General features: G+C 49.7%; 4 protein-coding genes, 1 long non-coding RNA gene and 1 pseudogene across 7 annotated transcripts; 3 read left to right on the top strand and 3 right to left on the bottom strand.

The window, feature by feature from the left end:
* Window positions 1-4668: 4668 nt before the first annotated feature.
* On the bottom strand, window positions 4669-16520 carry TOB2 (transducer of ERBB2, 2). Of its 2 annotated transcripts, XM_086712163.1 has the most exons (3): window positions 15916-16520; window positions 14439-14494; window positions 4669-8687 (listed from the first exon to the last, which is right to left on the bottom strand). In XM_086712163.1, exon 3 carries the CDS (start codon window positions 8584-8586, stop codon window positions 7579-7581), a length of 1008 nt encoding a protein of 335 aa, XP_086568289.1. In that variant the 5' UTR covers window positions 8587-8687; window positions 14439-14494; window positions 15916-16520; the 3' UTR covers window positions 4669-7578. The 2 variants fall into 2 exon arrangements, with proteins under 2 accessions (XP_086568289.1, XP_025782488.1); XM_025926703.2 differs by lacking the exon at window positions 14439-14494 and having other exon boundaries at window positions 15916-16507.
* A 1289-nt stretch (window positions 16521-17809) lies between these two features.
* On the top strand, window positions 17810-30658 carry LOC147578869 (uncharacterized). The gene is made up of 4 exons (XR_015253277.1): window positions 17810-18381; window positions 19595-19702; window positions 27852-27950; window positions 30481-30658. It is a non-coding gene; the product is annotated as an uncharacterized LOC147578869 (long non-coding RNA).
* On the bottom strand, window positions 24783-35713 carry PHF5A (PHD finger protein 5A). The gene is made up of 4 exons (XM_025926609.2): window positions 35389-35713; window positions 34966-34989; window positions 34289-34455; window positions 24783-25439 (listed from the first exon to the last, which is right to left on the bottom strand). The coding sequence occupies exons 1-4, from the start codon at window positions 35438-35440 to the stop codon at window positions 25350-25352; spliced, it is 333 nt and encodes a 110-aa protein (XP_025782394.1). The 5' UTR covers window positions 35441-35713; the 3' UTR covers window positions 24783-25349.
* Window positions 35714-35812: 99 nt separating this feature from the next.
* Window positions 35813-91769, top strand: ACO2 (aconitase 2). Of its 2 annotated transcripts, XM_025927068.2 has the most exons (18): window positions 35813-35979; window positions 69470-69606; window positions 73633-73891; window positions 77136-77228; window positions 80685-80843; window positions 81067-81217; window positions 82451-82555; window positions 83535-83626; window positions 84639-84744; window positions 85918-86075; window positions 86300-86373; window positions 86841-86952; window positions 88015-88137; window positions 88379-88534; window positions 89437-89628; window positions 90069-90201; window positions 90679-90800; window positions 91215-91769. In XM_025927068.2, exons 1-18 carry the CDS (start codon window positions 35944-35946, stop codon window positions 91350-91352), a joined length of 2346 nt encoding a protein of 781 aa, XP_025782853.1. In that variant the 5' UTR covers window positions 35813-35943; the 3' UTR covers window positions 91353-91769. The 2 variants fall into 2 exon arrangements, with proteins under 2 accessions (XP_025782853.1, XP_086568288.1); XM_086712162.1 differs by lacking the exon at window positions 77136-77228.
* LOC147578868 (small ribosomal subunit protein uS8 pseudogene) lies at window positions 45443-48588 on the top strand (annotated as a pseudogene).
* Window positions 91631-105930, bottom strand: POLR3H (RNA polymerase III subunit H). The gene is made up of 7 exons (XM_025926839.2): window positions 105877-105930; window positions 105458-105587; window positions 102704-102800; window positions 96267-96353; window positions 95771-95834; window positions 94061-94262; window positions 91631-93097 (listed from the first exon to the last, which is right to left on the bottom strand). The coding sequence occupies exons 2-7, from the start codon at window positions 105566-105568 to the stop codon at window positions 93044-93046; spliced, it is 615 nt and encodes a 204-aa protein (XP_025782624.1). The 5' UTR covers window positions 105569-105587; window positions 105877-105930; the 3' UTR covers window positions 91631-93043.
* Window positions 105931-113945: the final 8015 nt, after the last annotated feature.

Raw genomic sequence — 113945 nt, 5'->3', positions numbered from 1 at the left:
CCGGTACTTAGTCTGGGTGTCATCTTACCAGCCCCCGCTGGAGCCCTTGGCCTGTGTTCTGTGCCGTAGCTCCTCACTCACTAGCTTCTGTCAGCCCTCTGAAGAGCCTTCCTGCTCTGGGTGGTAGCCTTCTCTGGGCACTTGTGGCTCCCTCTGCTTTCTTCTGTCGTGGACCTGACCAAGGTGTTGAAGTCATAATGACCTGGGTCTGTCTTCCACCACCAGACTTATCCACACTTCCTCTAGGAGGCCCACATGCCAGGCCTTTGTGTCCAGGTCAGGGCCTGGCACAAGGGAGGGGCTCTGGGAAGGTTCATCGACTGTGTGAGAGAGCAGGGTCTTACTCTGTCGCTGGCTACAGATGGGGCAACCTGGGGGTGAGAGACTTCAATCTAACACTTAAGATAAAATCCCAATTCCTCCTCTGGGCCACAGGGCCCATGATGTGGCCCTGAGGACTTCTTTGGCCTGAGCATACCACGCTTGTTCCCACCTTGCCCTTGGAAGTGGTTGACCCCTCTGCTGCTCCCTCTGCTAATTCTCTCGTAGTTCAGATCTTAAGTTGAGAGTCCCCCTCCTTGGGAAAGCCCCTTCTTCCCCTGACCAAGCTAAGGGAGCCACTTGGTAACTAGCTACCATCACTGGTTGCAATTGTCTTAACGGCTCATCCTCGATGTCTGACATTTTCTCATTTGTTTGTGGTTAATAGAACATCATCTTTATTTTTTATTATTTTTTTTTTTATTTTTTTTTTCCAACGTTTATTTATTTTTGGGACAGAGAGAGACAGAGCATGAACGGGTGAGGGGCAGAGAGAGAGGGAGACACAGAATCGGAAACAGGCTCCAGGCTCTGAGCCATCAGCCCAGAGCCCGACGCGGGGCTCGAACTCACGGACCGTGAGATCGTGACCTGGCTGAAGTCGGACGCTTAACCGACTGCGCCACCCAGGCGCCCCTATTTTTTTTTAATGTTTATTTATTTTTGAGAGAGAGAGAGAGAGAGAGAGAGAGACACACACACGGAACACACGTGGGGGAGGGGCAGACAGGGAGAGGGAGACACGGGATCCGAAACAGGGTCCGGGCTCCGAGCAGTCAGCACAGAGCCCGATGCTTCGCCCGAACTCACAGACTGCAAGATCATGACCTGAGCCGAAGTCGGACACCTAACCAACTGAGCTACTCAGGTGCCCCTAGAACATCACCTTTAGAAGAGCAGGGATTTTTTTCTGCTGTTTGCCCTTATTTTCCTCATGCCTGGAACAGTGTCCAGGACTTACGGAGGCTCCATGGTGTACGGTGAATATTACATGTTGAGTAGAGCGAGTCAGGGTCGAGCTAGCCAGAGGACGCAGCTGTTTGGGTGCCTGGGCCAGGTCTCTGCTCCACAGCCCTTCTCTTTACTCAGCCCTGCCACCACCCAGCGGCATGCTTATGTCCTTGTGCCTGCGAGCGGTGTGTGTCTCAGCCAGGAGCCATGCGGTCCTGCCCAGGACTCAGTCTATTCGTCTTCCCTCCCTCCCTGGGAAACATGCTATGGCATGGGGCCCTCCCTCGGGTCTTGGGAGCCACCGAGGCAGGAAGAAGAAGTGTTGACCCAGGGACCAGCCTGAGTGGTCTAAGTGGCCAGGGGCCTCGCTTTGCTATCCTTTGTTGTTGTTGTTTTAATTTTTTTTGCATTTATTTTTGAGAGAGAGAGAGAGAGACAGAGACAGAGCACAAGTGGGGGAGGGGCAGAGAGAGAGAGAGACACAGAATCGGAAGCAGGCTCCAGGCTCCGAGCTGTCAGCACAGAGCCCGACGCAGGGCTTGAACCCACGAACCGTGAGATCATGACCTGAGCCGAAGTCAGTTGCTTAACTGACTGAGCCACCCAGGCGCCCCTTGCTATCCCTTGTTGTACAAGTGGGACAGCCGTCAAGGGGGAAGAGAGGTGTTCAAGGTTAAAAGGAAAGTGAGCAGCTGTGAGGTCTGAGAGCCCACTTCTCTTGCTGGCAGTGAAATTCCCCAAATTAAAAACCAGTGGATCAGTAGGTTGCTGTTGCCCAGAGGCTTGGAGACTTCCTGGCTGGTCCCAGCCTGTCTTAGGCCCTGCCCAGGCAGGACTTGGCCAAACTGGCCAGGCCCGGGGGCGGGGGGAGGGTGCGGGGGAGGGGGGGAGTGTGCCCCTCTGCCCCTGACTCACTCGGGGAGGTGGCAGTCGCGAGGACCAGACAGTGGCATCCCCTTGGCCTATGGGCGGGCACTGACTCAGGCAGGCAGTGACCAACAGAGCAGAGTTCTCCTGCCGCCATGACTCACACCCACCCGCCCATCTGTTCTCCAGAGAGAAACTCCCAGGAGGTTTCGGGATGCAGGTCAAAGGCCCGTCGCAGCCCAAGGCTGAAGGCTGGGTCCCCGGAGAGGATGAGGGGCAGTCAGCATACTTTGTAGTATGGGGGAGAGGGACATCGCCAGGAGACAAGCAGCTTCCCACCTTGGCAGAGGGCAGAGCAGGGGCCGGCCTAGCCTCTGCTCCAAGGATGGAGTTTCCTTTTGTGCCCGAGCTGCCGGGTCCTGCTGCTGGCGGGGTTGGGTTTTGGCCTGTTTGCTGATGCAAGGAAGCCTCCGGGACTGGGCTGTGTTCGAGGATGGACAGTAATGGCCCTGATGGAGAAAGTGACATTTGCCATTTAGTCTGGGCCAGCCACTGTGCTTAGCATTTTCCACTCATTATTTCATTTAATTTTCACGGGTAGTACGGTTATTATCCCCATTTTAGAAGTGAGGGAACTGAGGAGCCAGAGGAGGTGAAATGGTTTGGCTGGAGGTCCACCAGCGAGCGAGCAGTGCGGGCGGAAGTAGAACTTGCGTCTTCTAAAAGGGAGTAGAGGTGACTCTGCCCAGATGGTTCCCTGGGGAGGGGCCTGGCCTTGCTTTTCTCCTTCCTGGCTAACTTGTGCTTTCTTCACCTCCTGATCCCTCAGCTCTCACCCACCCTGGGCTCACCTGTCCTGTAACTGTCTCACCTGTGCTCCCGGGGTGGACAGTGGGTGTTCACGGAAGGTTTGTCACGTGAATAAATGTGCCTTCTTTCCGAGGAGCTGAGTGTACCAGAATGAATGCTTTTTCTTTCTCTGTGGTAGGGCAGGGACCCCAGGCAGCCCTTTCCCCGCACTCCACCCCTCAAGAGCCAGTGAGCATTTAGTGAATAAATGAAGGCATGAATGTATGAAGAAATCCTTTCTTTGCCCGTGCCGTGGAGAATTTGGGGGGTTGTGTGAATCTGGAATTACCATTCTCTCGACCCAGAAGGCGATCTCGGCACTGAGCCGGGGCTCCCTCAGGCAGGTCAGCTCTGGCACATGCGCAGGGAATGGAAATGGGGACCACGGGTACCTGCTATGGCAAGACCTGTGCTAGATGCTTTATATCAGCATAAATAGAAATGAGTGTGCAAGGGGCCCCGGGGCCCCCAGGTAGATGGGCAGCCTGTACACAGGGTCAGAGGGAGAGGCTGGGCTTCTCCCAGCAGGAAAGTGGGACCCCTGGGAGTGGACTTCCGGCTGGCAAAGGCCTGGGCATCCTGAGCAGGGGCCTCCCTCTGCCTGACAGGCTCTGTGGAAAAGTGGCCCGTGAAGGGGCCAGACAGCAAGAGCTCCTGGGACCCCGTGTAGAGATTCGGGGTCTGGCCCGAGAGCTTCTAGGCCTAGTTCACACACTCAGGGAGGGATCAGTGCTGGCCAGTTTGGGAAGCAGGGCACCGGAGGAGACCCCCATCCCACTGATGCCCCAGAACTGCCCGCCCCCTGTCCCAGCCTTGAAGTGGCAAGGTCCACCCTCCTGTCCCCTCTACCAGTGTTACACTTCTATAGCAGTTCTCACGACTCTACGTGAAAATGTTACACACTATTCCAGCTTCCCATTGTACTAGTCTCGTGAATTGAGCAGGTAATCCACCTCGGAGCCCTGTTTTCACTTGTACTGTGGAGGTAACACCTCTATCCCCAGGTTGCTATGAGGGTCAAAGATTCATTGAATACCTGGATGCCCTCTTCAACTTGGGGGCCACGGCCGGCCAGGGAGGTACCCAAAGGAAGTGGTTTCCCCGGTGATGCAGGGCATTATATAGGCCGGCCCTGTGGGGGGGGGGGGTGGCTGAGTTCTTCCCCAGCCCCAGGCTCTGGAACTGCCCAGCCAAGAGAAGGGCCAGAATCCAAGAACCAGGTTTTTGGACAGAACCAGACTTAGGTGGCTCTTCTCATCCTTACCCACCTCTAAGGGTCTAGCGGTCTGAGGTCGGCAAATACTAGATCTAGAGCAGGCTGGAGGCCGATCCCTCCTTCGGCCTCCGAGGAATAGGCCATTCCTAAAAAAGCCACGAAGTTATCCTGTTTTCAGGGCTCTGTTGCCAGTACTGGCTCCGCAACCTATCAGCAGAGGGAGCCTGGGCAGTTCCCAACCTCGGGGAGCCTACTTCCAGTGGAAAAGAACCCTTGGAAGTGGGGACTCCACATCCTGGGTTGATGGGACAGGTGGTCAAAAGGGGCCTGTGGCACGTGGGCCCTCCTAAGGGGTCAGGTCAGGAGGACCAACGGTCTCTTGAAGCCAACGGAGGCTGGGTTGCTCCCACGTTCTCCATCCTAAGAGGGGCCCCCAAATAAAACAAGCCAGGAGCAAGCAGAAGGCTATTATATATCATGCTTTTAATACAAACTTAAAAAAATCTGGAACAATATAAACTGTACAGATTTGATCAATCTTTTTGTTTTGTTTTTAAACTAAATCTCTAAACACACCAATGTCCCATTCCAAAATATTGCACAACATTCTGAATACAAAACGCTTGATTGTATTCCTCCTTCACTAAAGAAAACAAGTTCATTACCCTGCTCCCCCAAGCTCCTCTCCACGTTGCCTCAATGCCCTCCTTCCCATCCCTAGGGGTCAAACTAGAGAATCTATAGCTCACTGCATCGAGAAAAATACATCATTCTGGACTAAGAGTTTACATTCTTTACAAGACGATCCACCTTTTGATTTATTCCTGGGAAAGAGGGACAGACAGAGAGAGGATGGGGAAAGGGGAGAAATAGGTTTAATTCTCCTCTTTTTTTATTTTAAAGTTTGTTTTTCCTGAAAAAATATCGTTTCTCTCCTCTTAAGAAAAAATCTTGAAAAGAAAAAAATTACGTTTTTTACGTTAGAAATATACATATATTATATATACCTCTTACATTTTACAAATGTAGCAAATTATTCAATACAAACGGACACCAAAAAATGTAAAAAATAAAAAAAAAGTTTTCCTACGAAACCAGGTAAATTAGTGCAGAGTTTTGTTTTTGTTTCCTTAAAAAAAATAAAATTGAAGCAAAAATGCCTAGATTTGAGACGAGACAGACTGAACCGGGCCCAAGAGTCCAGCACTGGAGCCATGCTCCTGAACAAACATTTTTCTTCGTATTTCAAAAGACACTAAGGGGTCGGTCTCCCCCTCTCCCTAGATGTGGTGAGAAACAAGCTGACTGGGGGGTGGTAGGTACCTGTGCACGTGAGTGAGGGAAAGGGGGCTGGAAGAGGGCATAAATAAGGCAGCATCCAACCTTTCCCAGAGAGCAGCGATCTGCCTGGGCCTGTCACTTGCGCGGGAGCTGAGGGCTAGGGAGAGGGTGGCCCGGATGGGGCTGGCCCCTGAGAAGCATAGGGGACAGAGGATACCGGGCTGAGGAGCCAGGGCATTGCCCCGCTGGGGGAGGTAGAGCTGGTGCCCACTGCAGGGAGGGGAGGCTGGCAGTGTCTGTCTGGGCCGGACCCACTGCCACAGCGGTTGCCCACTTGGGGGGTCACTGAGGAGGTGGGGGTGGGGTGGGGTGCCAAGGGCTTTGGTACTTTTTGGTGACGGGGGCCCTGCCGCCATGTGGCCCACCAGCCAAAGCATCAGCGCGTGAAAGCTGGTTCACTAGGGTTGGGTGGGGAGAAACATCTCCTCTTCTGGCAGAGGCAGGAGCTGGTGCTCTCTTATAATCCACACACACCGCCTGCCATAGTCAAATGCCTGTCCAACCTGGCCTGCCTGGGAAACCACTCCTCACGGCATCAAGGCCAAATGGGACCGGGTCAGCCAGTAAGAGGGGATGCCAAGAGGTACCAAGAAGTTCTCATGCAGGCAGGGGCAGAAACATACTAAAATAACATCTACAACCAAAAGACTAATTAGTCTCAATTGAAGGCTCAGGACTGCCCACTGTAGGCACTGACCCAAACTCCCACCCCCCCTCCAGGGTGCTCAGGTGAGCGGCTCCCACCCTGGGTTAAGGTCACCAAATAGGAGGATCTGAGTCCAGGGACTTCTCTTAGGCATCAGGGGCTGGTATTCCCTCAGCCCCTCACAGCTAACCCTTTTTTTTCTTTCTTTTCTTTTTTTTTTCTTTTTTTTTTTTTTTTTGGTCAAAAACAAAAGTGCAGATCCCTCCGCAGTCTGGAAACCAGTTCCTTCTGCAGTATTTTCCCCTGGGAGTGTCTTAGGCTCAGCCGCAGTCTCACCCCACCACATGACCCACCCTACAAAAGGACTGACCACCCGCCCGGCCCATTCCCCAACCTCCTACATAAATAAGCACTTGCTGCAACCTGGAATCATGTCGGGGGCGGGGGGGGGCAGGGGGAGTTTCACATGGCTTGGAATCCTTTAAAACAGGACAGCAAACCACGCACATGGACGCGTGCGCACACACACCCGCACCTGCCCCCCCCCCCCCCCATTACCCACAACCTCAGGCCCCGGGAACAAGGGGCTGCATGAAGAGCCACATGTGTCAACGGATGGGTCTCCAGGGCCACGATGATAGTCCGAGCCAGATGGGGATGGTGGCGTGGGAACACAGGACAGAGATGAAAGCAGTTCCACCAGACAGAGTGCTACCTGGAGTCACAGACATCAGCTCTAGTGGGAGGGTGTCAAGTCGCCAGTCAGCAGCTCCCCGTGTCTCAGGCCTGAGAGGCAGGGGGGCTGGGTGCTGGGGTCAGACCTATTTGGGTGGCAGGGCCCAAGAAGGCCCTCTGAGGTTGGATGGCTTTGAGTAAAAGGATAGCTGGGTGATAGAGGCAGTGACACAAGGCAGCCTCTCCCTGCTCTGGGCAGGGTCAGGCCCCAGCTGCGCCTCTTCCGGCTCTTCCTTCCCTGTGAGAGAGGACACGCGATCCTCAACAGTGTGAGGGAGGGAGGGAGGGAGGGAACAGGGAGCAGCAATTCACATCTGGACCATTCTTAGCACAGGAAGCCACTAATTAAAGATGTTATATAGAAAACTACATGTAAAAAAAAAAAAGAAAAAAAAAAAGAAAAAATATAAAACCCAAACCAATCAAATAAATCAGAGGCAGGCAGGAAAGCAGCAGGGGGTTGAGTTAAACAGATTCGGTGCTTCAGGAGCCCCCTCCCACTCCATGCCTGGACCGGATCTTTTTTCTAGAAGCCAGAGTGCGAAGACTGGAAATCTTTTTGTGTATTTTTCTTTTCCTCTTTTTTTGGCCTTTCTTTTCCTTTCTCTTTTCTGTGGTCTTGGGCGCTCCTGGCCCCATGGCGGGTGGGCGGTCAGTTGGCCAGCACAACCGGCTGGAAGGGCTGGCTGGGGTACTGCATGGTGCTCAGGTTGTAGCTGAGGCCTTCCACGAAGGGGGTCTTCTCCAGGAAGAGGCTGTTGGTGCCGCCTCCAAATACCTGGGCCACGTCGAAGCCGCTGCTGTTGCACGTGCCAGCCCCACTGCCCCCGCCATCGGCCCCGTCAAAGAAGAGACTGGGAGAGCCCCCGTTGTACACGAACTCCTTGGCATTGGGGGAGAGCTGGGACTGAGGGGCCGGGTTGGCCGCAATGAAGTTCAGCGAGTGCAGAGACAAAGAGAGGCTCTTGTGCTTCAGCAGGTTGTTGGTGGGAGAGCGGGCCATGCGGGGCTGCTGCTGGGGAGGCTGCTGGCCACTTGCCCCGCCACCGGCCATGCCCCCGCCGTTTGCTGCCGCACCCCCCTTCTTCATCTTGGTGGAGCCAAACTTGGTGGCAGCGAAGGAGGCAGTGGTGAAGGTGATGGGCTGGGCGGAGCGGGGGATGAAAGTGGGGCTGGGTGACTGGCCGAAGGATGGTGACGGGGAGTTGGAAAGGGAGCTGTCCTGGCTGCCGATGGGCACGAAGACCTGGGCATCAGGGTTGAAACTGCTCTTGAACTCCTTGTCCAGCTCTGGTGCAACACAGCCCTCGCTGTCATCCAGGTACAGCACTTTCACTGCCCCCTTCTCACCGATCTGGTAGGACACCTCGAAAGGGTCGATCCAGACGCTCAGCTCTTCAGGCACATTGGCCCGCACATCCTCCACTGCCAGGCCGCTCCGCTTGGCGGCCAGCTCCACCACGGGGTCCACGATCTCCCCGATGTGAACACAGCGGAAGCCAGAGCCCTTCAGTGGCTTGTCAGGGTACCAGTGGCCTTCATATTTCTTTTTCAAGAGCCGCTCAAGCTCCTCCCCAAATAGGTCTGCCCGGCGCCGGGGCAGCTTATTATACAAGTAGGAGATGATAAAGTTCAGGGCCACTTTGATCTCCAGCTGCATGGTCCTTGCTCTCCTAGGTGGCGAGTCAGCTCACGGCAAGAGTGCAAACCAAGGGCAGTGGCAGGTGACGTAAGATAGGCAGCCTTGGGCTCCAGAGAGCTCTGAGAAATGAGAACAAAGGGCATCATGAGTAGATTATGCAGAAAGCCCAGAGGGTAGGGGGTTCAATGGCAAAAGGCACAAAAGCACCAGCTTCGGGCCACATATACTCAGGGTCCCATTTTCTGCTCCACCAGTGACCAGCTTAATTGTGTGACTGAGAGCGAGCCACTTTTTTTCTCAGCCTTAGTTTCATCAGTAACATAAGGTCATCATGGAGATGAAGTTAGCTCAAAGATGTCAACTGTCTTATGCCGAACCTGGTAGCTAGTAAAGACTTGATAAAATGAGCTACTGTTTTTCAAGTAATTCTAAAGGAATTCAAGTAATTTTAAAGGAGTGCTGTGGCTTCCACTATTTTGAGAAGCTGGGTCACACTATACAACTGCTATTTAAAAAAAAAAAAAAAAAAGGAGCCCCTAATTCAGCTGGAGAAGAGAAGGCTCTTGCTAATGTATCTCTGTAACATCTTGGTGAAGTCGTGCTCCCAAACTGTCACAGGCCAAGATATAAGTGTAAAATCGTTAGTTTTTCTCCTTAAATGGAAAGGGATACAGATCACTGAACAGGAAGCAGCACTGCCAACTTTTCAGTGGGGGCTTGGACTCCAGTCACATCCAATTTGTCATCCTGGGCTCCCTGAGTATGTACGCTTTCTGGCTCACTCTGGGTTTGCAGAACTGATGTAAGAACGCCACAGCGAAACCAAAGGGTGCATTTCCGTGTAGGCCGTCTCCAAGAATGGAGACGAGAACATGATCCCTAGGAAGAAGTCAAGACCTGCATTAACCAGAGGTGTGGACCAACAAGGGAACGCTGACGAGGGGGCCGTCCCAGGGAAGCAGAGGAAATGAGAGGGAAGCAAAGCCCTGTAGGCCAAAAAATCCTTAAGAACAGCACTGGTGTGGCCTGAGGGAATCTCTACACTTCTGGCTGGAGTGCAGGTGATGAGGGCAGCAAAGAGAAGAAATTTTCCATCACCCTGCAGTCTCCAGCTGGGGACCCATCATCACTCAGTCTCCTGGGGACTGTCTGACCACCTGTCCTTGGCATCGGATTGGATTTATCAAGTGTTTGGAGATCCCCGGAGAGGAGATAGCCCAAGATAAACACTCAGATTGTTATTTTGGGATTCTCTCACAGCCAGCTCCCACAGAGGTCAAAAAGGTTTATTTCTGAGGTCTGGGCCAGCCTCGTGTCTCAGGAAGATGATCTGTAAAGTCCCGAGAGCCAGTGATCCTAGTCCCACTTTCTCCACAATGGCAGCTCCAGGCTCATGCCGTGAGAAGACTGAAAAGGACCACCTTCGAGGTTCAGCAGGGCCAGAACATGTTTCTAGCCAAGCCTCTGGGTGAGAATGTGCTGCTGAGCTCAGCACAGAGACAAGACTAATCCATGGTCCATCAAGGGCATTTTTGCCCTGTGATAGATGTGGGGCTAGATTTTGATTAAAATCCCTTCTGGTGGTGACTGGTGGCTCAGCTGATTAAGTGTCTCACTCTTGATCTCAGCTCAGGTCTTGATATCAGGGTCATGAGTTTGAGCCCCACTTTGGGCTCCATGTGCAGCTTGGAGCCTACTTAAAATAGTAAGTAAATAGGGGCGCCTGCATGGCTCAGTAGAGTGTCCAACTTCGGCTCATTTCATGATCTCGTGAGTTTGAGCCCCGCGTCAGGTTCACTGCTGTCAGTGCGAGCCTGCTTCAGATCCTCTGTCCCCTTCTCTCTCTGCCCCTCCCCCACTCATGCTCTCTCTCTCAATAATAAACATTTAAAAAAATTAAAAGAGTCGCTCTTAAAAAATTTTTTTAAGTAAATAAATAAATATAAATCCCTTCTGGGTCCAGCAGAGAATAATCAGTTGCTAATTCTTCATTTGAGGATCCTAAGTTTTCTGAACACCTGCCCCGGCTTACTTCCTTGTAATTCTCAGGACTGGGGCCATGGCTCCTAGGGGTATTGTTAGGACTGGATCCTCAGGCAAAAGCTCTCTGGGGTGAGTATCAGAGAAGCAGCACTGGATCAATCTGGAGCATCATATAACACTGGCTACGAGTCTATCCCACCCTCATTTCAGGTCTGAGCAGAGGGTCACATGCCAAGTCAACAGAGTCCTTCTAGGTTAAAAGAGGGAAAAAAAATGGTAACAGTAGAGGGTTTTCTGTTGATAAGGATTGCGTTCATCACCAGATGCAAGGCTAGCCCCCAGGAATGGAAGTCTATAAGGGCCATAGCAGCCACCAGAGGTGTCCTACATGGAGGAGATTACAAAGGTGTGAAGAAAGTTGGCACTAGTTCCCAAGAATAGGCCTGGAGTTAAAGACAATGTTTTCAAAGTGTTTTTAAAAATAAAACAGACTTAAATATGACGTGACTCTTCTCCCAAAGCACCACAAGGCCTCTTGGTATAGCAGACCAAGGGGCCTCCTACACCTCTCTGGCCTCCTCAAACTTTACTGCATATGTAACTTCCAAGTTAACTTCCCCTTAAAAGTTCATCTTCACAATGGGACCATTTTGTTTTACTTTTAAAAATATTTTTATTTATGTATTAAGTTTATTTATTTATTTATTTTGAGAGAGAAAGAGAGAGAGAGAGAGAGAGCACGAGCAGGAGAGGGGCAGAAAGAGGGGACAGAGAGAGAATCCCTTTGCTGACAGCGCAGAGCCTGACGTGGGGCTTCAACTCATGAACCATGAGATCATGACCTAAGCCAAAATCAAGAGTCGACACTTAACTGACTGAGCCACCCAGGCACCCCAAATGGGAGCATTAAAAAAAAAATTTTTGGGGGGTGCTTGGGTGGCTCAGTCAGTTAACTGTCCAATTTCGGCTCAGGTCATGATCTCACCACTTGTGGGTTCAAGCCCCATGTCGGACTCTGTGCTGACAGCTCGGAGCCTGGAGCCTGCTTCAGATTGTGTGTCTCTCTCTCCTTCTTTCTCTCTGCCCCTCCCCTGCTAGTGCTCTGTCTCTCTCTCTCTCTCTCTCTCTCTCTCAAAAATAAACTAAAAAAAAAAAAGGGGGGTGTGCGCCTGGGTGGTTCAGTCAGTTAAGCGTCCAACTTTAGCTCAGGTCATGATCTCACAGCCTGTGAGTTTGAGTCCCGCGTTGGGCTCTGTGCTGACAGCTCAGAGCCTGGAGCCTGCTTTGGATTCTGTGACTCCTTCTAGCTCTGCCCCTCTGCCTCTCATGCTCTGTCTGTCTCTCAAAAATAAGTAAACATTGGGGTGCCTGGGTGGCGCAGTCGGTTAAGCGTCCAACTTCAGCCAGGTCACGATCTCGCGGTCCGTGAGTTCGAGCCCCGCGTCGGGCTCTGGGCTGATGGCTCAGAGCCTGGATCCTGTTTCCGATTCTGTGTCTCCCTCTCTCTCTGCCCCTCCCCCGTTCATGCTCTGTCTCTCTCTGTCCCAAAGATAAATAAACGTTGAAAAAAAAAATTAAAAAAAAAATAAGTAAACATTAAAAAAACCAATTTTATTGTTTATTTATTTTGGGGGGAGAGAGAGACAGCATGAGCATGTGCTGACAGCTCCTGACGTGGGGCTCAAACTCAGGAACCGCGAAATCATGACCTGAGCCGAAGTCAGACGCTTAACCGACTGAGCCACCCAGGTGCCCCAAAATGGGAGCATTTTAAATGCAGGCCAAAGTCATTGGGAAATAAGCCTCCCACCCCAAAATACAATAGAACCACTGTCATCAGCCCTGCCTAGCTAACCATTTTCTGCAGCATAAGCAACTAAAGCTGCACACCAATTTATACCTCAGTGATGCTGCTACACAAATAAGGAAGTACATAATGCCGTCTTTGCCTCTTTAATTGGAGAACAGGCCAGGCCAGATGGCTGTGGGGTGGAACCTTTCAAAAATGCTGGACAACCAGAATGAGATTTTCTGCTCTATCAGCTCAGGCTCTAATTTTGACTTCAAGAAGCTTATGGAACAGAGGATTAAAGCACTGATGCTGTCTTGTCTTTAACTAAAGATAAGAATGACCAATCAGATGAGTTTGTTCATTTTTTTTTTTTTAAGGCTATGGGCAAATTTTAGAGCTTATATATAAAATATTCATAAAAATGTGGTAAGATTAGAAAGCTTGGCAATAACTACTCTTCGACACAAGGAACAAGTAGATTTAGGAGGCAAGGAAGGACTTGAAGATCTCCTCCAACCCTCACTCACGTGCAAAAGGACAGAAAGGTGGCAAAAAGTAAAAGTAAAAACAAACCCAAGCAAACACCCCCCCCCCAAATCCAATGCTAAGTATTTAACAATAGCAAAATCTATCTTTTGTTAATATATTAGAAAGTTGAAAACGTGAGAGTAAATTCTGTCCAAATTCAGTTAGAATCTTATTCTCCTTCACTTTTTATTTCCAACAGCAAAATTAATCTCTGGTTCAGATCCCTTGTGCTGACTTGTGTTTTAAAGAGTGCTTAAGGACAAAATGAAGTAAGAAAGGCGGCTGCTGCAGTCAGTGATGTGGTAATGGTGATTCCAGAAAGAACTTACGACAAATATGCTATGGAGGATTTTTATGAAGAAAAGCAGCTACGTTTAAAGAGGAAAAGGAGGGATAATGGTGACAGAAATCCTCAGGTCCCTAAACCACGAGAACCTATAAAAATATCCAGGCACCTTGGGCACCTGGGTGGCTCAGTCTGTTAAGTGTCCAACTTGGGCTCAGGTCATGATCTCAGGCTTCTTGGGTTAGAGCCTCGAGTTGGGCTCTGCTCTGACAGCTCAGAGCCCGGAGCCTGCTTCAGATTCTGTGTCTCCCTCTCTCTCTCTGCCCCTCCCCGGCTTGCACTCTCTCTCTCTGTCTCTCAAAAATCAATAAACATTAAAAAAAAAAAAAAAAATCCAGGCACCTCAAGCCCTAACACCGGAATAGTCCTACAACTGAAGCGCTATCAGATTCAAAAGTCTGAAAAGAGTCTGGAGAGAGGAGTCAGGGAGGAGGGGCCCTCAGTTTTGACAAGGCCAGCAGGTGCCACAAACCGGATGCCCAGGAGAGCTGGCTCAGTGGGACTGCCCGGCCCCACCCCGCAATGACAGGACCGGCGGGTATGGTTGAAGGGCTTCCGGCACTTGGGCTGACTGACCGCAACACCCCAGCCAGAGTCTCCACCATGTCCCTCAAACATGGGCTGTGCAAGCCCAACTCTTCAGACTAAGAAGGCCCTTTCTGGGGCATTCCATTACTCCGAAGCCAGGAAGATTTCACTGTAACTCCAACGTAGGCCGGCAGCGAAGGCGCGCTCTGTACCCTGGGAATTGTAGTCCTCAGAAACCTCATACTCACGTTGGAGCAAGTGACCTACTTTCTGTGTACACTACACTTCCCTGCGTGCTTTGCGAAGGTTCAGCCAGCTAATCACGCATGCCCGGTAAGGGGAGCTGGCCGAGGTCCCGAGAACCGAGGAAAAGTTTCCGATGCACATGCGCGCTGTGGCGGACGCCCCCCCCCCACCCCGCCCACCGCCTAATACATTTTATATAAATTCTACCCATAAGGCCTACTCCTCGTATTGTACCACCCCACTGTATTCGCGTCTTGGCCTCAAGTAAGGCTGAATTCTCCCCACCCCTTCCTCTTTTTCTTCACTGCCTCTCATGACTGTTGAATTAAAGATCTCCTAGTGAGTTTTTTTCTGGGTGAAGGCGGTGGGTGGGACAGATAAAGGTCACCCCTCCCATCCCCGCCCCCGCGCCCGCCCCCCCCCCCCCCCCCCCCCCCGGCGCCTCACCCAACATTGCCACTTAATCTGTATTCCTTGGGCTAGGTGGTCTCCTTCTGGAGTTGCTGTAGGGACAGTGAATTCAAAAAGAAAAAAAAGAAAAAAAAGCCTTTTCACTTAATGCCCAGCGGGCTCAGCTCCAGGACCCCCAGAGCCAGGGAAGGCAGGAACTAAACCCAGTTCTCCCGTCCTCTAAGCCAAAGAAATTCCCAGTTAAGCTGCGGGGAGGAGCCGGGCCGACAATCAAAAGGCCCCAAGCCAGCAGGGCCCAAGCCTCACCCCTCTTTTAATCCAACTCAGAGTAACTAGACCCAGCTAGGGAAATGGGAAAAGGTTCCTGGGCAGGAAAGGAAAAACCGTACATCTGACACTTGAACAACATATTCTAATACTTGAAATTGTTTGTGAGTCCCCTCCCATTGCAAGGCCTGCTCTATGACCAGACTTACCAGATCCTCGGCAAAGCTCCCCAACAGTGTTAAACCTCCCTAATCCTCCCTCCCACACAAGCTTCTTTCTCCCACTGCCTAAGAGGGGGATGGGGCAGGCGCCCAAGAAAGCAATAGCAGTGCTTTTCTGCTGGAAAATCAAAGATGAGGGACTCACTCCCAGGGTAGGGTGGACAGGAAGGAGAAAAAGAAAGGTTAAGATACTGAGCAGGCACCCAAGAACCCCTTCGCTGGTCCAACCTGAAGCCTACTTTGTAGGGTTCTGGTTCTTCTGCGGGGTGGGAAAAGCCCTGCCAGCTGCCCCTCCTCCCCCCACCTCTCTGTTCAAGGGCACAGTCCATCCTCTGGACACGAGGGGAAGGAGCTTAAAAGTAGGGCTCTTCCTCCCAGGTACCTCACCAGGATCAATCAGAATCCACTCACTTGGTATTGCTGTAAAGGTACTTACCCCCTCCCTGCACAGTTTTCCCTTAAAACACTAAAGAGGATAAAGAGCTCAGGCCAAAATGGTGAATTCTGGTTCAGCGGCCAGGAGACAGTCACCACTGACCGGTCCAAAAGGGGATGTCCACCTTCCACCTCTCGGCTCCACAGGCCCAGAAATAAACCCTATTAATTATGACCACCCCCTTCCCCACACACGGGACAAGAAGCAGAAAAACAAGGCCTGGGTCCCCTTCTTTCCTGATTCATTTAATGGTGGCGGAAGTTATGTTTTGGGGGGGGAGATCAAGGAAAAATCTACCGCGTCTCTACGATATGAAGAACTGAGGGAGGCGGAGAGGGGAGGAAATGCACCCCACCCAGGAGGGGGCCACACTCCGAACCTAGAGAGGAGCACCGGGGGAAACGGGGGGGGGGGGGGGGGAGGTGGTTCTACAGGGGAGGTGGAAGGAGAAAGGAAAATGTTGGCCAGTCGTCAGGGTGGGGGCGCGACAGCAACGTGCAGCGTCCAGCAAAGCGAAGAGCGGAGTGGGACCGAGGTGAAGGAAGGCGTCTCGAGGGTTCCCCCGCCCGCACGCCCCCCACGCACTCACTCGGGTCTCCGAGGCGGCGGGGCGGTTCAGGGTGGATTCTCCCTTCCAGGGTAGTCCGGGGCGCGGTACGGTGGTCGTTCTTTCTTCCTTCCCGGGCGCCGCCGGGCCGGAGGCTGATGGGTCTTTTTCTTCGTTGAAGGTTGGGAGTAAGGAAGGGAGTTTGGGGCTATGATTCGCAATAATAATTCTTTCAGCTTTTTGGAGGTCAGGCTCGGCCAAGGGGGGACGGAAGGCGGGCGGGCCGGCCGGCGGCGACGGCGCGGGGATGTCGGACCGAAGGGCGGCTCGTGTCGCAGGGCGGAGGACGGTCCGGGCTCTGGCCAGCGGGCGGTCCTGCCCTTCTGGCCCCGCGTCGCCCGAGCCACTCGCTTCTCTCCGGCAAGGACCCGCACCTTCCCGCGCCCCGGCCCGAAGTGAGCAAAGTCAATGAAAAGTTTCACCCTTAGCAACCCTGCGCATGGATCCGGCTTCCCCACCCCTGCGTGATGCGTCCCTCCGCCCTGCAGGGGCGGGGCCGGGCGCCGAGCCGGGACTACTTCTCAGCACGCCGGGAGGCCTAACCCCTCGCGCAGCGCGGCCCGGAGCGCCGTGTGCCACCCGGGGGTGCTCCGCGACCCCCTTTCGCCCGCCGTCCCGTGGCCGGCCTCTTCTCACTCAGATCCCAGCCCAGACGCCAGCAAAGCTGCCTTTGGCCGGCCTGTAACGCTGTTCGCTTCCCCTCCCCATCACAGCGCCGTGCCACAGTTATTTTCTTCATGCCCCAGATCACTTTGAAAGTGTGCTTATTGGGTACAGTGTTTCTCCCCAGGTAGACAGCGAGCTCCGGGAGGGCAGGGGCCTGAACTGGAACCAAGTTGTTCACTTCAAACGTGTTGGATGAATGGATGTCGCGGGGAGGGGTAACTCTCTCCCCCCAACTTCCGTGGCTTGGGCCCTACACCTGCCCAGGCGCTGACGGTCGCCCGACCCGTTACTCCAGGGCACCTTGACGAGTCCCTCCGGGTCTGGACGTCTAACCGTCCGACCACCCCCCACGGCTCTCGCACCGTCCCAGTTACTGTCCTTTGACGGGACTGCGCGAGCTTTAGAAACGTTTTGCTCCTACATTCGGGCTGACTCGAGTCTTCCCAGCGCCTCGGGCCTCGTCGGGGGATGCTAATGTCGAAGGGAGGGCGAAGGGGAAACCGGGGCCAAGGCACACTGAGCAGGAGGCAGGGGAGGCGAGGGAGCCTAGCGCCACGTTAACCTTCCACTTGCCGCCTCTGGCCCCCAATTACCTCGCCACCGGAGAAGGCCAACACCGGCTCCGCGCAGGCGCGCGAGCACGTCCCCGGCCCGCCCCGGGCGGGGCTCGGCCCTTGTGGGGATCCTCCCGTTTGCTTTCTCCCGGCCGGTGACCCTTGTACTGGGCACTAGAGAGAGCCACATTTCTTCTATTAAGAGCTCCCGCCGGCGGGGCTTGGAGCCTGCCCATGTTAGGGGTGCCGGGGTCCCCAACTCGACGGTCCCTTAGGCTGCAAGACCTAGCTGGGCTTCCTGGCCCTGGATGGGGTGCGCCAGGCGCGCGCGCTCGGCTACTTTGTGACTGCGGGGCGTGGAGTTGGGGGTAGGGAGACTGTGCCCAGGTGAGGTCACAGGCGGACTGGACTGCCAGGTGGCGAGATCCGGGGCCTCTGGAAGCTTGCGCGTTGTCGTCTCCCCAATCGCCCATTCCCCAATTTTCTCCCCTCCCCCCAACCTTTATTCTAATTCGAGACGGTTCCAGCCCAACGGCAGTCACCGAACCCACGTGGGGTGGCGGAATCCAAAAGTTTCCAGCTACGAACAGTTTGCATTTGTTTGTTCCTTGATCACTTTTTTTTGGCAAGGGCAGAGACCAAGGTAGCGTGGGGGGGTTAAAAGCGCTTTCCTTGACTGCAGCAGGAAGACGCCGGACTGGAGGGCAAACTCCAAGGGGACAGGGAGGCGGGAGGGAGCCTGAGCCCGAAATCGCCCATCCCCCCCCTCCCCCAGCGCTTCAGCCCCTGGGGCACCTCCAGGGACTACTTGCCTCGTGCGTCAGCGAGTGGCAGAGCGTCACATATACGCCCCCCTCCGTTTTGCCCTACTCCACTCCTCCCCTTCTTTTTCCTCCCTCTCCACCTCCCTCCCTCCCCATCTCTTCCCACTCCTCCCTCGCTCTCCCCTAGCGTGTTCCACGCGAGCAGAGAGACCCGGCGGACCCACAGGGTTCCAGAGCACCGAAGAGCTAAAAATATAACGGGTGTGCTAGCAACAGCCTTCCGATTGGTCGGGGAGCAGGGAGAGGCGGTATCTGATTGGGTTTCCTTTCCAACAGCTAGGATTAAGAATGCGGGCCAAGAACGGAGGCGCTCGGCCCAAGGGGACAGTGTGCGTTTGCGCAGTGAGGCATTGCAAAGGATGCTGGTATTTGAAGTTATTCATTAGAGGCAACCTTGGAAATAGGTGGGTTTGAATCCCAGTTCTGTCTGTCCAGCAACCATGTTAAACTTGATTTAATGGCAGCAAGTCTGTTTACATCATCAAACCTGCTTTCTTGTTCTTAAAATGGGGATCGTGTGGAGATTAAATATGATACAGTGTATAAAGCTTGGCTCAAATAGTTGGTATACTTAATTTAGAGGTAACTGTTCAGGGGGGACCTAGGTGGCTCAGTGAGTTAAGCCTCTGACTTTGGCTCAGGTCATGATCTCACATTTGTGAGTTGGAGCCCTGTGTTGGTCTCTGTGCTGACGGTTCAGAGCCTGCAGCCTGCTTCGGATTCTGTGTCTCCTCTTTCTGTCCCTCTCCTGCTCACGCTCTGTGTCTCTCTCTCTCTCAAAAATAAATAAACATTAAAGGTAACTGTTCAGGCCAAACTGCATCCTACATATCCTGTTCACAGTTAGATGTGCATTCCCCAACAAGAAACCCTACTATACAGAATGAAGAGAAAAAAAGGTTAGGGTGAGCTGAAATGAACAGTCCTAGGGAATCTCAGAAAGGAGAGATGGAGTCCATATTAGCAGATTAAAGGTAGACGTCTCCTAACATTTAAGTGCAGGCTGAGGAAGGGCACAGTGAATCCCTGGACAGAAGGCGTTACATTTCTGCGTGTTCCAGCTTTTATTCTAATCTCCCCTGCAGTGCTGGAAACACACCAGGCCTGAGCAATTTAAGTGAACAAAACTGAGAAATCCAGCCTCCTTGACAATTGAGAGCCCTGGGTAAAAAGGGTTGGCATATAAATAGGAAGAAATAAAATAGAGGAGCAAAAGGTAATCACCATTCTTTACTGCTGATGGCTCCATTTGTCGTGTGAGTTGGAGGAGAGAAGGACTTTTTCTCTCCTCAACGTGTGATTTCATCTTGCCAGGGCTTAATTGTGAGCTTAATTCCTACTCAAGCATTCCGCAGTCCCCTCCCATTTTGAATAATCATACGTTGCAAGGTACACACCACGGTTTCAAAATGGTGAGCTTCAGACGCAACCCCCTGGTCTGAGAGTAAGCAAGTTATACCAGATGTTTTGTTGCCTTGGCAAGTCAGGCTGGTTAATAATTAACCCCAATTAACTCTCAGGGGTGAGTCACTCTCTCGTACACACATGCTAGGGTGAGAAATTTTGTAGTTACTTTTATGTTACCTAAGAAAATATTTCCTCAATTTGATTTTTCAGATCCACTGCTCCAGCTGGGCAGGAACAAAGACAACCACAACAAAACTGACTTTGGAGAAGTGATTGGATGCAGGACAAAATGATTTGCTATTTATTCACCACCAATACGTGAGTGAACAAACCTGGCCTTTGCTAAGACACTAAAAATTCAGAGTTCAAAGAAAGTAACATTTTAGTCTTGGTGGTAACAGGCCACTCCGGATGGAGTTGATGAGCAACCAAATAGCTGGGAAAAGATGGGAATTGGAATCCTTTTCTTAAGGCAAGAACATTTCTATCAAGACAAATAATCTTTCACCTTTATACCTAGCTTCAAACTACAACTAAAAACCTGCAGGTCGGAATAGAGTGACACAGTTTCTCTGAAATGTAGACAGTTCAGTTTGATTCCCTGGAAACTTTTTCTTTCTTTTTTATTTCCAGTATAGTTAACATACTGAAGTTAATCTTCTTAATTTAGAAGCTGCTAATTGGCAGGCCAAGGTCCACATCTGGTGGATATATTGTCTTGGTGTGTACTGACACATTAAAATTTTTAAAATGAGTTGACATTTAATGGGCACCTGGGTGGCTCAGTCAGTTAAGGGTCTAACTTCAGCTCAGGTCATGATCTCCAGGTTCGTAGGTACAGAGCCTGGATCCTGTTTCAGATTCTGTGTCTCCCTCCCTCTCTGCCCCTCCCCCGTTTGCTCTTTCTTTCCCTCTTTCTCTCTCTCAAAAATAAACATTAAAAAAATTATGAGTTGACATTTAAAAATTGGGAGATGGCACAAAGATTTTTTAATTTGCCATTTGTCCTAAATTCAAAGGATCTGGGCATTCCAGGTGGAAATTGTCCGGAGTTGAATAGCAGCTATCTCCTTTAGACATGTCCTATGTTCTCTGGTCTCCCCCCAGATTCCCCACACTGAGGCCAAGGGTCATAAATCATTTATCACCCTGTTTGGGCTATTCTTCTCACACCCCTCTTTTTTCAATCAATTATATTGCTTACTCAGACTCTTGAATTTGTGACCCATTTTTCAGTTCAATGTAATAAATAATTGAGTGATTGCCCTGCAGTGGAGGGAGAGGCAAAAGGAGTTCAAGGATTTTACCTAGTTCATTGTTGTGAATTTCTGGATTGGGATTCACGATCCATAAGTACGGTCATGCAATCACTTGGTTTAGTGGGTTTCAGGCAGAAGTTTTAGAATAGAATAGAATAGAATAAAATGAAAATATTGGAGCGTGTTTACACAGTAAACGCTTCATGAAACTTTTCTATGTATATAGTAGGCATGAATAGTCCAAGTGGGAGAGATTGTTGTGGGGTATGGTGTATCTAGAAGCATTCATGAGATGCCAGGAACTTAGAAGGAAGAGGTACCCAGTTGGATGGCTAATGTGAACGTGGAAAGGTATTTTGAACAAAGGAAATAGAGTCAAGAAGACAGGATATGTGCAAGGAATGTTCCTTTAACTGCCTGATGAAGTGCACAGAGAGAAGCAAATAGAGGAAAATCTTGGGGGTAGGGAAGAGGGAACCATTTTGAGGTCCTTCCATGCCAAGACTTAAATCTTTATCGATGAAAAAGTAGGATCCCACTGTAAAAGACCTACCATTTATATAAAGACTTCCCGGTAAGGGTAAGGAACTTACAAGGTCAAATTTCATCCTTACAACCTGAAGAGGTAGGCATTATTGTCCTTATTTAACAGATAAGAAAAAAGAAGCAAATAGAGGTTAAATGACTCACCAGAAGTCAAGAGCAGAGCACAATTCAAATACAGGTCTAATTATAAAGCCCACCTATTTCTAATTACACTTTTTTTTTTTTTTAAGTAAGAGCACATGTAATAAGTGCAATGTTTAAAGGTGATTAAATTACCATGTGTGTACAGTGTACTTGAGAAACTGGAAGACACCCATCCTTTCTAGAGCCTGGAATGAATATCAAATACTGAATAGATAATAGTAATGCTCATAAATCCAGGAAAGGGCACCACTTTCTCAGGCTGACCATGATGAGTTCTATTATTTCAACCAGACCTATGTAGGCAATGCTTATTTATTGATCTATTTTTTAGTTAGTACTTATTTAACGATGGAAACACTCAATTTTTTTTTTAATTTTTTTTTCAACGTTTTTATTTATTTTTGGGACAGAGAGAGACAGAGCATGAACGGGGGAGGGGCAGAGAGAGAGGGAGACACAGAATCGGAAACAGGCTCCAGGCTCCGAGCCATCAGCCCAGAGCCTGATGCGGGGCTCGAACTCACGGACCGCGAGTTCGTGACCTGGCTGAAGCCGGACGCTTAACCGACTGCGCCACCCAGGCGCCCCTAAACACTCAATTTTTAAGACCATTTTGATTCTTTGTGGACATACACAGTTGGCTGAGATCATTTTCTAGTTCTCGCCACAGAACTCTATGTTGTTAGAGGTTAAAATTCAGTTTGTAAGTGATGTTTTCCCAACAGAGAATTTGGTGCTAGCTATTATCCTAATTTTTAAAACTGAAAAGGATTTAGGGGCGCCTCGGTGGTTCAGTCGGTTAAGCGTCTGATAACTGGATTTCGGCTCAGGTCATGATTTTGCGGTTCATAGGATCAAGCCCTGCATGGGGCTCCATGCTGACAGCACGGAGCCTGTTTGGGATTCTCTGTCTCTCTCTCTTTTGCAAAATAAATAAATAAACTAAGAACTTTTTTTAATTGAAAAGGACTTAATTAAGTCCAAAATAGACAGTAATTTAAGGATTCCAGCTCCAGGGCCATTTACTTTATCTCTGGTGTTCTTAACTCATTAATTGTATTGTTCTCTTGGTCTCTGAGAGGAAACAAACCAAGCATGGGATTATGGAACTAGGTGACAGAGAGGAACAGAGTTCAGCAGAATTCACTGGGCTAAGGTTGAACTTGCTCCATTCAGCAGTGGAGCATGGAGGGGGTATGCCCTTGAAATCCTTTGGGTGTTAATTGTAAACTTGCTTGCCATACCTCTCAGAGGCACACTTGCTGAGGCTGAAGGAGCACAGTTCAAGTGGTGTTTTGCTCAAATTAAGTAGCTTTTGATACATTTGTAGATGCAAGATGTTACGTGGACTGGAGTGGTTAATAAGCAAGTTTAAAAGGTTGGTTTGTTTTTATCCAAAATATTTTAAACTTCTATTACACATTAAAACTAAAGGGACTATAGAATCAATACCCATTCTAATTATAATCTGAAAATGATCTAGTCTCTACAATGTTGACACACTGTAATCCCCCCCAACTATGCTTTAGAACTGCTCAGAGAGCTCCCCAAGCACACTGCCCATTCAGATTGTTTCGCCAATACAGATGTACGTATCCACGGACCCCACCCCCTTTGCCTGTTAAGTTCCAACATATCCTTCAAAGCCCAGTTTATCATCTGGTTTAACTTTAATTATTCATGTAATACTGAGTACCTGCTACCTGCTGAGCCAGACAGACTTGGTTACTGCCATCAGGGAACCAGCCTAAAGGAGGACTGTCAATAATTACTAGACACTGTAATCATAATAATAGGGTGCTATGTGGGCATATTAACAAGAGGAACTGATTTAGATTGGGGGTCTGGAGGCATCTTTTGAGGAAATATTATCTAAGGTCTGAAGGATGTGTAACAGCTGAGCAAAAGGGGGACTGAGCATTAGGAAGCTTAATAGGTAAAAAGCAGAGGCAGGAAGGAAACCAGCAGAGGAACTGAAAGGAGGCCCAGGGGCTGGAGTGTGAACAGAGTGGCAGGAGGAGATGGGGAAACCCTTCAAGATTATTACCCCTGAGGTGCCCCCAACCTAGGCCAAGGACCCTTCCTTTGTGCACCCTCTCTGGGTTATTCTAAACTGTTTCTGGCAGCTTCCCTTATTAAATTCTCTGAAGGTAGAGATTATATTTTAATTCAATTTTTGACCCTTGATAGATCACGATTAATCAAGAGTTTTGTTGATCTAAATCAAAGCTCTGACAAGTAGTCAGAAGACTATCATATCTTTCCTTGTCTTTGCCACTAAATTTCAGTGTAACTTTGGGCGAAGCCCCTGCATTCCTAAGGACTCAAAACCAGTTTCAAATCCATGGTGTCAGGGGTGCCTGGGTGGCTCAGTTGGTTAAGCATCTGACTTTGGTTCAGGTCGTTATCTCATGGCTAGTGAGTTTGAGGCCCGTGTTGGGCTCTGTACTAACAGCTGAGCCTGGAGCCTGCTTCAGATTGTGTATTTCCCTCTTTCTCTGCCCCTCCCCTGCTCAAGCTCTCTCTCAGAAATGAAGAAAACAGGGGCACCTGGGTGGCTCAGTCGGTCAGGCGGCCGACTTCGGCTCAGGTCATGATCTCGCGGTCTGTGGGTTCGGGCCCCGCGTCGGGCTCTGTGCTGATGGCTCAGAGCCTGGAGCCCGTTTCGGATTCTGTGTCTCCCTCTCTCTCTGACCCTCCCCCGTTCATGCTCTGTCTCTGTCTCAAAAATAAATAAACATTAAAAAAAAAAAGAAATGAAGAAAACATTAAAAATTCAAATCCATGGCATCAAAGACCACTTGACTGGAAGTCTCAAGTTATGATTGTGCCTTCATTTTTTTTTAAAGTTTTTGAGTGAGTGTGAGGAGAGGGGAGAGGCAGAGGATTGGAAGTAGGCTGTGTGCTGACAGCAGAGAGCCAGACACAGGGCTTGAACTCACAAACCAATGAAATCAAGATGAGAGCTGAAGTCAAATGCTTAACTGAGCCATCCAGGTGCCCCAGTGACTGTGCCTCTTTAGGATAACCTGCTGATTACCTCTAGCAGGCAGAAACACCTCTAGTCTTGTTAGGGTGAAGGATGCGTCTGAATTTCCCCTTATTCTGTTTATTTACTTAAAAAAAAAAAAAAAAAAAAAGGAAACATATCCTTGATGTGAGTATATGTGGACTTTATGAAATAAATCAACCCTGTTCAGTTCTCTGAACTTATCAACTTGAACACATTTTGCTGGAAGCCATTTCTTCAGTTCAAGTTAAACAGGAAGAAAAATAAGTTTCTAAAAACAACTGATTTGCCTATAATGAAAGGAGTCAATGGTTTAGAATTCCTTCTGGTAGTAATAAGAGAACAAGGTGCTTGATGAATCCCCATGCATCTACCCTGAACTACAAATTCCTAGGTGACTAAAATAAATTCCTAGAGTCAAATTGGGACTGTGACTGAATACCAGAAAAGAAACACCTGTTTTATTAATACAACAGCAACAGAAAGGGTTTCCAAGTTCTTAGAAGAATAACATGAACAGGCACCACCTGCTAAGCGTTACAAGATTAAATGCCCACACTGATTGTGGTGAGAGCTCCCCACCACACTGCAGATGCCTCATCGACGGCAGCTGCCATCAGAGCTGCTGCCCAGAACAGGCTCCTCACTGCGCTAGCTTCGTGGGCAATTCCTCAAACAAAAGACTGAAATGATGCGATTCCTGTTTCAGAAGCTCTTGGTGTAGAGACAAGATATCAATTTGGAAACCAGAGGCTTGCTTCTCGAGTTCAAGAAAAATCACGGACCAATCTATCAATTTTTCTTTGCTATCGTCTGCCAGAGTGCTCTGTGAAGATTTCTTTCCCATTCCCACCACGTGTCTGGGTAAGAGGAGAGGTGGAGAGGTGCCAGTGTACTAACAGGCACTCGGGTGGTGCTCTGTGCTCCGCTCACTCTCTGCTGGTGGTAGTAGGTGTCTTTTCTGGCAGCTGCAGCAGCTTGGTGGGAGGAAAAGGCCACCCACCGATCACCTCTTCTTGAAGCCGTATTTTTTGCGTTCATAGAAGAGATCTGTCTTAGAGCTCCCCAAATTGACAATCTTTGGGCAGCCATCTCTCTGGAAAACAGAATAGAGAAGTTGTTAAAAGTCTTTGAGTCTGAACTGAACCGTTTTGATCAATAGGTTTAGCCATTAACCTTACCTGTTCAGTTATCCTATTCAATCTATCATCAAGAATTTATTAAGCATCTAGAATGTGCCCAGGGCCTGTCTACTCTCTACCTAGGGTGGCCTGCACTTACAATGTTGGACTCTCAGGGAGCGTGGAGCCTGCTTTGGATTCTGTATCTCCCTCTCTCAAAAATAAACATTAAAAAAAAGAATGTTGGATTCTCAGCCCACTTCTGTTGCTAATCTGATACAGCTGAGGTAGAATTTAACTCTTAAGATATCCAAAGGGTTTTCAAGTGAGAAGACACAGTATTAATCATCTACAGATCAAGCTCTCTAGCTCTCCTCCCCTAGCTCAAGAAAGGGAAAAATACCACCAAGGAAAAAAAAAACCTGAAGGCTTTAGGAAATAGTACTTTACATGTTAAATACAGTAGGAGAAAACTGGGCTTGATGTGTCCTTATGAATTCACTGCATTTGACACATGGTCTTGGGGGAAGAGTGTTCCTGTGCTAGAGATGGCTGTTGAAGCTCTATAATCTGATTTGTAATGACAAGTTCCCCTGGCCATTTTGTGAGCTTGAGTGGTTTCAGTGAAGCCTCCGGGAAGCTGTGTTCTGCAGAGATGAGGACTCCATCAGTTGATCTGGGATGATGGGTAAGAAAACTGGGGGAGGCGTTAATAGAGAAAACCTTCACAGGTCTGATTTTATTAAACCCCTACATTAAAGGAGGTTGCTCCCTGTGACGATGGGCTTTAGAATGAATGAATTAATCAAGTCCTTAGACATCTCATTTCTAATTTAGTTGGTTTCTCTTTTTGGGGATCGATATAATATTGTACAAAAACCTCTAGGGGCGCCTGGGTAGCTCAGTTAAAGCATCTGACTCTTGATCTCAGCTCAGGTCATGATCTTGTGGTTCATGAGACTGAGCTCTGCACTGGGTTCCGTGCTGACGGCTAAGAGCCTGCTTGGGATTCTCTTTCTGCCCCTCCATCCTCTCAAAATAAACAAACATTAAAAAAAAAAAAAAAAACTCTAAACATGCAAAGGCAACACTAATATCTGATTACTTTCTAAAAACTACATAGCATATATTACCCTTAAGAACTACCATCTGGGGGGTGCCTGGGTGGCTCAGTCGGTTAAGCCTCTGACTTTGGCTCAGGTCGAAGTTTCCCTCTCTCTCTGCCCCTTCCCTGCTCATGCTCTGTCTCTCTCTCAAAATAAACATTAAAAAAAAAACAACAACAACAAAACTATCATCTGAGTAGCTTGTGTGCTGAGGGAGCCTGGGAGGGGGCTCAGCCCCACCAACAGTTCCCTAGGTGAACTCAAGCTATGTAATCCGTATTCAAAGTCCTTGTACAAATGAAGGAACAGCTGCCCCTCACGGCTGAAGGTCTGGTATTACATAGGACAGTGCTCTAAGCTATCTTTAGAGATGCTATGACAACAGCCTGGTTAGGCTTACTGTGCCTAAATGATTTGCATGACTGTGGGCAAGTCACTTCTCTTTGGAGTTGTATTCCCTAACTGTAAAATAAGTGGGCCAGAGCAGTTTACAAACTGCTTTACAAACTGTTTACAAACTACAGAGAGCCCCAGAGAGTCCTGAGAGGTGATATAAGAATCCATCCTCCAAACTGGGTAGCTCCATTCTCACTCGTAGTTTAGGTCAAGATAGTAGGCTCTGGAGCCAGGCTACCTGAGTTTTGGTAAGTTACTAAGTATATAATCAGCCCTTGATAAATCCTAAGAAACTGCCAAAAACAACTATCAACAATTTCACTATGGTTCAACCTAACACACACACACACACACACTCACTCTCTCTCTCTCGGCTTCTGTGTAGGATACTTAAAAAGATTTTTTTTTTATTTTTAAGTAATCTTTATATCCAATGTGGGGCTCAAACTTACAACCCTGCTATCAAGAGTTGTATGCTTTACCGACTGAGCCAGCTAGGCACCCCTGTGTAAGATACTTTTAGAAGATAGGACTCTATGTATTAAAAAACAGTTGGAGGGGCACGTGGGTGGCTCAGTTGGTTGAGCGTCCTACTTCAGCTCAGGTCATAATCTTAGGATATGTAGGTTCGAGCCCTGCATCGGGCTCTGTGCTGACAGTGCCGAGCCCGCTTAGGATTCTCTCTCTCTTCCTCACTCTCTGCCCCTCCCTTGTTCATGCTCTCTCTCAAAACAAAATCTTAAAAAAAAATTCAATAAAAGTTGGAAAACCAATGTACTAGATTAAGAGATCTTTGATTTTTATGGACTTCTCTTCACAGACCCACAGGTTTCCTGTTTTGTTGCCTAAGCACTCCTGCCTTTTATTTTCTATACATCTCCCAAGGGTCTAAATGTTGTGTGAGATGAGGATGTGCTCTCTGTAACTGGCTGGCTTTTGCTGAGTATGTGAATGAACAGCATGAAGAGGAAGATGGAAGGACTGGTAAGAAACCTTAGAGGTTGAAACAGTATTTGTTTTGTGTATGTGTGTGTGTGTGTATAAAATATTTATTTATTTTTGGAAGAGCGCAAGCAGGGGAGGAGCAGAGAGGGGGACAGAGGATCTGAAGTGGGCTCTGTGCTGACAGGCTGACAGTAGCAGGCTTGATGTGGGGCTTGAACTCACGAACAGTGAGATCATGACCTGAGCCAAAGCTGGATGCTTACCTGACTGAGCCACCCAGGTGCTCCTACAAGTATTTGTGAGCTGAGCTAGAAGGTATTTTATTTTATTTATTTATTTATTTTTTTTTAATTTTTTTTTTCAACGTTTATTTATTTTTGGGACAGAGAGAGACAGAGCATGAACGGGGGAGGGGCAGAGAGAGAGAGGGAGACACAGAATCGGAAACAGGCTCCAGGCTCTGAGCCATCAGCCCAGAGCCTGACGCGGGGCTCGAACTCCCGGACCGCGAGAGCGTGACCTGGCTGAAGTCGGACGCTTAACCGACTGCGCCACCCAGGCGCCCCGAAGGTATTTTAAAAATACCTGCAAAAGTCTGCCAGTAGCTCTTTTAGCAACCGCATGTCTAAATACTAAAAATTTCACCCTTTTTCAGCCCTTCCAGAGGATTGGCAGATTTCCCCATTCCTAGCATAGGGAACTTTTAATTTTAGGCAGCTGTAGCTTGAATCGTAAATACGTCTTATGGCCATTTAATTTCTAAAATTTCATTAAAAATCTTGGGGCGCCTGGGTGGCTCAGTCGGTTGGGCGTCTGACTTCAGCTCAGGTCATAATCTCACCGTCCGTGAATTCAGGCCCCGTGTCAGGCTCTGTGCTGACAGTTTAGAGCCTGGAACCTTCTTTAGATTCTGTGTCTCCCTCTCTCTCTCTATGCCCCTCCCCTGCTCATGCTCTGTCTCAAAAATAAATTAAAAAAATAAAAATAAAAACATAAAAAAATAAAAACAATGGGGCGAGGGTCAGAGGGAGAGAGAGAGAATCCCAAGCAGGCTCCATGCTCAGCACAGACCCCAGGATCATGACCTGAACTGAAACCAAGAGCTGGATGCTCAACCAAGCCACCCAAGTGCCCCATTTTTAGATTTTATTTTTAAGTAATCTCTACACCCAATGTGGGGCTCACACTTACAACCCTAAGATCAAGAGTCGCATGTTCTACTGACTGAGCCAGGCAGGTGCCTGTTTTTTTGTTTTTGTTTAAGTAAACTCTACTGCCCAACGTGGAGCTCAAACTCAGGACTCCAAGATCCAGAGTCTGCATGCTTTACCAACTGAGCTGGCCAGGCACCACAAATGCTGTTCATTCTTTTGACAATTGTTTAGTCAATACCATGTAAAAAGCAGACTGTACATTGGTTTGGGACCTTAACGATAGTGTCATGTTTTCCTTCGGAAAGACCTTCAATCTCTCAATAAATGTATCCATGAGGTAATAAGGATTATTACTTCCTTTTTGGAGAATTCCACAAAGTCATTCACATTTGTAGCAAAGACTTGAATATGGGCTTTCTGTCTCTTAGTATGGTGTTTTCACTACTAGGGTTTCCCAGAGGCAAAAAACCCAAAACTTTCCCATGTTTAAGAAGTTGTAAGGAAGTAAATTTATGAATTAACTTTGAAAAATATCAAGTATTTTTAATCAGTCTAATGGGCTCTGCTGTTCAGTAAGCAGAGCAGAGAATAGTAGAAATAGTGAGAGGGAGAGGCATCCTTAACCACACTGAGAAGAGTAATGCAGTGAGGTGGTTTGAATGAATGCTTTGAGTTTGACTATCCATTCTCAAAGGGGATGAAAGCATCTTCGATATTTACCAGGGTTTGTGATTTAAAGTTCATCCTCAGCCAACAAAATCTCACTTCTCTTTTTAGGAAAAAAATTATAATTTGAATTTTAACTTTTCTCTTTAGGGGAGCAATAATGAAACAAAAAACATGAGAAACATGGAGTCAGATAACCTGGGTTCTAGTCCTACGTCTGCCATTGATTAGCCATGTGACCTTGGGCCAAGTTGCTTAACATCTGGAAGCCTTACTTTTTCTTGTTTTTATCACGAAGAACTTTTGGAAAAGAATGTTTAGCATAGTTTGGGGCACACAGGAGGAGCTCTACGAATGTTAGCAGCTATTCTTATCTTCTGGTTGGGAAAGCTGAAGAAAATGGTTAAGCAAAAGGAGCAAAGAAATTGAGGGTTAAGCAGGGATCAGATCAGCATGATGCCGTATTATAAGAGGCTACAAATTAGTCCCCTGGCAGCAGTACCCACAGATATTCTCCCTAACTCCTGCCTATTCTTGAAGCTGAAAAACTAAGTGAGAAGAACCTGTCTAGTTTACTGGTCTAATTCGCTTATAAATTATGAAAACAGCAGGAAGAGGAGTATAATAACTGGGGTTGCTTTGGTTACAGAAGGATTTCTGCATAGGAAAAAGTCTTAGGCACTTATCTACACAATGATCTGAAAGGCTGAGAGGCTGGATCATGTCACTGGACTGCTTTGTGTTCCTAGGAAACTACTGCCGAGTATATGTAAGCTAGGCGCTATCTCAAGCATCCTCAGAACATTCCTGTACGGTATGAAGTAGGCGAAGTGATGTCTACAATAATCCTCAGGAACAGAATGAAGCATGAAGATCCAAAGGTATCGATCAGTTAACATACCACATGCAGAGAAGTCAGACAGTAATTAACATTTATTAGGCACTCTGGTTACACTAGCTACAACAATGCAAAAGTTCAGGAAAATGTTGTCCTTAAGGACTCTGTAGCTAGTTTAAGAGCTGTTCATACTGTCTCTTCACTGCTGTTGCCTTTCCATGGTTTTACTGTTTATAAATTACAAATAATTACCAAACACCTACTATATACAGACACGGAGCACTCCTATGAATGACTTACAGGGGAAGCACCAAAAACATGGACGATGCTTATAATATATATCAAGCACTGTACCAAGAACTCAGGTAAAAGATAGATAAATACCTAAACCAAGGTCCTTTCTTTAAAGCAGTACAACCTAGCTGGTGCATCAGATCGATAAGGATATGCTTTGAGAGTCAAAGGTAAATGCAAATCAGTTTAGGACAGGACACCAACTGAAATTATATTTTTGGTATTTTATCTATGACCTTTCTCATCTCCCTAAAAAATCAGAAGACATAATGATAAAAGGAACAGTCTTATCTGGCCAGGTATGTTCCACTTCCTGGGAGTAGACAGGATCCAAATATGTAGACTGCCGGGGAGGCTGGATGTTCCTACTCAAAATAGGCACATCCTACCAGAAGGACTTACAAAAGGACGACAAGGTATAATGGGGACATCACTGGGTTTAGTCAGATGGGCTGTTTGTCACTTATTGTCCGAGTTAGAGACTGTAAAATGGGGATAATAACAATCCCTACTTAACAAAGTTGTTGTGAAGAATAAAGAATGACAGGGGAGCTTGGGTGGCTCTATCAGTTAAGTGTTCGACTTTCGATTTCAGCTCAGGTCATGATCTCATGGTCTTGAGATGGAGCTCTGTTTGGCTCTGAGCTTGGTGTGAAGCCTGCTTAAGATTTTCTCTCCCTCCCTCTGCCCCTCCCCTGCTCTGTCTCTCTCTCAAAAAAAAAATGAATGACATCTATAACTACCTATTCTTTGCACGTGTGAACATTAAGAATCATGGTATCTTTTGCTTTACCCTAAATTAGGTATCCAGCTACCTTCTATTAGCTTAATGGTACTATTATCACACTTTTTCACTGTGCCGTAAGAAGAAAACAAGCTAATGCACAGTCCCCCATCCCCCTAAGAAGCCTTCTGCCTCCAACCTAAACAAAAAGAGTAAAACTTGCCTTTAGTATAGATCTACAAGCCCTCTATCCTAGCATTTGGCTAAAGAAATTGAATGTCCACTGCCACCACACAATGTCAAGGGGCAAACATGTCACAAGACTGAATGACAATTCTGTAATAACAAACCAAAGGCATTCTTTAGCCAGTTAAAGTGGAAATCAACACGAGTTGTCCCAAATTCAACTGTCACCACATCCACTCTAATAATTTTTAATGACAGTAAAGAGAATTACTGAGTATATTACACACTATGTACTGTGCCAGGACTCACAAAGCGCAGGATGTTGTTTCTGAATAAGAATAATCAGAGAGATGGCACAAAAACAGACACATAGACCAATGGAATAGAATAGAAACCCCAGAACTAGACCCACAAACGTATGGCCAACTAATCTTTGACAAAGCAGGAAAGAACATCCAATGGAAAAAAGACAGTCTCTCTTTTTTTTTTTTTTAATTTTTTTTTTTTTCAACGTTTATTTATTTTTGGGACAGAGAGAGACAGAGCATGAACGGGGGAGGGGCAGAGAGAGAGGGAGACACAGAATCGGAAACAGGCTCCAGGCTCTGAGCCATCAGCCCAGAGCCTGACACGGGGCTCGAACTCACGGAGCGCGAGATCGTGACCTGGCTGAAGTCGGACGCTTAACCGACTGCGCCACCCAGGCGCCCCAAAAAGACAGTCTCTTTAACAAATGGTGCTGGGAGAACTGGACAGCAACATGCAGAAGGTTGAAACTAGACCACTTTCTCACACCATTCACAAAAATAAGCTCAAAATGGATAAAGGACCTGAATGTGAGACAGGAAACCATCAAAACCTTAGAGGAGAAAGCAGGAAAAGACCTCTCTGACCTCAGCCGTAGCAATCTCTTACTCGACACATCCCCAAAGGCAAGGGAATTAAAAGCAAAAGTGAATTACTGGGACCTTATGAAGATAAAAAGCTTCTGCACAGCAAAGGAAACAACCAACAAAACTAAAAGGCAACCAACGGAATGGGAAAAGATATTTGCAAATGACATATCGGACAAAGGGCTAGTATCCAAAATCTATAAAGAGCTCACCAAACTCCACACCCGAAAAGCAAATAACCCAGTGAAGAAATGGGCAGAAAACATGAATAGACACTTCTCTAAAGAAGACATCCGGATGGCCAACAGGCACATGAAAAGATGTTCAGCGTCGCTCCTTATCAGAGAAATACAAATCAAAACCACACTCAGGTATCACCTCACGCCAGTCAGAGTGGCCAAAATGAACAAATCAGGAGACTATAGATGCTGGAGAGGATGTGGAGAAACGGGAACCCTCTTGCACTGTTGGTGGGAATGCAAATTGGTGCAGCCGCTCTGGAAAGCAGTGTGGAGGTTCCTCAGAAAATTAAAAATAGACCTACCCTATGACCCAGCAATAGCACTGCTAGGAATTTATCCAAGGTGCTGATGCATAGGGGCACTTGTACCCCAATGTTCATAGCAGCACTCTCAACAATAGCCAAATTATGGAAAGAGCCTAAATGTCCATCAACTGATGAATGGATAAAGAAATTGTGGTTTAGGGGCGCCTGGGTGGCGCAGTCGGTTGAGTGTCCGACTTCAACCAGGTCACGATCTCGCGGTCCGTGAGTTCGAGCCCCGCGTCGGGCTCTGGGCTGATGGCTCAGAGCCTGGAGCCTGTTTCCGATTCTGTGTCTCCCTCTCTCTCTGCCCCTCCCCCGTTCATGCTCTGTCTCTCTCTGTCCCAAAAATAAATAAACGTTGAAAAAAAAAATTAAAAAAAAAAAAAAAAAAAAAAAAAGAAATTGTGGTTTATATACACAATGGAGTACTACATGGCAATGAGAAAAAATGAAATATGGCCTTTTGTAGCAACGTGGATGGAACTGGAGAGTGTGATGCTAAGTGAAATAAGCCATACAGAGAAAGACAGATACCATATGGTTTCACTCTTATGTGGATCCTGAGAAACTTAACAGGAACCCATGGGGGAGGGGAAGGAAAAAAAAAAAAAAAGAGGTTAGAGTGGGAGAGAGCCAAAGCATAAGAGACTGTTGAGAACTGAGAACAAACTAAGGGTTGATGGGGGGTGGGAGGGAGGAGAGGGTGGGTGATGGGTATTGAGGAGGGCACCTTTTGGGATGAGCACTGGGTGTTGTATGGAAACCAATTTGACAATAAATTTCATATAAAAAAAAAAAGAATAATCAGAGAGAGACATCAAAGGAGTAGAGAGAGGGCTCTCCAAATTGCTGACGTTGACAAAGGCTTGCTTCTTTTGCATTTTAGCCCTTGATGCAAAATAACTGCCTTTTATTGGACTACAGCTAGCTCAGCTCCCAGAACTTAATGAAATTATAACCTACGTGACCAGCTCAACATAGTAATCCCAACAGACCACAGGTGTTTGCCATCGTTGTCAAAGAGTTACTAAATAAAAGCAGCAAAGATCAGATGAAAATCTTGGTATACACTCACATCCTTCTCTTGGATGGTGCACTCCTTACAGTAATAGGCATCAGACACTCCAGGGCCTCCACAGATCACACAGCGCCCTTGGTAAGAGCCATAATTACACTCATCACATATGCGCACCAGAGTGCAGGGACGCACGTAGGAGTCACAGATCACACACTTGCCATCACCTGTGAGAAGAGAGAATGGAATTATGCTCACTTGCAAGTACCTCCTCAGGTCTACTGCCCTCCTCCTGCTGTGGGGATATACACTAGTATCCACCTGAGAGTGACTTTAGGACCCTCTATTTTGGCCAACTCACAACTCAGTGTCCACCTCAATCCCCTCAACACAGAAATTCACCAACCAATATATAACGAACTTAGAACATCACTTGGTAGACGATAAGTCTGTATGACTCCTGGTAAAGAACCATGTGTGTGTTGGGACGGGGTCGGGCTATCTCCTGTCCAAAGTCAAAGATTTTTCTCAAGACCTAACCCTGTTTAAAACGCGCGAATTAGAGTGGTGAGGTGGAGAGGGCCTTCGGTTGCAGCCTAGCTTTCAGTGTTCACATACTTCCAGGCACATCTACTCAAAGCCCTCTTTGTGGCACTGCTGGAAATGCCCACTGGCTGGCTCTACACAAACTGTGAGGGGGGAGGAGTGGGGTGTTTAGGAGGGCGTGTTCCACTCACATTTCTCACACAGTCTTCCGATAGCTGCAAAGGCAAAGATGGTACAGTTAGAATTGGCTTGGACGAAGAGGGGAAAGACATCTTCGAGCAAGGGCTGCAGTGAGCCCCGAGGGATCTTAACCATCTTACTCTCAATAAGCTTCCATCCGAAGCACACCCACACCCTCCTGAGGCCGCTCCCAGGACCTAGGCAATCTGAGTTTCTCCTGACCTCACCTCGGCCGTCCGCCTCTGGCTCCCAGCACGCGCGCGCCCGCCCTCTTTTGAAGAGGCGGCAAATCGGCGCGCTCTCACGCTACCGACCGTGAGGCGGGAAACGTGGCGCCTCCGAGGCAAAACCCTAAGAATGAGATGGCAACCTCCGACCCCCGGGCTCTTAATACTGTCCCCACCCAGACACCCGGGGGCCAGAAGCCGCCTCACCAACACCAGCCTGCTTGCGGCAAAAGATCAAATCCGGATGATGTTTGGCCATAACTCCGACACCAGCCGGCCACCGGAAGTTTAAGGAACTTCCGTCCGCCCTTTAACCTCCATTTTCCAGCCTCCCGGTTGCTGTGATTGGTCCTCCAGGCTTCACCAAGTTCCGCCCGCTCTCGCGCGATCAAAACCCTTCAGTTAAACAGGAGTCTCCGTCGTAGTTGGCGAGCCAGGTCCTGGCAGGGACGTAAAAGTGTTTTGAAAAAAAAATGCCTTTCCTAGATATGGATGGAAGAGACAAGTGAAGTTTGTCCTTCCATAATACATCTTTGTGGCCAGCATTTACTGCCGCCAGTGTTTTTCTGCAGCTGTTTTCCTTTCAGGCCTTCGTCTCTAACGGGAGCTCCGCCCACTGCGCTCCCCGGGCTCTGGCACCTCCACAGAGGCCCCACCTTCACCGTTGCGAGTTTCTCTTCAAGCCACGCCCCTTGCCGAAAGCTTTAAATACGCAGTATTGTACGTCATTTTCATGCGACCTCATCTTTGTCAGTGCACAAAATGGCGCCTTACAGTCTCCTGGTGACCCGGCTGCAGGTGAGCCAACTCAGGGACCTGTGGGTTCACGAGGGCGGGGTACCTCCTACTGTGCCTGCGGCTGTGGGCGAGGCAAGGCGAGGCGGGCCCGACCTCCCGCCGACTTTTCCTGTACCCGTCCCGGCCGCGGGCCCAGCGCCGGTGCCCGCTCCTCCCGCGCCCGAGGTCAAGGCGTCCCCGGCTCAGCTCTCCCAGCCCTGGGAAGCGCCCGGTGGGAAGCGTAGGTCTCAGAAACGGCGGCCAGGTGAAGAGTGGAGGCACCCCTTTCTGAGGACTTCACTCCTCTCTCTTGTAGGGTTTCTTTCCGTTCCTCAAGGTGAGGACAAGGTGACTGGGGGGCGCGGTCGTTGTTGAGTCCACTAGGCCCGGGGTCTGAAAGGCCTCACTTCTCATCTTCCGGCAGCAGAGACTTGTTAGCCGGCTGCATCTACGATTGTCCGGCCTGGAGTCTGGAGAAGAGATTAGTATTCTGTTCGTTTTAAGAGTGTCTTGCGGAACATATAGCCGAGAAGGCGAGGGGACCTTCCGGGCCCAGACTTAGTAAATAGTAATAACAAGAGACTTTCTTCTTTGCAAGATTGCCAAGACTGTTTTCATTCCTCATGTTATTTGATTCATATAATCATCTGGTGAGATGATGATTCTCATTCCATAGGTGGCGAAACTGCTAGAAAGTAGGTGAAAGTTTCTGCTCTTTTGAGTGTCACCGAAGTGTTGTGGCCTGAGCATCTGCCCAACTTACCCTTTGGTTCTTGTTCTTGTCAGCCTGCCTTCACAGAACTTCTCTGGGCCAGAGTATGATCCTTCAGCTAATACTTGTACTTGTGAGAGTACCTGTATAGAATATTTTGAGCTCACAGTTAGTTGCTTCTCAATTACAAGGTGGGAGGATAAAGAGACTCAACGGTTTGACCTTGACTCTTCTGTTATGAACCATCTAGAAAATTGACTGTGATGCCAGATTTTTTTTCCCCCTTGTAACTTGACAGCACCAGGAAGGAGTTATATGCAAGGTTTCAATATCAAGCATGTGTTTTGTTAATAACAATCAAACAATAAAGTAGACATTCTCTGACAACCTTTACATTTTAACTTTGTGAATCTACTTTGAATCAAGTGGCACAACTTTGATGATAAAATTAAAGAAGTTATGTGCTGTACTCTCTCGGGAAGCGTTGTGTTACTAGGGTTGTTATTGTTTTTTTTTAAGTCACGTTGCTGAAATTTAGACCATATGGTTTAAAGTGAAATCATCATTTATCTTAAATACTTCTGATCTCTCAATTCTGGGCAAGGACAAGGGGTTTGCTCTAATTGTTTTTTTCAGATTTTTTGATTCCCGAGGTTAACGTTATAGAAATACAGGTGGTTGTTTTTTCCTGATCATGCTCTCTCATAATGTAATGATGTCAGGCAATATTATTTGATGGTTAAATCATTACGGATTTAGTGGTCTTGGAAGAGAGGATCAATATCATGGGATTTCTGAACTGAAAAAAGATCTTGGAAAGCATGAGTGTTAGGCTGGTATAGAAGGAGATCTGGGCCATAGTTCATATTCTGTCCTAACCCTGTGACCTTGAGCAAATTACTTCTGAATTCTGGTTTCCTCATCTGTCAGTTTGGGATGATCTTCATTGACAAATGTTTATTGAATACTTGGTAATAAGCTTCCATTCAGATTGTTATGAAGAAATAAGAAAATGTGACATTTTTGTTTGTGATCATCATAAAGTTCTACTTCCTCTTTTACAGATGGATAATCCAAGACCTTGAGAGCCTAGGTGACTTACAGTAGCAGAGTGAGGATTAAAATCCAGGCGTCCTTGTTTGTTCATTCACCTAAGATGAGTGAACAACATTATATACCGCACTGCCTCTCAATAGCCAGGCTGTCTTAAGTAATGGCTAGTTAACACTGTCCTCTGAGAGCCTTGTAAATTTACCTCTTTTGTGTTTAGCTACATTTGAGAGGTGATGGTACTACCTTAGTTGTTGTGTCTGCAGGACCCTGTCCATGCATTCAGTTTATTCCTACCTCATTCACTGCGTGTTTATTGATACCCACTACTTGCTTCGGATACAATGATAGGCGAAGCAGGCAGTTCCCCTTTTCATGGAACTTCTGTATTCTAATGTATTTTACTGCAGATGACCTTGGAGGTCTTTCTCAGCCAAAATATTTTTCTTCTGTCCTTGGCTGGACCAAAGGTGAAAGTAAATAATAGAATAATGGCAATTACTACCACTACTAAGAGTAGATAAACGTTTACCCTACTGTGTGCCAGTCATCTCACATGATCCTGTGAGATAAGACAGACCTGTTGAAACAGGACTAGAGAAGAAACACAGTATAATGGTTAAGAACATAGTTTCTGGCATCACACTATCTGGTCTTGAATGCTGACTTGAATGCTTTGGGCAGGTTACTTCACTTTGTGTGCGTGTTTCCTCACCTGTAAGGTACAGATCATGATAGTACATCTGGCTTGTCTAGTTATCACACCATAGTTGCAAAGTATTTAGACCCTTGCCTGTATCTAGTAAGTGCTGTGTAATTAATTATTAAGTAAGATGAAATAAACTTGCCTTATCGCCAGTCCACAGCAGGTGTGATTTGAATTTGTACCTTTCTGATTCCCGAGCTGAAGTCCTAGCACCTGCACTATACTGCTTCCCTTTGACATCAAGACTCAGCCTGTCAACCAGGGTAACATTAATGCTTCGTAACCCGAGAACAGATCTCCTTAAGTTGAGAGTGTTCTACTATTTAACGGTGCCTGCCACCAGGTAGTAGGGTTAGAAGCAGTGAAGAAAACAGAGGTGAAGATTTTGAAAAGCCACATTAACTCTCTGGTGTTTATTTTTTATTCTTGTGCCCATGACTATGGATGGTAAATAAAAGGGGTTGGGCACTTGCAAATACATTTTCTAGGTCTTTGGTTTTGCCTTGAGGTACTAGGGTGCTGAGTTCTCATCATGTGACCTTGAGGAAGTCCTATAACCTCTCGCATGTAAATCTGAGATGGCAGTTAACTATAGAAGAGTTTGCCATATTTAGCAGAAGTTAAGTTCTCAGTAAAGTGCCGTGTTAAGAAAAAAAAAACCTTGGGAATTATGAAACAGGTCATTCTAAGTTATATGTCACTGTAGTATCATCTTGGGTGTCCTGTCCTGCAGTCACCTGTTGATTTGAGTAGAGTAAATGGATGAATGATTGAATGGATGAGTAAACAAATTTCCAATCTCCAATTTGGGCAGAAGGAATAGAGTAATCATCTTGAGAACTGGGAAAGCACACTGTGGACTTTTGAGCCAGCTGTGTCCAAAATGTTTATTGAACGTTTACCTAGACACTGGGAGTGTAATAGTGAACAAGAAGAGTGGAGCTTATTTTGTACTTTTGGGGAGACAGAAAAAAACCAAGTAGACAAAAAAATGTAGCTACTAAGTGCTCCTAGGAAGGCAAGTAGGATTGTGTGGTAGAGAGGGTAAGGGTGGGGATGTGACATGGCTTTAACTGGGGTAGTTGGGGAAGGCCCTCAGAAGAGGTGACATTTGAGCCGATACTTAGATGATAAGAAGGCAGCCCTTCAGTATTTTGGGAGGAGAGATTTCAAGCCTGAGCAGCATGTGCAAAGCACCTGATGTATATATGAACTTGGTGTGTTGATAAGAAATAAGGCGAGGGGCGCCTGGGTGGCTCAGTCGGTTAAGCGTCTGACTTCACTCAGGTCATGATCTCACGGTCCGTGGGTTTGAGCCCCGCGTCGGGCTCTGGGCTGACGGCTCGGAGCCTGGAGCCTGTTTCCGATTCTGTGTCTCCCTCTTTCTCTGACCCTCCCCTATTCATGCTCTCTCTCTCTCTGTCTCAAAAAGAAATAAATGTTAAAAAAAATTAAAAAAGAAATAAGGCGAGTGTTGGGGTCCCTTGCTGGCCTGTTGGTGGAGGGTGTGACTTTTGATCTTGGGCTTGTGGGCTTGAGCCTCACGTTGGGTGTAGAGATTACTTAAAAATAAAGTAAAAGTAAAGTAAAAGTAAAGTAAAAAAGTATTTTTTTTTAATGTTTGTTTACTTTTGAGAGAGAGAGAGAGAGTGAGCGAGAAAGAGAGAGTGCATGTGCGTGGGGGAGGGATGGAGAGAGGGACGCACACAGAATCCGAAGCAGGCTCCAGGCTCTGAGCTGTCAGCATAGAACCTGATGCGGGGCTCAAACTCACATATGGTGAGATCATGACCTGAGCTGAAGTCGGACGCTTAACTGACTGAGCCACCCATGCACCCCTAAAAATCTTAAAGAAAAAATAAGGCCAGTGTGGCTGAGGTGTTGAGAGGAGAGGAAGGCCTGAGCAAGAGATGGGGGCAAGGTCATGTAGGCTTTGGTTTTACTCCCAAGTGGAATGAAAATCCGCTGAAAGGTTTTGTTCCCCCACGCTCCCCACCCCACACACACAAAGGTTTGAAGCCAGGGAGTGACAGGATCTGATTTATGGTTGAAGAAAGTCATTTGGATTGTTGAATGGATGGTGGACCACAGAGGGACAAAGAGGAGGCAGGGAGACCAGTGCAGGCTGTTGGAATCATCCAGGGAGTGGTGATGGTGTCTGGGACTAGGGTTCTGGTAGTGGAGATATTTTGGAGGCAGATGGATTGGATGTGGCATGTGAGGGATAGGAATAATGAAGGATGACTCCTAGGTTTGTGGTCTAAGCACCTGAGGGTAGTTGAATTTGTTGGTCACGTGTTTGCATAGTCCTTGTAACATGGCTAAAGCTTGTTTACAAATTTTCGATCCTTCCATCAGCGCTCAACAGTACCTGAATTTCACAGGTGAGGAAGCTGGATGGGGTCAAGTGTCTTGTCCAGGGTCCCTCACTTGAGTATGAGCATCATTTCTGAAGTGAGCCCTGTTCTATTTCTGGCCTTTTTCTGGTGCCTCGTGTCTCCCAGAGGGCTATCTGGTTCATACTTCCAAGTGAGTGTTGATGCTTGAACCGCCTCTTTGTTGGCTCTAGCTTTCTTTGACTTGTTTTTCCCTGCACCTGTTTAGAAAGGTAGTGGTAGGCTTTGGGCCTTTGTGTATGAAAGAGGGGAGGGACCACATGGAGGCTACTTGCACTTTTGAAAAAGCTTTGCAAGGAATATCAGGAACCTGAGAGAGACTTCCTCTGCGACAGACTTATCTATCCTTATCTATCATATCTTCAGGCAGGGTTTCAGCCCTCTGTGGCCCTCAGGTTACACATCTGCAAAATGGGGCTATCGGGGACCCCTGGATGGCTGAGTTAGTTAAGCGTCCAACTTTGGCTCAAGTCGTTATCTCATGGTTCGTGAGTTCGATCCCTGCATCGTGCTCAGGCTTGCTACTGTCAGTGTAGAGCCCACTACAGATCCTCTGTCCCCCTCTCTTTCTGCCCCTCCCCTGCTCACACTCTCTCTCAAAAATGAATAAACATTAAAAAAAATGGGACTCTTAATAGCTACCCTCCCATTAAGAAGGGTCCAGAAGGCCAACTCTGATACACTGTAAAAATTTGTGAATAGTTTCCGTTGTTGTAGGAATAGGCCCTTAAATTCTTTTTTTTTTTTTTTACTTATTTTTGTCTTTATTTTTTTTTTTTATTTTTTTTTCAACGTTTTTTATTTATTTTTGGGACAGAGAGAGACAGAGCATGAACGGGGGAGGGGCAGAGAGAGAGGGAGACACAGAATCGGAAACAGGCTCCAGGCTCCGAGCCATCAGCCCAGAGCCCGACGCGGGGCTCGAACTCACGGACCGCGAGATCGTGACCTGGCTGAAGTCGGACGCTTAACCGACTGCGCCACCCAGGCGCCCCTTGTCTTTATTTTTTAAGGAATAGGCCCTTTCTAACATTGAGGATAGGGGCAGAATTTTTCCTCACGTTGTTTCTGAATGAACCTGTAGACTCTGTTCTTTATTTTGGGGCCCTAAAAAGCATGGATAATGGTTTTCTTGGGTTCATTCTGCAAAATTTGGGTCAAAAGAAAGGGCACCAATTTTGGAGCCTGGTCTGGAATTCCACCTTTGCTGTGAGACCATGGACAAGATAATTAACATACTAGAGCCTCAGTTTCCTCATCTGTAAAATGGGCATAGTACCTTCTGCCTCTCAGGATAATTGTGAATAATAAGTAGGACTGTGTGTATGTTTACTTATTTTTTTAAATTTACATCCAAATTAGTTAGCATGTAGTGCAACAATGATTTCAGGAGTAGATTCCTTAATGCCCTTTACACATTTAGTCCATCCCCCTCCCACACCCCTCTAGTAACCCTCTGTTCTCCATATTTATGAGTCTCTTATGCTTTGTCTTCCTCCCTGTTTTTGTATTATTATTGTTTCCCTTCCCTTATGTTCATCTGCTTTTTCTCTTAAAGTCCTCATATGAGTGAAGTCATATATTTGTCTTTCTCTGACTAATTTCACTTAGCATAATACCCTCCAGTTCCATCCACGTAGTTGCAAATGGCAAAATTTCATTCTTTTTGATTGCCGAGTAATACTCCATCGTGTGTGTGTGTGTACACACACATATACCATTATCATTTTTTTTTTTTTTTAATGTTTATTTTTGAGAGACAGAGAAGGAGCGGGCCAGTGTCAGAAGGAGACGCAGAATCTGAAGCAGGCTTCAGGCTCCAAGCTGTCAGGTCAGAGCCTGATGTGGGGCTCGAACTGATGAACTAAGAGATCATGACCTGAGCCAAAGTCGGGTGCTTAACCAACTGATCCACCCAGGTGCCCCAAAATTTATTTATTTATTTATTTTTGAGAGACAGAGACAGAGCGTGAGCCGGGGAGAGGCAGAGAGAGAGGGAGACATAAAATCGGAAACAGGCTCCAGGCTGTCAGCACAGAGCCCGATTCAGGGCTCGAACTCACAAACCGTGAGATCATGACCTGAGCTGCAGTCGGATGCTTAACCGACTGAGCCACCCAGGCGCCCCTTACATCTTCTTTATCCATTCATCCATTGATGGACATTTGGGCTCTTTCCATACTCTGGCTATTGTTGATAGTGCTGCTATAAACATTGGGGTGTGTGTGTCCCTTCGAAACAGCACCCCTGTATCCCTTGGATAAATACCTAGTAGTGCAATTGCTGGGTCGTAGGGTAGGTCTATTTTTAGATTTTTGAGGAACCTCCATACTGTTTTCCAGAGTGGCTGCACCAGCTTGCATTCCCACAAACAGTGCAAAAGAGATCCTCTTTCTCTGCATCCTTGCCAACATCTGTTGTTGTCCGAGTTGTGGATGTTAGCCATTCTGACAGGTGTAAGGTGGTATCTCATGGTGGTTTTGATTTGTATTTCCCTGATGATGAATGATGTTGAGCATACTTTCATGTGCCGGCTGGCCATCTGGAGGTCTTCTTTGGAGAAGTGTCTATTCATGTCTTTTGCCCATTTCTTCACTGGATTATTTGTTTTCTGGGTGTTGAATTTGATAAGTTCTCTATAGATTTTGGATACTAACCCTTTATCTGATATGTCATTTGCAAATCTCCCATTCCGTCGGTTGCCTTTTAGTTTTGATGATTGTTTCCTTTGCTGTGCAGAAGCTTTTTATTTTGATGAGGTCCCAGTAGTTCATTTTTGCTTTTGTTTCCCTTGCCTCTGGAGACATGTTGAGTAAGAAGTTGCTGCTGCCAAGACCAAAGAGGTTTTTGCCTGCTTTTTCCTCGAGGATTTTGATGGCTTCCTGTCTTACATTTAGGTCTTTCATCCATTTTGAGTTTCTTTTTGTGTATGGTGTAAGAAAGTGGTCCAGGTTCATTCTTCTGCATGTCGCTGTCCAGTTTTCCCAGCACCACTTGTTGAAGAGTCTGTCTTTATTCCATTGGATGTTCTTTCCTGCTTTGTCAAAGATTAGCTGGCCAAACGTTTGTGGGTCCATTTCTGGGTTCTCCATTCTGTTCCATTGATCTGAGTGTCTTTTTGTGCCAGTGCCATACTGTCTTGATGATTACAGCTTTGTAGTATAGCTTGAAGTCCGGGATTGTGATGCCTCCTGCTTTGGTTTTCTGTTTCAAGATTGCTTTGGCTATTTGGGGTCTTTTCTGGTTCCATACAAACTTTAGGATTATTTGTTCTAGCTCTGTGAAGAATACTGGTGTTATTTTGTTAGGGATTGCATTGAATATGTAGATTGCTTTGGGTAATATCGACATTTTAACAATATTTGTTCTTCCTATCCAGGAGCATGGAATCTTTTTCCGTTTTTTTGTGTCTTCTTCAATTTCTCTCATAAGCTTTCTATAGTTTTCAGTGTATAGATTTTTCACCTCTTTGGTTGGGTTTATTCCTAGGTATTTTATGGTTTTTTGGTACAGCTGTAAATGGGATCAATAGTAGGACTGTGTGTATAAAGTACCTAGTGCAGGGGGCGCCTGGGTGGCTCAGGTCATGATCTCACAGTTCATGGATTTGAGCCCTACAACGGGGTCGCTGCTGTCAGCACAGAGCCCATTTCTTATCTCTGTCCCCCCTCTCTCTGCCCCTCCCCTGCTGGTTCGTTGTTTCTCTCTCTTAATAAATAAGTAAACTTGAAAAAAAAAAAAAAGTAAGTAGGGCAAATCTGGTGCAGGGTATGGGTGCTTGGTGAAGGTTGGTCTCAGTCTCCAGCTCTTGAGATGGCTTATAGCCTCCATTGCCTTGGCATTTTTCCTGAGCTCTTACGTTTAAAAACAGACTGGCTGTAAGGAAACTGCTTGTTCCTCCCCTAATCTCCATGGAGTTCGGGTATGTAGTAGTTCAGGAAAACCTTTTGGTGCTTCTGTAAGAGTTGAGAGAAGAGGGGGCACCTGGGTGGCTCAGTCGGGTAAGCGTCCAACTTCGGCTCAGGTCATGATCTCATAGTTTGTGAGTTTGAGCCCTGCGTCGGGCTCTGTGCTGACAGCCCAGAGCCTGGAGCCTACTTCAGATTCTGTGTCTCTCCCTCTCTCTACGCCTTTTCTGCTCATACTCTGTGTCACTCTGTCTCTCAATAATAAATAAACGTTAAAAAAAAAAATTAAAAAAAAAAAAAGAGTTGGGAGAAGAGGCAGAAATAAATCTGTTGGCTTCCTGATTTTGTTCTCTAAGTTGAAGGGCAACATTGGGAAAATGAGCTTTAGAATTACATTTGTTGTATTTTTATCATTGAAGTCCAGGTCCTGGGGGAAGTTTGGCCTAGTGGGGAGTATTCCTGCTTCTGCCCTGCAGGGTCTGAGACAGCTTTGGGAGCTTCAATTCTGGGGCCAGTTGTGCAAGGAACCAAAGAGGTCTCAGGAGCCCCCTTAACCTCTACACTTCAGTGCTGTGTAGTTGGGTTCCTTCACCTTCTGGACATTTGTGGTGGTGTTCTTTAAAAAAAAATTTTTTTTTAATGTTTATTTTTGAGAGAGAGAGAGATGCACAGAGTGAGCGGGGGGGTGGGGGGGGGCAGAGAGAGAGGGAGACACAGAATCCAAAGCATGCTCCAGGCTCTGTCTGAGCTGTCAGCATGGAGCTGGATGCAGGGCTTGAACCTACAAACTGCCAGATCATGACCTGAGCCGAAGATGGACACTCAACCGACTGAGCCACCAAGGCGCCCCCATGTTCTTACTGTTCACTGAGAGAGCTATAGAGCTGGTTTAAGACAAAGGCCCTGCCTGTGGACAAGCTTATATGCTGGTGAGGAAGAAGTCACTTAACCTCAACACGCTGAAGCAAGGAGGGAAGGGGTGTGGGCCATTGTGGAACTTGGGCGTCATGGGGGCATGTTTAGTGTGCTCCACACTATCGCCGGTGTCAGGGATCCCGGTCACTGAGCTAACTCTCATTTTACAACGACTGCCTCATTTGCCTTCACAACACCCATAAGAAGCAGGTATCGTTAGCCTGTTTTCATGATGAAACTGAGAACCACAGAGGTTCAGTAGTTTGTCTGGCACGCAGCAGAGCCAGATTCTGAATGCACATTTGTTTGATTGCAGGACCCAGGGTTTTTACCACTCGACCAAACTTTGCCCAGAGCACTTCCCGGGGATAGGGAATAGAAAGTAGATCTCTGTGGAGTAGGCTGGATATAGGGGACACAGTTCATTTGGGTCCCGCCCTATTTGGGGACCTTCATTGCCTCCTGCCCCAAATACCAGCCAAACTTGAGAGGGAGAGGATAGAGGTGAGAGTCCCACAGAGGCAGCTTTATTCCTTGACTGAGCTGTGGGTCGGCCTCACAGGCTGCCTATTGAGCTTGCAGAAGATGCCCTTCCTAAGTGTGTTAGTGCAGAGCTCTTGCCCCGGGGGCCAGAGTAGGGCTCAGGATTTGTATGCAGTTCACAGTGTGCCTGGAGTCCCTGCCACTGACACCAGCAGCAAAGGACAAGTAAGCAGATGAGTGCATCTATCAGTTCCTTAAAGGAACGCGTTGGAGCCCGTTTAGAGACTGTGACTTGGAGAGACACAGCTCCCTGCCCCCTTCCCGAGCCTCTGAACGGGACTGCATCTCCTTTTGTGCCTGCCAGTTGCATAGCAACCAAGCTAGCTGATTGCCTCCTGGTGGGAGAAAACTGTTTAGCTCTGGATTCTTGGAAGAGGTGCCAGGCATCACCTCCCAGGGGTGGGAGAAATTTGTTAGAAGCAGCAGAGGTGTGGGAAGCTGCTGCTTCTTAGGAGGGTGCTGACTGACAGGCATTCCTGTGTAGCCCACTAGACAGAGCCTGCCTGAGGCTTCCCTGCCAGGAAGAGCCAGGCAGCTACAAGCTAACAGCTATGAGCCGGAAGGCTGCTGAGGGTCATGGTCAGAGGAACCAGGGGTCTTACCCTACCGAGACCTTGAAGTCCTCCTGGTGAGATGTGCTGCCACACAAGGTAGTGTGTTTCCCTGCTGGACAGGGCTTGCATAGGTTGGATAGGTCATGTTAGACGTTCAAGGGCAGCAGGAGTGGATAGATGAGACCTTTTCAATCCCATTTCAGTTCTGCTATGTGCTGCCCTTGTGCTTGGGGCCTGCTCTCGGGCTCCTGGACTTCGTTTGCGAGCTAGGGACATGGTGGAAAACGGCACCCCATAGTCCTTTTTGTAATACACAGTGTGTTAGTAGCAGCATATCCTCCAAGGAGAACTGAGTAATAGCAACTTACCTTTATTGAATGCCTGTCAGGAACCCAGCAACTGAGCTCTGTGCTTTTCATATATTTTTTCCTCAAAGAATGCGGTGTATTCATAACTCTCTTCCCCATTCCAGTCCCCAAGGGCAAACATTGATAGGAATTTCGCGTTTATCATTCCAGACTTTTTTCTCTGCATTTGCAAAGTGGTACATTCTCTGTAATTGTCGCAAAATCCCGCTCTTTTACCCCCATTTTACAGAACAGGAAACAGGCTCAAAGAGGTGAACAATCTTGTCCGAGGTCCCATAGCCAGGGGAGCTGTGATTCTAAGCCAGATCCATCCAGTTCCAGAGTGCATGCCCTTTCTTTTACTTGGCATGGGTTGGAGTGTTTCCACAGTGGCACTCTGCAGGTCAGAATGGGGCTGGTGACTTCTTTGTCTCTCCCTGAAGCAGCTGCCTGAAGAGACCAGGCCTCCTCCAGGAGCCCAGCCTGTTTGCACAGCTCAGCTACTTCTCCTTGGCTTGCCCCACATTCTGGGGCTCACCAACCCGTGGTTCCCTGAGACAATGCTGGCATGTGCCATGATTCACAGGATGGACAAAAGGTCAGACTGGCCCAACTAGGCTGGCCTCCTGTCCGAGAATGTCAGTCCTTTTGGTTTGGACTGTTTTCTGAATAGAAGTGGTTTCAAGGGAAGACTTTTGTCCTTTGGGAAGAGAGAGTAGCATGTCTGACTTTGGCCAGATGGGAAAGCGAGAGTTCTGTGTGGGTGTGCGCATGACGTGCCACAAGGTGTGTCCCTTTTCCTCTGCTTGTCTCCATGAACGGGTGCTGCTGGCTCAGCACCTCTGCTAGAGGCACTCAAAATGTGAACTTGAAAGCACGATGAAGAGGCTTGTGTTCAAATTATGGCTCTGCCTTCGTCTCTTTCATGACCAAATATTTCTTGAACTCCTGTGTGTCAGACATTGTTCTAGGCTCTGAGTATACATGGTAACCTGACTAGACAACTTTTCCATAACTCCATGCGCTTGCCTGCCCCTCCTGTCCTCTTTCTGCCATCTTTCCGTGCCACCATAATGGTGCGCATGAATGTCTTGGCAGATGCTCTCAAGAGCATTAACAATGCTGAAAAGAGGCAAACGCCAGGCTCTTATTAGGCTATGCTCCAAAGTCATCGCCCGATTTCTGACTGTGATGGTGAAGCATGGTTACATTGGCAAATTTGAAATCATCGATGATCACAGAGCTGGGAAAATTGTTGTGAACCTCACAGGCAGGTTAAACAAGTGCGGAGTGATCAGCCCCAGGTTTGATGTACAACTCAAAGATCTAGAAAAACGGCAGAATAATCTGCTCCCGTCCCGCCAGTTTGGTTTCATTGTACTTGACAACCTCAGCTGGCATCATGGACCATGAAAGCAAGACAAAAACACACAAGAGGGAAAATCCTGGGATTCTTTTTCCAGGGGTGTAATACAGTCATACAAATAAAATGCCTCACTGACTAGACAAGTTTTCTGCCTGCAGGGAGCTTACATTTTGGTGGAGTTTCCTTTTTCATTTGTCGGAGTCTCCATTTTTTCATCTGTACAAGGGACAACCTGACTTGTCACAATCCCATTTGGCACAATTGTTGGGAAGGTGACATAAGATAACCTTTGTGACCTTGCCTGGCACAGTTTTTTTCATTTCATTTCTTGCCAGGCTCCCCAGTGGGGTCTACTGTGGGTATGTTTCCCCTTCAGAATTTGTTCTGGGGGCGCCCGGGTGGCTCAGTCGGTTAAGCGTCTGACTTCAGCTCAGGTCATGATCTCATTGCTCGTGAGTTGAAGCCCCGCATCAGGCTCTGTGTTGACAGCTCAGAACCTGGAACCTGCTTCAGATTCTGTCTCTATCTCTCTGCCCCACCCCTGCTCGTGCGCTCGCTCTCTCTCCCTCAAATATAAAATAAAACATCAAAAAAAAAAAAAAAGAATTCTGTGTCAGTAGAGGTAAGATCAGCAGAGGCTCCCTTACTCCCTTGGAGCCCAAGAGATTTGTATCCCATCCAGTAAGGGAGTGGGCACTGCCAAGACCCAAGGAGCCAGACTCCACCGAAGGCACTCCGTCCGGTTCAGCAGTTGGGACTAAGAGCCCCCATCGAGGGCTGAGCGCAGCGGGCTGTTGGGCCAGAACAGAGGTTGAGACACCTTCTGTAGCACAGTGAGAAGAGCATGGGCTCTGTAGCTTCCCAGCCATGTGACCTTGGGCAGGCCACTTCTGTCTCTGGGCCTCTGGGCCTTCGGGGCAGTTAGAGAGGCTGAACTTTGTACAGCAAGGTTTAGCAGAGTAGCTGGAATGGAGCAGAGTGACAGCTAACAGCTATTTAATACTGCAGAACAGTTCTGTGGGCATCTGGCTACTATGGGAGACTTCCACCCGACTGTAAAATTAGGGAGTTGTTTGATAGCAGAGGAAATGCGGTGTGGATTCCTACAGTGTTGAAGACACAACTAAGGTTTTCAAAGATTGGAAAGGCTGAGGTGTGGAAGAGTGACCAGGCTCATTTGATCTGGTTCCAAAGGGCAGGGCTAGGAAGTGAGGCCTGCTGAGTGTCAGACACTGGACCGAGTACTTTCCCACAGGTGCTCTCCTTAATCCTCACTGCAGCCTGGGAAGGTTATCCCCACTTAGAGATGGGATGTGTAGATGCTAAATACAGCCACACGAGGTTACATAGCTTGTTGGGGGTGGAGTCGGGATTTGAGCCCAGGTTGCAGTGCTAGAATCTGTATTCTGATGTGATGGAGGCATGTTTCAGGTCAGTATAAGAAGCATTTGTTGTGGGGGGCGCCTGGGTGGCTCAGACGGTTTAAGCATCCAGCTCTTGATTTCGGCTCAGGTCATGATCTCCCGGTTTCGTGGGTATGAGCCCCACGTTAGCCTCTGTGCTGACAGTGCAGAGCCTGCTTGGGATATATTCATTCTCCCTCTCCCTCTCCCTCTCCCTCTCCCTCTCCCTCTCCCTCTCCCTCTCCCTCCCTTCCTCCCTCCCTCCCTCCTCCTCCCTCCATCCCCCTCCCTCCTCCTCCCTCCATCCCCCTCCCTCCTCCTCCCTCCATCCCCCTCCCTCCTCCTCCCTCCCTCCCCTCCCCATGCTCTGTCTCTCTCAAAATAAGTAAATTTTAAAAAAATATTAAAAAAAGGCGTTTGTTGTGGTTGGGAAGTATTAGAAGTATCCAGTAGTGGAATAGGCTTTCTGGAAGAAAATGAGCTTCTTGGCCCCATCCTGTTGAATTAGTGGCCTGGGGGAGGTTGCTGAAGAGACGTTTCTGCTCAGTCCTGTTCTAGGCTCCTTTGTTCCAGAGGAAGCAGAGGTTAGTAAGGGCTTAGTGAAAGTATCTCTTCTAGATAAGGGCTTGGTGTTTACCCATGAGAATTTCACAAGGCCTGGGACTTGGGTTCCAGGTGTGGGAAACAATTTTCCTATTTCCTGGTTGTTGTGATATTTGAGTTGGCTGGCCTTATGGGTGATCTCGGGAATGTCTGTGGGTCCTAGGGCCAGGTTGAACTGAGCATTGAGTATGTTTTACTTTTGGGCTTAGGAAACAAAAGCAAAATTCTAGTAGGTTATTATGTTTTTTTTAAATAAATTTTTTTAGTGTTTATTTTTGAGAGAACGAGAGACAGAGTGGGAGGAGGGGAGGGGCAGAGAGAGAGGGAGACACAGAATCTGAAACAGGCTCCAGGCTCTGAGCTGTCAGCACAGAGCCCGATGCGGGCTCGAACTCACAAGCCATGGGATCATGACCTGAGCTGAAGTCAGATGCTTAACTGATTGAGCCGGCCAGGTGCCCCTATTATGTTTTTTTTATATGCCACAAATCATAATCGTTCTTCAAATAATACTGATCCAGACTACTTTTTCCCCAACCTCAGTAGTCAGCAAGTTGCAGTACTTGGTAATACCTGCTTTTAAGGTGAAATTAATTTCTTAACTTTTTTTCTTGTTTATGGAGGTAATTACTCATTTTAGGAAAGTTGGAAAATACAGAGGTATGAAGAATATCAGGGGTGCCTGGGTGGCTCAGTTGGTTGAGCATACAACTTTTGATTTCGGCTTAGGTCATGATCTTGTGGGATTGAACCCTGTGGCGGGCTCTGTGCTGAGTGTAGAGCCTGCTTGTGATTGTCTCCCTCCCTCCCTCCCTCCTTCCCTCCCTCCCTCTGTCTCTGTCTCTCTCAAAATAAACATTTTTTTTTTTTTAAATTTTAAAAATGGTCTTTGCATAGAAACCTCAGCCATGATACCTGTTTGGTGTGGGTATAGTGGGTGCTATGGTGCCAGTGACTTGGGGGGTGGTGGTTAGATTTGGCATGGAACAGGTGTTTGCTGCCTCTCTCAGACTCACTGAGTATTAAATACCACTGAGTACCTGGTGTCAGACCAGGGAGTCTGGTGGGAGGAGTGGTGGTAGGTATCCCTGGGTGGGCTTCAGGGAGTCTAAAATTGTGTATTTCTTTTTTTTTTGAATTTTCTCCATGAAGTATGTCCTGCTCTTTGAACTGGCTGGAAAAACCCTAGTAAATGCTATTTGAAAACCAAAAACCAAAATCTGCTTGTAGCATTTTACCTAATAGTTGGCATTTGGGGGGAGCCCATCCATGTCCTCTCCAACCTCACATAATACTGCACCTATTACCCCCTTTTTCCACACAAGGAAATTGGGCTCAAAGGTGAAGCCTGTCTGAGGTCACGCAGCCAGTAAATGGTAGAGCTGGGCTTTGGAGCTAGATCTAGGTTTTCCATTGTGTGGCGTTGCCTCTTGTAAACCAAAGGTTGGGATTCAAATTTTAGCATAGGGAACCTCACCCAGCCTGACCTTCCACCATTTGTTGCTTTGTCTTTTGCATCTTACCGTTTGGAGTACTTAGTAGCTTTTACACACTTCACTTGTGATTCCGTGTCTTTTCCATACTGTCTGTCCTCTGAATGCCTTGCAAACTCTTCTTTATCCTCCTCAGCCCCACTCAGTGAAACTTTGCCCTGGCATCCCAGAGTTAATTGCTCCCTCTGCAGCACTCCTGCCTCTGGTTTGTGCTTCCTTTTTAGCATAAATGACAGTTGGTTGCATTATGTGCTGAACTTGGTCAGACTAATATATATTAGCTTAGGGACTGTCTTACTCTTCTTGGTGTCTGTGTCCTGTTGCTTGGCACAGAATAAGTGCTCAAGTGTTAAAATGCATCCAGATCTCAAAAAAAAAAAAAAAAAATGCATATGGACCTCTTTCCTAAACAGTCTTCACAGCAGCTCCTTTAGAGGCCTCCCATCTAGTGTTCCAGGGGGATCACAAGGTGTTGTAGCAAGACTCAGATGAGCTGTGGTTCAAGGTTGCTAGGGTGCTTTTCTCCTACCCCTACAAGTTCCCTAATGATTCCAGATTCCCTTTTACCTCTTACCCTTATTTTATGCCATTTCTGCTGCACTTTGCTCCTGCCAAGCTGTCTTTCTCTGTCTTTCAGTTACAGGTGTTTTCCCACCGTGGGGCCTTTGCACATGCTGTTCTGGGCCTGCGAGTTTGCTAGGACTCCCTCTCCTAAACCCCATTTGATTTGCCTGGAGAACTCCTGTAATGTTTCATTTCTCAGATTAAAATATCACTTTCTTGGGAGAAGCCATTCTCCCAGTCTAGCTTAGGTTCTCCACCTTTCTACTGCTCCAGCTGATTAATTTCATAGCACCTCTCTGACATAGCTGCTTATATTGTCCCTTGAGTGATTACTTGGTATCTGTCTTCTCCACCAAACTGTAAACTCAACATGGGCAGGGACTATGCCAATCTTGCTTATCTCATTAATTCAGACAGCACTGCACAAATTTTGGGGCTTGATAAATATTTGTTTCATGAAGCAGTAACACCTTCGTTTAAATTAGGGAAGTAGTATGGTGGAAAAAGCTTGACTTGAGGCTTAAGTGGCTTGAGTTCTCCTAACTGCTGTTAACTAGGCCTGTGACCTTGGGCTTTCATTTCTTCATCTGCCAAATGAAGAAAAAATACTTGGTGATCTGGGCTCACCTGGGGTTCACCTGATAATCTGTGATTCTAGATGAACTGTTTAATTAGCCGAGTTCCGGGGCGGTGGGGAGGGGGGCTAGGATAAGAATCCAACTGCCTACTTGACATCTCCACCCAAGTGTCCTCACCCTCAAGCCCGCTCTCCCTGTCGCCTTCCCTGTTCGGTGTACAGCAGCGCCATTCTTTAAGTGGCTCGGGCCCAGAACCTCAGTGATATTCTTGACTCTTCTCTCACACCCCTTGGCCGGTTTGTCGGCATATCTTATTGTTACTACCTACAGATATCCAGACTCCAACCCCTTCTCACTGCCTCTGCCACTCTTACTCTGGTCCAAATCACCACCATCTTTTTTTTTATTATTATTTTTTTAGTGTTTGTTTATTTTGAGAGAGCGAGACGGAGTGTGCGCATGCTTAACGTGGGGCTCAAACTCCCAACCCTGAGATCAAGAGTCACATGCTCCACCAACTGAGCCAGCCAGGCGCCCCAGAGTTCTTTTCAAGGGATATTCCATTGTATGTGTGCATCACAGTTTCTTTATTTATCTGTTCATCCATTGGTGGACACTTGGGTTTCTTCTGTATTTTGGCTGTTGTGAACAATGCTGTTCTCAGTATAGGTGTACAAATACCTCTCCTTGCTGTTTTTTGAACACAATAGTTGCCACCTCACTTTAGAGGATCCTCAGATTTTCTGTCTGGAATGCTCTTTCAGTCTGTAGGTTGGCTTGTACCTTTTGTCAGGTCATTGTTCAGTGTCATTTTCTCAATGGAAGCCTTTCTCAGCTATCCTATAAAAAAAATTTTTTTAATGTTTATTATTTTTGAGAGAGGGAGGGCTGGGTAGGGGCCGTGAGAGGGAGACAGAGGATCCAAAGCTGGCTCTGTGCTGGAAGCAGAGAGCCTGATGCAGGGCTTGAGCCCACACACCGTGAGATCGTGACCTGAGCCGAAGTCCAAAGTCCGGTGCTTAACCGATTGAGTCATCCAGGCACCCACCAACTATCCTATTTTATTTATTTATTTATTAAAAAAAATTTTTTTTAATGTTTACTTTTGAGAGAGAGAGGAGAGGTGAGAGAGAAAGAGAGAAGGAGACAAAGAATTTGAAGCAGGCTCCAGGCTCTGAGCTGTTAACACAGAACCCGATGTGGGGCCCAAACTCATGGACCGCGAGATCATGACCTGAGTCGAAGTTGGATGCTCAACTGACTGAGCCACCCAGGCACCCCCAACTATCCTATTTTAAACTGCACCTTCCCCCACCACTTTGGTTCTTTTCTCCTTGCTCCTGCTTCATTATCTTTCATGATACTTATCAACGTCTGATTGAGGTTTTACTTTTTTTTTTTTCCCCTCTTTCTCTCACTCTGTCTTCCTCTAAGTCCCAAGAGGATCATTTTGTTCATTGCTGTATCCCAATGCCTAGAATAGTGCCTGGCACCCAGAGTCATTCAGTAACTATTTGACGGATAGACAGATGCATGAATAAATGAATAAGGTTTGGTGGTAGGAGGGAGCGAGGACAGAGAGAATGGCAGTGAAGACAGATGTTTTTCCCTGGTCAGCAGTGCTCATCACTTCTCAAATTTGGCTGCTACTGAGATTCTAAGGGTAAAATTAAAATCCCAGCTATTTCTTCTTTGTATCTTCTTTAGTGACTGTACCTGCCCCTCACTGACAATTGTGTTCTGGAAAAGTTGTATGCTAGCACCAGAATGTGCACACAGAATTGAGGGGATCAACATGGGGTTGCAGGTGTTGAATTTCTCCAAGTAAGGATACTGAAAAAACACCTCCCTTGTCTGCATGCCACACAAATCATTGTCCACTGTCAGCTTATTCCTTCCTTCCTTCCTTCCTTCCTTCCTTCCTTCCTTCCTTCCTTCCTTCCTTCCTTCCTTCCTTCCTTCCTTATCAGCATCATTTCTTAAAAAGAAAGGGCCTTTTTAACACTAATGTTAAGTACAGGAGGGCATGGTTCAGAACAGAAGATGTGTTTTAAATTTAATAAATTTGGGGGGTGCTGGGTGGCTCAGTCAGCTAAGTGTCTGACTTTGGCTCAGGTCATGATCTCATGGCTTGTGAGTTCGAGCCCTGCATCGGGCTCTCTGCTGTCAGTGCAGAGTCTGCTTTGGTTCCTGTCTCCCTCTTTCTGCCCCTCCCCAGCTCATGCTTTCTGTCTCAGAAATAAATAAAAACATCAAAAAAATTAGTAGATTTGACTTAAAAAAAGAAAAAACCAACTTGCTTTGTTGTCTTCATTTTTCCCATTTTCCTGGAGGATAGCTGTGTGGAGAGAGGCACCAAGTGGTCAGGCTGAGGTTTGGGTGCCTCTGGCACCTCAGACTGAATGCTGCAGAGAGCCTGATAATGCTCTGCAAAGGCCTAGGGCAATTGTGAGCAATTCCTTCCTTATGGCCGTTTGGCTCTGACATTTGTAACTCATTTTTTAAAATTGGAAGTTCTCTATGGCACAAAAACAGACACTCAGATCAATGGAACAGAATGGAGAACCCAGAAATGGACCCACAAACATATGGCCAACTAATCTTTGACAAAGCAGGAAAGAACATCCAACGGAATAAAGACAGTCTCTTCAGCAAGTGGTGCTGGGAAAACTGGACAGCGACATGCAGAAGAATGAACCTGGACCACTTTCTTACACCATACACAAAAAGAAACTCAAAATGGATGAAAGACCTAAATGTAAGACAGGAAGCCATCAAAATCCTCGAGGAAAAAGCAGGCAAAAACCTCTTTGGTCTTGGCAGCAGCAACTTCTTACTCAACATGTCTCCAGAGGCAAGGGAAACAAAAGCAAAAATGAACTACTGGGACCTCATCAAAATAAAAAGCTTCTGCACAGCGAAGGAAACAATCATCAAAACTAAAAGGCAACCGACTGAATGGGAGATTTGCAAATGACATATCAGATAAAGGGTTAGTATCCAAAATCTATAGAGAACTTATCAAATTCAACACCCAGAAAACAAATAATCCAGTGAAAAAATGGGCAAAAGACATGAATAGACACTTCTCCAAAGAAGACCTCCAGATGGCCAGCCGGCACATGAAGTATGCTCAACATCATTCATCATCAGGGAAATACAAATCAAAACCACCATGAGATACCACCTTACACCTGTCAGAATGTCTAACATCCACAACTCGGACAACAACAGATGTTGGCAAGGATGTGGAGAAAGAGGATCTCTTTTGCACTGTTTGTGGGAATGCAAGCTGGTGCAGCCACTCTGGAAAACAGTATGGAGGTTCCTCAAAAATCTAAAAATAGACCTACCCTACGACCCAGCAATTGCACTACTAGGCATTTATCCAAGGGATACAGGTGTCCTGTTTTGAAGGGACACATGCACCCCAGTGTTTATAGTAGCACTATCAACAATTGCCAAAGTATGGAAAGAGCCCAAATGTCCATCGATGGATGAATGGATAAAGAAGATGTGGTGTATATATATACAATGGAGTATTACTCAGCAATCAAAAAGAATGCAGTCTTGCCATTTGCAACTACGTGGATGGAACTAGAGCGTATTGTGCTAAGTGAAATTAGAGAAAGACAAGTATCCTATGACTTCACTCATGAGGACTTTAAGACACAGAACTGATGAACATAAGGGAAGGGAAACAAAAATAATACAAAAACAGGGAGGGGGACAAAACATAAGAGACTCTTAAATATGGAGAACAAACAGAGGGTTACTAGAGGGGTTGTGGGAGGGGGGATGGGCTAAATGGGTAAGGGGCATTAAGGAATCTACTGAAATCGTTGCACTATATGCTAACTAATTTGGATGTGAATTCAGAAATTAAAATTAAAAAAGAAATTGGAAGTTCTCTAAGGTATTGTCTAAATTGCCTATTCTGACATGTTACCCAATCATGAAATTAATGGGGTGCAACTTGCCTTAGAGAAAAGACAATCTAGGGCCATCTGGGTGGCTCAGTTGGTTAAGCGTCTGACTCTTGGTTTTGGCTCAGGTCACAATCTCATGGTTCTGTGAGTTCTTGCCCCACATTGGGCTCTTCACTAACGGTGCAGAGCCTGCTTGGGTGCCTCTCTCTCTCTCTCTCTCTCTCTCTCTCTCTCTCTCTCTCAAAATAAGTACATAAACTTAAGAGAAAAAAAAAAGACCATCTAGTGTGCTAAAGGAAAAAAAGCCAGATACAAAGAGTTGCCTATTGGATGATTATATGAACTATCTAGAATAGACAAATCTATAGAAATAGCATATTAGTGGTTGCCAGAGCCTGGGGCAAGACGAGTAAAGGGAATAAGGAGCAACTGCTGAGTGGGTATGGGGTTTGCTTTGGGGTGATGAGAAAGTTTCGGACCAGATAGTGCTGGTCCGAATTGGCTGTGCCAATTCACATGTGCTGAATTGGCCACTTTAATAGGGTGGAAAATTTTATGTGTATTTTACCACAGTATAAATAATAGTAGAATAAAAAGCATTAGGGGCACCTGGCTGAGTTAGTAGAGCATGTGACTCTTGATCACAGGTCGTGAGTTTGAGCCCCACATTGGGCGTGGAGCCTACTTAAATTAAAAAAATAAACATATGCGTGTATCGCACATGGCCAGTATTGTTTAGTGAAACTTGTTTTAGTTATACCACCCTGGCAGTATCTGTGGGCTGGATCACAACATAAAATGTATTGTGTGGGTGTGTGTTCTCAAAATGTGAAAGCCCCCTCTCTAAGGCTCCTTTTAGCTCAGAACATACTATGGCCAATATTTGGAAGTTGCTAAGACTGTCCTGAGAGGGCTATACAAGGATATAATGGACTTTGAATAACTTCCTCCTTCCATGATGGCTCTCCACAAATGTCATGTGATCTTGAGTGAGCCATTCTCTCTGGCTTTACATTTGTAGCCAGTTGTTTTGTTTTGTTTTTTGTTCTAAATTTTTTTTTTTTAACATTTATTTATTTTTGAGACAGAGAGAGAGCATGAACAGGGGAGGGTCAGAGAAAGAGGGAGACACAGAATCTGAAACAGGCTCCAGGCTCTGAGCTGTCAGCACAGAGCCCGAGCGGGGCTCGAACCCACGGACCACAAGATCATGACCTGAGCCGAAGTTGGACGCTTAACCGACTGAGCCACCCAGGTGCCCCTGTTTTTTGTTTTTTAACTTGAACTTAAACATGATCTTGGAGAAGGTCTTGGCCTCCTTTTCTCTTGACCATTCCTATATCCATGCTTTAGCTGCACCTTGGACCTAATGTCTACAATAGCAACTTTAGTACACTTTTTGTTTTCGTGTCTGTCTTATCCCTCCAGATTGTGATCCTGACTGTAGGGACAGCATGGTGGTGGGCTAGAGTTTAGCTAAGCTTTTGTCAGGTGCGTTGTGGCAAATGGGACACAGATGTGCAGGCATCATGACCCCCCCCCGTAGTTTGTTAAATGAAGTAGTCTAGACAGGGATTATTCTATTTTCTGAGTATTTTAAAATAGGAAGAGTAAGCAGTTTGGCCTGTCAGGGGCTAATAAGCAGGTAGTGTTCTGAATCTAGTGCGCCCTCTGTGGCACCACACTGGGGTGCATTTTACGTGTGCATGTATGCATAGCACTGTGTCCTCGCCTGTGTGTAAACGAAGGCAAAGGCCATGGCTAATTCAGAAAAGCCTAAGCTCAGGGAGTTTTCTTCCCTGGAGCAGATAAATCTGTTCTGACATTGCTACGTTTTCCTCCGGTCCTTTGGGGAATATACAAGTTTATCTGAGAGCCTGTTTGCTGGGGAGGAATATTTATAGACTCTCTGAGCTGGAAAGAACTGGAGGACATCTAGTCCAGTGGTTCCCAGACATAGAAGTATCAAGAGTGACCTGGCAGTCTTTACCGATGCTTAGGCTCCATTCCAGGTGGTTCTGATTGAGAGGTCTGGGCGTGGTAGGGCCTAGAAGCTGAGTGTTTATGAAACCTCTCAGGTGGTTTTGATGCAGCTGGAATGATCCACTTCTCCCATGTCGTAGAAATGGGAAGGGGCGCACAGAAAGGCTGGATTACTTTACTATAAGGGTACCTAGTGACTGAGCTGGGAGGCCAGATCTGTGGACTCCCATGCCCTAAATGTTCCCTCTTGTCACATGGGGGCTTTCACTGTTGAATGTGCACATGGGGAAGTGGCCCATGGGGTACACATACCCTGGCTCTTTGGGTGTCTGAGTGTGCTGTCTTCACCAGAATGTTGGATTGCAAAATTGACTTTCAAGGACAAAAATACAGTGACACTAGGGGACTCCAGCTCTCTCTACACCAGCTGAAAACAGCTTGCTGTCAACTCTTTTCAACCACACATCACCTTAATACAAATTAGGGGAATTATAGGAGAAAATGATTTTCCATCTTAACCCGTTTTCTTAAAGTTCATCTAATTTTTTTGAGAGAGAGTGAGCATCTGCCTGTGGTGGAGGGTCAGAGAGAGAGAAGGAGAGAGAGGATTCTAAGCAGGCTCCGTGCTGACAGCGTGGAGCCCTACATGGGGGTTGATCCCACGAACCTCGAGATTGTGACCTGAGCTGAACTCAAGAGTCAGATGCTTAACTGACAGAGCCAGCCAGGCACCCCTTAACCCAAACATTTTCTTTTTTTTTTTTCAACGTTTTTTTTTTTTTTTTTTGGGACAGAGAGAGACAGAGCATGAACGGGGGAGGGGCAGAGAGAGAGGGAGACACAGAATCGGAAACAGGCTCCAGGCTCTGAGCCATCAGCCCAGAGCTTGACGCGGGGCTCGAACTCACGGACCGTGAGATCGTGACCTGGCTGAAGTCGGACGCTTAACCGACTGCGCCACCCAGGCGCCCCCAAACATTTTCTATGATGTTAGTGTATTTCCTTTTGGTCTGTGAACATTCGTTTTATAGCATTGTAGTCAGTGTGTATGTAACTTATAACCTGCTTTTTCACATATTATTACAGACAATTTCCTATTGCTATTTGGTGCTTAAAACCATCATTCCTACTGAGTGGAAATTATACATGTTAAGTTGCTTTCAGTTTTAGCAGCTATAAGTAGTAATGCACTGAACTATTTGATGCATATAGTATCATTTTCATATTTAGAATTCTTTCTCAAGGATAAAATTTCAGATATGGAATTGCTGGGTCAGAGGATATGGATGTTCCTGTGGGTTTCGTATTGACAAGCTGCTTTACCAAAAGATCAATTTCCTTTTACTCCACAGCAAGGAGTCTGCAAGAATGTTTATCTTTGGTTTTGAGCATTTAAATTTTTTTTAACGTTTATTCTTTTTTTGAGAGACAGAGATAGAGTGCGAGTGGGGGAGGGCCAGAGAGAGAGGGAGACACAGAATCCAAAGCAGGCTCCAGGCTCTGAGATGTCAGCTCAGAGCCTGATGCGGGGGCTGGAACCCACCAACTACGATATCGTGACCTGAGCTGAAGTCGGACACTTAACTGACTGAGCCACCAGGTGCCCCCCCACCTTTTTTTTTTTTTTTTTTTTTTAAGTAAGCCCTACCCCTAACCTGGGGCTCGAATTCATGACCCCATAATTAAGCATCACATGCTCCATTGACTGAGCCAGCCAGGCACTCCAACAAGAATTCTTCATAGGTGATGCTTTCCCATCAGGGGCATGAGTGTCAGGTAGTCTTGCTGTTGGTGATGCTAAGTTTGATCTGTGGCTTAAGATAATGGCGGTAACCAGGGGTGCCTGGGTGGCTCAGTTGATTAACCATCAAACTTCGGCTCAGGTCATGATCTCACGGTTTGTGAGTTCAAGCACCGGGTTGGGCTCTGTGCTGACAGCTCAGAGCCTGGAGCCCGCTTCAGATTCTGTGTCTCCTTCTCTCTTTACCCCTCCACTGCTCGTACTCTGTCTCTCTCACCAAAATAAATAAAAACATTAAAAAAAAAAGAAAAAGATAATGGTGGTAACCAGGTCCCTCTAGTAGAAAGATACATTTTTTTCCATTTTCCTTATTAATGATAAATTCCTGTAAATTAACTTGCTGAAATGAAGAGTTTGCACCATTGGGGAGGAAAAACCAAACAAACCCAGAGCACTGTTGATTGTCAAATTGCCAGTAAATGATTGTGCTCGACCACTCCACAGCCACCATGCTTTCTGCACATATCTTGTTCGTTCTTTTTTCCTGGTTACAAAAGGAACTTAACATTTAAAAGTTACAGAAATACTTGGCGTAGAAAGTAAACGTGTCCAAAATTCTAATCCCTAGAGATAACTGCTATGCACAGTTAATCCCTGTCATTTCATTTTTAAATATATTTATACATTTACATGTGTGAACTATTCATTATTATATAGAAATAAGCTCATAATGCTATCTTACTACTTACTGTTTTCACTGAATGTGCCACGGAAGTTTTTCTCTGCCAGTAATGTTAGATCTACCCTCTTTTTTTTTTTTTTAATTATGGTAAAATATATGTAACATGTTGACATTTTAACCATTTTCAGTGTTCAATTCAGTGGCATTAATTGCATTAACAGTGTTGTGGGACCACCACCTCTATCTAATTTTTTTTTTTTAAGTTTTCATTTATTTAAGTAATCTCTACACCTACCATGGAGCTTGAATTCAAGCATCTGAGATCAAGAGTCAGACGTTCTTTCATCTAAGCCTGCCTTTTAAAAATGTTTTATATATTTTTTAATGTTTATTTTATTATTTTTATTTTTTATTTTTTATTTTTATTTTTATTAAAAAAAAATTTTTTTTTTCAACGTTTATTTATTTTTGGGACAGAGAGAGACAGAGCATGAACGGGGGAGGGGCAGAGAGAGAGGGAGACACAGAATCGGAAACAGGCTCCAGGCTCTGAGCCATCAGCCCAGAGCCTGACGCGGGGCTCGAACTCACGGACCGCGAGATCGTGACCTGGCTGAAGTCGGACGCTTAACTGACTGCGCCACCCAGGCGCCCCTAATGTTTATTTTTGAGAGACAGAGCACAAGCATGGAAGGAGCAGAGAGAGGGAGACACAGAATCTGAAGCGGGCTCCAGGCTCTGAGCTGTCAGCACAGAGCCCAACACAGGGGCTTGAACCCACCAACCGTGAGATTATAACCTGAGCCAAAGTCAGATGCTGAACCCACTGAGCCACCCAGGCGCCTCTGAGCCAGTCTTGTTTTTTTTTTTTTTTTTTTATGTTTATTTACTTTTTAAATGTTTATTTTAGAGACAGAGTGCAAGCAGGGGAGGGGCAGAGAGAGAAGGCAACACAGAATCCAAAGCAGGCTCCAGACTCCAAGCTGTCAGCACAGAGCCCAACACAGGGCTTGAACTCATGAACCGCGAGACCATAACCTGAGCCAAAGTCAGGTGCTCAACTAAGCCACCCAGGTGCCCCCTGAGCAAACCTTTTTAAACAGCTGTAAGATGGCATTCCTTGGTGGATGAGCCAGAATTTATTCAGTCACTGCCCTATTTTTGGACAATAGGGTTGTTCTCTTAAAAACAGTGCTGCAGAGAACGTCCTTGCCTGTGTCAGTGCTTGTTTATGTGAGCATTTTTGTGAGCCAGCTTCCTGGAAGCAGGAAAGCTGGTTAGAGTGTACAGACATTTTACATTTTAATAGGTATTGCCTAATTGTCTTTCAAAAATGTTGAACCTGTTTATACTGTAACCAAAAGCATCTGAGACTGGTAAATTATTGATTTGTCTTGTTAACTGTTTGCTCTCACAAAGTTAACCCAACCTGCTCTGTATTTACCCCTCCTCAATACAGAAGGGCTAGTTAGTCAAGCAGAGGCAACATTCGTTGGTTTAATTGATATTTATGTAGCACCTCCTATGTATCAGACCTAGTGTTCAGGAATGGGGAATTTGTTATGAATAGACACAATCCCTCCTTAGTGGAACTGCCAAACTAGTGGAGACAGATACCATCTCACAAATGAATGTCAAGAAGTAGTAAGTGGGCATAAATAATAGGAGGCTTTGGCTGGGCTGGGAGTTCAGGAAGAATTCCCTGTTTATTTGGAACTTTGAAGGATCAATGGGAGTGACCTAGACAAAGAGCAGATTGGGAATGAGGGTAGGCAGAGAACCTTCTGAGCAGAATAAACAGCATGTGCAAAGGCCCTGTGGCTGATACCTTTAGAAGTTTTACTGCCCAGGGAAGTTCAACATGTTTGGTACCTTTGAGGAAGGCAAATTTTGAATTATTGAGAGACCAAATAGATGATATCCCACTGCCAGGACCCCATAAGCAGGAAGGATTTCAGAGGGATGAAATGCTTTCCTAGATAAATTCTAACAAATTGCAAGTCCCCTGAAGGAGAGAAGGAAAATCTGCACCTAAAGACATCAGCTTAGATTTTTAGAATAAGTTGGTCATAGTTTGAGGGCAAATAACCAAGGAGAAATTCTACCACCACTGGGATACATCAGAAGAGGGTCTGGAATGCTAAAGGCCCAGATGAGCTAAGTCTTCTGAAAAATGTTCATCAACGAAAAGAGTCTTTAAAGCTGTGTTTGTAGTAAGCAAAAGAAGAGACCCGTTGCTTCTGCCAGTGTCCAGAGAAGGAACACAACGTGGCATCTAATTTCTTCTGTCTCCTCTACGAAGGAAAATAATACGTGAATCATGTATTATGTGATTATGTGCATTATGTGAACAGGCTCTGTGCCAATTGATGTAGATTATTTTATTTCATAATAACACTGTGAAGTTTTATTTTCTCTATGGAGAAACTAAGGCTTGAGAAGGCTAAAGAACTTGTCCAGGGCTGTAGCCGCGTAGTGGTGGTGCAGGGTTGAGCAATCTGAGTACAGAACTTCAATCCGAACAAACCAGCACACCACGCCACCTTCAGTGAGAACGGGTGGGCTATGAGAGGCGACAGAGTAGCAGAATCCAGGGGAACTGACCCATCTCGAAAAGAAAGACCTGAAGTTGCTTCCCGGATTCACTGCTTACCACTTAGCAGTATGTGACTTCCGTGGTCTTTGATTCCCACATCTGTGAGACCGGAATAACAATTACCTGGCACTGTTGTTACAGGAATTCAAAATTAGGCACAAAAAGTGTTTGGCACAGAGCAGGTGCTTAATAAGTAACAGCTGTTTTTGTTCTCATTGGAGGGGGGGTGGTCACCCTTGGCCTAATCTTCATTTTACATATGAGATTTGTGGGGCTCATGAATGAGTTATACATGATGTCCTTGCCTTTGAAGTCAGCCTCTGGGATCAGCGTATTAAGGTGGCTGGGCTCTCCAGAGTTTACATGTGACATTTCATGCACGTCAGCCTCTCCCAGCCCTGCTGTGAAGCAGGGAGCAAGGCTGAGATTTCAGGTTCTATGTGAATACCTAAGGCCTGGAGGGATGAAGTGAATTGTGTAAGGTCTCACAGCAAATCGAACATCTTTCACTTTTTGTTGGGATTAGCAGATAGATCGGTGAGAGCGAGTACTGATTTCTGCAGGGAATTCAACAGGTCAGCCAGGCTGTCTCTAACTACAAAACAAGCAAGGCCTTAGTGACAGTTCGCCTACTTGGGTATTGGGGCGCCTGACTGGCTCAGTTGGTGGACAGGTGACTTAATCTCCAGTCATGAGTTCAAGCCCCACATGGGGCGTGGAGTCTACTTAAAAAAACATATATATATAGTTGGGTGACTGTTGCAGTTGAGGAAGGACCTGCACCTCAGGAGTGTTGTTAAATAGACCACTGTTGACCTGACCAAACATGTGTCCTGGGGAGCCTGGCCTGGAATGGGTCACACTGGTGTTGAGGCTTGGATGAGCAACCTGGGAATTGTGCTGTGTTTGTGGCTGACACACTCTGGGAGGGCCAGCCTGTCAGGACACGGGGTGACTGACCAGGACTCCTGTAGACTGCAGGGGCTAGAGGCGGACAGAAACTGATGATGAAATTAAATCAAGATTGGGGTAGAGCTTTGCACAGAAAACCAAGTCTGTAGGGGCACCTGGGTGGCTCAGTTAAACATCTGATTTCGGCTGTCTGCTGTCAGCCCAGAGCCCGCTTGGGATCCTCTGTCCCCTCTCTCTTTGCCCCTCCCTCACCTACATTCTTTCTCTCAAAAATAAATAAACATGAAAAAGAAAAAACCAAGTCTACAAGTGCAGCATGGCTGAAGAGCAGTCAATGAGGAAGACGGCTGTTGAGGTGTTAGGGTGTCTGGAAGCGATATGTGTGTCAGCAGTGAGGTGGGCTGTCCTGGGCTGATAACAGCCTTCAGCAAAGGAGGTGATGAGCCCTTTGCTCTCAGCACAGGATATGGTTGGGCTGTTGCAGAATTTGGAAACTTGCCATGGAAAGGATCAGTTGAAAAAAACTCTGGGCTGCCCTTGGCCAAGGTGAGATTTTAGAGAAGATGACAGGGCATGGCCGACTTCAAGTAGGTGAGGGACCCCACCCCTGGAGACAGTGTCATTGATGTGGGAAGGGTTTAGGATTATGTATTTTTAACAGACTCAGGAGGTTCTGATGCATCTGAGGCTTGGGAGCTGTCCTGAGGAAGAGAGGTTGGGTCCCCAAGGGTGGACCCCAGCCGAAAAGCAGACTGTGCAGGGAGGCTGAGTGTGCAGGAGAATATTCTGAAATTATTCAGAAATGGGTTGGGTGGTTGTACAGGATGATGCACTGGTGTGGGGAGGTGTATGGGGGTGGTGCTCCGAACTTAAAAGCGTAAGAGTGCCTTTATAGAAAAAGGGTCTTGGAGCGCCTGAGTGGCTGTCGGTCGAGTGTCCGACTCTTGATTTCGGCTCAGGTCATGATCCCAGGGTCGTGGGATTGAGCCCTGCATTGGGCTCCGTGCTGAGCTTAAGATTCTCTCTCTCTCCTCCCTCTGCTTTTCTCCCCCACTTGTGCTTTCCCTCTCTCTTTCTAAAATAAAATAAATAATAAGGGGTGCCTTGGTGGCTCAGTTGGTTGAGCGTCCAACTCTTGGTTTCAGCTCTCAGGTCATGATTCAGGGTTGTGGGATCAGGCCCTGCATCAGGCTCTGTGCTGATCATGGAGCCTGCTTGAGATTCTCTCTCTCCCCCTCTGCCCCTTCCCTCCCCAATAAGTTAAATTTAATTTAAAAAATAAATAATGAAAAAAGAAAAAATGGCACCTGGATGACTCAGTCGGTTGAGCATCTGACTCTTGATTTTGGCTCAGGTCATGATCTCACAGTTTGTGGGGTTGAGCCGCGCATCAGGCTCTGCGCTGACAGCATGGAGCCAGCTTGGGATTCTGTCTCCTTCTCTCTCTGCCCCACTTTTTTCTCAAAATAATAAATAAACATTTCAAATAAATAAGTAAAATTCTTTAAAGCGGGGGAGCTTAACGAACATGTAAGTTGTTGGGGGCTTCCTAAAAATGTTTTCCCTTCTTATTAGTGTCTAAACCTGAGCCATACCATGTAGCACCTTCATTTTAAGTTAAAATGGAATAACATTAAAAACTCCACTCCTCACCACACTTCACGTGCTCCGCAGCCACATGGCTAGTGGCCAGTGTATTGGTCGTGTGGATCTAAAACATGTCTGTCGTGGCACGAAGTCCTGTTGGCCGGTGCTGGCTGTTGTGCACAGATGTTTGGAAAGCACAGCACTTCGTGATCAAGGATTGAGCACGCAATATTTCATCTGTTATGAACAACAGAGTTTATCTGCATTTTGGAGGGAAGGCTTAGGGAGTTATATAACTTGCCTGGGGCCACGGCAGGTAAGTGGGTCAGTCAGACTGGATTCGAGTCCTACTTGCTATGCTGTGGCCTTGGTCGCTTCTTGCAAGCCTCAATTTCCTCACTTGGAAAATGGACTAATCACAGGAGCCACTTCACTGGATGGCTGTGAGGCTGAGGTGATGTAACACAACGCAAAGTGCAGCACAGTGCTGGCATCACTGGGCATCAATAAATGTTTTTCTCTTACCCATAAGTTGTATTCTGTATGAGAGCATACTATGTTGTCCTTTCTCCCCCCGGTCAGCATTTTTCTTAAACCTGTTTTTTATTTATTTTTATTTTTTAATTGTTTTATATTTTTGAGAGACTGAATGGGGGAGGGGAGAGGACAGAGGATCCAAAGTGGGCTCTGTGAGCCCAATGTGGGGCTCGAACCCACAGACTGCAAGATGGTGACCTGAGCTGAAGTTGGATGCTCAACCGACTGAGCCATGCAGGCGCCCCAAGCCTCTTTTTCAGATATTGATGTACGTCCGTGGATTGCTTAAGTGTTCCCTTGCTATAGAGAATTTAGGACTTTACCTTTTCTCTACACTATGATTACAGCTAATTGTTTTGCCTACTGGGCCAGACGCTGGCTGTTGTTACATTTATTTTTTAATTTATTTTTTAAAGTTTATTTATTTTGAGAGAGAGAGAGTGTGTGCACACGCACAAGCAGGGGAGGGGCACAAAGGGAGAGATGGAATCCCAAGCATACTATGCTGTCAATGCAGAGCCTGACTTGGGGCTCAGTCGCGCAAACCGTGGGATCATGACCTGAGCCAAAATCAAGAGTTAGACTCTTAACCGACTGAGCCATCCAGGCGCCCATCTTATTACATTTATTTTTATTTCTAGGGAAACTTAAGCTTAAGATAGTTAGTTTACAAAAAGAAAGATCTGTATACGGACATTGGAAAGACGTGTAAGGTGTATTGGTAAATAGGAAAAGCAAGTTGCAGAGCAGCTTGTATGGTTTCTCTTACAAGGGGTAATAGAAACTGTGCCAAGTACTTTATGTAACCTCTCCTAATCCCCACAATAGCTCTGTGAGGAAGCAAGTGCTTAGGGTAAATTGACCGAGGTGACTCGATAGTAAGTGGCCACCTGACTGAGGCTCTGGTTTCCCCATCCTCCTGCCTTGCACTGGGGCCCCCGCTGTCGTAGCTGTGGTCAGAGCTGTGGCCGCGGTATGCCATTCATCCCAGGCCCTGGCTGTTGAAAGTCCTTTGATGTGTCATCGGTTACCGCGTGGGGCAGATCGTGAGGATCCCCTGCTGGAGGGCAAGGGTGGGCAGGTGGGTGGTGGTTGGGGTGCTGTTGGCTGTCATTAATGAGTGGCTTGAGCTGTGCCCTTGTACTGGTTCAGGTGCCGGGGTTGGTAGAGTTTGGATTTCAAGATTTTGGTGACACAAAGAAAGGGGGCCTCGGGTAGTGGCTTGAGTTTTGCCTTGGTATGATCCTCTGCTCTAGACAGGGAGCATCACCTGGAAAGGAAGCAGCCATTCCTTTCCCTGTGTCATTTTTTTGGGTTCCTTTATTCTCCTCTGATCACAGTGTACCCTGTGAAGGTTGTCACAGTTTAAAATTAACAGACCCCAGCATAACAGATTTATCTTGTTACTGCAGAACAGATTGCCCCTACACTTAAAGGCTTAGAACAACAATAAACATTCTCTCTCACAATTTCTGTGGACCAGGAATTTGGGAGTGGCTTGTCAGGGTGGTTCTAGCTTGGGGTCACTCAAGAAATTGCAATCCAGACTTTGGTCAGGGCCGCAGTTACCTGAAGGCGTGGCCTTGGGCTACAGCACTCTCGTGGGAGATGGTGTTGGTTATTGGCAAGAAGCCTCAAATCCTCTCTAAGTGGGCCTCTCCCAGCACTGTTTCAGTGTCTTAACGACATGGTAACTGTCTTTTCCTAAAGCAACCAGAGAGAGGGCTAGGCAGAAGCTGTCCTTTTATGACCAGTCTTGGAGGCCACATAGCCTCACTTATGCCCCATTCTGGCCATTAGAAGGAAGTCAGTCCTCTGCACATTCAAGGGGACCACCTTTTAAAGGGATAAGGAAACATCCGAAGCTTATGCACAGGGTTATCCTCATTTTTCCATCCATTCGATAATTACTCATCGAATCTCTGTTATGTGTCAAGTATAGTCCAGACACAGAAATAAATAAGACAAATAGGCTTGACCCCAACCCTCAAGGAACGTATTGTTCAGGTAGAGTAATAGCTATGATTTGGACAGTGCTTTACAGCCTCGTTAGGACTTTCACATACGTTCATATCTAACCATCCCGGTAGCCCTGTGTGATCACCGTGGCCAGTTACAGCCCCAGTGCCCGTCTCCTCTGGGGCTCAGATGATGGGGGATTTTCTTAAGTTGATAGAACTTGACTTTGATCCCAGCAATTCTGACTGCAAATCCCTTGCACTCTCCTGCCACGGGCTGTGTTCCCGTGGCTGCTGTATCATCCTCTGTCTCAGAGGAGGACATGGAGGCCACAGTCACTGGTGAGCTCTTGATACTTCCTTGCTCTCTTCACCACACTGAGCTGTCCTCTGGGGCGGGCCACCCTAAATACTCCATTGACAGTTGCTCTTGTCTTTCTTCTTGCAGAAAGCCCTGGGTGTGCGGCAGTACCATGTGGCCTCAGTCTTGTGCCAACGGGCCAAGGTGGCCATGAGCCACTTTGAGCCCAATGAGTACATCCGCTATGACCTGCTAGAGAAGAACATTGACATTGTTCGCAAAAGGTAAGGCTGCGGGGGGTGGGATGGGGGAGCTTTAGAGACCGCCACAGGGCTGTTTGTGCTTCTTGCCCCTTTCAGGCAGCACAGGAGGTGCTTGGCAATGGACGGTCGGTGATGGTGGTAGGATCAAGGCCTTTAGGGTACGAAGTTCCCTGCTGGGGAAAGGCATTGCAGATTGGTGGTGGGCCTTGGCCTTCTCTGCCAAGGAAAGATCTCTTACCAGAAGCCTGGTGATTTGGGCCACAGGGAAGGTCTCAGACACTCTATGGTATTGTGGCCTGAACCTCCCAGCCACCTTTTTTTCCAAGATGGACTGCTGACCCTGAGCTGGCCCTCTGGGATCCACCAGGCCCAGAGGCTGGCTAAATATCTGTATTTCCTCTTCAGTGTGTAGTCCTAGAGGAGAGCTCAGGCTTGAGACCCAGAAGAAAGCTCAGGGAGGGTCTTGAGCGTATCTTTTTTTCTGGGCCTCTCTTTCCTTGTTTGGTAAAATGGCAGCCATTTTCACACTGCTGTCCTGTGTGCCAGGTCCTGGGCCAGATGCTGGTGCTGGAAGGATGATGCCACGAGAGGATGGGGAGTGGGGCTGGTAGTACATAGCAACCAGCACTGCCCCTGGAGCTTGAACGACTGTAGTTAGGGCTGGGCGCTCGCCCACCTGGTGACTGTGACCCTGGGAGTAAGAGAGAACAGATATGAATATACCCATTTATAGCCGAGGAACAGGCTCAGGTGGAGAAGCAGCTTGCCCAGGGTCACACAGTGAGTCTCCCTGCCCTCAGCCCATGCTCTAACTGTACTCCCACGCTCCCTCTCTGCTGCCACTTTGCTTCCTCTTTACTGGTATCCTCACTTTGGTTTTAAGGGTAGGGACTGTCATAGTCTTTATCTCCAGCAGCCTCCCGCATGGCATCACCTAATTATAGTAAGAACTGATTAATGGTCATCAAGGATAACTATAATAATAGTGGCTGCCTGAGTGTGCAGTTTGTTCTAGGCACTTCATATACGTTTCTTTTCTTCTCAACAACCCCTACAGGTTGTTATTATATCCATCTCCCCATTTTGCAGATAAGGAAATCGAGTGTCAGGGAAATACCCGGTCTGAGGTCATACATCTATTGAGTGGTTGGACCCAAACTCAAGCCAGGTCTGTCTGGCTCTGTTGCCTCCCAGTGTTTGTTCTAGCATTCTTGTGGGTTTTGTCTAGGCTGCGCATTAGAATCATCTTGGAAGCTTTTATTTATTTATTTTTTAAAGATTTTATTTTTAAGTAACCTCTACGCCAAATGTGGGGCTTGAGCCCACAGTCCCGAGATCAAGAGTCACACTCCACCGACTGAGCCAGCCGGGCTCCCCGCTTTGGAAGCTTTTAAAACTACCAACACCTGGGCCCTGATTCCCTCCGATGGTGTGGGCCCTGTTCCTCAAAATGTGGTCTGTGAGTCAGCAGCATCAGCATCACCTGGGAGCTTATTAGAAATGAGGCTATTCAAAACAGAGATCAGTGGATGAAAATGTAAGAATGTTTTAGAAGGCCAGGGGACTTGGGGCGCCTGGGTGGCTCAGTCGGTTAAGCTTCCAGCTTCAGATCAGGTCATGATCTTGGGGTTCGTGAGTTCGAGTCCCACATCAGGCTCTGTGCTGACAGCTTGGAGCCTAGAGCCCGCTTCGGATTCTGTGTCTGTCTGTCTCTGTTTCTCTCTCTCTCTATGTCTCAAAAATAAATAAACATATAAAAAAAATTTAGAAGGCCGGGGGCTTGCAGAGGAACTCTTTCTCCACCCTGTGTTCGTGACAGAAGGAGCTCAATTCTGTTCTCGAGAAACTAGGTCTTTGTCATCCAGTATGGCAGAGGGACAGATGGACGTAGAGGACCCACTTTGCCATCCTCAGTTAATCCTTAAGGAAATGTGGTGCGGAACATGTCCTTAGGTTTTTGTCGCTGTCAGGCTTTTTTGTACAACTTTGGGCATTTGCTGTCAAGGTCTTTGGTTTTAAAGCCCATGTGCTATTTTTCATCTCCCCTGGGGCCCAGAAAGAGGGGCTGTGCTCTGCGCAGCGAGTCACTGCCCGTACACCAGCCTCGGAGATGCTGCCACAAAACGGGGCAGGCTGTACCTCAGGCCAGTGCTATTTTTATTCAAGGTTCTCATGACAGCAGAACCATAGAGGTTTTCAGAATTGCCACTTGCTCTGCCGTTGCCCACAGAGCCAGCCCCTTAGGGAGCTCTTGCTCTTGAGGGTTAGATACATGGGGGTCTAGAACCCAGGCCATCGGAAGGAAGTTGCTCTGCTTTCCCAGCAGAGTCCTAGTGGCAGTAATGATAGAACTCGAACACTTCCTGTAGGCTGGGCCCTGTTCTGAGTTTCCGGGCGTTAGTTACAGAGGGACGGTATAGGGCAATGTAAGGAGTGTGGACGCGGCGCCTGGCTGGCTCAGTCAGTGGAGTGAGTGACCCTTGAACTTGAGGTTGTGAGTTCAAGCCCCATGTTGGGTGTAGAGATTAGGTTAAAAAAAAAAAAATCTATGTAAATAAAGAGCTCAGACGTCAGAGCCACACGGCTTGGCTCCTCGCGGTCTGGCTCTGCTGCTCGCCAGCACGCGACCCGAGGCAGGTTGCTTCACCTCGCTGGGCTTCGGTGCCCTCGTCCGTGTTACGAGGCTGCGACGTGTTGCATCCATTGAGGTGCTTAGAGCCGAGCTGAGGGAAGAGGAAGTTCTGTGAGAAAATGAGTCTGTGGTGACAGAAAGCAGGTCACTGGCTGCTTGGGAGACGTGTTCAGTGTCTTGACTGTGGTGACAGTTTCACAGGTGTGTAGCTGTGTACTGTGTCAAGACTTACCAAATTGTGTCCTTTAAATGTGCGCGGCTTATGACAGGCCGGTTACACCTCAGTGAGGCTGTTTAAAAACAAGCGCCGAATGAGCGCTGTTAACCTCGGTCCAGGCCGGGCCCTGGACTTCGGAGGTGGGGTGGCGAGCCCTTTGAGAAGAGCGGTGGCTTTTCTGGTTACACAGTGGGTTTAGTACTGGGGTTAGGACTAAACCCAGGGCCTCTGACTCCTTAGTCTGATACTTTTTTTCTTTCCTGGCTCGTGGGGTGTGAGTGCAACTGCACCCCTTCCCTGAAGGGGAACGCTAACCGCCTTCCCTGGAGGCCTCTGGTCTGGGAGGCAGAGTGTGAGGTCTAGCCAGGGCAGCTGTGGCGGGCAGAGGGGAGGCTGCTCTGCGGCACGGGGCAGCCAGGTTGTGTGGGTGTCAGCAGGGAGCCTCGGGGTGGGCGGTTGAGGGCTGACCTGCACCAAGCTCAGTCGGCCTCGGGGGAGGCTGGTGAGGAGGAGGCCGCCTGAGGCCTGGCAGGGGCCGCCCAGGAGCCAGGGTCGGACTGCCACTTTGGCCCCAACGGGGAAGGGAGGGGTGGGACCTCCAGGGAGAGGGGGTCTAGGAAGAGGGTCTAGTGAGGGGCTGGGGACAGCGACTGGGTGTGCGTTGTTGAGAGCTGATAGCCGTGCTGGCTGAATGGGGTGAGAGCAAGGGGGGCTAATGGGAAGGGCTTCAGCCCAGCAGTGTAAACAGCAGGGGGTTGTGGGTTGTGTGGGATGCTGGTGGGATCCTCTGTGTCTTAGTGGGGCTGAGAGCACAGAAGAAGTGGCTGGGGACAGAGAGAATTAGAGGCTCGCAAGCAAGACCCTGACTGAGCTGGAGCAATCACCGCCACTCTGCTGAGCCTCCCTTCCCTCTTGCCCGTCTTATCAGATGACAGGGATACAATGAGGAGTGAATAGTGAGACACACATGTAATAGGGGTTCATCAGATAATAGTGATCAATATGCCGGAAGAGCAGATATCCTCTGTGAAAAAGCAACCTGCCCACCTCTCATGATGCTGTCAGTCACTTAAGTAATTTTGGAGCACCGAGTGAGTGCTGAGTGTCAGAGGGACTGATTCGTGCCCACCCCTCATGGTTGCCACAGCTGTGGGCAGGCAGGGCATTGTGCAGCCGGCACCTCTCCCTCTCCCCGCAGATTGAACCGGCCTCTGACCCTCTCAGAGAAGATTGTATATGGACACCTGGATGACCCAGCCAAGCAGGAGATCGAGCGGGGCAAGACGTACCTGCGGCTGCGGCCCGACCGTGTGGCCATGCAGGATGCCACGGCCCAGATGGCCATGTTGCAGTTCATCAGCAGTGGGCTGCCCAAGGTGGCTGTGCCGTCCACCATCCACTGCGATCACCTGATTGAGGCCCAGCTCGGGGGTGAGAAAGACCTGCGTCGGGCCAAGGTGAGCTGAAGGTGGCATTGGGGGACGGTGGGTGTGACATGGGACGAGAGGCAAAGCCCTTGAGCTAAGGCATCGCTTTGCAATTCTAACAGGTTCTTTGGTTTAGTCTTTTTTAAAACATCTTTGCTCTTTACTAACTCTGAAGATACCATTTGCTTATTGTGAAGATGTTAGAGAATGCCTAAAAACAAACAAAACCCAAATCATCCTTAATCTTACCACGTTGTTCTTGTGTGGTCATTGTTCTGGCACATTAGAAACAGCAGGTTATGACACAGATCGCCGGTCGCTCTGCAGAGGGTAGTTTGCTCCTTCCTCTCCGCCGGCGTCACACGTGCGCTCACCCAGGCGCTCGGCCGAGCCCCGAGGACCCCGCCAGGGAAGCGGGCAGGCGGTGCTGCTCGTTGTCCATCCGAGGCGGCCAGGGCCCTGTGCGGTGAGGTACCTCGGCTGCGTGGGCACGTGGTTAGGACCAGTGCCGTGTCCCGAGCGCCCTCTTACTGACTGGCCTCCTTTGGGGGGCTTTCTTCTGGGAGTTTGCTTAAGGACATAGCAGGGGCCGTGTGCCACAATGAGTAGTTTTTTCCTTGAATTCCTCGCACCCTTCCTCATGAAATCCCGTTCCTGCTCCTCCCCCCAGGCTCTGCTTGTGGCCCCTCTGCGTGTGCCTCTGCCAGCTCTGGCCCTCCACCCTTTCCACACCCTCCCCCAGCCCCCCGCAGTGGAAGGGGCGCCCTCCTGGGGGGCCTCTGGCAGGAGCTGAATGCTGGCAGGGCTGCCATTGAAAGTGCTCCAGCTTCAGGGTCAGCGGAGCTTCGAGCGCCTCTCAGGCCCATGGGAAGCACTCAGCTTTCCCACTGGAGCCCTTTCTTCCCACCCTGCCCTGCCAGTTTTTGTCCTGGTTGCCGGTGGTTGTTTTTCTACTCGGCTGAAAGCCCAGCCTGCTGGCCAGAGGTTTCCATGTTAGCAGCAGTGGGGGTGGTAGCGGTACAGGGGCTCCTGCGGTGCCAGGAGCTGGGTTTGGCCGGGAACCGCCCTGGGATGACTGCCCACAGCAGGGCCACCACCGCCTTCAGGGTCTGGCCCTCGCTTTGCTTTATGGATTCAGAATCTGCCTTCTGGAGATGAGATTCACAGAATCAAGGATTTCAGGGCTCACTCATTTATTTGACCAGTGTTTATTGAACACTAATTGTATGCCAGGCACTGTGCTAGATGCTGGGGTTTCTGTGTGAACAAGACAGGAGCCCTGCCTTCATGAACAAGGAGGGAGACCCACGTTAAACCATCACACAAATAGGTAATTGCCAGTTTGTATATATGTTATGAAGGGAAGACATAGGACTGTGAGAGTGTAAGAAAGCCATTCAGTTTAGACTCTGGGGGAACGGGACAGCCTCTTGAGGACGTGATACGTAAGCTGAAACCTGTGCGGATAAGCTGATACTGACTTGAGGAAGAACTTTGTAGACAGAACAGTGTATATAAAGACCCCAAGGCAGGAAGCAACTGGATGCTTTGTGGAGTTGAAAGAGGGCCATGGGGCTGGAGCTGTGTGTGGAAGAGAGGGTGGTATGAGTGGGTGGGGGCTCAGAAAGGGCCTTGAGGGCCATGGGCACCATCCTAGGGGTCCCTGAAGGGCTTAAGCAAGGAAGGGTGTGGCCAGATTGACGTATATTTGTAAATAAAGAGTCCCTCTGGCCAGGGACCGGAGAGGCTGAGTGACCTATCCAGGGTCGCATAGCCAGAGAAGACTCTCGGCTGAGTTCAGACCGAGACTCTGCTGCCCAGCTCTGTCCCCTGCCACCCCTGTCTCTTTACCACCACTTACACAGATACGAGGACACGCACCCGGAACACAGCCACTGCCTCCTGCCCTTGGTACCCTTGTTATAAGTGACGGATTTGAAGGAAAAAGCTGGCATATTCATTTCATTATTAACCAGAGAGAGACGGCTCTGGGGGCCCAAGTTTTTTGTGTGCTATTCTTTTGCCTGGGGGTACGAAATGGGCCTCAGAAGGGTGTGTGTGGTTGGTCTGGAGTTTAGGTGAAGGAGGTTGCATGGTCTTGAGGGTGTTTTATTGAGGGTCCAGGGAGCTGACAGTGAGTCCCTCTGCCTTGGGGCATGAGTCTCCTGTGCCGAGGCCAGCAGATCTCACTGCCTCGTTCCTCCTTGCAGGGGGGAGTCTTTGCAGTCCGCCTGGTCCCATCCCTTCCATCACTGAGTCTCCCCTGCCCAGGAGCGTGCCATGTCTTCCTGATAAACCCTGGCCTCACATTAGCTGTCCTGGGAAGCCTTCCATGCCCCCTGAGGAGGTCACCTTCAAATTCTAGGCAGAGTGGGCCTGGCCCAGCCTTGTTTTGTTGAAATCTGCATTTCAGAACATGGTCCATTTGACAGTCTCATTTGGGGCCCATCAAACCAGCAAGTATGGAACGCCTACAGCATGCCGGACGCTGGTGTTCTGAGATGCCCTCTTTGCTATAAGGGGAGGTAGCTTTATTTTATATTAGAATGTCGCTCTCAGGCTATGTGGTTGCACAGGCCTGGTTTCAAACCCTGGGATTTACTTTGGGGATCTCCAGCAAGTTATTTCACCTTTGAGCCTCGGTTTTTGCGTCTGTAAAATGGCCTTGGTGACAGTGCCTTCCCTGTTTCTTGGGATGGATTGTGAGGGTGTTCAGTGCAGTGGGCATTCAGTAAATGTCAGCTAGGATTCTGACCTTGCCTCGAATGAGGCCTCTGAGGTTAACAACACCTTGCCTGAGCTACATTGGAACTGGAATGTCCACTCGATGCCACTGTTTCCCTTTGACGGCTCCCTTCCCCCAACACCATATCCCAGTTAGATGGTCCTGTTGGATGTGCCCCCCACTGCTGGCCTTGACTGAAGACCTGAGTGCCAGAGGGACCCTTGGAGATGATGTAATTGAGTTCCTTCTGCAAATAAGGAAACTGAGAACAGGGTAGGGAAGGGACTTGCTCCAGAACTGCTCCCTGGCCAGGTGTCACAGAACTGAGGCTCTATCCCCGCTTCCTTGCTTTTCTCCCCAGACTGGCCAGCTGAGACTGGGCCAACATCCAAGCCCTTTTGGAATTATTTGTAGAAGACCTCCAGGAGAGGGCCTGACTTCACAGTGCCAGCATTTCAGAGTCGTGGGAGGGTGGGGGGGAGGTGAGCAGGAGTCGTCCCAGATGCAAACCGTGTTACTCATGCTCTGGTTATTGATTTGTCTCAATAGGACATAAACCAGGAAGTGTATAATTTCCTGGCAACTGCAGGTGCCAAGTATGGTGTGGGCTTCTGGAGGCCTGGCTCTGGAATCATTCACCAGGTAAAGCAGGGCTTGGCCTGCCTTTCTGGGGGAGGGGACCTTAGGGAACCAGAGAGCATCTCCTGGCCTACGGGACAGAAGGCCAGAGGCTCGGGAGGGCAGAGGGGTGTTGTATTATTTTTTTGTCTTGCTTTTTTCCACAAACGTTATTCCTTTTTGTGTGGATACCTAACATTTGATGGGCACATTCTGTGTGCCAGGCACTAGACTTCGCACTCGACAGATACTAACTTACTCATTGTTCACCACAACTCTGTGAGGTAGGTGGTTTCATGATCTACGCTGTGTAGGTGAAGTAACTGAGGCGCGAAGGAGTTAATCCACTTGCCCAGGGACAGCTGGCTGATCCAAGAGTCTGGCCCCACAGCCAGTGCTCCGCCCCGCGTGCTGCTGGTGTGCCTCCTGTCACACCAAGGCTTCTCCCCTCCTCGGCGCACATAGCGCTCCTTGGGGTCTTCTTGGCCCCTTCGTGGTATTGTGTGGGATGGAGGTACCGTAGGTCACGTGGCGGTGTCAGCCAGTTCTTCTGGGCTCTCCCGAAGGATGGATTTTCTTTTGATGGGCGATTTTGTGTGCACGCGTGTTTCTGGGAGATAGGTGCTTAGCTTTCATCCAGGGTGACTGGTTTGTGGGGAGCGCTAGCTTGTACTGGCTGTTTGCCATCCATCCTGTATGTGCCTCTTCGCGCCTTCCCAAGGTGACCCTTCTCCCCACCTCCATCCCAGCCCTCCTTCAGGGTGAGCTGAGTCAGGCTGTAATCCGACCCTGCGTGGGCTCCCGGCACTGCCCCACTCTGAAACCAGAGCCCATGGGTCACTGCTCTGCCCTTTAAAAATATTGCCCTCGCCAAGAAGGGACTGCCTGCAAATGGCAGGTCACGTCAGTCTGCAGGGGCTAGGAAGCTTCTCCCCACAGCAGGGCTAGGGAGTCGGGTAGATCCAGCTTTGGACTTTCGTCAAGAACGGCTCCCCAGTCCCAAGTGTCTCCCTTCCCACCTCATTCCAACCCCCGGGCGTCTTTGGCGGCTCATGGCCAAAGTTCAGGGCTATGAGTGATGGCAGCTCACACCTGCCTCTGGCCACCAGCTAAGTGTATAGCCTGGTAGATTTGTTCCTTTAAAAAGAAAATTCCCAGGAAGCATGTGATCTCTGTACAGCTTTGCTTTTCTCTCCCCCTTGATGTCAGGCCATCGGCAGCTTTAATCTACCAAACCAAACCTAACCCCTTTCCCTCCACCCTGAACGTCCTGTGCCTGGCCCGGCACATCCTTCCTCCTCCACATCTCTGCCTTTTGGTCACCTCTGTGAAGCCCCCGCCCCCAGTCCTCCCTGGTGCTGGGCATTGGAGCCCCCTTGTGTGATCCTCTGTGGGACCCTTCACATAATGACCCCAGGATGTGCCAGGTGCTTCCCCTACCGCACCACACGCTCTGGGGACAGAGACTGTGGTTTATTTATTCCTCTCTGGCGCTGGGCCTGGAGCCAGGTAGGTGCAGAATGAGGCCTCGGTGTACACTCGTTGTGCAGATGGAGGCTGAATTTTTTTTTTTCTGTAAGATTTTATTCTTTTAAATAGTCTCTGCACCCAACATGGGGCTCAAACTCAACCCTGAGATCGAGAGTCGCATGCTATACCGACTGAGCCAGCCAAGAGCACCCCGGGGGTGGCTGAATTTCCAGATTTATGTTCTAGGTGTTAGTCCAGACTAAAATACACTGATCCCCCATCCACGCAGCCATATCCCGCTGACTGCGGAGGTCACTGTACAGCCAGCTTCACTGTGACTCTTTCCTTAGTTCAGACCCAAGGTCCCTCTCCCTTTTGAACATGGGCCATATTCATGGTCTATACTGTGTAGACCACACTGAATTCTGTGTCTGGTCTTCATGGATCAAACTTTTAGAACCTTGAAGAGCCTTAGAGATTAACTAGTTTTATTTTATTTTATTTTGTTATTTTTAAACGTTTATTTATTTTATTGAGAAGAGAGAGACAGAGACAGAGTGTGAGCGGGGGAGGGGCAGATAGGGAGACACAGAATCCGAAGCAGGCTGCAGGCTCTGAGCTGTTAGCACAGAGCCCCATGTGGGGCTCAAACCCACAAACCATGAGGTCATGACCTGAGCCAGAGTCGGATGCCCAACCGACTGAGACACCCAGGCGCCTCGAGATTAACTAGTTTTAAATCTTTGTGGCTGGGGCACGGAGGCCAGAAAAATTAAACAGTTGAGCAGCGAGTGTCCTGTCCAACAGTTGTTTGTTCAGGATTTCCTCTGTGTTGGCCTTTTCTCCCAGCCAGCTGCCACCCTCCTGGGAAGAGACCAGGTCTTCTAACTGCATTCCGACAGGCAAGATCACTCACACCTTGCTGAGTGTGCTGGGAGTGTGCCCTGTCCCAGGGCAGGGGCCATGGGGTTTCCATAATAGTGCACGGAGCCTGCTCACTATTTAGTCAGGCCTGACCGTTCATGGAGCCTTTCTTGTCTCTGACCTCCTTTGCTCTTCCTAACATCCCAGTGTGTGCTACAGAATAAGTAAAAAGAAGGCCTCTCCCAGGTACTCTTACAGCTTAATATACATGTTCTCATGGCGTTATCACTGTGATTCGATGAGGTGAGCAGAACTGGCTACTTTTACCCACGAGGAAACAGGCCTGGGAGGTGAAGTAACTTGCCCGACGTCCCACAACTACTCGTAGGCAGTGGGGCCGGAGCTCAGACTGGGGCCCCTTGGCCAGGGCTTTCCCATGGGGTGCTGCAGCCTCAGGTGTAGGGTCAGGGCCGCACTACGATAGCCATGCCTCTGCAATCAAATGTTTTGGAGAAATGCTCATGGTCGGTGCCTTTCCGGCTAGGAGTCCCTCGATGAAGGAGCCACAGTAAAACAGGAAAGGTGAGGAGGCGGGGTGCCATCTTCACGTGCAAGTCACTTCAGTTCTCTAAGCCCCTCCAGGCCTCTGAGGGTGGGGAGGCATCGTCTGTACTTCCTTTCAGATCAGCAGCAGAAGAGCTCGTGGCCTGTGCTCCTGCTGGCTTCCCAGTGCTTGCTTGCGGAGACTGGGGCCAGGTCCTGAAGGAATTGTCCACCCTATGAAGCCCAGTAGGCAGTCACACTTGTCCCAGGACACATTCCCGTATCCCAGTTCATCTGCTTCCCACCACGGTTCTCGGCTCAGTGTGGTGCATGTGTTCTTGTTACCGTGCCGCAAACACGGACACTGAGGTGCAAGAAGGCACTCGCGAGCCCAAGTCAGACAGTCCAGGACTGTCGGAGCTGTTCGGGAGCCCAAGCCACCTGTCTCCCAAGCCCCTGGCCCTTCCAGCCACACCTGAGAGGCCCTCTCCTGGAGGGGTGCCTAGAAATGACCCAGGGGGCCAGTTTTGCAGACCCCTCTTGGTCCCCACCTCCATTCTCTGATGAGGGCTGGTAAGCTGAAGATCTTGGGTTCTTTTTCAGATCATTCTGGAAAACTACGCATATCCTGGGGTTCTCCTGATTGGCACTGATTCCCACACCCCCAATGGCGGTGGCCTGGGGGGCATCTGCATCGGAGTCGGGGGTGCTGATGCAGTGGATGTCATGGCTGGGATCCCCTGGGAGCTAAAGTGCCCCAAGGTGAGGAGTGGGGAAACGCTCTTTCAGGGGTGTTTTTAGTGGGGACGAATGGGAGTCTGTGAAACCCAAAAGGGATGAGGGAATATTTCAGACTCCAGTCTCTTTGGGGGAGAGCCAGGGGTAAATAAGCAGAAATGGGAATCCCAGCAGGCAGATGCTTTAGCTTCATGGTTGGAGCATGGTACACGGTGCCTGTAATTGCTGTCTCGCCCCTCCTGTTCAGGTGATTGGTGTGAAGCTGACGGGCTCCCTCTCTGGCTGGACCTCCCCCAAAGATGTGATCCTAAAGGTGGCGGGTATCCTCACAGTGAAAGGTGGCACGGGCGCCATCGTGGAGTACCACGGGCCGGGCGTGGACTCCATCTCCTGCACCGGTGAGGAGGGCGGCCATGTGATGCGCCCCGCGGCCTGTGTTGGGCCTGATGGGGCCAGTAGTTGATCCATGGAAGCAGTGAATGGCCTTCCCCTGAGTATCCATCCAGTTTGGGGACATGATGGACACCTGGAGGTGTGGGGGGGGGATTAGTCTAGGTTCCTCTAGTCTAAGAGATGGTGGCCTCTTCCGGGGGGGTGGGCGGGTACCTCCCTGTGGCCACGCAGCGTTAGGGACCAAGCCAACCCCGCCTGCCCTGGCACTGTGCTGCCTTGGGTGATCCAGAAAGGGAATCCCAGAGAGAATGGAGGTGGTAGTGGAATGGGGAGCCAGAGCCAGGGCTTCATTCACAGAGCAGCCCCGTCCCCACATCTTCCTTGGAGCCTCACTCACTTTACTTGGATTAGATTTATCACCTACGAGGCTCTAAGACCAAGTAGGAGCGGGCCCCTTCTACTCATCACTCCGGGTGACCTGGCCTCAATGCCTAGGCCCTCAGGAATGCAGGGAGACTTGGAACAAGCCTTATGGATGGTCCAGCCCAGACTTCCCCCGGTGCCTGCCTCAGCTCCACAGCAGCCCCACGGGGCTCCTGTTCAGCTGCCCTTGCACCCCTCCAGAGACCAGGGCTCACTCTTACAGGTAGTGCTTATTACCACTGGACAGCTCAGTTCCGAAGTTGATAACAAGCCTGGTCCCATGTCCCAGCAACCCCATGAAACAGGATATCTGTAAGTCTCACCTGTTCTGCGTGAGGCTCTGTGGTCGGGACAGTGCACTTCATTCCAGTCTTATTGCTGGAAAACCTGAGACCCAGAAACACTTCCACACAGCACCGTGGTGTGACTGAAAGAGAGCAGGTCCGGGCGCTAGGCAGGTGGGCCTAGACCTGAATGCCAGCACCTGCATTTGCTTTATGGCATGACTTTGGACCTCTTTGAGCCAGTTCCCTCACCTGCAAGATGGGCACAGTAATGGCGAGGCAGTCTGGCCAGGATAGCCAGGCCCAGAACTAGAACCCAGCTGGTAGGGGCTGAATTTTGTGTTTTCTTTGGCCCTGGTTTTAACTGTGGGTCATGGGGGACGAGTGTGCCTGCTGCCACTAGATGGCTGCGTGAGCGAGGGAAGAAGTGACCCCAGCTCCCTGGCGTGAAGATGTGTGCGCACACCCGATAGGTGTATGGGGCCCGTGTCCAGCTGCTAGGCCAGCTTCACCAGCTCTGTTTCTCTCCAGGCATGGCGACAATCTGCAACATGGGCGCAGAGATCGGGGCCACCACGTCAGTGTTCCCTTACAACCACAGGATGAAGAAGTACCTGAGCAAGACAGGCCGGGAGGGTGAGCTGGCGGGGGCAGGGCGGTCCGCAGAGCAGTCATATTGCATGGAGACCCTTGAGCTACACCTTTCCCTTTAGGACAGGGGTCTTTAATCTCATGTTTCTAGATTGGCTTTAGAGGCCCTGAGAAGCCCCCAGAGGGGTATGAAGTTATATGTGTTATTGTTTCTGAGTAGCATGTCTGCAACTCCAACAGCTTGTCAAAGGGCCTGGCATCTAAGTTTGAGATCCCCCTGCCTTGAGATTGGAGTTTAGTTTCACCTGAAAGGAAGGTCAAGTCTGGGGTCTTTTGGTCTGGTACCTGGTGCCCCCTACAGGAAGCTCCAGAAATGACAGGGATCTGTTCATGATTCCTGTCCTGGAGAAGGAAAAAAACATCTGGAACCAGAACCATTCCCAGCCTCCCCCCCGTTTGCCTGAGGTTCTAGCTTGACTTCTTTGAAGCTCAGAGGAAGAAATAGGGCCTGTGGGAGGGATTGTTGGAGCCTCTGAAGGGAGATTAGCAAGGGTGATTGGTGGAAGCAGAGGCCAGGGGTCATGGGGAGAGCTTGTCCAATTGTGTCCATGTGCTGAGCACATGAAGTCCTACCTGGAAGTCCCATCCCTCTCTTTCATTATCAAGTAACTTCTTCAAAACTCAACACTTCTCATCTCTAGGAAGCCTTCCTTGACTTTGAACCTTGGTTGGTGCTTCTGTGTCCCTATTGTATCATATCATTCCAGTTCATTGAAAGCTCCTTCATTAGATTGCATGCTCCTTGAGAGCCGGGACTGTGTGTCCTGTGCTGTTTTCATTGTTCCTTTGTTTGCTTAGTCAGTGTCCAGGGCCCAGTTTAACAGGTGCCAGGTAACTGGCTTGGATGGATGGATGGATGGATGGATGGATGGATGGATGGATGGGTGGGTAGTCAGTCAGTTGGTCTGTCTCTTGACCATTTCCTGTTCCACATGGTTTAATCTTCTTCCCTTATTGATTTCAGACATTGCCAAACTAGCTGATGAATATAAGGATCACTTGGTACCTGACCCTGGCTGCCATTATGACCAACTAATTGAAATTAACCTCAATGAGGTGAGGAAGGGAGGGGAGACCAAGGAATTTCTGAGGCCGGGGTGTTCAAGCCTCATCTGGGACCCCTAGTGGGCCCTGTCTGCACACCCAGGAGGGTGTGGGGGCCTTTGGTTCCCTAGTGCCCCTGCACACTGCCGCCCAAATCAGGCTGTGGTTGGCAGGAGATGTGGCTGTGGCTGGTGATTCAGAAACTGGCTCAGTTTGCCTCCACCTCACCATTAGCTGAAGCCATGATTTTGCCCTGGAGTTTTGTCAGAGTGCTAGAGGTCAAGGCCCAAGATTCCCAGGCCTGTGCAGGGTTTGGCACCCTGAGACCTGCAGGCCAGAGTGAGCATCTGGAAGGCCAGGGGAAAGGCAGACTGGAGGAACGGAAGCAGCCAAGTAGAGTGGTTGAGGGTTTAGCCTTGAAGCCCGTCTCCATGAATTTAAGTCCTAATTCCTGACTCTGCCACTTAATCCTGTGACCCTGAACAAGTTACTCAACCTCTGTGGGCCCTACTTTATCATGTGTAAAATCTCAGGTGGCCATGGAATTGAATGCGCCAATTCACATAGTCATAATTGGGAACGTTTATTGAGAGCTGTGTGTGCCAGGCACTTTGCTAAACGTTTGCATTTTTTGGTAAGTATTATCACAAAGCACCTGGCTTGAAGTCTATTTTTGTCATAAGGTTACACAAGCATCACACTGTAGGGGATAATGGACTTATGAAGTTGACCTCCTTGATTTATTCCATGCCTTTGCCATCTCCTAGCTCTGTGACCTTGAGCAAGGCATGCCATCGCCTTCATTGGCAGAATGGAGATAATACCAGCTTCACGGGGTTGGAGGGATCCTGGAGCTGGTGCATGTATAGAGCCCGCTGCTCGGGTGTTTCCTGGGTTGAATTTCTGAGCCGTAAGTCGGCCTTCTGGGTCCTCGACTTGGTTGAGTGGGAGTCAGGCAGCCTCTGAAGAACAGAGACTGCCCACACTGCAAGATTTATTCTCTCCCCTTTCTCTGTTTCTTCAGCTGAAGCCGCATATCAATGGGCCCTTCACCCCCGACCTGGCTCACCCTGTGGCAGAGGTCGGCACTGTGGCAGAGAAGGAAGGATGGCCTCTGGACATCCGAGTGGGTGAGTCCCTTCCACCCTGTGGGTTTAACAGGCCTCTGGGCCGGTGGGTTACCATTGTGCTTACCACAGAGCGCTTCCTAAAGGTACCAGGCACTTTTTGAAATAGTTGGTTTCTTCTTTATGGGTTTTAAAAAAAAATTACCTTTTCTTGGTATAAAAGAAACACATGCTCATTGTAGAGCATATTGACAGACAAAACAAATTTTAAAGACTCCTAATCTTAACCCCCAACCAGAAACCAGCTCAGAAGCTCCTTGAGGTATACCGTTTCCATGTGTGTGTACATACTGATGTGTGTCTGTTTTTGCTTTACAAACATTTCATCATCCCAACCTTGTTGCCTGATTTCACTTTACGTGCTTTACATGGAAGATACACTAGCATGTTGGGATGACGGGCACCTGCTCTTGTCACAGTACAGTGTGACTGGAGCATGGACCCCGAAGCCAGGTGGCCTTGCTTTGAATGAGCTTCCAGGGCTACATCGTTGGGTGACTCTGAGCAAGTTTCTTGACCTACCTGTGCCTTGGTCCCTTGTCTGGAAAATGAGGGTGATACTGTATTTCCCCGTTAATGTTGTTGGGAGAGGTGAGGAGTTAATGTGTGCAAAGAACTTTCTTCAGTGTCTGGCACAAAACAAGTGCCGTGTAATTTGTTCGCCCTTAGCAGATTAAATACATTTTTTAAAACTTTGGTGATCTAATTGGAAATAAATTGCTGAACTGGTAAGAGAGATTGTTTTGATATCTGTAAACAATATGTAATGTCATCCAGTCTTTACTGACTTTTTGAATAACCATCATAGACTTTTAAAAAATAATTCTTTTTCTTCCTGATTATAAAGCATTTAAAAAACAGAGAATACTTGAAAGTAGAAGAAAATTAGCATTTCTTGTAAGCCCTCATCCAGCCGTGGTCACTGTCAATATTCTGGAGTGAGCCCTCTGACTCAGTGTTCATGTCACTTCACTGGCACCTCGTCTTCCCTTGAGTGGCTGGGCCATGGCGCAGCCTGTCCTTTATTATTAGACAGTTGGATTGCTTCCAGGTTGTCTCCGTTTAGGATAGCCCCAGCCCAGCACAGTTGGTGAACTCTTGACCAGGTCTGGATACTTGAGGTCAGGTGGAGACCTCTGATCTTGACCCCTGGCCTCACCATCCACAATGCACCAGGTCTGATCGGCAGCTGCACCAACTCCAGCTATGAGGACATGGGGCGCTCGGCAGCCGTGGCCAAGCAGGCACTGGCCCATGGACTTAAGTGCAAGTCTCAATTCACCATCACACCGGGCTCTGAGCAGATCCGTGCCACCATTGAGCGGGATGGCTATGTGAGTGCCCACACCCACTGCCCCTGGCTCCCTCTCCCCACTGCTGAGCAGTGTGGCTTCGGGCAGGACAGGCCACAGCCCTGTTAGCTGGGGCGGGTACAGGTGCCCCGCAGCTGCCCCGGGGTTCGGATACAGCTCTTCAGCACTCAGGCTGCCCACCCAGCCTTTCCTGTCAGCCATTAGCCTGCCCCTGACAGTTCCCCATCCTGCTCTCTCCTCTGCAGGCACACATCCTAAGGGAAGTAGGCGGCATCGTCCTGGCCAATGCTTGTGGCCCCTGCATTGGCCAGTGGGACAGGTGAGAGGCGCACCTTTGTTAAGACAACCCCTTGTGTCCTGGGGTCCGAGTGCCAGATGCTGAAGGGAAGCATTACCGGGTGGAGAAAAGAGACTCAGGCCTCTAGCTTCAGGGGCTATTGCACACTAGGAGACTTTTCTAGGCAGGACTAGAAGGCTGGTCTGGAAGCAAGAGGAAGAGCCCTGCCACGAGACTGACTGGCCACCTGGCTGAAGCCAGATGCAGCCAGGAGCCCGGATGGAAGCATTTGGAAGGCAATGGCCCCAGGTCAGGAAACTCAGGCCTTGGTCTGGGCTCTCCCTGTCTTAGGTGTGGTCTCAGGCAAACCGCCACGATCTCCCAGGTTCCCTCCTGCTCTGTATGCGTGAGTCCCAGGGAGAAGGTGACTATTCCAGGGTCTTTTCATTTCCTCTGCTGTGTCATAAGGCAGGCAGACACGCTTAACCCTGTCTCTTCTGACCTGGCAGAAAGGACATCAAGAAGGGGGAGAAGAACACAATCGTCACCTCCTACAACAGGAACTTCACAGGCCGCAATGATGCAAACCCTGAGACCCATGCCTTCGTCACGTCCCCAGAGGTGAGACTGTGCAGCCCAGCCATAGCCTGGGACTGCCTCTGGGGACCTACTCCTGGCTGGTCAGTGGGGAAAATGGAGCCTGCAACAAGGCGTCTGACCCTGTGGGGCTGCTGAGGGAGGGTTGGCATCACAGAGCAAGAGGTTGTCTGGGCGCAAACCAAGAGCCACAGGCCCCAAGCATCCTGCTCCCTCAGTGCTCCCTGCTTGGCCCCCTCAGGTCTCAGAAGCCCCAAGTGCTTGCTTGGCCCAGTTATGGTCATATGACTGCCCAGGACCAACGCCTGCCCTGCCTCTTCCTGGCCAGATGAGTTTGTCCGAGTCACTTTCCTTCTCTGTGCCCCGGGGTCCTGTCACCATTCCATGAGCAAGTCTAGAAAGCACTTGCACTGTCTTCAAGCTGGGAAGGTGGCCTCTTGTTATGACGGACATCAACTGAGCCGAGTGCTCCCGGCCTCAGCCATTGTCTGAGCACAGCCAGTCTTTCTTGTCTCTTTAAAGGAGGGTTCCAGAAATACTTTTGCTTGCTAAAAATGAGTGCAAAGGTGGTGCCTTCCATTGTTTCAGCTCCCCCCCACCTTTTTTAATGTTAAATTATTTTTGAGAAAAAGAGACCGAGTGTAAGAGGGGGAAAGGCAGAGAGAGAGGGAGACACAGAATCCGAAGCAGGCTCCAGGCTCTGAGCTGTCAGCACAGAACCTGACGTGGGGCTCGAACTCACAAACCGTGAGATCATGACCGGAGCTGAAACCAGACACTTAACTGAGCCACCCAGGTGCCCCTTCAGCTGCCCATTTAGGAACATTCTTGTCACAGCATCGTTCCTGTGCCAGGGCTCATGCCCCTGAGGGGAGAGACTATCCTTGAGGAGGGCGCTGAGGTCCAGGCCCAGTAGCCCACATTCTCAGAGATGACGTTGCAGTTTTGGCCTCTGTCGGGAGGACTTGACTGTGGAGATCTTAGATATACGTGGGCTCCATTCTCAGTTTATGTCTGGGCTCCCGCTAGGGTGGGGGATGGGAGTGGTGTTTGGTACTAAGCAGCAGTGGGCCACCTCTATTACAGATTGTCACAGCCCTGGCCATTGCGGGCACCCTCAAGTTCAACCCAGAGACCGACTTCCTGACAGGCAAGGATGGCAAGAAATTCAAGCTGGAGGCCCCAGATGCAGACGAGCTTCCCCGAGCGGTGAGCAGGCACTGCCACCTGGTGCTGTTAGCCGCTGTAGGCCTGCCTCGGGCCCCTGCCGGTTGCTCTGTGGCCAAGACACTCCTTCCCAGCATGCCAGCATCCTGGGCAGGCAGGATGGCACAGTTAGCAAGAATGAGGCAGCTCTGTGCACTGGAGGGGAAGGTGTGGGGCCTACAAGAGCCTGTCTGCTTGAGGACGGAGAATTAGGCACCCAGCACGTCCCTGCCTCCTCCTGCAGGAGTTTGACCCTGGGCAGGACACCTACCAGCACCCTCCCAAGGACAGCAGCGGGCAGCGAGTGGACGTGAGCCCCACCAGCCAGCGCCTGCAGCTCCTGGAGCCTTTTGACAAGTGGGATGGCAAAGACCTGGAGGACCTGCAAATCCTCATCAAGGTCAGCGACATGGGGCAGGGATCGGGGGAGAACAGCCCCAGCCTGGCAGGGGCCCTCCCCTTGGCAGCAGGAAGGGCTGTGAAACCACGCGTTCTCCCTGGGCCCCAGGGAGGAAGGTCAGGACTAGGGTGGGGGCAGGGAGAGAGAGAGGTGTGGCTGCGGAGAGAGGAGCCGGGGCATCCACAGTTCTGTGTCTCCTTCTCCACTGCCCCGTGCCAGGCCGAGCTGGATCTGGCCAGCTGTGTCCAGGGCTCGCAGCCATCGGCTGCAGCTGGTGAGGGCCACCTCTGGCAGCCACGGGCAGTGGATGCAGCAAGAAGGGCACGTGTGACCTTGCACAGCAGGTCTCCACGCCTCTAGCTTGACCTGGTAGGCTCCAAAAGCCATCGACTCCTCAGTTCCCACACTTGGGCATCAGTTGGTATGGCCTGTGTTTGGGAGCTGGGCAGACACAAGGCTTCATGGTGTGGCTAGAGGCCTTAGGCCCATGTCAGACATGAATTCATCCTGTTTACTAAGAGTCGCCAGGCAGTGACACAGCCAGTATTAAGCCCACATGATAGATAAAACTGGTCACCAGCCAGGAGCAGGACACATCCTCGGGCTCCTCTGTGTCCAGCATGAGGTCAGTAGTTTTTTCCAGCCTGGGCATCTGAAGGGTGAGTGAGCAGAGACATTCCTGTCCTGGACAAGCCCCTGAGCAGCACAGGGCCTTCGAGGGGTGGGTGACGGTCTTGCCTGAGCCCCATGGACAAAGTGTGGCAGCACCAAGGCTGCAGACCCGCTGTTCTTGTCCCCCTTCCCGGGTCCAGCCAATGGCCTCTAGGAGGGCTTCTCCCTTCATCCACCTCTCACGCATGCACCATGCCCTGACCTTAGTCCTCTCTTGTCCCCCACCCAAGGTCAAAGGGAAGTGTACCACTGACCACATCTCTGCTGCCGGCCCCTGGCTCAAGTTCCGTGGGCACCTGGACAACATCTCCAATAATCTGCTCATTGGTGCCATCAACGTTGAAAATGGCAAGGCCAACTCCGTGCGCAATGCTGTCACCCAGGAGTTTGGCCCTGTCCCTGACACTGCCCGCTACTACAAGGTGGGTCCCAGTCCGTAGGGGCAGGGGTGGGGGTGCAGGGAAGGGGGGTGCTCTCCAGGACTCCACACCAATAGCTCTGCAGTTGAAGGACGCCCTGGTGCCATGGGGTGGTCCTGTGTCATCCTCACCATATACGCCTGCTCTGGGCTCCAATCCCATACCGTGGCTTTCCCCCAAAAGCCCGCCTCTATGCTGGGCACTGATGGGTAGGTCGCGCCACCTCCCCAGGCCCCTTGCAGATAGCCAGGGCCTGTGTCTGGTCACCTCTGTCCCCTCAGGGCCTGGTCTGGGCCTAATTCACCTCTGATTTCACCAGCCCTTCCTTGGGGAACAGGTAAGGAGGGGCCTCTCTAGCCTCTTGGCCTCTGAGCTTCAGGAAGCCCAGGGGCAGCAGCAAGGGACCACTGTCTTCCTCTTTCTCATACCCTCCTCACTGACAGAAACATGGTATCCGGTGGGTGGTGATCGGAGACGAGAACTACGGGGAGGGCTCGAGCCGGGAGCACGCAGCACTGGAGCCTCGCCACCTCGGGGGCCGGGCCATCATCACCAAGAGCTTCGCCAGGATCCATGGTAAGCTGGAGCCTGGGGTCTAGCCACGCCCGCTTCCCCTACTGGCAGCCCAAGGTCACCCAACCTGCTGGTGGCTGAGTCAGGCCTGGAGCCACATGCCAGGTTACTGAGCCGTGTCCCCGGCTCCTGTTTTCCACCATAGTCTCCACCCCTTCTGAGTTGTGTTGAGAGTGATGCCCACAGCTTCCCTTCACGGGAAGCCCCAGTCTTTCTTCCAAACTTGAAGATCTAAGCAATTGAAATCCAGGGCACATGGTCAGAGGATTTTTCTGATTGTGAATGTCAGGAAGGCCAAGACACAAACCAGCACACCCGCAGAAGGTTCTCGAAGGACCCCAGATGGCAAGACTAGGGGCCTCTCCCAGAGCTGTCACTGGGCTTAGAAAAGGAAGCTCTCTTGGCTGGTGAGGTTCCCTGTGCAGAGGAACGGAGACTGGCTCTGCCATCTGTGGATTGAGTGTGCCCTCTGCCTTCTAGAAACCAACCTGAAGAAGCAGGGCCTGCTGCCCCTCACCTTTGCTGACCCGGCTGACTACAATAAGATTCACCCTGTGGACAAGCTGACCATCCAGGGCCTGAAAGACTTCGCTCCTGGCAAGGTCAGGGAGCCAGGAAAGGAGGGTGGGCTGGGGACAGCCACTTTGCTTTCCCTCCTTCTATGCCCACTTCTGACCCCCCTTTTTCCTCCCATGAGCCTTTGTTCCAGCTGGTAGGGCCCTTAAATTCTCCAAGCACCCCCTCCCCCCCCAGAAAGGAAGTGTCTCCTCAGAGACGAGGGTGGAGAAAGCTCAGGCCTCACTCATTAGCTCAGGTTTGGCAGTCAGAGGCCAACAGCCTGTGCTTGGCGGGGCTCGCTAGGCCCCGCGAGTTCTACCATCGGGTCTGACCACGGCCACCCCAGCTCAGACCTGGCCTAGATCTCGGTTTGCCTGCCGGTCCACTCTGGGGGCACCCTACCTTTCTGACCCTCCGGCAGAATCGGTTCCTAAGAGCCACTCCCCCTCCTCTTACAGCCCCTGAAATGCATCATCAAGCACCCCAACGGGACTCAGGAGACCATCCTCCTGAACCACACCTTCAACGAGACCCAGATCGAGTGGTTCCGCGCCGGCAGCGCCCTGAACAGGATGAAGGAGCTGCAGCAGCAGTAAGGTCCAGCCATGCCACCTGTCTGCCTACTCCTTGGATCCCGCTCCGGGGTCCCCGGTGCAGTCAGTGCGTCATCAGAACTGGATCTGCCCCCTTCCGGCCTTGGCTTCCTGCTCCAAGATGGTGTGGTCAGGCCTCCTGCCCTCCCTTCCCTCAGCCGGCCGAGGGACACACAGGTGGGTGGGTGAGCGGGGGGAGGGCTCTTAAAAGAATGTTCCAGCCCCCTGCCTTCCCATTTTTAGTCTAATTCAGATCTTGAACAACATGCATCTTGAACAACTCCATGTAACTGTATTTATTTTTGATGACAAGACTCCCATCTAAAGTTATTTCTCCCGCCTCATCATTTCACTGGTGGCTGAAAGATTTTAAAGAAACTTTCGCTCTCATGAGGAAAATAAGAATACGGACTCAGTGACTGTTCCAGTGTGTGAGTGGTGGTGTCTGGATCGTCCCCAACTCCAGGGCTCGGGCTGGGTCTTCGTGGCCAGTCGGCAGAGGCTCCCGCTAGCCACGCCATGGCACACCTGCCACTGCGGTGGAGGACACACGGGGCGGGAACTCGCGCTACTTCTCAGCCCCGCCTCCCTGCCCTAACCCACTTCCGCCCACAGCGCGGCCTCCCCCACCTCCCCGTGTACCAGGAGCCTCCGCTTCCCCTGGGCGTAGAGTCAGCCCTGCAAACACCCCGAGGCGGGGCACAGCCCCCCTTCTTAGAGGCCACCTCGTCCGAGGTCACACAGCTGGTCCACTACGTGCTCTGTCCCCTCCCTGCCCCTCAGCCCCAGGTGGCGGCGGGCACCGTTCCGCGGCTGCTGCTGTCCCTGGGGTGACGTCCACCGGCAGTACCTCCGCCTCCATGCTCGGTGCCTGTGTGAGCTGAAAGACCAGAGCAGGAGGCAGGCCCCGCGGAGGTCCCTTCCTCAGCACAAGACTTGCCCGACAGAACAAGCGTGCGGTTTGTGCACGAGGGAGTGACAGGGCAGGGAGGACCTGCCAAAGCCATTTGGCTGAGTAAACGGTGTGGTGTCCGCCCTTGTCCAGGATCTGGCATCACCAGATGACACACAGGGTGTTCCTGGCGCGGCCAGGGTCTGGAAGTGACAGCTGTACCTCTGGTGGGAGGGACGACATGGATGGTCACCATCCCTGACCTTGGGCCAGCTAAGCCCAGGCCCCCACCTTCCAAATGCTGGTGGGAAAGAAGATGGTCGTCCCTGAAAGGTCAAGACTCCGACCAACAGCTGGCAGCTGCCCCAGGCCACCCTCTCTTGGTGACCTTAGGAGCCACCGGGCTAGGCCGGCCCAGAGCCCATGAGGCCAATGATCTCTCACCACCACGTCCTGCCATCAGGGGGAGTTCTCCAGCAGCCATCCGGGGAGAGGAAGGACATGCTGTCCCAGCTGTGGCAACGCGGTGACCTTAGATCACGGAGACAAGGGCGGCTCCTCCCTGACTGATGCTGCCCTTATTTATTAAATGTCTTTGCTGTCACCAAGAGGCAGAAGTCCACAGGAACAGTGACTTCAGGGTAGCTCCAGAAACAGGGCCAGGATGGCGAGGGAGGGGACAGTCCGGTGGGGCACACACTCTGCTCCTTGGCACCTGCAGAAGCTGCTGTTGTCTCCATGGCCAGCGGCACCTCCTTCCCCGGACGGCGGGATGGGGGTGGGGGTCTGTCCAGCCCCAGGGCTAGCTGCTGGTCCACCAGGAGAGGAGGCCCAGGCCTGGCTCGCTAATGGATCCCTGCCAGGGGTAGACAGAGAACAGGCACATATCCACCTCAAGCGCTTGAACAAACACAGGAGGCAAAGGGGCCCTTCCTTCCGGGCGCCTGGCACCAGCAGAGGGAACGGTGGTGACACATGCACACACCGGCTGGGGGATGGGGAAACCCAGGAGCCACACCAGCGCCCCCAGCTGCCGTACAGGAACACAGCCCATGCGCGCCCTTCCTGCCCCAGGGCCTCGGCTCAGTCAGGTACCCTTCCTCACGCCAGGCCTGCCCAAACACGGGCACCGGCAGGCCAGTCCCGGACACGCGCTGAGTCCTGCCAGAAAGTCCCAGCCTCCAAATACACGCAGAGGGGATGGCCTTGACAGAGAATGGCTACCCCTGAGCGAACAACCTGCAGCATATGTTAGACCAGAAAAGCCCCCTAGCAGGCCCCCAAAACGTGTCCCGCTTTGTCCTGCATCACAGTCTCACCCCATGAGGGAAGACGACAACCCGAGTCAGATCTGGCTGGTCGCAGCTCCCCTGCCACCTCATGTCTGTACAGGGTCTGGTACAGGCACAGCCCTGACTGAGGGTCACCCGTCCCTGACGCCCCGCCTTTGGTTCGCTCCCAAACCCCTGCCCTGGTCTCTCTCCCTTGGCCTTGTCTTGCTGGGCAGCCTTGTCACCCAACTTGGGCCCTGTCCCTCCTGCGGTCAGGAGCCTGACCCCCCCACCTTCCCCGACAGCCGTGGCAGCTTTGTCACCTCACGGGTGTTACGCCCTGGCCTGTGACCTGCGAAACAGGCTCCCCAGGGAGAAGTGACCGCCTAACAACCAAACAGGGACCCGCACCCTGATCTGCGGGGAGAGGGGTTCGAGGCGGTGAACCCGGGGCAAACGCCCTCAGAAGCGGCTCCCCCGCCACCCCACCGCCTGGGTTGTCCCCACACCATCCCCATGGTTCTGGCAGCGGCATCAGGACATCTCACCACAAGCGTGTACGGAGCCTCCTTCTTTGGCAGCTCCTCACTGGAAGAGGTGGCCTCTGCCGAGCTGGGCCCCGTGGGGGACGTGTCCACAAAGCTCTCGTCCACCACCCGGAAGCGGATCTCCTCGCCGGTGTCCATGTACAAGTCGTGCGCTCCTTCCTCCGTCTCGTACTCCCACACCCACACCTGCTCTGCCTCGTCGCTGGGCGGGGTGCAGGGTCAAGGCAACAACCAGGCATGGGGGAGTCTGAGGGTGGGGTTGGGGTGGGGGTTCCTCCCACAATACCCGCCCCCAGGAAGATCCAATCCCAGAAGATCACCGTGGCTGGGAGGTCCAGGCAAAGCAAGCCCACACCATGTGCAGAAGGCAAGGTTGGGCCCACCCTGGGCCCCACAGTGAAAAGCAGGAACGCTGGGGTACCAGGGCCCTGGCTGGGAACATACATCCTCAGGGCAGGAAGGAGGCTCAAGGGCAGAGCGGGTCCCCCGTCTCTTGAGGCAGGAAGGACGAGGGCCTCTTGCTGCCTGGGGTCCTCTCCCTGCCTGGGTGTCCTCTCGGTCCAACTGCCAAGTTCAGATCTCGGCTCCGCCAGCTGTGACCGGGGCCAGGCCCAAGCTCTGTGCCTCAGGTCCCCATCTGTAAAACAGGAATTGTAGCAAGGCCTGCCCTCACAGGGCCGTGGTGGAGGTAATAAAGTGCTTTCCCCAGGACCTGCACACTTGGTCCTGGAGTGCTGGCTGAAGCTGTCCTATGCCCTCTGTGCAGTGCGACTCCACACCCCTTCCCAACCATGCCGCGCGACCATGACCCACACACAGCACAAGGACTTTCCCAGTTTTCAGGAGGACAGACGTGGCAGATGGAAGGTCACGTGCCTGAGGGCCCGTGGCCGGCAAGAGGCCCAGCCGGGCAGGGCCAGGTTTTCTGACAAGCTCTGGAGTCACACACAGACCCTGCACCTGGCCCGCAGAGACCCAGGCAGAGCGGATCTGATGAACCATCCGGTGAGGGCAGCAGCACCCCCGAAATCCCTACAAAGCCCAACCCCTCCCTCAGTGCACACCGAGGGGCCACAGCGCCCTCTAGTGGCGATGCTGCAAAGGGTCCTGCCTTAACCCCTCTGTGTCAGGTCCCCCCCCCCCGCTAGGCACTGTGGACAGAGTCCTGACAAGACGGGGTCCCTTCCGGTGAGCAGTCTCGACGAGAACCCGCAGAAACACCACTCAGCGCAGCAGGGGAAGGGCTGGGGCACGGCGCTGGGGGAACCCAGCAGAGGGAAACAACCCATCGCAGGCCCAGGCAGTCGAGCCCTCAAATGTCAGCCAGTGGTATTGTCTGCATACCAGGGGAGGTGAGCCAAGCAGGGCAAACCTTTCCAGGGAGGGAAGCTTTGATACGATCCCGGAGACGACACCCAAAGCAAAGTGAACCGGAAGTGAATAGCATGCCACCTACAGAGCACAACCTACCCAACCAGGCCCGACGGCCCAGACAGAAGCACAGGCGTGTGGACACCATGAGCACGGGAAGCACAGGCAGGCCAGCGCTTCCAGAGCACATGTGCAGGCCCGGGGGGGGGGGGGGGGGGCGGGGGCGGGCAGGGAGGTCAGCAGTATCAGATCACAGGAGCCAGGGCCACCCCAAGGAGCGGGACTGTCCTCTGGAAACACCTGAGCCCCCTGTGACCCGCTTTAACCTTGGGAGGATACAACTTGGCTGGCTGCTGCAGCGACTCTGGGGGGATGAGAATGTCATCAAAGAACCCTAGAGAGACTGGAAGAAATGAAGAAAGTGACAGCATGGGACAGAGGCAGTTGTTGGCATGGAAATCTGAGTGCCTCCCCCACCTCAAAGCCCCACACCTCTGCTGATGCCACTTACATGGCCTGAGCAGCCACCAAAACCCATGGCGGACACCACACACAACGGGGACCAGGAGGCGCCTGGGACCCCAAGTCCCCTCCACCAGCTCCAGTGCTCAACCCGAGGTGCTGAGTTAGGGCCTCACAGGGAAGGCCCACAGCTGGCCAAGGTCTTCATGGTTACATGAGCACGACGGGGCTGTGTGTTCCCCTCACCCATGAGCTTTCCTGACCCCTCCCCTGACTGTGTGGCTCAGACAGAAGCTGAAGGGAGGCCTGCTGGCCTGGCCACTTGCCCCAGTGCGCTCCCAGGCCTCGTGTGACGAGTCGGGGCCACCATTACCGTGAACTCCCTCCGGGCTGCAGCCTTTGATCTTGCCGATCAGAATCTCATCCAGGAATGGATGGAACACCACATAGCGAAAATGGACTGGAAATGAAAAAAGGATAAGGAGGTCGGTGACGAGCAAGCATGTGAGGGACGGCCGCTCTGGGGCGGCCCAGGCTTTCCAGTGTTGACCCCATTGGCCAGACTGCTGACCTGGAGGCCCTCTGGCCACCCAGGAGTCTGCTGGGCAGTCCACACCCAGTGCCCCTGGACCCAGCCCCAGCCCCCTGCAAGGCCACAGTGTGGCCCCCATAACAGGCCAACAGCGGCAGCCCTGGAAGTGAGGGCTGGCCCCCAAACCCATTAGACAAACCTGGATTCTGGGCCACGGGTAACTCCAGAATCAATCCCACCCTTCCTCTAGACTCTCTCCCTTAAATTCTAAAAAGGGCGGAAGTAATTGGCAAAGGAAGCCAGGTTTGGAAACAAGTTCCCCATCTCCCTCTGATTGGAAAGTTTGCCCCAGGCATAGCTCTGACCTGGAACATGATGTTAAAAATGCCCTGAAAGGGGCGCCTGGGTGGCGCAGTCGGTTAAGCGTCCGACTTCAGCCAGGTCATCTCACGGTCCGTGAGTTCGAGCCCCGCGTCAGGCTCTGGGCTGATGGCTCAGAGCCTGTTTCCTGTTTCCGATTCTGTGTCTCCCTCTCTCTCTGCCCCTCCCCCGTTCATGCTCTGTCTCTCTCTGTCCCAAAAATAAATAAATGTTGAAAAAAAAATTAAAAAAAAAAAAAAAAAAAAAAAAAAAAAAAAAGCCCTGAAACTGAGGGGGAGTGGGGGGAGGCAGAGGCAATAACCCAACAGAAATGCCCTCTGTGGGTTCTCAGGCCCTGCCCTAGTGCTCCCCACTCACCAGACCCCTAGGAAAACATCAGGTAGGGTCTGTGCCCACTATTACCTCATCACTCCTGCCCCTCAAAGCCCCAAAGGGGGTGACCACCACTGGCCTAAACACACCGCCGGAGCTAGAGAATAACCACGAGGCTACTTCCTGCTGGTCATGCCCGGCACAACGCATCCATATCAGCGTCATGCTTCCCCATTGTCAGGATGGAGAAGCAGCTCAGAGGGGCTGGGTAACATACTCATAGCCACACAGCCGTTCTGCCCTGTTGTGCCACAGAAGACTCCAAGTCCTCCTGGACCACCAGGCAGGGCCACAGGGTGGAATCTGCCTTCCTCGGACAGATTTCATCCCCAGACACACGCTTCTGCCACTAGCACCCTCAGATGCCTGGTCTCCAACACTGCACTGAGGACAGCAGGGCCTACTGGGCCCCCAGCTCGCTGCCAGGCTGCTTCTCCATGGCCCCACCAGGCAGGAAGCATGGGAAAAGAGGGGGCAGCTGGTATCCCCTCCCCTCCTTGTGATGAGAGCCTCCTGCTGACCTTGCGGAGAGCAGCTGAGGGCAGCCAAGGGTCATCTAGCCACAGGATGGAAAAACCCTGTCCCCCATCTGACCCAACATTCAGTTCAGTTTAACAAATCCCCACAGAGCCTCTACCAAGTCTGTGCCAGGGCCTGTTTGGGCACTGGGCTTTGGGGGCAGAATTGCATGTGGTCTTGTGCCCAGGGCGCTCCAGTCTGGAACAACTACACCCAAAAGCATATGGTGGCCAACCCAAGTGTCCATCAGCAGATGAATGGATACACAAAATGTAGCCTATCCATATAATGGAATACTTCTCAGTATTAAAAAGCAATGGAGTATTGATACCTGCCATAACATGGACGAACCCTGAGGACATTACGCTACATGAAATGCGCCAGTCACAAAAGACCACATACTGTGTAATTCCATTTATGTGAAATGTCCAGAATAGGCAAATCCAGAGACAGTACATCAGCAGCTGCCAGGGGCTGGGGGAAGGGGGAGAATGAGGAGTGACTGCTGATGGGTACGGGTTTGAGGGGATGAAAATGTTCTGGAATTGGACAGTGGTGATGGTTGCACAGTCTGTGAATATCCTAAGCTTTCAAAGGGTGAATTTTATGATATGTGAATTAGATCTCAATTCAAAAGGAGGCCACAGACCAGCCGGAGGGACAGTGCTCTTTCGAGCCGCCTCCCAAGAGCCCCACCTGAAGTTCCAGGGGTGTTCAGTGGGCAGGCGGGAGGCCTGGAAAGTCAGAAAGAGTGGGTCTGCGGGATCATTGAGAGGAAGACCTGTCGTCAGGTGCAGATTTGGGCAAAGTCTGTCCCAGGAGAAGCGGGGCTCCCTCGGGGTGCACGTGAGTTTCTGCAAAGGGCAGACACTGTGTGACTCCACTTATATGGGTACCTGGAATACTCAAATTCATAGAGACAAAGTACAGCGGTGGTTTCTGGGGCCTGGAGGAGCGGGGAATGGGGAGTGAATCCTTAATAGGGACAGAGTTTCAGTCTGGGAAGATGAAGAAGTTTGGTGATGGTCGCACAACAATGTGAATGTTTTCAGTGCCACTGAACTGTGCACTAAAAATAGTTCAAATGGTCAATTTTATGTTATATGTATGTTATCACGACTTTAAAAAAAAGAAAAAGAAAAAAGAAATGGTGGCATGAAGTTAGGCTGCTCTGGAGCTCCCAGCGGGGCAGGGTGGTGGGGCAGGTTGAGAGAGGCTTCCCCAGGGAGGCCGGGTCCAGTCGGCTTGCGGGACATAGAGAACATGGGACTGGGGCCAGGTAAACGTACTCTAAGTGACAAGAGATGAGGCTAGACAACTGGGGCCAGTGTCACAAATCCCAAAGGCTGACATCTTGTACACACTTACTGTCGAGAGGGAAAGCAATCTGGCCTGGGGAGGAGGAGGAGGGAGATGAGGAGGAGGGAGATGAGGAGGAGGAGGGGGAAGAGGAGGGGGGAGGAAGAAGCAGAAGGCAGTGAGCAAAAAAGAGTCCTCCAGAGGCTCCAGGGTGGCTCAGCCGGTTATGCGTCCAACTCTTGATTTCAGCTCAGGTCATGATCTCATGGTCTGTGGGTTCCATCCCTGAGTCCGGCTCTGCACGGACATCGAGGAGCCCACCTGGGATCCTCTCCCTCTTTCTCTCTCAGGATTAAGGAAAAAAAAAAAAAAGAGTCCTCAAAGCAAAGGCTGAGGCGTCCTTCGGCACACCTGGCCACAGCCCAGGGGGAGGTAGTGGCCGGGGGGGGGGGGGGGGGGCGCAGCAGAAATGGGGCAAGTCGAGAATCAGCCTTAAAGCATGGCAACCAATCCCCACCGTAAAATGCCACCCTGCATGATGCCTGACGGACCGCAAGAAGCTTTATAGCTGCGAGTGTTAACCCATTTACATATGAGGAAGCCCAGGCCAAGAGAGGTGGAGAGATACGTGCCCAAGGTATGCAGGGGAGAGAGGGGTCAGAGCCAGAATTCAAATCCAGGTCCATGTGACATGCCTAGCCCAGTGCCCTAATCCTCACACCTCATTCCCAAAGAACCAGGGGGTCCAGGGTGAACTGGGGGTGGGGGATAATGAAAACCCAAAGTGGAAATCTTACACTAAGTGGCAGAAACAACAAAATGAAAGAACAGAATTTCCTCAATTTTAACTTTTTTTCTCCCAGTTTTCCTTCAAGTTCTGGTGGCTCTTACCACCTGGACCACCAGCTAAAGGCAGAAACTGGGCTCAGCTTAAGGGCATCCTTCTTTGTAAACAGAGGCCCCTGGTTTTGTTTTATATCACCGTCTTATTTTTCTGCTAAATGCTTCTAGTCGGTACAAACGCAGCCCGTTTCTTAGGGCTGCCCACGGAGCAGTTAACATCTCTGTGAACTAATGAAGTCTCTGGATCCCAGACAGCATCAGGCAGCCTCATGGCACGTTCTAGAATGCTCGACACCTCTGTGCCCAGAGGCTGACCAGGATGGGCTAGGGCAGGGCTCCTCACACAGGGCCTGGTGGGAGAATCACCTGGCTACTTGCTAAAACAGCCTGCAGGCTCTCCCCCAGAGACTGTGATTCAGCAGGTCTGAGCCGCACGCAGACACTGATTAGCCCCGAACCACCTCAGTGGCCCCCTTGCCCTCTGCTTCTGATTTGGTGGGGTCCAGGGAGGAGAGTGAAGAATGCCCCACTCCCTCTCCGAGAGCTGTAGCCAAGGTGACCCTCCCGGTACACCTCCAGGTCTGGTAACCAACCTTCCCTTCCTAGGGTGCGTGCCCCTTTGCCATGTGACTCTGGCTCCTCCCAGCAAGAGGTGGCGGCTATTTTTCCATCCCCTGATGCCAGCCCTGGCCATGTGACCTGCTCTGGCCAATGGGATAGAAGCAGACACTGAAAAGTGGCTGGTGCCTGGGGGCTCCAGCTGCCCTATGGTGCTCAGTGTCCCCTAAGCAAAAATGAGACCACAGGCAGCAGAGATGAGCCATCCCTCCCCACCAACTAGCCTGCCAGCCGCCAGTCACATGAGGCCGCCCTACACCCTACTGGCCAAGCCAGTCCAGAAGAACCAAGGTCCTGTCCTACGATCTTTGCACATATGAAGTCAGTAGAATCATCACATCAGTACTGTAATATAAAATCTACTGTTAACTGCATTCTATTGGCAAGGAAGCAGAGGCACAGAAGTTATATATTCTGCATAGGATACATAGCAAATAAGCGGCAGAGACGGAATTCAAATGCAGAGGCCACGCTTAACCATTATGTCCATAGTGCCCGTCAAAAGCCCCCCACCCTCAACCAGCCTCCTCCCCAGGAAACAGATGCACTCCCCTCTGCTCTCCACACTTTTTTTTTTTAATGTTTTTATTTATTTTTGAGACAGAGAGACAGAGCATGAGCAGGGGAGGGGCAGAGAGAGAGGGAGACACAGAATCTGAAGCAGGCTCCAGGCTCTGAGCTGTCAGCAGAGCCTGATGCGGGGCTCGAACTCATTGACTGCGAGATCATGACCTGAGCTGAAGTTGGATGCTTAACTGACTGAGCCACCCAGGCATCCCTCCACACTTTTTTTAAAAAAAAAAACTCTTAAAATTTTATTTATTTATTTTTGCTTTATTTTTTTTTTTAATGTTTATTTTTGAAAGACTGAGCAGGAGTGGGGGAGGGGCCCAGAGAGAGGGAGACACAGAATCCGAAGCAGGCTCCAGGCTCCGAGCTGTCAGCACAGAGCCCGATAAGGGGCTCAAACTCACAAACTGTGAGACCATGACCTCAACCAAAGTCAGACGCTTAACCAACTGAGCCACACAGGTGGCCCTATTTATTTACTTTTGAGAGAGAGAGAGAGTGAGAGCGAGCAAGGGGCAGGGAGAGAGGGAAAGGGAGGGAATCCCACAAAGTGCAGAGAGAGAGGGAGAGAGAGGGAGAGAGAGAGAGAAGGAGAGAGAGTGTGGAGCCCTGAGCGGGGCTCTAGCTCACCCGATGTGGGGCTTGAACTCACAGACTGTGAGATCATGACCTGAGTCGAGGTCGGATGTTTAACTGATTAAGCCACACAGGTGCCTCTGAAGAGTTTATTTTTTTTTTTAATTATTTTTTTTAACGTTTATTTATTTATTTATTTATTTATTTATTTTTTAATTTTTTTTTCAATGTTTATTTATTTTTGGGACAGAGAGAGACAGAGCATGAACGGGGGAGGGGCAGAGAGAGAGGGAGACACAGAATCGGAAACAGGCTCCAGGCTCTGAGCCATCAGCCCAGAGCCTGACGTGGGGCTCGAACTCCCGGACTGCGAGATCGTGACCTGGCTGAAGTCGGACGCTTAACTGACTGCGCCACCCAGGCGCCCCACGTTTATTTATTTTTGAGACAGAGAGAGACAGAGCGTGAACAGGGGAGGGGCAGAGAGAGAGGGAGACACAGAATCTGAAACAGGCTCCAGGCTCTGAGCTGTCAGCACAGAGCCTGACGCGGGGCTCGAACTCACAGACCGTGAGATCATGACCTGAGCCGAAGTCGACGCTTAACCGATTGAGCCACCCAGGCTCAAATAAGAGTTTATTTTTAAGTCATCTTTAAGCCCAACATGGGTCTCGAACTCACAACCCCGAGATCAAGAATTGCACAGTCTACTGACTGAGCCAGTCAGGCACCTCTGCTCTCCACCCTTTTAACCCAGCGATGACTACTCCAAGTGTCCTCATCTCTGTCTGGCCACCCTCCACCAGACTGAGCAGCTGGAGGGCCAGGCAGAGCAGAGCTCAGTAATAAACAAGACCAAAGGGGGCACAGACACACAGCCACAATCTCAGAGCCAGAGAGGCCTCAAGAATTGCCCTGTGCACTGTTTCTTATAGATGAGGAAACCAAGGCCCAGACAGGGGAGGATTCTGCCCACTGTCACCCAGTCAATTCCTGGCAGTCAGGACTAGGCCTCAGGTCTCCCAATCCCTACACCAGGACTCCCACAGCCAAACCCCAAGCCCCAAGAAACCCAACACCGAGGAGGAAAGGGCACCCACCTTTGGTGTGTGACGCACCGTCTCCTGGGAACACGTAGGCGTCCTCCAGCTTAGTGATGTCAAACAGGCAGATGCAGAGCCCCACGTTGTACACGACCTGTGTGCATCCGCATGCATACACACACACACACACACACACACACACACACACACACACACACACACACACACACAGTGACCCAGAGGCCCAGCTCCCCAGCATTCTCTCCTGAGACCCTCCCCACCCAGGGCAGGTAGGATTATCCCCATTTTATAGCTAGCAAGGAGTCGAGGCATGGTGTGAGGTAACCATGGGTAAGGAGCCTCAGAAGAATGTGGAGCTCTGGAAAGAGCAGGGCCTTTGGTGACAAGGCAGATCAAGGTTACAGTGACAGTTCCACCACCCACTGTGTGACCTCCAAGGTCACTTCTCCGAGCCTCAGTTTCCCCCATCTGCAAAAATGAACCTACCAGGCTGCAGGCTCATTAAATAAAGAGACATATGGATGTGAAGCCCCTATGCAAGTGCCTGGCTCACATGCTGGAAATAATAACAGTCAACCCACAGATCACTATTATTGCCAGTGAGGAACACTGGGAGGGGACCCTGGTCAAAACTACACTTCCCAAAGTCTCCAGGTCTATACTAGAGCTCAGAGTGAGTGTCAGAGTCCTGGTTAATCCCCATTCTGCTCACAAAGTATCAGACATACACCAGTGGCCACAGGGACTGAGGCACGGCCAAGGCCCTGAGACTGGGCAGAGAGCATCCCATGCCCCCATCCCCACCCCATGGTGCTTCAAACCACTGAACCCCTTTGGTGTCAGCTTATCTGCCACCAGCGTCATCACCTCCCAGTTAGAGACCCTGAAGGACTGTTCAAGGAATACCAAGAAGCTCAGAGGGCTCAGAGTCCTGGCCAGACCTCACCACAATGAGGCATAGAGTCTGGCTGGCTTTGGCAGCACAAGATCTGTGCCCTTGGCTGGACCATGGACCTCTTTGTGCAGCCTCTGCTCAAATGACTCAAATACAGGGGCGCCTGGGTGGCGCAGTCGGTTAAGCGGCCGACTTCGGCTCAGGTCATGATCTCGCAGTCTGTGAGTTCGAGCCCCGCGTCGGGCTCTGTGCTGACAGCTCAGAGCCTGGAGCCTATTTCAGATTCTGTGTCTCCCTCTCTCTGACCCTCCCCTGTTCATGCTCTGTCTCTCCCTGTCTCAAAAATAAATAAAACGTTTAAAAAAAAAATTTAACAAATGACTCAAATACAGAAGACTTGTCTCAACAGGTCACTGAAGGACTTGTATCCCAAAGGGACTACATTCCCTTCTTGGGCTTTTCGCCCCTCTTCTCTCCATGATGCTCACACTTGGTCCCTCCACAGACCCCCTTGCCTTCTACCTCGCAAAGTAACCACAAGCCATCCACTAAGAACATCATGAGTTCTCTCCACCAACAGCTCCCCAGATCTGTCCACCTCCCTTCTATGACCTCGGCCTCTATCGAAGGGACTGGCCTCTTGTCTAAAGCCAGCCAACCTTCCTCTTGCTGACTCCTTCTCAGCCTATCACCTCCTGCTGTTCTAGGGATGAAGACCAGTACCACCATGATGTCCCTCAGGCTCTGTGTCCCTTGGCTCCTGCCACCTTCCCAGTCTGCCCTCTCCTCTCTCTCCCCCTCTGCCTAGGCCACACCAGGCTCCTCCATGTCATGATGGGTGAAATAGTCCCTCCTGCCACAGGGTCTTTGCACATACTATTTCCTTTGCCTCCCCAGCTCTTCTCTCTGCCCAGCCCTCTCCCACCCTCAAAAATAAATCCCCTAGTTAGTTCCTCTTCTCAGCATCAGATCTCAGCTCAAACTCAAGTACCACATCCCTAACAAAGCCTCTTTTGTCCCTCATCGTAGGCAGAGTTCTCCTTCATTCCACAGGCTCGCGAGTGCCTGTCCTTCACAGCGTCTACCTCAACTTGTCATCACATACTCAACTGTGGGACCCTCTCATTCATATCTGCTTTTCCCACCACACGACACAGCAGAACCTTGTCTGCTTCATTCATACAATCAACAGACAATTACAGAACATCTACTGTATGCCAAGCTCCGGCAAAATATGTGGGACACTGAGGAAAAAGACAAAAGTCCCTGCCCTCATGCAGAGAGAAAGAAAAACGGTAACCAAGTAAACAAATAAGAAAATAGTGCTGATAAGTGCTAAAAAGGAAACAGTGATAATGACACAGAGTAACTGAGGGAGGGTTACTACAGAGAAGGCAGTGGGAAGGCCCCGCACTAGGTACTCACTAGCACTAAGGCATGCAAGCCTGGCACATAAAAGGTGCACAAATACTTTTTCGCAGAAATGAACGGATAAACCTCCTGACAGTGAACTCTAAACCACTGTCCATCTCCACAAAAACAACGCATGGTTACACAGCCACCATGATTTCCATTTTACAAACGGAAACTGAGGCCCGGAGCAGGTAAGTGACCTGCCCAAGACTGCAAAGTAATTTGGCAGTGTAGAGTCCAGCACCTCCCAGTTACAATGACCCTTTTCAATCCCAGTTCCCTTTTTGATCCCCTCTAACATCCCATGTGCAGGTGGATTACCCCCCATCCCATGTACAGGTGTAGAAACCGAGTTCCGACACGTTAAGCTACCTGCCCAAGGCCAAGGTTTGTCATGACCAAGTCGAGGCCTGCAGCGGGCAGGTGGGCAGTGCTGGGCCCTCCCGTGCCAAGGCCCGTCCACGACCCCGTCGGTCCAGTACCTTGTTGGCCAACTTTTTGTTCAGCTCTTCGGCAATGGAGTCGTTGAGCTTCCTCTCAAACTGCCACGGGGGGATCCGCACGGTGTCCACCATCTCCACCAGGACGAACATCCCGGCCCGCGCGGGGGTCCTGGGAATGGGAGCGTCAGTCAAGCACCGGGTGTGGGGCGGTGGGCACTCCCGAACCCCCTCGGTCCCGGCCCAGTTGCTGAGACTCCCCGCTCCCGTCAACCCAGGCCGGCAGTGGGGCGGCGCGGCAGGGCCCCAAGTAACCGGTGTGGGGCGCGCTCAGCCTCTGCAAAGAAAGGAAACTGAGGCTCAGCGCGAGGGACCCTCGCTCCAGTGGGAGGGGTGCGAGCGCCCGCCACACGACCCTACCAAGCCCCCGCCCCCCCGGGCCACGCGCCAACGCCACGCACCGCGCTCCCACGCGCTGCCGACTTTGGGCGAGATTCCGAATCCCGTCGCTTCCGGAGAACAGACCAATAAGAAGCTTTCGCCCGCCCCCCGACGTGACGTGAGGTGGGGCGGGGCCTCCCCTTCTGCCAGGGAGGAGCAGTCAAGGCTCCGACCGGGTTTGCTGGTTGCTAGGCAACCTCGCTGCGCTTCAGCCTTCTCTCACCTGGCCTGTGTAGTACTCTCTCCTTGCTGGTCTCAGGCCTAGCTCTGAGCCGCCGCTGCAGCCAGAGGGGTCCTCTCAAGAGGCAGCATGATATGCTTAGACCCTTCAGTACCCTGGAGGCAGGAGAATTAACTGGAAAGGGGCAGGCAGGACCTTTCTGGGGTGATAGAAATGTTCTGTATCTTCTGAGGGGTGGGTTGCACAGGTGTATACAATTGTCAAAACTCATTGAACTCAACAGTTAAGATCTTTGCATGTAATTGTAGGCAGATTACATCTCAACTGAAAAGATAATAGATTGGGGCCAAAAAACAACCTCAGTAGCTTCCCACTGAACTAATTAATAAAGTCCAAAACCTTGAGGCATCTGGCTGGCTCAGTGGGTGGAGCATTGGGATCTTGAACTCTAGATGGTGAGTTCAAGCCCCACCTTGGGTATAGAGATTACTTAATAAAATTAAAAAAAAAAAAGTCCAAAAGCTTTATAGTACCTCACAAGACTCTGCAGAATCTTAACCACCACCCACACCTCCAGCCCCCTTTTGTTCTCTTGGCTGCCAAGGGTGCTATCCTCCTTCACCTTCATGTGATAGGTAACTTGGGCTAAGACAGTTCAGTAGCTTGGCCAAGATCATGGGCTGTTAAGTGGTTGAAGAGGGCCCATCTAAACCTCCACACTGCCTCTCAAAGTTGGTGGACTGTGGAAATGTACTGTAGTGTGTTTAAACCAAATAAAAATTTGAGAACTTAAAAAAAGCCTTGGGGTAGATGACAGGCACTCAGAAATGTATGGTGCTTCAATTTGCTGATTTTACACGTGTAGAGATATGAGGCTGTGATACTTAATTTGGCCTTCTCTGCATCCATATTTTTATTTTTAGGTCTGTCTGCCTCTCCTAAGATTTGAGCTACTTGAAGACAGCGGGGAAATGCTACTTCAGCTCTTAATCCCACAATCCCCTAATATCATTTCTAAGAGGCATTCAGGAAAAGCATTCAGGAGATGATATTAAGTCTTTTTCTCAATCTCTCAAACCTCCCTCTTCATTCCATTCCCACTGCTACTGCTCTGGTTCAGGCCCTTCCTTTACTCCCCTGGAGCTTAGCCACATACCCCAGTTCCCGGCCTCAGTCTTTCCGGCAAGTGACCTCCACACTGTCACGAAAGCCTTCCCTTCTCTGCCCACGCAGAAAGGTCTGGACTGAACCCAGCCTTTCTTTCCAGTCTCACCTCCCTTCTGTTCTCCAAGCACTGGGATGGAGCAAGTTCTTTTACAGTCCTGCCTCAAACACTTCTTTACCTGGAAAACTCCTACTCATCCATCAGAACCCAAATGCAATGCCTATTTCATTCATTCATTCATTCACTTAACATACTGTGTGCCCAGCTTTGGAGATCCAGTGGGGAAGAACTGGGCCCCAAGTCCAGCTTCAGCTCAGAGGGATTGCAGGGAAGAGAGAGAGAGAATTTGATGCTCTCTGGGAATCAAAAGTATTTTAGCTGGTTTATAGGGAGATAAGAACCAGTGAGATTGGAGAGCTCAGCAGGGTCCAGATCACAAGTGCCTTATCATTATAATATTCATTAACTTTTAATCCTTACAACAGCTATATAAAGTAGGGGTTATTATTATCTGATTTATCTCATTATCATTTATCATTCTCATTTATCGTATTATTTTGCCTCCTCTAAGGCAGAGAGAGGTTAAGTAGGTCGTTCAAGGTCACACAGGTATTAAGTGGCAGAGCTGGGATTCAGGCTCCAGAGCCCATGATCCTAACTACTGGCCTGTGCCATCAGGACATTATTAGCCCAAGGACAGCAAAGGGAAGACTTAAATGGGTAGAACAGGGAAATGACACAGTGATGCATTGGCTGGATGGACAGTGGATGGGAAGGGGCTGCGGTGGAAACAAGAAGACCGGGGAGGAAGTTACTGGGTAGCTCCTCTAAGAGAAGAACCGAGTAAGGCTGGTAGCCATGGAGAGAACAGTTGGGCAGAGTCCAGATGTCTTCAGGCGGTGGTCGTGGCGGCGATAGAGTGGGTGACCTAGGGACGGAAGTGGGAAGAGCCAAAGCAGGAGGGTTTTCGCACTAGCTGGGTGGTGGGCCTTTCACTGAGATGGGAAACTGGAGGAGAGCCAGGCTGAGGGGATGGGGCCAGCATTGCAGAGTTCAGTGTTTTGGGTTCCCAGGCTGTTACGGTATTCAGCTCACAGGACTGCAACAGTGATTTGTTGGCACGTTTGGTTTCCTCATTAGGAAAAACAGGGACCAGGCTCCTTTATTAATTCTCTGCGTTGTTCCGTGGAAGATTTGAGGTGGCTTACAAAAGCGCACAAAGACTTAGTAAGCTCCTTGCCGGCAGAGGACTTCTCTGTCATGTCCCTCCACATCCTCTGGGCCCAGCCCTGTGTCTGGCACGTGGTCAGGGCTTGTAAGTATGTGTTATTTGGATGAACAAAAGGATAGCGAAATAATTGCTAAAGGTGTCGGAGTGAGGGAGAAATAGGGTTGGAAGCTAATCCAGGAGGAGGAGGAGAGTCTAGTGAGTGGTTAAGGGCATGGAGTTCTCACGCCACAGCACGCTAGCTGAGCACCCACGGTGGAGCCCATGGACCTCTCAGGGCTCGGCTGCCTCTCTGGAAAGTGGAGATAATAATAGACCCGATCTCAGGTGGTTGTCTGTCAGTGGAGGACTGGATAAAAAATATATACGGTGTATCACAGAATGGAAGAATTTGAAGCCATTAAAAGAAGGATGGGGGTAGCTCCTGGCTGGCTCAGTCGGTGGAGCGTGGGACTCTTAGTCTCAGGGTTGTAAGTTTGAGCCCCACGCTGGGTATAGGGATTACTTAAAATCTCACAGGGGCGCCTGGGTGGCTCAGTCGGTTAAGCGTCCAACTTCAGCTCGGGTCATGATCTCACAGTTCGTGAGTTTGAGTCCTGCATCAGGCTCTGTGCTGACAGCTCAGACCCTGGGGCCTGCTTCGGATTCTGTGTGTGTCTCTCTCTCTGCCCCTTCCCTGCTCACACTCTGTCTCTCTCTCTCTCTCAAAAAAAAATTAACATTAAAGAAAAAAATTTAAATGTTTGTTTATTATTTTGAGAGAGAGAGAGAGAGAGAGAGAGAGAGAGAACGTGAGTGGGGGAAGGGCAGAGAGAGAGGGAGACACAGAATCTGAAGCAGGCTCCAGGCTCGGAGCTGTCAGCACAGAGCCCGATGCGGGGCTCGAACTCATGAACTGCGAGGTTGTGACCTGAGCGGAAGTCAGATGCTCAGCTCAGGTACCCTAAGGTCTTTTATGTCTTAAAAAAACCCTCTCTTGGCCCTCCAGCTAGTGCCCTATTTTCTGCTCCTTTTACTGGCAAAACTGCTCGAAGGTGCCGTGGTCTCCAAATCCCCTCTTCTTGTCCTCCCCTCAACCTGTTCCAGTCAGGTTTTGGGCCCCACCACACAGCTCATACTGTGTTCTCGGGGTCACCAATGGCCTCCACGGCAGCGGTGATTGTCAGTCCTCAGAGACGGTGTTTGTCCCGAGCTGACCCTGCTTTGATCTTTGCACATGCCTTCCACATGGCTTCTAGGGGCCCACACTCACCCAGGACCTCCCCCACCTCTACACGTTGGTGGCCCCTGGGCTCACTTTTACCATCTAGAGCACCAGGGATCTCGTGGTCTCAGGGCTGTGACCAGCACCTCTCCACTGAGGCTTCCTCGTGGCCCTGTCCCCAAGCATCCCCCTGCCCGCTCCACATCTCTGTTCAGCAACTTAAGCTTGATGTGGGCCAGAGTAGAACTCCTGGTCGTGCCTCTGCGGCCAACCTGCTCCCGCCACTGTCTTCCCATCTTGGAAAATGACTTCTCCGTTCTTCAGTTGCTCAGGCCAAAGCCCAGGAACTGCCTCTTCGTGGTCTCTCACGCCCTCCCCTCCACGTCTTTGAACAAATCCTGTTGTTTCTCCCTCCAGTGTATCCAGAACCCTGCCCTCCCCTTCACCTCTCCTGCAACTCTTGGGTCCCACCCACCCTCACTCCTCACCCCTTACCTGGGCCTTTGCTGCAGCCTCCATTCTGGTTGCCTCATCCTGGCCTCATCCCCCACAGTCCTTGCTCAACACAGAAGCCAGAGAGACACGCTGGTAAAATGCCTGTCAGAAATCTCAGTCCTCCCCTCCAGACCCTGCAAGTGCTCGCTCTCATCCAGCAGAAAAGCCAGGCCTCAGGACGTCCTTCACAGCCCTTAGGGTCCTCTGCCCCTCACCCCTGTGACCGCCTGCCCCACTGCTGTGCCCTGTGGCTGTTTCTGAAACCCCAGGCACACTCCCCACTCAGGGCCCCTGCTGGTGCCCTTCTGTCTCCCCAGAACATTCTCCCCTCCCGCCCTCCTGTCTTCATTCCTCATCTCCTCCAGACCCTCGCTTTAATGACACCCTTGTTTTAAAGCCTCGGTGAGGCTTTTCCTGACTTTCCGTCCCCCAACCAAGCCCCTCATTTTAAATTGCAAACCACCCAACCCCCGCCCCACATTCCCACTTACTAGTTTTCCCCAGCACAGGACCCGGTTTGTTAGGTTGTTTGATGACCCCTCTCCCTCTTCTTGACTGTAAAGCCCACGAAAGCAGGCATTTTGTCTCTTTTGTTCACTGTTGACTCCCCACTACCTAGAAAGGCACGCAAGAAGTTCAGGACAAATATTTGTCAGGTAATTGAATGAGAGAAGGAAGGAAAGAAAAAATCAGCCCTGGGACCACTGTGGTCTGGAAGGTTGCTGATGGTAGAGGGATTTGACTCCAAGCTTTCTAGCAGCCACAGCCAAGAGAAAAACATTTTCAATTACAATGTGGAAACTGACCAGGTGCCAACGAGGCCCAGATTGTCTTGATTCTGAGCCCCACAGGGCTCTCTCTGGGTTCTTAGGAATGTAAGCTCTGAGGAACAGGACAAGGCCCGTGACAGTCTGTCTGAACAGGCCCAGGAACAATTCTCATTTGGGAACTTTTTTTTTTTTTTTTTAATGTAAACTCTACACCCAATGTGGGGCTTAAACTCATGACCCAGAGATCAAGAATCAGATGCTCGGGAAGCCTGGGTGGCTCAGTCAGTTAAGTGATTGGCTTGCGCTCTGGTCATGATCTCACGGTTTGTGTTCTAGCCCCGCATCGGGTTCTATGCAGACAGCTCAGAGCCTGGAGCTGCTTTGGATTCTGTGTCTCCCTATCTCACTGCCCCTCCCCCACTCACACTCTGTCTCTCTCTCTCTCAAAAATAAATATTTCAAAAAAAAAAAAGAATCAGATGCTCTACCAACTAAGCCAGCCAGGCACCCCATCATTTGTGCACTTTTTTTTTTAATTTAATGTTTATTTATTTTTGAGAGACAGAGAGAGACAGAGCATGAGCAGGGAAGGGGCAGAGAGAGAAGGAGAGACAGAATCCAAAGCAGGCTCCAGGCTCCGAGCTGTCAGCACAGAGTCCGGCATGGGGCTCGAACTCACAGGCTGAGATCATGACCTGAGCCAAAGTCGGACGCCCAACCAACTGAGCCACCCAGGCACCCCTGTTTGTTTGTTTTTTTAATAGTTATTTATTTTTTGAGAGAGAGAGAGCACACACACAGGGGAGGGGCAGAGACAGAGGGAGAGAATCCTAAGCAGAGTCAACACAGAGCCCAAGGACGTGGAGCTCAATCCCATGAAGTGAACCATGAGATCATGACCTGAGCCAAAACCAACAGTCAGACGCTTCAACAACCACACAGGCGCCCCCCATTGGGCACTTCTAAAATGTCCTTCCGTGGAGGCCAAAAGCACAACCGAAGCACCAGTGGGAACAGAACAAAGCCTTCCTGGATGGTGCTCTCTGTTCTGGCTTGAGCCAAAAGCAAAGTGCAGAAACTCAATTGGTATTTGTTGGGACCACTGTCCATGAGGCCCTGGAGCTTGTGCTCCAGAGAGGGGCCCCAGTGGGAAACAGGAAACAGACGTGGAGGATCATTCCAGGCATTGCTATGGAGAAAGGTGTCACATGAATAATGTGACAGCCAGTGACTTGCATGCTGGTCTCCCAGGGCAGTCAGGGCCTGCCTCCCTCAGAAGGTGTGGATGGAGGTGAGCCTAAAGGTTAAGAAGGCTGGAGGCCCGTGGCTCAGGGTGTTCAAGGGTGTGTGTGTGTGTGTGTGTGTGTGTGTGTGTGTGTGTGTGTACAGATGGGCAAAGGAGGCCTGGCTCACAGCTCATCTCAGCCCTGGGTTATCTGGGGGTCAGCCCGGCTGCTCCAACCCCAGGGGCTCAGAGCAAGGTGCAGAGGAGGCCAGCTCTTGGCAGGGACCCCTGCTCCCCATCACAGACAGCTCTTCCCAATGACTTGAGGGGATCTAAGCAGCTACATCACAAGGAGACCCTCACCCGCAGCCCATAGGGTAATCTCCAGCCCTGGATCCCAGGGCCGGATGACCCCTCCATTTTCCTCAGTCTCTTGCCTGCATCGATCATTCCAGACCCTGGAAGAGGCTATGAGGCTGCCAGGGACACTGTTTGGAGGCAGGAGCATGTCGTGGCTTCCCATCTCATTTCAGATGAGGAGCAGGCCTCTTGCCAGGCCCCCCAAACCCTATGCAATATGACCCCTGCCCTCCTCTGACTTCCTGATCCAGCCACATCAGTGACCTTAAGGTCCTTGAACATGTAGAGTTCTTCCCTGCCTCTGGGAGTTCACCTATGCTGTTCCCTCATTAGGAAACACTCTTCCCTGTGTTTTACAAGGCTGACTCCTTCACACCCTTTGGGATCAGCTAACAAGGGCCCCTTCTCAAAGTGGCCTTTCTCAGTCTCTGTCTCAGCAGGTGGACTCAGTCCTGCCAGTCTCCTTCTCCCCACCCTGCTCGTTTGTCTTTATAATCTGTGACTATACATTTATTTGTTTGCATACCCAGTACTATGTCTCTTCCTAGATAAGACATGGGACTTACAAACTCAAGGTGTATCTGTTTCATTCACTGCTGTATTCCAGCCTAGACCATCTGGCACAGAGTGAGTAGTCAATAAATATTCGTCAAATGTTTGAATTAATGAAAAATGACGTGGTCGGAGCTGCAGAGAAAGGTCTCTGGCAAAAGAGGAATAGTCAGATTGGAGAAGATGGCTGGGGGACAGGAAGAGAGGACGGAGAACCACTCTGAACCCCCGGGCAAAATTGTTAGAACAGACTGGAGAGGAGTCCCATGGCCGAGGAGATGGGCATCTAGGGAACTGAAAAGGTATTTCAAAGGCAGTGCGGTGTCGCAGAAAGAATGAGAGTGTGATGCGGTGCCTGAGTGGCTCAGTGGGCTAAGCATCCAACTCTTGATTTCAGCTCAGGTCATGTTCTCATGGTTTCGTGGGTTCGAGCCCCACGTCGGGCTCTGCACCGACAGTGTGGAGCCTGCATGGGATTCTCTCTCTTCCATTCTTTCTGTCCCTACCTCTCTCTCAAAATAAATAAATATACTTAAAAAAAAAAAGTATAATGAAGCCAGAACTCCTGAGGTTTTTTTTTTATTTTTTTTTATTTTATTTTATTTTTTTTTTTTTAATTTTTTTTTTTTCAACATTTATTTATTTTTGGACAGAGAGAGACAGAGCATGAACGGGGGAGGGGCAGAGAGAGAGGGAGACACAGAATCGGAAACAGGCTCCAGGCTCTGAGCCATCAGCCCAGAGCCCAACACGGGGCTCGAACTCCCGGACCGCGAGATCGTGACCTGGCTGAAGTCGGACGCTTAACCGACTGCGCCACCCAGGCGCCCCTTTTTTATTTTTTTTTAATGTTTATTTATTTTTGAGAGAGACAGAGACAGAATGCGAGTGGGTTGGGACAGAGAGAGA

The sequence above is a fragment of the Puma concolor genome, chromosome B4, assembly GCF_028749965.1.
Source record: "Puma concolor isolate L17-30 chromosome B4, mPumCon1.1.hap2, whole genome shotgun sequence".
NCBI classification, from domain to species: Eukaryota; Metazoa; Chordata; class Mammalia; order Carnivora; family Felidae; genus Puma; species Puma concolor.
This window is presented reverse-complemented; position numbering and strand designations above follow the sequence as displayed.

Coding starts and splice junctions, on each gene's coding strand:
- POLR3H (XM_025926839.2), bottom strand. CDS start 105,568: ATGTTCGTCCTGGTGGAGATGGTGGACACCGTGCGGATCCCCCCGTGG. Junction 96,354..102,703: donor CGGTGCGTCACACACCAAAG/GTGGGTGCCCTT, acceptor TTTCATTTCCAG/TCCATTTTCGCTATGTGGTG. Junction 95,835..96,266: donor CAGCCCGGAGGGAGTTCACG/GTAATGGTGGCC, acceptor CATTTCTTCCAG/TCTCTCTAGGGTTCTTTGAT.
- ACO2 (XM_025927068.2), top strand. CDS start 35,944: ATGGCGCCTTACAGTCTCCTGGTGACCCGGCTGCAG. Junction 81,218..82,450: donor GGACTCCATCTCCTGCACCG/GTGAGGAGGGCG, acceptor GTTTCTCTCCAG/GCATGGCGACAATCTGCAAC. Junction 89,629..90,068: donor ACACTGCCCGCTACTACAAG/GTGGGTCCCAGT, acceptor CCTCACTGACAG/AAACATGGTATCCGGTGGGT.
- PHF5A (XM_025926609.2), bottom strand. CDS start 35,440: ATGGCCAAACATCATCCGGATTTGATCTTTTGCCGCAAGCAGGCTGGT. Junction 34,990..35,388: donor CCGCAAGCAGGCTGGTGTTG/GTGAGGCGGCTT, acceptor TTGCCTTTGCAG/CTATCGGAAGACTGTGTGAG. Junction 34,456..34,965: donor CGGAAGACTGTGTGAGAAAT/GTGAGTGGAACA, acceptor CTCTTCTCACAG/GTGATGGCAAGTGTGTGATC.
- TOB2 (XM_086712163.1), bottom strand. CDS start 8,586: ATGCAGCTGGAGATCAAAGTGGCCCTGAACTTTATCATCTCCTACTTG.